The 130,767-nt window shown below is 44.7% G+C and overlaps 2 protein-coding genes and 1 long non-coding RNA gene across 11 annotated transcripts; 2 read left to right on the top strand and 1 right to left on the bottom strand.

The window, feature by feature from the left end:
* The first annotated feature begins 12,695 nt into the window (after nucleotides 1-12,695).
* Nucleotides 12,696-13,989, top strand: LOC138762838 (uncharacterized). Its single transcript, XR_011357195.1, has 2 exons — nucleotides 12,696-12,807; nucleotides 13,387-13,989. It is a non-coding gene; the product is annotated as an uncharacterized lncRNA (long non-coding RNA).
* Nucleotides 13,990-20,117: 6,128 nt separating this feature from the next.
* On the bottom strand, nucleotides 20,118-26,604 carry LOC138764071 (uncharacterized). Its single transcript, XM_069939393.1, has 2 exons — nucleotides 26,065-26,604; nucleotides 20,118-21,346 (listed from the first exon to the last, which is right to left on the bottom strand). The coding sequence occupies exons 1-2, from the start codon at nucleotides 26,328-26,330 to the stop codon at nucleotides 20,344-20,346; spliced, it is 1,269 nt and encodes a 422-aa protein (XP_069795494.1). The 5' UTR covers nucleotides 26,331-26,604; the 3' UTR covers nucleotides 20,118-20,343.
* On the top strand, nucleotides 22,585-122,991 carry ssx2ipa (synovial sarcoma, X breakpoint 2 interacting protein a). Of its 9 annotated transcripts, none has more exons than XM_069939384.1 (15): nucleotides 23,826-23,955; nucleotides 26,386-26,647; nucleotides 67,461-67,594; nucleotides 77,741-77,892; nucleotides 82,199-82,399; nucleotides 84,027-84,137; nucleotides 90,550-90,685; nucleotides 95,544-95,619; nucleotides 95,749-95,926; nucleotides 105,078-105,228; nucleotides 106,067-106,200; nucleotides 110,915-111,088; nucleotides 112,428-112,545; nucleotides 119,780-119,939; nucleotides 122,543-122,991. In XM_069939384.1, exons 3-15 carry the CDS (start codon nucleotides 67,549-67,551, stop codon nucleotides 122,751-122,753), a joined length of 1,848 nt encoding a protein of 615 aa, XP_069795485.1. In that variant the 5' UTR covers nucleotides 23,826-23,955; nucleotides 26,386-26,647; nucleotides 67,461-67,548; the 3' UTR covers nucleotides 122,754-122,991. The 9 variants fall into 9 exon arrangements, with proteins under 9 accessions (XP_069795487.1, XP_069795485.1, XP_069795486.1 ...); XM_069939387.1 differs by lacking the exon at nucleotides 23,826-23,955 and adding an exon at nucleotides 24,327-24,416 and having other exon boundaries at nucleotides 110,921-111,088; XM_069939383.1 differs by lacking the exon at nucleotides 23,826-23,955 and adding an exon at nucleotides 24,327-24,416.
* Nucleotides 122,992-130,767: the final 7,776 nt, after the last annotated feature.

The raw sequence follows: 130,767 nt of genomic DNA, 5'->3' as shown, positions 1-130,767 counted from the left end.
GCGTCGGGATCTTGGATGGGGGCTGAGCCGAGGAGCCATGGTCGGGGTGTCAGGATCTCAGATGGACAGAGGACTGAGGCTTCGGGAGCTCTGGTGGCCGGGGGAAGCAAGGATCCTCAGTCTGGGCATCAGGAGCTCAAATGGTTGGGTAGCCGGGGTGAAGATCTGTGGTCAGGGCATCAGAGCTCGGATGGGCAGGCAGTTGATGCCAAAAATAAGGGGTTGACTTCTACACCATATTGCATGAGTAAATGCGGTTATGAATGTTTTGAAAATCCATTTGTCACAAAATGGAGTGCACTGTTAGCCACACTATTACATCAGCATCTCTCGTTCAAATCCACCACTCTCTGCAAGGACCCTTCATGTTCTACCCGTGCCTAGAACCACAGAAAACACAACAGCACAGAAACTGGTCCCTTCAGCCCTCCTGTGCCAAACCATTTTTTGCCAAGTCCCATTGACCTCCACCCAGTCCATAGTTCTCCATACCCCTCCTATCCATGTTCCTGTCCAAATTCTTCTTAAATGTTAAGAGTGAGCCCGCATTCACCACTTCAGCTGGCAGCTCGTTCCACACCCCCACCACTCTCTGTGTGAAGAAATTCCCCCTCAACTTTCCCCCTTTCACCTTTACACCTTTAATCCAAGTTCTCTGGCTTGTATTTCACCTCCCCTCAGTGGAAAAAGCCGACCTACATGTACTCTGTCTGTCCCCCCCCCCCTCATAATTTTAAATACCTCGATCAAATTTCCCCTCATTCTTCTACGCTCCAGGGAATAAAGTCCGTACCTGTTTAACCTTTCCCTGTAACTCATTTCCTGAAGTCTGGGCAACATCCTAGTATATCTTCTCTGCGCTCTTTCTATCTTATTGGTATATTTCCTGTAGTTCAGTGACCAAAACTGCACACAATTCTCCAAATGTGGCCTCACCAATGTCTTATACAACTTTACCATAACATCCCAACTCCTGGACTCAATACTGTGATTTATGAAGGCCAATATGCCAAAATCTCTCTTTACAACCCTGTCCACCTGCGACGCCACTTTCAGAGAGTTGTGCCCCTGTATTCCCAGATCCCTCTCTTCTGCTCACTGACAAATGTGAGTTTCCTCCGGGTGCTCCAGTTTCCTTCCACATTTCAAAGATGTGGAGGATCAATAGGTTAATTGGTCACATGGATGTAATTGGCCAGTGTGGGCTGTATCTCAAAATTGAAACAAATAGCTAGTGTGAAGGGTTCTTTGGTGAACAGACCATCAGGTTATTTCTAACATTCATACAGTTGTGTCTTCTCCGTGGATTGTCTCCTTGTCGTCGTGGAGAAGCTTGTGCGTTCCTGAGAGTGATGCCATCTGGACCTGTGCTTCTGGTATGGCCACCCATGGTGGTAAGGCCAAGGGTGAGGTCCCTGACCAAGAACAATCCAGCCAAGACCTCAACGGTGGAACAGGCGGACGGAGTTACTCTGAACTCAATGGCTGTGAAAGGGGACAAAGGCTGCAACAAATTCATTGGCTCCAATTGTCGAGGTTTCTAGGTCATTGGATCTAATTGGGTGATTTGTGAAGTATCGTGTGCTTCTTGGAGCAAAACATCAAGTCCGCGTTAAACAAATGCGCCTCCGCTCGGTGGATCAATGGAACGAAAGCCATCATCCTCGTGGGACAGCTATGATGATAGTTGTGTAGGTAGCACAACTTTGAGTTTGGGGATGACACTGTAAAGGAAGATGAATTAGCACCATGCCAGGACAGTGAGAGAGCACTGCTGTGGGGCGCGTTCAGGAGCCCAATGGGAAGGAACTGTCTTCAAGCTGGTTGGTGTGCACTTTCACATTCCTGATCCCTGCTCCCCACTGGGAGGAGGGAGAATGGAATGTGTCTGGGTTGTAATGGGTCCCTCAGCAGCGGGAGATGTAGCTGGAGTCTGTAGAGGGGAGGGAGGTTTGCGTGATGTTCTGAGCTGCAATCACCACCACCAGATTTTGATCGGAGCATGTTCAGGATTGTGCACCTGTCACCGTTGTTGAGGAATGGTTGAGGGGGGGAAGGGTGGAATTTACCAAGCTTCCTTAGTTTTCTGAGAAAGTAGAGGTGCTGTTGACCATCAATGTGTTTGCCCCACGGTATGAATTTGGGGTCCTCTGAGATGAGGAAATGACGTGGCAATCGAGCACCAGAATGAAACGGTGGGGCAGAGAGGCTTGTAATTTCAATGAGGACATGACACAATCCATGTCAGGACAGAGCGATCTCACCACATGTCTGACTGCAGAGGAGGACAATAGACAGAGCCCACATTCTTGGGGCGAGTTCCTTCTCTCAAGTTGGCCTGAGTTGTTATTACTGGCCTTTGCTATGGTGGCTTTCAGCCAGGAGAGATGCTGATTAAGTCTTCATTCTTTCAGCAATAGATTTACATCAGAAATCCCTGGTGCAAAGTTTAAAGACCAGCTTAACTGAATAACCCCAACAACACAATCACGGACGTGAAGTATTGTCTGAAACCCCCTCCATTGCATATTCCAGTTTTTGGTTCTCAAAGATTAAATTGACAAATACTAGAATTCCAGCTATTTCAGGCCAACAATCTCACATGTGTTCGTGCCACTAATGTCATTCATATCATGCAAATGAGTGCTGCCTGCTAGCTCCCGCTTGCATGTGAACATTTCGTGCTCCTGTGTACGGATATGCATTTCCCATTCAACGCCAAGGGAGCTTTCAGTGATTGGAAGACCCCTCGCTCAGCTACAAATGTCCCCACTGTGTGCAGCCCAAGAAAATATTTGGGCACCATCAATACACAAAGGAAAATTAATGCTGCAAATGGTTTTTTTTAAATGGAAATGAGAATCGGCCTTTTGCCCTTAAGAAAGGAGGAAAAAAAATTTGAAGGCATCTTTGTTAAAAGATAAATATGTCTGAAGGGTCTTTCTCTTCCTTCATTCATTGTTAACGGTTGTAATATTATGGATGTTTTGCCTGCTTTAACTTGGCAATTGCAAACGGTGCTGGTGCCCTCTCTTCTAAAGCCTCCTTTCAAATCGTTTATCGGGATGCGGTTTTCATGGGATTCAACTGCAGGGAAGGGACAGGGAGAGATTGGAAAAGGAGACAGGAGAGTGTGAAGAGCTTGGGGGGGGGGTGGTGTGGAGAAGATTATTGGTCTCTGTTTCAGTAGGGTTTATTTGGGTAGGCACTGGTGCACCTTTCAGCGGCCCAGCTTCCGCAAATGAACTGGAAGCGCCGCGTTCAAACGAGGGAGACTGCCGACAGATTTCAGAACATTGGCTGAATGCATCACTGCCTGGTTTGGCAGAGAAGGTTGTAGAAAGTAGGAGATAAAACACAGGATTCTGTTGACACTGGTGGTTAACTGAGAAAATAAAGCCACACAAATGCTGGAGAAACTCAGCAGGGCAAACATTGCCTTTATGTAGCAAAGGTGAAGATACAGAACCAACGTTTCGGGCTGGAGCCCATCATCAAGGTGTGGGGGAATGTGGGAAGATGTCCAAACACAAGAAAGTAGGAAATGCACCAGGTTCATCACGCACTCTGACATGAGGTTGGCCATCCATGGGCAGTAGACTGGCAGTTGCCAGGCTAAAAAGGCAAGAGAAACCAAGGGATGAGGAGGGGGAATGGAGATGAAGGCTGCTAATAAAGATCAGGTGGAATGGGGAGATGGGGATGGAGAACCATAGAGAAGGGGGTAGAGAAGGTTGTTTCCGATCTGTTCTGATTGGCGTCTGCCCACAAGGAAGTTGAGGATCCAGTTGCAGAGAGCCAGACAGACCCAGATCCCTCAGTTTGGCCAGACCTTTTGCTGGAGTGCTGAATGCTGAGCAGTGGTCACCTTATTGGCCACGTGAAATCCTCCTGGATGCACAACCAATTCTTCCCCATCTCATCCTCCGGCACAAAGGATGTCCCAGTCAATTCTGGGGAAGATGGTCGAACAACAACAACCCTGCTGCTTTTGCAACTTTCCATAATCTCTCAAACCAAGACCACCCGTAAATTGGAGAAACAACACCTGATTTTTCCATCCAGGCCCTCTCCAGCCAGATGGCATTAACATCGACTTCTCAGGTTTCTCTTAACCTGCTCCCCGTTTTCCCCCATCCCTCTGTCTCCTTTCCTCCATTTCTCCAACCCCTCCCTTTCCCTTCACAGAGCTGTCCCCTCCCTCCCTTCTCCACCTATACCTCCTACCTGTGCTCCTTATCTTCCCCTCCCCTCCCCACCATTTTGTTTGGGACTACCCACCTGTAACTCTACCTGCTGAGTTTCTCCAGCATTTGTGTGGTTTTATTTTCTCAGTTAACCACCAGTGTCAACAGAATCCTGTGTTTTATCTCCTACTTTCTACAACCTTCTCTGCCAAACCAGGCAGTGATGCATTCAGTCAGTGTTCTGAAATCTGTCTGCAGTCTCCCTCGATTGGGAGGGTGATAGGGTGACCCTATCAAAATGGCTTCACTTTTCTTGTATCTGATCTTCTACACACTGCCTCAGTCATTGAGCCCACCATTAGGCAGCGAGGTTAGCGTAATGATGTTAAAGCCCCAGCGACTGGGACTAGGGTTTGAATCCTGCACTGTCTGTAAAGAGTTTGTATGTTCTCCCTGTGTCTGTGTGGGTTTTTCCCCGGGCGGTCCGGTTTCCTCCCACCATTCGAAGCATAACGGGAGATGTAGGTTAATTGGGTGCAATAGGGTAACACGGACTTGTAGGTCGAACTGGCCTTGTTACAGTGCTGTATGTGTAAATTTAAAAAATGAAATTTGTGTGAAGATGATTAGTAATGCTACCTCGCCATCTCTTTTATCTCCTCTATCCCATCTAAAACAATGAAACCCAGGAACATTGAATTCCATGTCCTGTCCCTGTTCACCTGCTTCATCCACAATACGCCCTGCATTAAAATTCACACACTCAGCTCCTCACTGTGACCATTCACCTGTCCTTCCCTGTACTTTCAGGCTTGCTTGCCCCAGCATTTGCTGTCCACCTCAACTCCTCCACTTTCTGCTCAGGCTTGCACCACCCCCTCCCCCCCGCCACAGCATGAGTTCAAAACCCACCACAGCAGCTGGGAATTTCAGTTCAACTCGTGAAATCCCTGTGGAATGAACAGGGAGTGTCAGTAATTGTAGGAACCCATCCAGTTCAGGGAAGGAAACCTGTTGTCCTTCCTCAATCTGGTCTAAACAGACATGCCAACGGTGTTGACCTCTGAATTATTGGGCGGTACGGTTAGTTCAATGCTGTTTCAGTGCCAGTGCCCTGGGTTTGAATCCCATGCTGTCTGTAAGGAGTTTGTACGTTCTCCCCCACGTCTGAGTGGGGTTTCATCCAGGTGCTGGTTTCCTCCCACCCTACAAAAAACGTACCTGGGGTTGTAGGTGAATTGGGGCGGCACCGGCTAGTGGATCAGAAGAGTCTGTTAATCGAAATTTAAAAACGTATTTGGTGCAGCAGTGGCAAAGGGGGTGGGGGGGGGGGGGGTGATAAGTGCCTGACCTCCTACTGATGTCCACATCCCTGTGAAGGAAACTCCAGAGGAGAATCGAGGGGAAGTTGGTTTATGAATGTCTCACTTTCACCATTTGCCAAACCGTGCACAGGTAATGCTCAAACTCCATGGAAGAATGAAGATCCAACCATGAGTGTCAGGGGAGGTTGAGGGAACCCCTCCAGAACCAGATGGAGTCGGCAGGGAGAGTGTTTCGTAGCTACACTGGTTTCTGATCTTTCAATGTTGCCTCTTCTGATCCTCATGAAGCAGAATTCACGGAGCTCTGGGGGGTTCGCCCATCTGCGGAGGACGTGAGCTGGATTGGCCCCACCGTGAGGCAGGTTGATTCCACCTGACTGTCCAAATGTTGTTGCAGTAATAACCCTGCTTGGTATGAGGGGAACGGCAGATTCAGACACTTGGAGTGAAGCGTTCATCCATCCACGGGATTATGACTGAATGCTTCTTGATCAGAGTCCTGCAACCACGGCCCACGAACTCGATCCACAGTAGGCTCTTAAGAAAAGTCTGAGTTTATTTATCATCCGAGTACATTAGTACAACCCATCGAAACAGCGTTCTCCGAACCTCAATGCAATGCACAACCACAGACAAACAATGCTTAGGCAATATGTATATAAATTTAAATTCAAATTTTAAATTTAGACATACAACACGATAACAGGCCCTTTCGGCCCAAAGGCCCATGCAGTCCAATAATACCCAATTGACCTACAACCCCCAGTATGTTTCGAACGGTGGGATGAAACTGGAGTGCCTGGGGAAACGTGCAAACTTCTTAGACAGTGCAACATTTGAACCCCAGTCCCAATTGCTGGCGCTGTAACAGCATTAGGCTAATTGCTACGCTAACCATACTGCCTGTATACGTAGATAAAAATAAAAGACGTGTCGGAGGGTTAATGTGAGCTGGTCAGTCTGGATTCTCATTACCTGTGGGAAGAAGTGGAGAGGTGATTTAATAGAGGTGTATAAGAGTATGGGAACATTGATAGGGTGTAGCAGGGGTCTGGAGTGTTCCGGGACCCCTCCTCTTTGTGATTTTATAAATGACTTGGATGGAGAGGTAGAGGGATGGGTCAGTACATTTCCAGGGGATAAAGATGAGAGGTGTTGTGAATAGTGTAGAACAGTGGTTCTCAACCTTTTTCTTTCCACTCACATCCCACTTTAAGTAATCCCTATGCTATTGGTTCTCTGTGATTAGTAAGGGATTGCTTAAGGTGGGATGTGGGTAGAAAGAAAAAGTTTCAATTTTACCTCATTGACTCGTTATGTGCAGGGTTTCAGAACTCCAAAGGAAATGGGCCAATTACAATTTTTCTCAAGCCAAATATTTCAGTCACAATTGGGTCTGGAGCAGTGATTCTCAACATGCTCTTCCCACCCACATCCCACCTTAAGAAATGCCTTACTAATCACAGAGAACCGATAGCATAGGGATTACTTGAAGTGGGATGTGAGTGGGAAGAAAAAGGTTGAGAATTACTGAGATAAAAGGTTGTCATGGGTGTTACACCAGGATACAGATGAGATATGGAAAAGTGGCAGATGGAGTTCAATCCGATAAATTGTGAAGTGAAGCATTTTGGAAGGTGGAGTATGTGACTAAAGGCAGGATTCTTAACAGTGTAGAGAACAGAGGGATGTAGGGGTCCAGATCCCTCCAGGTTACCACACAGGTTGGTAGGGTGGCTAGGAAGGTGTATGGTGTGGTAAGGAAAATGGAGGGTTATGGCTGTAAGGTTTAGATTGACATGGAGTAGGTGTACATAGCTCAGCAATTGTGGGCCAAATGGCCTGCACTGTTCTGTAATGTTCTATGGTTCAGCCTGACTACTTAACCCCTGGTGTGGAGGTGTGAGATCAGCATGTCAGTCCACATGTCTGGCTGTGCACTGACCTACATGTTCATAGTTAGTGAAAGAGATGGCACATGTAGATTGGGCGGTTGAGGAGTTTGGCACATTTGTTTTTATCAGGCAAGGGAATGTGTACAGGAGGAGGGGTGTCAAGATGTTTAAGGCATTGGGAGGACCACATTTGGAATACTGTGGGCCATTCTGGTTGCTCAGCTCGATCAAGGATATCAATAAGCTGGAGAGGGTGCAGAAGATTCATGAGAATGTTATCAGGACTGGTGGATTTAAATTCTAAGATGGGATGTTCTTCTGGGAGGTATACATATGTGAGGGGTACAGGTGATATGAATGTGCAATCTTTTAAATTTAGACATACAGCACAGTAACAGCCCATGGCCCTTTGACACCCAACTACCCCAATTAACCAACAACCCCCTTTTGTTTTGAATGGTGGGAAGAAACCAGAGCCCCCAGAAGAAACCCACACAGACACGGGAGAACGTACAAATTCCTTACGGGCAGCGTGGGATTTGAACCGGGTCACTGGCGCTGTAACAACATTGCACTAACCGCAATGGTAACCGTGCTCCTCCAGGGGATGGATGTCTAAAACTTGAGGGCAGAGGTTTAAGGTGAGAGGGGCACCTTCACTCAAGAGAAGTGATAAAGGCAGGGACAAATGTGGCATTAAGATCTTTAGACAGGTTCGTTGACAATAAAGGTTGAGAGGGAGATGGGCAAAACACAGACAAATGGGACCAGCTAAGTTGGGCAGCATGGATGAGGGGCTGAAGGGCCTGTGTCCATGCTGTATAACTGACTATCCAGCCCGAGTTTATTTGGAATTGTGATGCATCCACATTACCTCCATCCCATTGTGGACCCACAACTGTGATTGATCCTGATTCACAGTTTGGAATGTAGGAACTGGTGACCAGGGAGAGGTTCAAGTGAAGTGTCAGGGAAGACCAGGCTGATGGGATTGGCTGACGTTAGCCTGAAGGACCGGTGTGGGGCACACACCCCAGCATGGAGTAGCTGGGCCGAATGACCTGTTTTAGTACTAGGTTTTCCATGTGAGGCTATAACTACTGTATTACCAAGGCATGGTAAAGTATGGAGCTCGTTGTCCCACTAATTGTCAGGCTGTGATCTCCTCACCAAGACCTGAGCACTGAACAGAGAAGAGGGTCAGCAAAATGCCATGGACGTTTCACATCACAATCCTTCCAACCAGAGATGGTATTTTTAAAACTCAGCTGTTCCTCTAACTTGCGCAAATATAGCGCCTCAAACCTGTTCTTGGATGCTAGCTGTATCTTGACTCCTTATCCTAGCCTTAACAATCTGGCCATAAATAAAATCTGGGCTTTCCAACTGGGGATGGAATATTGCAGGCAGGATCTTTTGGCTGTGAATAACACAATTGTTGCTAACGACACGCTCACCACCTCAGCTGACAGCAGGAACCTCAGAGCACGGTACATTGGCCTGCTGCTAAACTCCCGGGAGTGCTGGAACACGGTCTCCCCTCTGGGCTGCATCCACACAACTGGGTGAGGGGATTGGAGGAATGACTCAGCAGCTTCAAAGCAATCTCAGGCATTACCCTTTCAAATGGGATTTAATTTTAAATTCAGAGAACCATTAAATCTGAAATTGGCTTCTCAATCATGACCTTCTGATGGTGTGACCCTCCCTCAGTTCTTTCTACCCCCCACCCACTTCTTTGCCTCTTTAGTGATAAATCGATACTGAACCTTTGTTATGAATCATCCAACAGAGTTGTGGGGGCCTGGAATGCCTTGCCAGGGATGGTGGTGGAGGCTGGAACATTTGGGGTGTTTAAGAGACTGTTAAGGCCATTTCAGATTGGCGTAAAGGCGGAGAAACTCCGCCAAAACGCATAATCATCTACCTCTCTGAAAGTGCGGAGGCAGTCTCTGAGCCTCATAATCCAACCCCTCTTCGAAAGGGATAATCTCCGCAGCAGCTGTTTGGGGGTGGGATGATGATACCATCAGCTCGCAACCCATCTCCCCACTCTCCCCCCCACTTCCAAGTCAAGGGCGACGGGGAGCAGTGGGAACTGTCAGGGGGGCAGCCGGTGCGGGCTGGGACAGCCACATCAGGCTGCTTCGGCCTTCGGGGCCGCTCTCTGCGGCTCAAAATGCGGCAGAGCCATGGCCGTCTTCCCTACCCATAATCCCCCATGCAGCTGGAACTGTTCTGGGAACTATAGAGCGATTTCAGCTGCGTGGGGGATTATGGGTAGGGAAGACGGCCATGGCTCTGCCGCGTATTGATAACAGGTGGTGCTACAGCACCAGTCGCTCCACAGGGATCGGGAGGGTGCTTCGAGGTGCCTCTCCTTTGAAAGGGACACTGGAGTAGCCTTTTTGGGCTGCAGTCTGAAATGGTAAGTTCCAGATCTCGGATCTGCCCAGTAGCTGGTCTCCAGGCAGAGGCCCAATCTGAAATGGCCTTTAGACAGACACATGGAAAGAAAAAATAAGAGGGTTACAGGGAGGGGGCTTTATGGCCTGTACTGTGCTATAGTGTTCTATGTAAGTGGTGGAACTTCTCCATGCGAGCAGGTTTTGGGCTTAAAGATGCCAGTTCTGCCTTGAACAGCAAGGGGCATACCCACCTGTCCATTTGGACTCGCTCGCGTTGAGCGAGGCTGGCTCCCTCGCCAGGTGTCTGCAGCCTGTTGCAGGCCTCTGTTCAGTGAGCTGGGGTTCTCCATTGTGGACCCCATCAAGCGGGGGTGCAGCTCACGTCTCACAGCTGGGGGATCGTCACTGGATGATCAGCTGCTCCGGAGTGGGGCATGTGACGGCTCATTGCCCCGTTGGTCAGGCACGTGTTCACTTCCTGCTCTCTGTGAGGGGGGGGGGGTGGTTGGGGGTCACTGCTGCAATGCTGTCTTTATTTCATGGAGCACAGGAACAGGCCCTTCGGCCCATTGTGTTGTGCCATCCATGATACCATTCAAAACTAATCCTATCTTCCTGCACAATCTATAGGAGATGATTGTGGAATTCAAAAGGACCAGGAACAGCCACCCTCCGCTACACCTCAAGTTCTTGGAGGCCACTTAACTAGTGACCTCACTTGTCAGGAAGATACGACAGGGACTGCACTTCCAGAGAAGACTGAAGTGGACAAGCCTACCGGCCACCATTTTTCTACAGGATCTCTGTCAAGAGTGTCCTGGCCGATGTATTACTGTTGTTTGAGAAAAATGAATCGGAGGTTGTAGAGCTCGTCGAAAGAATCAAAGACTTGTTGATCCAAACTAAAACAGGACCATCAGAGCGACAGAGAGGATCACTGGACTCTTCTCCCTCCCATCACCCCCCCCCCCCCCATTGGCATGATCTACCACGATTGTTGTCTGAAGAGGACCCCTTCCACCCTGCACACAGCATCTTTCAGCTGCTCCCGTCGGGGAAGAGATCCAGGAGGATCAGAGCCAGCACCACCAGGCTGAGGATCAGCTTCTTCCCGCGGGGAGTGAGAATAATGAACGACCAAAGGAACTGCTCACACAGACCCTCCAAGACTCTTATATTCATGAAACAATATTGTAGTGAATGGTGCAGTGAACAAAGCACACAGAAGTTGTCTGTGAGCTGAACCAACGGAAATGTTTAATGGAATATTTTCAACAGTTTAAATAATTACAGTTGGTGTTCTATCACAACCACCCAACCTCTGAAGTTACGTGCCTCCCAGAGTTCTTTGTGCCCCTCGGCCACCGGGAACTCCTGATCCTGTGGGGGCCGCAACTATGGACGCTGCTTTGATAAGGGAGTGGCGCGGTTCGCCACATTATATTTATTTGTTTTGTATAATTGTTTTGCATTCGTATTGTGTGTCTGTTACATCTGGTTAGGTGTCAGCATGTTTTGCACTGAGGACCGGAGAACGCTGTTTCGTTGGGTTGTACTTGTACAATCACAGGACAATAAACTTGAACTATATCACCCCATTCCCAGCATGCTGTTCTGTCCATATGAATGGCTCTTAAACGTTTCAGGAAGGATGTGGATGGTTTAGAGAGGGAGCAGAAGAGATTCACCATGATGTTGCCTGGTTTGAAGTGCACAAGCTATTGGGAGCGATTGAACAAACTTAGGTTGTTTTCTCAGGAGTGTCAGAGGCTAGGGGGAGACCGAATAGAAATATGTAAAATTGTGAGAGGCACAGGATGGGTAGACGACAGAGTCTTCTTCAGAGGGAAAAAATATAAAGTACGAGGTTGATGGTGCAAAGAGGTGGAGGGGGGGTGGAAGTTGAAGGAAATGTACAGGGCGAGTTTCTTTCCAGAGAGTGTGTTGGGGGCTAACAGCAGTTGTGCTGGAAACAGATGCGATAGCAACATTTAGAAGGCATTTTGACAGGTTGGGAATGGAGGGGGTGGGGGTGGGAAGACAGATCTGTGTAAAGAGATGGGGTTAGTTTGATTGGTGCAATTGTTACTACAGACATGATGGGCTGAAGGGGCTGCTCCTGTGCTCTTCTGTGCTCTATGTTCTATTCTTATTTTGTTTGGCAGGAAAAGTAAACCAAATTCAATTGTTTACTGGTTTAAAAGAAAGCTGCTTTTTTTTTTGGCTGCTCTGAATAACGTGCCCCAAAATGAATCTTTGGTAAAGGATGCAATTTCCTTTTGGTCATTTTTGATTGATGTTCAGCCGGACAGGTCACCTGACAGAACAGCCCAGATCTTGGGCACCAGTCTTCACTCCATCGAGGACATCTCCATGAGGCGGTGTCTTAAGAAAACAGTTTCTATCCTCAAGGACCACCCAGGCCATGCCCTCTTCACTCTGCTACCATCGGGGACAAGGTACAGGAGCCCGAAGATGAGCACCCTGCAGCACAAGGACGGCTTCTTCCCCTCCGCCATCAGATTCCTGGATGATCAGTGAACCACAGGCTCTGCCTCACTCATTTACACAAATTAATTTATTTTAAAAATGTAATTTCTAATCATATTTGCATTGGTAACGCTGCTGTAAAACAATGAATTTTGTGACTGGTTCCTGATAATTAATTTTGATTCTGACCCTGACCTCAAGCTGATGATGGAGATACTTGAGTTCCAATTGATCTCACCGCCAGCAAAAATCAGTGGCTGTTGATTAACACTTAAGTGTGCAACTCATTTCCCTGTGCTGTGATTAGATTTGTGTATGTTCCAGGCAAGAGGTCAGTCAGACATCACACGCGTGTGTGGGTATGTGTCAGTCAGTCAGACATCACAATTGAGCAAGTGTCACTGAGTCACGAGGGGTGACTCAGCTATTGCACAGATTTATCATCACCATGACCCGCTTGCTTCACTGCAGTTCCTAGCAACATGGAAAATAAAAGACGATGGTGAGATGTGATTTTTTTTTTCTTTGCAATTGTCAAAAGAAACACGTAAAACTGCAGATGCTGGAACCTTAAACATTCATCGAGAAAAGGGAAGAACTCAACAGGTCAGGCAGCGTCCGTGGAGAGAAATGGTCAGTCATTGACCCAAAACTTTGACGACTGAGCACCTCGGCTCTGTCCGCCGCAATAGTGCAGATCTCCCAGTGGCCACCCATTTCAATTCCCCCTCCCATTCCGTTGCCGACATGTCTGTCCGTGGTCTCATGCTCTGCCAGACTGAGACCACCTGACGATTGGAGGAACAACACCATTTCCATATGGGCCCCCTCCAACCGGACGGCATTAATATCGACTTCTCTTGTTTTTGTTAAACTCCAACCCCCCACATCTATCCCTATGTCTCTTTTCCTCTAATTCTCTCTCTATCTCCCCAGTTTCCTGTTTCCTTTCTCCCAGCTCTGCATTCCCCCCCCCCCACCCATCAATTCTCACCTCTTCTGTGTCATATCCATTATCCAACTAACACCTTTTGTTGTTGGTCTGAGCTCCTCCCCCTGCTCATTGTTTCCTTCTCCCCAGCCTTTTAATTCAGGCTTCACTTGCACCTTGAAGAATGGCTCAGGCCTGAAACGTCGGTGATATACCTTTACCTCCCGTGGACGCTGCGAGACCGGCTGAGTTCCTCCTGCATTTCTGTGTTTTTACAGCAATCTCAACGTCTGCAGACTTTTGTGTTTCACCCCTGGACTATTTCTCCCCACGGAATGCTGCAAAACCTGCTGATTCTCTTCAGCTTCTCGCAGGACGCTTTGTAAGTGCATTAGCTGCTTTATAGTCTGTGGGATTCTCCCCTCCAAAGAACAGCAGAGGTCACTGGGGCCTTTTAGACATTAAATGAATCGAGGGATGGGGTTAATGAAGAGAAGGGGTGCTACAGTGAAAGGCCAGCTACGATCTTATCAAATCAAGAATTATTAGTGTAGTAAACCGACCCGCAAAATGGCTGACGGACGCGGCAATTGCGTGGACCTGGGGGTAATACCGGCCATCGTCCCAGATGACCTCTGGAGGGAACGCTGGTCAACCCGAGGTCAGCGCTCCGATGATGCAGGGCCCTGACATCAACCCCAGGGGCTCGTATAAGCTGAGCTGCCAGAGCAATAAAGCAGTCTTTGATTTTGACTCCTCATGTGCGCGTCTTCCTTCCACACTCGTTGTAGTGCGTACGCTACAGTCTCCTCTACTAAGCTTAGATTTCCATGCCATCCAGGCGAATCCACTCAAACCGCAGGTGGTGCAGTAGTAACAAATAAACAGTGCAGAGAAGTGAATGACAAAAAGTTATCGAGCGACAGAACAGGGAGAGGGACCGAGTGTCCTTGAGAATAGCCTGTGCTGTGGTGTTACCATCATCCCAGGGACCTGGCCTGCACTCTATATCGGGGAAATTATTCCACGCTTTCCCCAGATGTTACTGACTTACTGAGGCAGATGCAGAGGCCATTCGCCTCATCACTGACTCCTAGCAGATCTTGTCGGACTCTGGCTTTACCTTACTCTTAAATTAGTCTATGTGTCGTCTGAGTCCAGCGTGTTCTTTGAATGAAGTGATAGGAGAAGGTATTCGGTTCAACAGTCAATTTATTACACAGCACAAGAATAAAATTTAACAGAGCTCTGGGTCAGTCGTTAGTTCATAGGTCACCTGCACAGTGAGCTATTCCCCAAGACTGACCCCTATTGTCCAGTTGGCTCAGTTTATATAGATCATCCTTATCATACAGAACAAAAGTTGGCTTCCTTTGCTAGATTTCATTATCATACAGAGCAAAAGTTGTCTTCCTTTGCTAGATCTTTTTGCATAAGGGTTATCACAAGTCATCTCCTGTTTTGCAGATATCTGGGGTGTAGCACTCCCATCTTAATCCTCCAGGCCAGACTATCCTGTTGTGTTGATCAGAAATTAATTCATCCCCAGATATTTCTAATCACCATTCTGTTCTTGTCTGGCCAATTTCTGCTGTTCTCTTTAACACCTCCTCCTGCCTTAATCTTCCTCCTAGACTGGTTTTCCATTCCCTTTGTTTCTTGCAGGCCATTCTTTGTTCTGGTCTGGCCTGTGTCTCCTGTGCTACTCACCACCTCCTTCAGTTGGAGCATTCCTCCTAAATCGTTTTATGCATTTCCTCTCCCTGTATTTGGGAGCAGACAATTTTGCTCAGCCAACTTTGCTCCATGCTGTGATTGCCACTTAATCACATTCCTCTTTTCCCCTGAACCATGCTGTAAATATACACTTATTAATTAATCATTTATTTCATAATGTTTTAACCCCTAGATTCCAACAATCTCCCCGTCAGTCCCATTCCCCTGGCCCTTGTTCCCCTGAAGCCTTGCAGTTCATTGCATCCTGCAGAGCACGACAGGAGATGCGTTAAGATGGCTCCATGATTGTCATACACATTGTGCGACGTTCATATTCACCAAAATTCTTATTTGTTGCCACAAAACAGGCTCATAAACAAAAACTATAATAATAAACTAATTAAATAAAATTAAAAGCCACCATAAATGCATAAGATAGATAATAACTATTCACACGATCTTCCTGCAAGGGCTGACATCAATAGCAGCTCCTTGTCTGCCTTACGGCAGGCAGAAGACAGTTTTAGTAATATTACATGTTCTCTACTATTGCATGACAAGAAAGGAATTTTGAATCTTGAAAAAGGTGTCCCCAGGTCCCTTTGCGTCAAGTTTATTGTCATCCAATTGTACAAGTACAACCCGAAACCGCCGGTCCTCGGTGCTAGACACACAATCAGACATAACACATACACAGACAAACAAGACACATGCAGGGCAACTTCCATGAATATGAGAGTCTCGGAGGGTCAGTGTGAGCAGTTCCTTTGGTCGTTCAGCATTCTCCCTGCCCGTGGAAAGAAGCTGTTCCTCAGCCTGGTGGAGCTGGCTCTGATCCTCCTGGATCTCTTCCCCAATGGGACAGCAGGTGGTCCTCTGGTGTTTGCTATTCCTGCCCTGGGAAACAGGTGCTGGCTGTCTGCTTTATCTATGCCACTCAGAATCTTGTAGACCTCTATTAAGTGTTCCCTCATCCTTCTACACTCCAAAGAGAAAAGTCCCAGCTCTGCTAACCTTGCCTCATAAGTTGTTTTCCAATCCAGGCAACATCCTAGTAAATCTCTTCTGCCCCCTCTCCATAGCTTCTACATCTTTCCTGTAATGAGGTGACCAGAACTGAACACAATCCTCCAAGTGTGATCTCACCAGAGATTTGTAGTTGCACCGTGACCTCTCTACTCCTGAACTCAATCTCCCCTATTAATGAACCCCAGCATCCCATAGGCCTTCTTAATTATCCTATCAACCTGTATGGTGACCTTGAGGGATGTATGGATTTGGACCCCAAGGTCCCTCTGTTCATCTACACTCTTAAGTAACTGACCATTAACCCTGTACTCAGCCTTCTGGTTTGTCCTTCCAAAATTCATCACCTCACACTTATCCAGATTGAACTCCATCTGCCATTTCTCTGCCCAACTCTGCATCCTCTCTATATCCTCTTGTAACCTTTGACAACCTTTAGCTCCATCCACAACTCTTCTAACCTTTGTATCATCCCCAAACTTAATGACCCATCCTTCTGCCTCTTCATCCAGGTCATTTATAAAAATCAGGGGTCCCCGAACAGATCCCTATGACCCCTCTACTGGTCACTGACCAAATCCTTTCCTTCCACTACTACTCTCTGCTTTCTTCCTACGCCAATATTTTATCCACACAGCCAAGGTTCCACTGATCCTGAGCCTCATGACTTTCTAGACGAGTCTCTTGTGGGGACCTTGCCAAATGCCTTGCTAAAATCCTCATAGACCACATCTACTGCCCGACCCTCATCAATTTCATTACCTCCTCAAAAATCTCAATTAGACTCGTGAGGCTCGACCTTCCCTTCACAAAGCCCTGCTGACTATCCTTGAGTAGATTGGACTTCTCCAAATGCTCATAGATCCTGTCCTTAAGAGTCCTCTCCATTAGTTCACACACCCCTGACATAAGACTCACTGGTGCATAATTCCCAGGATTCTCCCTATTACCTTTTATAAACAAGAGGACTACATATGCCATTCTCCAATCCTCCGGCACATCCCCTGTGGCCAAAGAGGATTCAAAGATCATAGCTACTGCCCCAGCTATCTCTTCTCTCCCTTCCCACAGCAGCCTGGGGTAGATCAATTCCCGCCCTGGGGTCTTATCAATTTTGATATTTGTGAGAAAATCCAACACTTCCACTTTAATCTCCACATTGTCCAAACCTGTTCCATTCCGACTTCACCCTGATCAAGGTTCTTTTGTGAATCCTGAAGCAAAGTATTCATTTAGGACCTTATTTTGGAGGAAAGTGTAGGCAGCTCTTGTATCAATGTGCTGCGGTCCAGAAGAATCCTTCCACCTCTCCTCTCCTCACTGGATTGTACATAATCATACCCATCTGGTTTTCCCTCCCTGAACTCATATCTCTGAACTCCAATGAGCTAAAATGAACATATTAAGAAAATTCTTTAACCCCAGAAATCATGTGAGGGCAACTTCTTTGAACTGCCTTCAAAGCAACAAAGATATCCTTCCAAAATTCCAGAGCCATGTGCAGGAGTCAGAGCCTGACTAACTTGAGAAAGTGAACCATGTTGTTAATGTCCATCAATTTGGAATAGCCTATGCTATGATGTGACAATTGTCCCAGCGACCCAGCAACCAGGATTGGGGAAATTGTTCCAAGTTGTCCACAGATGTTACTTACTTACTGTGACAGAGAAAGAGGCCATTTGCCTCATCAGGTTCTCCTGACTACCAGCAGATCTTCCTGTCAGTCCCATTTCCCTTGTCCTTGCCCCCCTCCAGCCTTGCAGCTCATCATTTAAATCATCACTTAACTAGTGGCGTATTGTGAACACACAGTATCTCACTTGTCAGGAAGGTGCGAAAGTGATGGTACTTCCTGAGAAGACTGAAATGAGTAAGGCCTCTGGACACCATCATGTCAACCTTCTACAGGAGCTCAATCGAGAGTATCCTGGCCGGCTGCTTCACAGGGTGGGTACGGTTGCTGCAGAGAAATGGATCAGAGGTCAATCCACAGGACCATAAGAGAGGCAGAGAGGACCACTGGGATCTCCCTCCCCCCCCCCCCCCCCTCCATCGACGTGATCTACCAGGATCATTGTCTGAAGAGGGTACACAAAATCACTGAGGACCCTCCCACCCGGCACACAGCATCTTACAGCTGCTTCTGTCGGGGAAGAGATACAGGAGGATCAGAGCCAGCCCCACCAGGCTGAGGAACAGCTTCTTCCCACGGGCAGTGAGAATGCTGAATGACCAAAGGAACTGCTCACACTGACCCTCCGAGACTCTACTCTTTATTTAAGAACATTCATTTATTTTTGTATATACTGCCCATTGAAGCAATGGAAGCGACTTCAGTAAATATATTTAAGACAAGGTTGGATGGATTTTTACCCAGTAGGGGAATCAAGGGATATAGGGAAAAGGAAGGTCGGTGGAGATGAGCCCATCATCAGATCAGCCATGATTATGAGCTGCTGTTTCATTTAGCAACTGTCACTTTAAAGGTTAGTACAGGCTGTGACCATTCACAACTGTGGAGAGGACTGAGTGCCCAAAATATCCTCTGGAGGAAGAGAGAGAACATTTGTTGCTTTATCCAGGGACAGGTGGGGAGAGAGGCATGAGAGAAACTTGGTGATCAGCAGAGATGGAATGATGTTGTGAGTGAGCAAACAGTTTGGTGGGTCTCAAAGGCAAGGCCCCTGAACACAGTTTTGATGGGGAAGGATTTTATTTACAGAAGGCAAGTGTGGGAAATGGTAACTGATGCAGCACACACACACAACTGGTACATGCAATGCTCAAAGAAACATCACTCCGATGCCCCACCACCCCTTGGATCAGTGCAGGCACGGCTCTATGCTACAAGGGACATTAATTAAACTCTCTCAACCCTTTTAACAGTGCACAGCTTACCAACAGTTTCTCCAGCACCCTTCCACATTTCTAGGCCTGGAGTGAGGCAGGGTGGTCCCAAGCTGGAAAAGAGAGAGAACAAAAAAAAACACATGGCACCTTTCTAGTGCTGGAGAGACAAGCCCAGACCATTTACAGGGGCTCAATGGGTCAGTGGCAGGAGGGTTAATCTAATTACAACAGCCAATGGCCCAAGGCTAAGTCCAGGCAGACTGGAGAGGGCAGTCCAGGTCATTTACATGGGTACAATGGCAGGATGTGCACTAATGGGTGGGGTGGAACCAAACCTTGATTGGCAGCTGATGTATCCTCCGTCTTGATAGGGGACAGTGCTGTCACATGACAGCCACAACCCTTCCCATTACAATCCACCCCTTGGAGGTCATAGCACTCACTAATCATGAGACAATCAATAACTCTATGTATATGTTAGGAATAAAAACAAAATGATGTTTAAAAAACAATACTAATCAACTGGGGCAATACATACACTAGTGCTTTCCAAATGCTGGACAAGGCACATAGTCAAATTCAATGACAACACCTCACCAGGATCGTCATGTACCGATGCGGCAGGGTGCTGTTGGAGCTGCTCCCCAGTGTCAGAGGGGAGGGTAGAAAAGGAAATTTGTTTGGCCACTGACTCCTATGACTGGTTTCTCCAGCTTAGCTGGCAAATGCAAGTACCCTTACCCCCAACGCCTGCAAGAAGGCCGTGCAAGGTCATCTATCAGGTGCCAGAGCCCTCTCTTGGCTTGAGCATCCCATGCCTTGGCCTCATATTTGGGCGCTCCCTACACACAGAGCCCAGATGCCAGTCACCATGCTACCCCATGGTGAGGCAGGGTGAAGGCTGGCAGGTATACATCCAGGGTGTACCTGGGGGGTGCTTGTTTCTCTGGGCTGACGTTTGACACCAGGATGTCATTCCCACTCATGTTCTCTTTCAACGGTTGCCCCAAGTGCCTGTGTTGGATCCCTGTAATGATAGCCAGGAGGAGTCAGATTGGAAAATTAGCCAATTTAGTGTTTTTAAATAAAAGCTCCCACAGTCCCACCCCATGAGGTGTTTTTCTGTTAATGGGAGGTTCTGGGGTGATGCTGTCATTGTGAAACAAAATATATACAATGTTTCCTACCTTGCTCAAGTTACAAACTGTAACTTTGCGACCACAGACTGAAATTATGTATCTATAAATTGTATGTTCAATTTCTCTGAGTGTGCTGAGAGACATTATGCGTAGTAAAAACCACAGCTAAGCGTGCAATTTAAATTTTTTTTTACAAAGGCTTGATATGATTGAATGTTCAGCGATAGTTTCCATAGCATCAGCTGTTCCCTTGCTGAGGCTTTTTAGCATAATACATGACAAACTGTCTTATTGGTCAGTAGTCAGTTCAATGTCACTGTACCTTTCCTTTGGCTTGGCTTCGCGAACGAAGATTTATGGAGGAGTAATGTCCACGTCAGCTGCAGGCTCGTTTGTGGCTGACAAGTCCGATGCGGGACAGGCAGACACGGTTGCAGCGGTTGCAGGGGAAAATTGGTGGGTTGGGGTTGGGTGTTGGGTTTTTCCTCCTTTGTCTTTTGTCAGTGAGGTGGGCTCTGCGGTCTTCTTCAAAGGAGGTTGCTGCCCGCCAAACTGTGAGGCGCCAAGATGCACGGTTTGAGGCGATATCAGCCCACTGGCGGTGGTCAATGTGGTAGGCACCAAGAGATTTCTTTAGGCAGTCCTTGTACCTCTTCTTTGGTGCACCTCTGTCACGGTGGCCAGTGGAGAGCTCGCCATATAACACGATCTTGGGAAGGCAATGGTCCTTCATTCTGGAGACGTGACCTACCCAGCGCAGTTGGATCTTCAGCAGCGTGGATTCGATGCTATCGGCCTCTGCCATCTCGAGTAGTTCGATGTTGGTGATGAAGTTGCTCCAATGAATGTTGAGGATGGAGTGGAGACAAAGCTGGTGGAAGCATTCTAGGAGCCGTAAGTGATGCTGGTAGAGGACCCATGTTTCGGAGCCGAACAGGAGTGTGGGTATGACAACGGCTCTGTACACGCTAATCTTTGTGAGGTTTTTCAGTTGGTTGTTTTTCCAGACTCTTTTGTGTAGTTTTCCAAAGGCGCTATTTGCCTTGGCGAGTCTGTTGTCTATCTCATTGTCGATCCTTGCATCCGATGAAATGGTGCAGCCGAGATAGGTAAACTGGTTGACAGTTTTGAGTTTTGTGTGTCCAATGGAGATGTGGGGGGGCTGGTAGTCATGGTGGGGAGCTGGCTGATGGAGGACCTCAGTTTTCTTCAGGTTGACTTCCAGGCCAAACATTTTGGCAGTTTCTGCAAAACAGGACGTCAAGCGCTGAAGATCTGGCTCAGAATGGGCAACTAAAGCGGCATCGTCTGCAAAGAGTAGTTCATGGACGAGTTGCTCTTGTGTCTCTGTACAGGTGCTAGCAAAATCATCAGGGACCCTGAGGAAAGTGAAATAATGATATAATGGATAATTGACACCTCTGGGAGAGATTGAATAGGTTGGACATTGTATCAGATTAAACTGTGACAAAGAGTGGGACTGTGGAATGTGACTTGTCTCTTGTCCCAAGTAACTGCAAATTGCTCTTGTCCCAAGTAACTGCAAATTGCTCTTGTGAGTTGAACTGGAGGAATGAACTGGAAAAGAAATCATTCTTGTTGCAGGGTCTGTACTATGGGCTACAGACAATCTTGGAGGGAGGGGGAACAATAACTGGTTCCCCTTTGGTTGTCCCAGCTACAAATGTAGCCCGTGCAACCCCGAATATAAACTTGCTCCGTTAGTATAAAGGGATTGTTCCTTTAAAACCTTGATCCTTAGAAAGCATTCAGGGAAAAGTCCTATTAACACTGTTACAGGAATATGTGGCCTCAGGTCCCCCAGGCAGGAGTGGGCAATGGAACAAATGTGCCGGGGGGGGGGGGGGGGGGCATGGGGTCTGCCACCCGATGGGTGAGAATTCCTGCTGGTGCAGATGAGACAGTTCCTGTCTCAGCAGATCTCTGAGCTCAGTCTTGACTATTGTTTCCAGTGGGGAAAGAGCAGGGGCAGCCCTAGGCTTTATCCCAGGGTGGTTGTAGGTTTCCCCTGGCCCTTTTACTCCGCACAAAGCCACAGGTCATGAATGGCAGAGGTTGGGATCCCGTCTATGCTGGCACAGACCAGCCCTGTGCACAGCAGATCCATGAACAGCTGCCTGCCCTATGGACCTGGGTGGGCTCCCCCCACACTGCATGTATTCTAGCCCTTCCAGAAGGGTGATGGCATCCTTAGCCATCATCCTTAGTCTTTCCATTAGCCGGTGCCATGAGGGGCAGGACCACTGACTTGAGGTCGAGGGCTGTGATGGTTATGAGGTGCCCCGAGTATGCTGGTCACCTTTGTATTTTCAATAAAATGTTGGTTGATGGCCCCCTCATAAATCCTGTTGATCAGGGCCCATTCCCTAATGACCTGGGTACCCTCTCCTACCTTGATCCCGTGTGGCCTCCTGTGGAGGTTCCACTCCAGGTGGGTCGGATACCGAACCTGTATTGGCTGTGACCACTCGTTCCCAGAGGGTTGACCCATTCTTGATCCCCTCCAATGGTGCGTGCAGGGCATTGTTGACCATCTGGGAGTCAGAGGTTGCCCAGGGCACTGGGACTGGCAGCGTTGGCCCGCCAGTGAGGGAGCTCCTTCGGGGGAGAAATCCTGAGTTTCAATCGTATCCATGTGGCCCCGGGCGTGCCCCCAGCTCCCTCCTCCTCTCCTCTGCAGTGGACGTGGGACCGCAAAGTGACGGGTAGGGGTTGCAAGGGCTCGAAGGTGGGGGAATGGGAGGGTCGTGATGGGACCCTGGCTCTTCAAAGGGGGCGGGCTATTGTGGCAAAGGGGCGTGACCACCTCTTCAAAGGGACGGGCTATCGTGACAAAGGGGCGTGGCCACTTCTTCAAAGGGGCGGGCTATTGTGACAAAGGGGCGTGGCCACTTCTTCAAAGGGGGCCGGCTATCGTGGCAAAGGGGCGTGGCCATCTCTTCAAAGGGGCGGGCTATAGTGACAAAGGGGCGTGACCACCTCTTCAAAGGGGCGGGCTATCGTGGCAAAAGGGCGTGACCACCTCTTCAAAGGGGGCGGGCTATCGTGGCAAAGGGGCGTGACCACCTCCAAAGGGGCGGGCTATCTTGACAAAGGGGCGTGGCCACTTCTTCATAGGGGTGGGCTATCGTGGCAAAGGGGCGTGGCCACCTCTTCAAAGGGGCAGGCTATCGTGACAAAGGGGCGTGGCCACTTCTTCAAAGGGGTGGGCTATCGTGGCAAAGGGGCGTGGCCACCTCTTCAAAGGGGCAGGCTATCGTGGCAAAGGGGCGTGGCCACTTCTTCAAAGGGGCGGGCTATTGTGACAAAGGGGCGTGGCCACCTCTTCAAAGGGGCAGGCTATCGTGGCAAAGGGGCGTGGCCACCTCCAAAGGGGCGGAATATTGTGACAAAGGGGCGTGGCCACCTCTTCAAAGGGGCGGGCTATCATGGCAAAGGGGCGTGGCCACCTCTTCAAAGGGGGCGGGCTATCGTGGCAAAGGGGCGTGGCCACCTCCAAAGGGGCGGGCTATCGTGACAAAGGGGCGTGGCCACCTCTTCAAAGGGGGCGGGCTATCGTGGCAAAGGGGCGTGGCCACCTCTTCAAAGGGGGCGGACTATCGTGACAAAGGGGCGTGGCCACCTCTTCAAAGGGATGGGCTATCGTGGCAAAGGGGCGGGGCCACCTCTTCAAAGGGGCGGACTATCGTGACAAAGGGGCGTGGCCATCCCTTCAAAGGGGCGGACTATCGTGGTAAAGGGGCGTGGCCATCCGAACCGGGGGTGCGGCTTGAGCTGTGCAGAGCGCTGACGTCATCGCTTGGGGGCGGGGGGTGATGGCAACCAATGAGCGCCGGATTTGCTTGCAGCCGACCCAGCGCCCAATCAGTCGGCTCCTTGTACTGACGTCCGTGAAGAAGGGCGGCCGGCGGAGCGGAACGAAGCGGCGCGGAGCCATGGCCGGGCGGACGGCAGCACGGAGCTCGATGTGAGGCGGGAAGAAGCCCGGGGGGGTGGGGGGAGGTTGTGATAGAGTCCGCCCGACGCGCAGGCGCGGCCACGGCTGCCGGGCCCGGCTGCTCAGGCAGTGACAGCGGTTGCCATGGAGTTCGCCCGACGCGCAGGCGCGGCCACGGCTGCCGGGCCCGGCTGCTCAGGCAGTGACAGCGGTTGCCATGGAGTCCGCCCGACGCGCAGGCGCGGCCACGGCTGCCGGGCCCGGCAACTCAGGCAGTGACAGCGGTTGCCATGGAGTCCGCCCGACGCGCAGGCGCGGCCACGGCTGCCGGGCCCGGCTGCTCAGGCAGTGACAGCGGTTGCCATGGAGTCCGCCCGACGCGCAGGCGCGGCCAAGGCTGCCGGGCCCGGCGGGGCGCGTTCCCCGAGCGGCTGCACTTGAAGCGCAGTCCCGAGTCGGGGGGTTCCGACCTCGCCGCCGTTTGGCAGGAGGTAAGAATGCTGCCCCCTCCCCCGGACTAGACAGGCCGAACGACCGGTGCTGTGTTCTGAGCCGGCTTGGAGTTGGTGCTAGCGCCGCTGAGCCCGTGTGGTCTCCTGGGGAGGAGGAAGGGTCTTCATTCTCTGCCCCTTCCTCCCCCCCCCCCCCTTCCCCGCGGTCACGGGGGACCCTCAGCAGCACCAACCGTGTCCAATATATGGCAAAGAGGAGCATCCCTGATCACCGTTTCGGGCTTGAGCCCCCTCATCAAGGACCCGCTCGACCAGCCCCTGAAACCCCCCCCTCCCCCACCCCCCTCCCTTCCCCCCACCCTTCCCCCCACCCCCTCCCTTCCCCCCACCCCCTCCCTTCCCCCCACCCCCTCCCTTCCCCCCACCCCCCTCCTTTCCCCCCACCCCCTCCCTTCCCCCCACCCCCCTCCTTTCCCCCCACCCCCCCTCCTCCCCTCCTTTCCCCCCACCCCCCCACCCCCCCCCTCCTCCCCTCCTTTCCCCCCACCCCCCCACCCCCCCTCCTCCCCTCCTTTCCCCCCTCCCCCTCCCTCCCCCCTTCCTCCCCCCTCCCTTCCCCCACCCCCCTCCTTTCCCCCACCCCCCTCCTTTCCCCCCACCCCCCTCCTTTCCCCCCACCCCCCTCCTTTCCCCCCACCCCCCTCCTTTCCCCCCACCCCCTCCTTTCCCCCCACCCCCCTCCTTTCCCCCCACCCCCCTCCTTTCCCCCCACCCCCCCTCCTCCCCTTTCCCCCCTCCTCCCCTTTCCCCCCTCCCCCTCCCCCTCCCTTCCTTCCCCTTCCCCCCTCTCCCTTCCCCCCCTCTCCCTTCCCCCCTCTCCCTTCCCCCCTCTCCCTTCCCCCCTCTCCCTTCCCCCCTCTCCCTTCCCCCCTCTCCCTTTCCCCCCTCCCCCCTCCCTTCCCCCTCCCCTCCCTCCCCTTCCCCCTCCCCTCCCTCCCCTTCCTCCTTTCCCCTTCCTCCTTTCCCCTTCCCCCCTCCCTCCTTTCCCCTTCCCCCCTCCCTCCTTTCCCCTTCCCCCCTTCCCCTTCCCCCCTTCCCCCCTTCCCCTTCCCCCTTCCCCTTCCCCCCTTCCCCTTCCCCCCTTCCCCTTCCCCCCTTCCTTCCCCTTCCCCCTTCCCCTTCCCTCCTTTCCCCTTCTTTCCCCTTCCCTCCTTTCCCCCTTCCCTCCTTTCCCCTTCCCCCTTCCCTCCTTTCCCCTTCCCTCCTTCCCTCCTTTCCCCCTTCCCTCCTTTCCCCCTTTCCCCTTACCCCTTCCCTCCTTACCCCTTCCCTCCTTACTCCTTACCCCTTCCCCCCTTCCCTCCTTTCCCCTTCCCTCCTTTCCCCTTCCCCCCTTCCTTCCTTTCCCCTTCCCCCCTTCCCTCCTTTCCCCTTCCCCCCTTCCCTCCTTTCCCCTTCCCCCCTTCCCTCCTTTCCCCTTCCCCCCTTCCCTCCTTTCCCCTTCCCCCCTTCCCTCCTTTCCCCTTCCCTCCTTTCCCCTTCCCTCCTTTCCCCTTCCCTCCTTTCCCCTTCCCTCCTTTCCCCTCCCCCCCCCCTCCTTTCCCCTCCCCCCCCCCTCCTTTCCCCTCCCCCCCCCCCTCCCTCCTGGAGCAACTCCGCTTCGCAAACAGTGGGATCCCTAACCCACGTTTCGGGGCTTGAGCCCTTCATGGAGATCTGGGCACTGTGGTTTTGACTCCGACCGCGGCGTCTTTTGCTTCCTTTCGGTAAAGCCACGGTTGCTTTTCCTTCCTTCTTGAATGCAGTGTATTTATAGGTCAGGACAGCCTGGGGGTGAGGGGAGAGCGAGCCACCCTCTTGTCGCTCCCCCTGCTCCAATTTTAGACTAATTGGGCGATATTCCAGACTAACATTCACACGTTGAAAGCGCGGAAGGGTGACGGGGTGGTTCATTTGATCGCAGTCTTATCTCTGAGCCCAAGTTTTCCACGCTCCACCCCGTGCGCAGGAGTCGCTGCATTCAAGTTGTCCCTGCGGTCAGGTGTCGTCTTTCTGTGGAGGCACGGAGCCCTGGCCTCCTTTGTCCCCTTGTGTGAATGCAGAAGATATTGGTTCTGTGCTTGGAAGAAGGTCGTGGACATTATCTCGGTTAAACCAGCATCCAGCGTGACTTGTGGAAGCTTCATTCAGTGACTTTTACTGCATCTCATCGGCCATTCAAAATACTTCCGTGATTCGAGAGGATCAAATGTTTTGCGATGCTCTGAAAGGCAAGTGAACGTTGCTAAAGCAATCTAAGTTTTGTTTTGAATGGGGACATTGAGAGGATATAGTAGGACCACACGAGAGAAGAGACTGGCCTGAGTCTGGGGGAAGCTGGATCAACATTTGAAGTGATGACGTCTGGTTCGTTCAAGAAAGATCTTTAGAGAAGGGGAATAGATGCTGTACTTTCCTGTTGCATTCTGTAAATGATTATTTTTTAAAAGGTGGGGTGGGGCGAGGTTCATGTGGATTCCAAACACCTGACTGGTTATGCAGAATTAAACCTAGAGGAACATATTGAGTAATGGAGAACTAGATGCTGATCTTGCTACTGGAAGCAATCACTAATTCAGTGAGGTTATTAAATTGTATTGAATTATTTATTTTTCATCCAAGTTTCTTCGAATAGAATTGAGGCTTGTGCAAATTAAAAGATGTAGTGGACTGAGGGGGCAATTTATCTTGGCTCTCCTTGAGCTGCACAATTTGCTTTAAGCAGTAGAGAGAGTTTCTAAAATGTAAATTTTGTTCAAAACTCCACAACTTAAATCTTTACTCCCTCCAAGTCCCAATCAGTGCTTGCTAACCTACTTGGGTTGCAGGAAATGATGATTCTTCTTTTAAAAAAAAACATTCTCGAGTTTTTCCCCCTGTCTCTCCCTGGCTTTACTCTTTGAATCGTTGTAAATGTCCATAACCCTCTACAATCATGGCAATTCTGGCACTTTGTATTGTCTCTGAATTTAACTGCTCTTGTAGCCATGCTGTATCGCAGAGAGAGAGATTCAAATTTATTGTCAGAGTACATAAATGACATCACATACGACCCTGAGATTCTTTTTCCCGTGGGCCAGGCAGAATTACCACTTATTGGCAGTGCAATAAAATACTGACTCAATGTACATGTGTCAACAAATAAAGAAATGTAAACAACTGTGCAATGCAGGGAAAAGAAATAAATAAAGTGCCCAGGACGAGTCCCTGATTGAGTTTATTGTTGAGGTGTCTGATGTTGGAGGGGTAGCAGCTGTTCCTGGTGGTGTGAGTCCTGTGGCATCTCTACCTCTTCCCTGATGGCAGCAGTGAGAGCAGAGCGTGAGCTGGGTGGTTTTGAAGAGGTTGCTTGTTGTCTGGATGTGGTGACGATTTGGTGGTGTGAACAAGGGGTGAGTGCAAGAATGTAGCACAATAATCTCTGAATAATAAGAATGTTGGCTTTAATTGAGAAGGGTGCTCATGCATTTCACAGAGGAGGGAGGGGTTGTGCGGACAATGTCGACAAAGTCAATAGGCTAGCAGCAGAACAGCTGAAAAGCTGAGCTGGCTGTCTGCTCACAAGAGGCTGAATATCAATGTTTTAATTCTTCAGTGAAGAAAAGTCCAGCTGTCTTCGAGCCTGTAGAAAGACCAGTCCTTAAATCCTGTATTGGGAAAGACGGAAACTTTAAAACAAATCTGTTTCTGGTTGTCTTTGAAAGGATTGTCAGCATTTTCTATTTTCTCCTGGGGTATTGGTTTTTCTCCTGCAGTTAGTTGTCTATGCAGCCCACAAAAATACTGAAGGGAGACCACAGGGTCCACAGATTTCTGTGTGATCTCACACCAATGCTTCTCGAGTGGTTAAAGCAGAGGTATGCTTTGTTTTGTCTGTATGTGCTGAGGGAAGTCCATTTCTCTACCCTTCTTGATTATCAGTGCTTTTAACTGACTTTGATTTTCAGAAGTTAGAACAACCAGAATCAGATTTATTGCCATGAAAGGGTTTGAGCCCTAATGTCCCACATAGGAGATCAGCAGGCAACATTAGAGCACATAGTATTGGGGGTAGGGTACTGACGTGGATAGAAAATTGGTTGGCAGACAGGAAACAAAGAGTAGGGATTGATGGGTCCCTTTCAGAATGGCAGGCAGTGACTAGTGGGCTACCGCAAAGCTTGGTGCTGGGACCGCAGCTATTTATAATATACCTTAATGACTTGGATGAAGGGATTAAAAGTAACATTTGCAGATGACACAAAGCTGGGTGGAAGTATGAAATGTGAGGATGTTATGACAATACAGGGAGACTTGGGTGTGTGGGCAGATGTATGGCAGATGCAGTTTAATGCGGATAAATGTGAGGTGATCCACTTTGGTGGCAAGAACAGGAAGACAGATTACTATCAAGTTCAGAAAAGGGAAAGTACAATGAGATATCGGTGTCCTTATTCATCAGTCACTGAATGCAGTCATTGAAGAAAGCTCATGGCATGTTGGCCTTCAAAACAAGAGGAGTTGAGTATAGGAGCAAAGAGGTCCTTCTGCAGTTGTACAGGGCCCTGGGGAGACCACACCTGGAGTATCGGGTGCAGTTTTGGTCTCCAAGTTTGTGGAAGGACATTCTTGCTATTGAAGGAGTTCACGAGGTTAATTCCCAGGATGGCAGGACTCTCATATGTTGAAAGATTGGAGTGATTGAGCTTGTATATACTGGGATTTAGAAGGATGAGAGGGGATCTGTTTGAAGCATATAAGATTATTAAGGGATTGGATTGGACATGCTAGAGACAGGAAACATGTTCCCAATGTTGGGGGAGTCAACAGAGGCCACAGTTTAAGAATTAAGGGTAGGCCATTCAGGATGGAGTTGAGGAAAAACATTTTCACCCAGAGGGTTGTGGATCTGTGGAATGCTCTGCCTCAGAAGGTAGTGGAGGCCAATTCTCTGGATGTTTTCAAGAAAGAGTTAGATAGAGTTCCTAAAGATGGTGGAGTTGAGGGATATGAGGAGAAGGCAGGAACGGGGAACTGATTGTGGATGATCAGCCATGATCACAGTGAATGGCGGTGCTGGCTCAAAGGGCCAAATGGCCTACTCCTGCACTATTGTCTATTGAATGTGTCATGAAATTTGTTGTTTTGCGGCAGCAGTATTGTGCATTACAGGTGTAAACATTGCAATAAATTACATTTTTTAAAATTAACTAAAAAATAAATTGATGCAAACGGTGAAAAAAGTGAGCTTGTGGTTCACTGGACATTCAGAAATCTCATGGGGAGGAAAAGAAGCTGCTTTTGTACTGTTGAATGTTCGTCTTCAGGCTTCTCTACCTCCTTCCTGCTGGAAGCAATGTGAAGAGGGCATGGCCTGGGTGGTGAGGCTTCTTGAGGATAGAGGCTGCTTTCTTGAGACATGGCCTCTTGTAGATGTGAAGACTGATGTCCATGATGTGGCAAGCCAAGCTTACAATTTTCTGTAGCCTCTTTCTGTCCTGTGCAATGGCACCTCCATACTAGACAGTGATGCAACCAGTCAGAATGGTCTCCACAGTACACCTGTAGAAATTTGCAAGAGTCTTTGGTGACATACCAAATCTCCTTAAGACTTGCAAATTTCTACAGATGCACTTTGGAGAGCATTCTGACTGGCTACATCACTGTTTTGTATGGAGGTGCCAACACACAGGACAAAAAAAAGAGTTGTGAACTCGCCATCACGGTCATCAGTCCCATCGAGGACATCTACAAGAGGCGGTGTCTCAAGAAAGCAGCCTCTTTCCTCAAGGAACATCACGATCAGGCCATCGGGAAGGCTTGAAGACCCAATGACACAAGGACAGCTTCTTCTCTTCTGCCATCAGATTTCTGAATGGAAAATGAACCATAGACATGACCTTATTTAAATGTAATTTCATAGCAACATTTGCCCTGTAATGCTATCGAAAAAATGAATTTCATGATACATTTGTGACAATAAATTCTGATTCAAATGAAATTTAGCCACTGGAGAGCTCCTCACGATTGCATCGACAAAGAGGTACAGCCACTGGCAATATTTTTCAGTGGAGGGAGGAAAGGGAAAGGTTTTTGAATATCAAACATTTTTAATTGAAATTTGGTATGCTTTTGCTGAATCGGCTGTTCCAATAAACTTTGAAGTTAATGAGGCAATGGTTGGGAACAATCAAAGCCGAGGGATTTGAAACAGGATCAGCCAGTCAGCTGATCTTTGCCAGTTTTTTCATTACTGCAGTGCATTGATATCAAAACCTTAGTGACATGGTTGCATCTAAAAACCCAAATGTAATTTCTATTTAAAATTACACTTGCGATGGCAACTTTTGCCAGTAGACCTATTCAAAGTAGAGATTGATTTCAGGTGTGATTTCAAGGATAAAACTCAGAAGCTGTTGAGAATTGTTGCTTCCTTCTGCACAATTCTTCAGTACTCAACATTATGAATGATATTGAAAGATGTTTGTATACAAATTAAGTGAATGTTGGGGAAATCCATGCTACAGTTTTGGTGATTGTCAGTCAGTCAGAATTTATTGTCACAAAATTCGTTGTTTTGCAGCAGCTTCACAGCACAAAATTTCATTAAACCATCTTACAACAATAAATGAAAATAATGCATGAAAAGTCAAATAAGACAGTATCTTTGGCTCATTGATCATTCAGGAATCTGATGGCGGAGGGGAAGAAGCTGTCCTTGTACCGCTGAGTGCTCGTCTTCAGGCTCCTGGACCATTTTTCCTGATGGAAGCAGAGTGGGTGGTGGGATAGAGGCTGCTTTCTGAAGTTACCACCTCTTGGAGATGACCTTGATGGAGTGAAGTTTGGTGTCTGTGATGTCACAGGCCGTGTTAACAACACTGGAGTTTTTTCCTATTCTGAGGGTTGGTACCTCTGTACCAGACAGATTGCTCTCCATCGTTGTACCAGACACTGATGCAACCAGCCAGAATGCTCTCCTTGGTACACTTGTATAAGTTTTTGAATGTCTTTGATGACTTATTGAATCTCTTCAAACTCCTCACCAAGTATCATCGCTGGTGAGCCTTCTTTGTGATTGGATAGACATGGAGGCCCAGGACAGATCCTCAGGGATGTTGACCCCCTCCAGCTATTTGAAGTTCTTGACCCTCTCCACGACTGAGCCCTTGATGAGGATTGATTCGTGTTTTCCTGACTTCCTTCTGAAGTCTATAGTCATCTCCTTGGTTTTGTTAACGTTGAGTGCAAGATTGTACCAGGGTGATACCAGTCAACGAGCTGATCTCTCTCCCCCTCCCGTACACTTCCTCTTTGTTGATTGTGATTCTGTTGACGACCGTGGAATTGCGCCTGGCCACACAGTCATGGGTGTATAACGAGTAGAGCAGTGGGCTAAGCACGCATCCTTGAGGTGCACCTGTGTTGTTAGTGAGGAGGAGTCGCTGTTTCCAATTCGTGCTGACAGTGGTCTTCCAATGAGGAAATCAAAGATCCAGTTGTCAAGGTTGGGGGGGACGGGGTGTGGTGCAGGGGTCTAGGGTTTGGAACTTGCTGATCAGCACTGAGGGAATAATGGTGTTGAAGGCTGAACAGCAGTTGATGAAAAGCAGCCATATGTATAAGTTGTTGTTTTCGAGGTGATCCAGAGATGGCTGGAGAGCCAGTGATATTCCATCTGCTGTGGAGCGATTGTTACGACAGGCAAATTGCATTGTGTCCAGACCTTCGCTTAGGTATGCGTTAATTCTGGCCATGACCAACCTCTCAAAGCATTTTTTCACAGTACCATAGAAAACGACAGCACAGAAAATAGGCCATTTGGCCCTTCTAGTCTGTGCTGAAACACCATTCTACTAGTCCCACTAACCTGCACCCATTCCATAACCCTTCATCCATGCATCTATCCAATTCTTAAAACGTAAGAGTGAGCTCACATTTACCATGTCAGATGGCAGCTGGTTCCAAACTCCCCCCACTTAGTTTCCTCTAAGCCTTTCCCCTTTCACCCTAAAGCCATGTCCTCTCATATTTATCTCTCTTAATCTAAGTGGAAATCGCCTACTCGCATTTACTCTGTCTATGCCCCTCATAATTATGTAAACCTCTATCAAATCTCCCCTCATTCTTCTACACTCCAAGGAATAAAGTCCTAACCTGTTTAACCTTCTCCTGTAACTGAACTCCTGAACACCCGGCAACATCCTAGTCAATCTTCTCTGCACTCTTTTGATCTTACTGATAACCTTCCTGTAGTTCGGTGACCAGAACTGAACACAGTACTCCAAATGTGGTCTTTCCAAAACACAAACATCCCAACTCCTGTACTCAATACTTTGATTTATGAAGGCCAAGATGCCAAAATGTTTCTTTACAACCCTGTTTACCTGTGACACCACTTTTAGGAAATTATGTATCTGCTCTGGGAAGGCACCCACCCTGGGCACACATCAGGAACAGGCACCCACCCAGGGCCCACAGGTTGGGTTTAGGGTTACAGGTCCGGGTGCTGTGGACACTGGTTCTGAGCGTGCACCAGGTGCTGCGGACATGGTATCTCCTTTACTCGCTTGCCACCGCCACTCAGCACCTCCCCTCCACCCTCGTGAATGGTCAGAATCTCTCCCTGTCTGTTGTCAATTGCCATCTCCCCATTGGCCTGGCCTGTCAAGGCACATCATGCAGCTGGCTTGTGCTCCTGTTCCGCCGTGTCTCGCGGCACGGCAGACCTGCAGCCCTTGAATTGAGTGTGATGACACGAGAAAAAAAAAATGGCTGCGCATGGCCTATGGACCCTGGGACGCTGCATAGGTAAGTGCACTTTCTGCCCCTTAATTTGTCCTCCATTTGGGGCCTACATCCCAAAATGGAGGACAAATTAACATCTGGCTTGAGGTGGTGCTGGACGGAGGGCTCAAATGTTGGACTGTCTGACCTAAAACCGGATGTCTGGCCACCCTTGCCTGGCACCTTGTGAGATTCAACCTCTTGAATGATGCTCTGACATTGGTCTCAGAGACAGATACCGGAGAGTTCTCAAGCCAAAGTGTCCATTGTCCTACTTTTTATTGGATGACTAGCTATTAAAATAGTGTTGAAAGCTTTCATATCATCAAGAGATTTTTCATGATACAGGGGCTCTCTGCATCAGATATATGTGTAATGAAGTGCAATCAACCCCTTCAGCAAACTAAATACTGAATTGTTTTATTTGCACTTCTACTCTCTGTACTCCTTTGATGTCCTTGCTGAATGATGATGGGAGCTATCAAAAGCTTTAACTAACCCAGAATGCACAGCATCTTGGAAATCAGCTTGCCACATCTGTAGTCCCTTTTGGCATGTTTAATTTCAGGGCGCAATCCTGTGCCACCCAAAAAGTAAGTTTTTAACTGAACTTTTAAACTAGTTAGTTCAAGTTTTGTATCAAATGTTCCTCTGGCTTTATATTCTTCTGTCAGAGGGAATAGTTTCTGTTCTAAGCTTATGAAACCTCACCCGTTTTGTTAAATTACACCCCAGTGTTTCGCTCCCTCTGCGAGCATGGAGCTCGAGGGGCTTGTCATAAAACTAAAACTCTGTCATTTGGAAGCCAGTCTGTCTGTGTAACTCTGCCCCATACATGCTGCTTGTCCCACTGAGATCATACAGCTGTGTTGTTTTTTGCTCCACAAAGGGCCTGCTAAAATATAGAAACATAGAAAATAGGTGTTGGAGGAGGCCATTTGGCCCTTCAAGCCTACACCGCCATTCATTTTGATCATGGCTGATCATCCACTCAGTACCCTGTTCCAGCTCTCTCTCCATACCTCCTGATCCCCCTAGTCACAAGTACTAAATCTAACTCTCTCTTAAATATAGCTATGGAACCGGCCTCAATCACTTCCTGTGGCAGAGAATTCCATAAATTCACCACCCTCTGAGTGAAAAAATTCTTCCTCATCTCAGTCCAAAAGGACTTCCCCTTTATCCTTAAACTGTGACCTCTGGTTCTAGACTTGCTCAACATTGGGAACAATCTTCCTGCATCTAGCCTGTCAAATCCCTTAAGAATTTTGAAATGTCCTCTTGATTGTCTAAACTCCAGCGAGTACAAGCCCAGTCGTTCTAGCCTTTCTTCATATGCAAATCCCGCCATCCCTGGTATCAATCTGGTCAACCTTTTCTGCACTCTCTCCATGGCAATGATGTCCTTCCTCAGATAAGAAGAACGAAACTAAACACAATACTCCGGGTGAGGTCTCACCAAGGCCCTATACAACTGCATCAATACCTCTCAGCTCCTGTACTCGAATCCTTTTGATATGAACGCCAACATACCATTCGCTTTTTTTTACTGCTTGCTGCACCTGGCTGCCCACTTTTAATGACTGATGCACAGCGACACCCAGGTCTCTTTGCCTCGCCCCTTTTCCTAATTGGATCTAAATAACTTAACCATCATTATCCCACTTATTTTAGGCAATCGGCAATTATTCAGACAATTATGCATTAGTTTATAGTCATTTATTTATATACACATGCGCGCGCTCACCCACACCCCTAGATTTTTTCCAATGCATTTATTTATTTAAAAAATGTAGACGTACAGGGCCTTCTGGCCCACGAGACTGTGCCACCCAAATTGATCTACAAACCTCAGCAGCATGGCGCTAATTGTGCTGCCCTATATTCTGCTCGACTGAATGGATGGGGCCACTTTTCCACACCTTAAACTGAATCTGCCATAGTTTTGTTGCCCTCTCTTTGTACCTGTGAAGCAGGCTTCGACCTCTTTATCTTGTTCAGCAGTGATTAATGGGATATGTTGAGGTCATATGAAATCTCGCCATTCCTCAGAGCGATGCATGGCAATGTTCCTAAATGTCCTTGTGTGCAATTGAAAACGACCTTCATTATCAGAAAAACTTGCACCTCTGTTTTCAAGTGCAAAATTAATGAACCCCGTTTGCCACATCTTTGGAACCCCTGGGGATAACCTGATTAAAATGTTATGTAGTTAACTGTGGGTTATGTTTGTTTGAATAATTATATTAGCAAAGTTTAAAGTAGTGCAATCCAGACGCTGAGGATCAATGAAGATGTGTACATGATGAACAAGACAGGATGTCTGCAAGAGAGCTTTTCTTATTATTCATTCAATGATGTGGGCTTTGCAGGCTGAGCCTGCAGTTAATTACCCATTCCTAATTGTTTTTGAGAAGCTGGTGGTTAGCTGCCTTGTAGAATTTTTGCATTTCTTCAGGTATGGTTTACCCTTTGCTCTGTCCACTGCAACAGCAAGGACCTTGTGGCCCACTCTTTTTCCCATTGGGCACTCTTCAAATGGATGGCATTAACATTGACTTCTCTGGCTTTCATTTAAACCCACCCCCTTTCTTCCGCTATCACCTTCCCCCAGCTTTGTCTCCCAACCCAGTGGTTTTCAAACTACCCCCTAAACTTACATTTTAAGCAATCACTATGCCATAACTGTTCTGGGATCAGTAAGGGATTGCTTAAGGTGGTATGTGAGTGGAAAGAAAAAAGGTTTGAAAATGACCATTTTAATTGAACCTCATTGACTCGTTATGTGCACGGTTTCATAACTCCAAAGGAAATGGGCTAATGACAACTTTTCTCAAGCAAAATATTTCAGTAACAATTAGGTCTAGAGCAGTGATTCTCAACCTTCCCTTCCCACTCACATCCCATCTTTTCACACTGGCGAACCAGTAGATTTGCTGTTCAGTGAACTGGTTAAGGAAGCTGTTTTTGCTATTCACACTGGACCATTGTTAATTGGTCATCATGAGGCATCCCCAGGGGATAGGGGAGTTTCTCCTTCACTGGTGACATCCGAGTGATGCATCGAGCGATGGTGGACCTGCCCTAAATCCTGATCGATGTATTACGATCTTGATTTTAAACTAAATTAATCATGCCTAATTATAACATAATTATGCATTATGTACAGCCCTTCAGCCCCTGTTATTGTACCTACCTATATAAACCTTTTTAATTCATAAAATACCGTGGGAAAGTTGTATAAACCACATACCTGCACAATTTATGAACACCATAGGAAAGTCCTAGCGGCAATAGACCACGGGAAAGAGCAATAGCGGACCTACCCTCCCAGAATTCTGTGTGGCAGAGAAAGAGCTGTATATACAGAGCACTCATGGAAGGGTTTCTCTGCCGCATGGAATTCTGGGAGGGCATGTCCTCCATTTTTCTCTCCTGCGACTTTCCCACAGTCCTTTAGACATTTATACCTTTTTAATCTTTTGTTTTCTTCACGTTCTTGCACTCACACAAAAACATATTCAATGTGTCACTACTTTATCCCAGGATACCAAAAGTCCCTTTCACACTGGGCTAATCGGAACTCGCGCGTCATCAGACGGCGGGGATGATATTACCTACCTAGATAGTGTCATCCCCGGTGTGATTTGATGCCTGTGTGGACGGGGGGAGAGGGGTTGTGTGTGGGATGGGGCTGTCTGTGATTGAGTGGAAGGGCAGGTGTCCGTGATGGAGTGGAGGGGGAGTGGTGTGATGGGTACGGGAAGAAGGTCGAGCAGGTCAAACCATGGAGATAATCCCTGTAATTTTTTCCCCATATATGGTGTGAAGGGATTTGATGGCTCACAGGATAATCAACAGCTCACTTGCTTTCCCTTTAGATGAATCAGCAGTTGATGCCACATGTTTACACTGTTCTGGTAAACAAGCCAATTATAGAGTGCAGAATGTGCTCTTCGGCCCATGATGTTGTGTCACTCTCACGGCCCTCTATCCATGTTCCTGTCTCTAGGCCATTTCATGTCAGGCCTCCGCTTGGAAGTCGGCTACAAGAGCGGATCTAAAACTTAAAACTTTCAGACAGCAGCCCTAAAAGGCTGCTCCAGCATTGCATTCATATCGAGAGGAGCTTCGTAGCACCCTCTGGAGCCAGTGGAGACGGGGCGACGGGTGCCGTAGCGCCACCCATCATAAATATGCGGCAGAGCAATGGCTGTCTTTCTGTGGTTGCCAGAAAGTTCCAGCTGCGTGGGGGATTATGGGTAAGGAAAACAGCCATTGCTCTGCCACATTTTGAGCCACAGAGAGTGGCCCTGAAGGCCGAAGCGGTAGATGAGGCTGTCACAGCCTGCACCGGTCGCCCCTTGATGGTTTCTGACGGCTCCCGCTGCCTCTCCGGCCCCTGTTGACAGCTCCGGCCTGCTGTCCCTGCTTTGAGGGGGTCAAGGAGGGAGAGGGGTGAGTGGGGAGATGGGTCGCGGGCTGAAGATTGAAAAGTATTGATGTTCAGAGAGACCTGGCTGGCCTTGTACATGAAAAATTGAAAGATAATGTCTAGATACAACAAGAAATTGGGATGGAAATGGTAGATATTTCAGGAAGATTTGAATAGTAGATAAGGACATTGAAATCCAATTTCTCAGGGCCTGGTAACACTATATTTCAAATGTTTTGTATAGGTCTGGCCTCCCTTTCTTAATGAAGGATGTACTTGTGAGAGAGGGTGTGGAACAAAGTTGACCAGCTTGATTCTTGGGTTAGAAATTATTTAATTTGCACAGAGGAAAACTTGTCCTGCATATGTATTGTTTGTCTGTACGTGTGTTGTGTCTGTGTGTTTTGCACCGAGGACTGGAGAACGCTGTTTTGTCAGGTTGTACTTGTGAGAACAGATGACAACAAACTTGTCTTTAAAGTTGGTCCTACAAGGAGAAATTAAGTAGGCTGATCCATTTCTCTACTCAGAATGGGGGTGGGGAAGATGGGAATGGCCTCAAAAGTTGTTCATAATTCTTGGGACAGGATTGACACTGGAGTGAAGATAGGTCTGGAACCATGGGTCGCAGTCTTGAGATAGGGGCATTGCCATTCGAGAGAAGTTTCTTCACTTAAAGGTTGGAATTCTCTATCCAAGATGGTTGTGGCAATCAGGCAAGAGATTGATACAATTTTGGAAATGAAGACGATTCGAGAGAATTGGTGTAGGAAAGGGATGCTGGTCTCATTGTGTGGGAGGCTGAATGACATTTTCCTGTTGTTTCTTGTGATTTTTCCTCCTTAATCTCAATAAAAATATATTTGGAGAGGGCCAAAATTCAAAGAAAAATTTAATTCCATACATATGAAAGTGCACAATGATTTTCTGCAGATCTATTTAATGAGTAGAAGACATTGATCCAGAAATAGGCTATTCAGCCCATCAAGTTTGCTTTGCCATTTTAATCATGAGCTGACTCATTTTCCCACTCACCCCTACTGCCCATAACCTTTGATACTCTGGCTAATCAAGAACCTATCAATCTCTGCCTTAAATACACCCAATGACCGGCCTGTGGCAACGAATTTTGTAGGCTTATCACTCTCTGTCTGAAGAAATTCCTCCACATCTCTGGACGAAGTGGCTGCCCTTCAGTCCTGAAGTTGTTCCCTCTTGTCCTCGACTTTCCCACCATGGGCCACAAGCTTTCTGCATCTACTCTGTCCATGCCTTTCAACGTTTGAAAAGTTTTAATGAGATTTCCCCCTTCATTCTCCAAAATTCCAATGAGTGCTGGCCAAGAGCTGTCAAACACTCCCCATATATCCTGCTTCACGAAGGGAAAGTTTTCCTGGGAAACAGATCATAAACTGAAAATTCGTAAAGCGAAGACCCATTGATGACTATTGGAGGCAATTTTTGTAAAAGCAAAATCTAATTATAAACCCATTATAATTTCTTTGTAAAAGCAAATTTTTTAAAGCGAGTATTCGTAAAGTGGGGTTTTCCTGTATATGATGGCATTTTTTGCTGTTACTGAAGTTTATGTACAATTTGTGTCATGGATCATAAAATTCTTTATGTTGGGGTATCTGTTTAGTTCACTTTAAGATTTCCTGAGTAGAATATATTGCGCTTATTTTGGGCAACATCTTGAGTATTTTGATTTCAAAAGCAATTGTTTGAGTCTTGGACATGGTTTAAGAAATAGTTTTAAACTGTGAACTTTATACAGATGGATAACTTGTGTTGTTCGGGGCCTGGTATAATATTAACTTTCACGTAGAGGAAAAGCCAGTTAAATTTTTGGAATATTCCAGGGGCGTAAATTAAGATTCTGGTATTGATTGCATGGCAGCACAGACTGTGATTGATTTGAAGTTATTCATCCACATGTTGCATGATTAATAAGGCAACATTTTTATTACTTGCGTCCCAAGTGTGCGTTCCTCAATTTATAGTTAGCATTTTGATGCAGTGAAACCCCGAGTATCTGGAATTCAAGCAACCGGCAGCCTCAAGTAACTGGCAAAATGCCATGGAAAATAAATAGGTTAAAAATACAGGTTTAAAATTGCATGATTTGCTGTTAGTTTGTCAATTATGCACAAGTAATCCCAAGCAGCCAGAAAATTCACTTATCTAGCATCTATCAATCCTCAGATACCAGGGGTTTTACTGTATTTGTTTGCAGAGGATCACTGAAGCACGAGTTGCTTTGCCCCCTAGACAAGGTAGGCCTCCAGTAAATCCTGTTGCTTAGATTCCTAATTTGCCCTCCAAATTTCATCCACCCATCACCCTTGTGCTTGGTTGTGCACATTAGGGTTTGAATAAGCAGTAGCTCAAGTTTTAAAATTTCCACCCTGAATTTCAGTCCCTTATGATGTTCTTTCCTCTTGTGCTTCATAGCTCTGATATCTCTGCTCCTCCAGTTCTGAACTGTTCAGGGGATCCTGACTTTAACCATTCGTGCCAGGGTCTTTAAGCATTGCAAGATCCTCTCGAAATCCTTCTTTGCTTCTCTTTCCTCCTCTAGTTTACTTTTCCCATGTGTTCTAAACCTTAATTGACCAGAAGCACCTTGGAATATTTTACTTGTGTAATAGTCGACCCGCCCCTTTTTTTTGGCCCAAAAATCGCGTATTTTCCAAATATCCCGTGTAAAAGTCGACACACTATCCCCACCCCTCTATGTTTGGCCTCGGCCGCCCTCCCAAACGAGCTTCCAAAGCCTCGAGTACCCTCCCACCTAAGGTCCCAATGCCCTGACTGCAGATCCTTGTCTCAGCTGCCCACCCATCCGAGCACTTGACACCGTGACCATGGACCCTCACCCTGGCCACCACCTGTCTGAACTCCCAACACCCTGACTGCAGACCCTCTCTCCAGCCCACCTTTTTGTGGTACTAATGCCTTAAACATGGACTTGCGGTCCCAGCCATCCAAACTTCTGATGACTTGAACGACTCAGGTATTTACCAAGGTCAAAAGTATGACCCAAGTAAAAGTTGACCCCCCCCCACACCCTTCCCCTCCCCATTCAAATTTGACCGAAAAATTCACTATTATACAAGTATATACGATACTTTAAAAAAAACATTATAACAATAGCTCCCCACATTACATCCATTTGGGCATCAAATTTATCCTTGGAGTGTTTGCAATTCACTATCTAAAATATTTGAGATTTTAAAAAAATTTCACCGTCATGGAAATGATGTGAAAAAAAGTACATACACTATTTTTCAACATATTATTTGACATCTGTGTGCGTAGATGGTGTTGCTTTGAGTTGTAAATGATCATAATTGAGACTGCTTTTGGAATTCACCTGCTCCTCTAATGTGGGTGTCACCTGTATACATTGTTGAGCCAACACTGTTGCATCAATTGGAAAGTATTTCATGAAAGGTAATAACCATTGAAAAGAACACTGAAATGTGCCATCACAATAAACAAGTTGCATCTTCTTAGGTGAGTGAGGATGGGAAAAGACCATGACAGGGAGGATGAAGGGGGCAAAGGTAAACGAGACAAGACTGCAAATGCTGGGAAACTGGAGCAACACAAAATGCAGGAGGAACTCGGTGGGCCAGGCAGCATCTGTGGAAGTCAACGTTTCAAGGCAAAACCTTTCTTCAGGAATCGCAAGATAGAGGCATAATCCTGAATAAAAGGATAGTGGGAGGGAGAGGAGCAGTATGGTGAAGGTGGTAGGATCAGCAAGGGGGAGAGAAGGTGCGGGTGGTGATCTCTGTATGCTTGCGTCCATTTCAAAACATTTTCATTAAAATGTTTAAATTTGGACATACAGTATAGGAACAGGTACTTTTGCCCCACGAGCCAGTGCCACTCAATTGACCTGCAACCGTGGTACGTTTTGGAGGGTGAGAAGAAACTAGAACAACCAGAGGAAGCCCACACAGACCTGGGGATAACATCCAAATAGCACCGGATTCGAACCCCAGTCGCTGGCGCTGAAACAGCGTGGCGTTAACCGTGCTGTCCTACTTTCTCATTTCTACTTTTGTTAGGTGTTAAGAACATGAGAAACAAGAACAAGGAGTCAACCACCTGGTCCCTTGAGACTCATCTGTTATGCAATAAGATCATTCCTGGTGGCACAGTTACCGTAGTGGTGAGGGCAACGCTATTGCAGCGCCAGTGACCTGAGTTTGAATCCACAGCTGTCTGTAAGGAGTTTATACCTTCACCCCATGTCCATGAAGGTTTCCTCCGACATTCCAAAGATGTATACAGTCATTAGTCACATGGGTGTATTTGGGTAGCACCAACTTGTGGTTCTGGCTCTCCAAATCAGTGATTTTTCTTTCCATTCACATACCACCTTACTGATCATAGAGCACCAATGGTATAGGGATTACTTATATGAGTGGAAAGAAAAAGTTTGATAACCACTGCTCTGAATCATAACTGATTTGTCCATGGACTTGGCTCCACTTATCTACCTGTGGCTCAAAAAGAAATCTCTGTCTCTCTCTCTCTCTCTAAATACATAATGCAGCCTCTGCAGCTTCTTTAAGCAGAGAATTGGACAGAGTCACTATTCTGGAAGAAGCATTTCCTCCTCCTCTTGGTCTTAAGCCGACAGGTCAGATTTCAGATTTATTGTCAAAGAGTACATACATGACATCACATAAAACCCTGAGATTCTTTTTCCTGTGGGCAAGGCAGAATTACAACTTACTGGCAGTGGAATGTACTCATGGAAATAAATGAAGGAATGTAAAGACTGAGTTCAAGGGAAAGAGAGAATAAGAAAAGTTTAAAAAGACAGCAGAATTAACTGGGCAGAAAGCTTAGGAACTGATAGGAGAGTACGGCCAAGTGCAATAGGCAATATGAGAGGGGAAGGGTTATATATGAATGCACAAAGTATAAGAAATAAAGTGAATGAGCTTGAGGCTCAGTTGGAAATTAGCAAGTATGATGCTGGAAGAATAGCAGAGACATGACTGCAAGAGGACCAGGGTTGGGGAATGAATATTCAAGGATAAGAGGGGGTGGGGTGGCTCTGTTGGTGAAAAATAAAATTCAGTCCCTTGCAAGGGGTGACATAAAAACGAGATGTAGAGTCAGTATGGATAGAACTGAGAAATTGTAAGGGCAAAAAGACCTTAATGGGAGTAATCTGCAGGCCTCCCAAACAGTTGCCTGGATATAGGGTGAAAGTTGAATCAAGAGTTAAAATTGGCATGTCGCAAAGGTAATGCTACAGTTGTTCTGGGGCATTTTGACATGCAGGTAATCTGGGAAAATCAGGTTGGTACTGGAACCCAAGAAAGGGAGTTTGTGAAGTGCCTCCGAGATGGATGCTGAGAGCAGCTTGTACTAAAGCCTACCAGGGAGAAGGCAATCCTGGATTTAGTGTTATGTAATGAACCAGATTTGATAAGGGAACTCGAGGTAAAGAATCCATTGGGAGGTAGTGACCATAATATGATGAGAATTAATCTAAGATTTGAGAGGGAAACGGGAAAATCAAAAGTATCAATATTACAGTTGAACAAAGGACACTATGGAGCCATGAGGGAGGAGCTGGCCAAAGTTGACTGGAAAGATTCCCCAGAGATGACAGTGGAACAGCAATGGCAGGTATTTCTGGGAATCGTATGGATGGTGCAGGAACAGTTCATTCCAAAGAGGATTAAAGATTCTAAGGGGAGTAAGGGGTGACTGTGGCTGACGAGGGAAGTCCAGGACAGTATAAAAATAAAAGAGAAGTATAGCATAACAAAGATGAGTGGGAAGCCAGAGGATTGGGAAACTTTGAAAGAGCAACAGAAGATAACTAAAAAGGCAGTTTGGGGAGAAAAGATGAAGGACAAAGGTAAGCTAGCCAAGAATATAAAGGAGGGTAGTAAAATATTTAGGTATGTGAAGAAGGAAAAAAATGAGTAGAGATCAAAGTTGGGCCTTTGAAGACAGAAATGGATGAAATTATGGGGAACAAGGAAATGGCAGTCGAGTTGAACAGGTACTTTGGGTCTGTCTTCACTAGGGAAGAGACTAACTATCTCCCAGATGTAATACCCTGTAGTGGTGAGAGGACCTATTACATTAGGCAGTAGTAAAATAGTAAAGACTGAAGGCTGATAAATCCCCAGGGCCTGATGGCCTGCATCCCAGGGTACATAAGGAGGTGGTTCCAAAATTTATGGATGCATTGGTAATCATTTCCCAATGTTCTCTAGATTCAAGATCACTTCTTGAAAATTGGAGGGTAGCTAATGTTATCCCACTTGTTAAGAAAGGAGGGAGAGAAAAAACAGGGAATTATCGACCAGTTAGCTTGACATCAGTGGTGGGGAAGATGCTGGAGTCAAATATAAAAGGTGAAATAGCATCTGAGTTGGCGTGGATTTATGAAAGGGAAATCATACTTGACTAATCTTCTGGAATTTTTTGAGGATGTAACTAAAAAATGGACAAGGGAGAGCCAGTGGATATAGAGAACCTGGGCTTTCAGAAAGCCTTTGATAAGGTCCCATGTAGGAGATTAGTGAGCAAAATTAGAGCACGTGTTGTTGGAGGTAGGGTACTGTCATGGATAGAAAATTGGTTGGCAGACAGGAAACAGAGTAGGGATTAACAAGTCCCTTTCGGAGTGGCAGGCAGTGATTAGTGGGGTACCCCAAGGCTCGGTGCTGGTACCGCAGCTATTTACAATATACATTAATTATTTAGATGAAAGGATTAGAAGTAACATTAGCAGATTTGCAGATGACACAAAGCTGGGTGGCAGTGTGAAATAGGAGGAGGATGTTCTGAGAATGCAAGGTGACTTGGACAGTTTGGGCAGATACATGGCAGGTGCAGTTTAATGTGGATAAATGTGGCAAGAACACAAAGGCAGATTACTGTCTGAATGGTGTCAAGTTAGAAAAAGAGGAAGTACAATGACACCCAGGTGTCCTTGTTCAATCACTGAAAGTAAGCTGTACACTGAAAGTACCTGTACATCCTCCACAGGTACAGCAGGCAATGAAGAAAGCTCATGGCATGTTGGCCTTCATAACAAGGGGAGTTGAGTATAGGAGCAAAGAGGTCCTTCTGCAGTTGTACAGGGCCCTGGGGAGACCACACCTGGAGTATTGGATGCAGTTTTGGTCTCCAAGTTTGACAATAGACAATAGACAATAGGAGCTGGAGTAGGCCATTTGGCCTGTCGGGCCAGCACCGCCATTTTAGATCATGGCTGATCATTACCATCAGTACCCCTTTCCAGCCTTATCCCCATAACCCTTAACTCCGTTACCCACAAGAGTCTTATCTAACTCTCTTTTGAACATAGTCAGCGAATCCGCCTCTACCACCCTCTGTGGCAGAGCATTCCACAGATTCACACTTCTCTGGGTAAAAAAATGCTTTCTCATCTCCGTCCTAAAGGGCCTACCCTGTATTCTTAAACTATGCCCTCTAGTCCTCGTCTCCCCCATCATTGGGAACAAGTAATCAGACTTCACCTTGTCTATCCCCCTGATGATTTTGTATACCTCAATCATGTCCCCCCTCATCCTTCTAAACTCCAATGGATACAAGTCCAGTTTTTCTAGCCTTGCTGCATATGACAACCCTGCCATCCCTGGAACTAACCTTGTAAATCTGCGCTGCACACCCTCTATAGCTAGTATGTCCTTCCTCAAGTTTGGAGACCAGAACTGGACGCAATACTCCAGGTGGGGTCTCACCAGGGCCCTGTATAACTGCAGAAGGGCGTCTCTGTTCCTATACTCCAATCCCCTCTTTATGAAAGCCAACATTCCATTTGCCTTCTTCACAGCTTTCTGAACCTGCATGCTAGCCTTCAGTGACCGGTGAACAAGTACACCCAGATCCATTTGCACTTCCCCACTCCCTAACTTGTCTCCATTTAAATAATACTCAGCTTTCCTATTACTTCCCCCAAAATGAATAACCTCACATTTGTTCACATTGAAATTCATCTTCCATTTAGCCGCCCACTCCTCCAGCCTGTCCAAGTCCCTCTGCATTTTCCTTACATCCTCCTCACACCCCACACCGCCACCCAGTTTAGTGTCATCTGCAAATTTGCTCATGTTATTTATAATCCCCTCATCCAAATCATTAACATAAATTACAAACAACTGAGGACCCAACACCGATCTCTGAGGCACTCCACTCGTCACATGCTGCCATTCTGAAAAAGACCCATTTACTCCAACCCTTTGTTTCCTATCTCTTAACCAATTTCCTATCCATGTCAGCACCTTACCTCCAATACCATGCTCCCTGATCTTGCCCACTAGACTACCGTGCGGTACCTTATCAAAGGCCTTCTGGAAGTCCAAATACACCACATCCACTGGCTCTCCCGAGTCCACCCTCTTTGTCACATCCTCAAAAAATTCCAGAAGGTTAGTCAAGCATGACTTACCCTTAAGGAATCCATGCTGACTAGCCCTTATACTATTATTACTGACTAAGTGTTCTGCTATTTCTCCTTTTATGATGGACTCCAATATCTTCCCCACCACTGATGTCAGGCTAACCGGTCTATAATTTCCCGTTTTCTCCCTCCCTCCTTTCTTAAAAAGCGGCACAACATCAGCCACTCTCCAATCCTCAGGGACCTCCCGGAATCTATAAAACTTTGGAAAATGTCGACCAATGCCTGCAGGACATTCTTGTTATTGAGGGAGTGCAGTGTAGGTTCACGAGGGTAATTCGCGTGATGGCAGGACTCTCATATGTTGAAAGATTGGAGCGACTGGGCTTGTTTACACTGGGGGATTTAGAAGGATGAGCGTGGTTCTGATTGAAACATATAAGATTATTAAGGGATTGGATCTGCTAGAGGCAGGAAGCATCTTCCCCAGTTTACAAATAAGGGGTAGGCCATTCAGGACGGAGTTGAGGAAAAGCTTTTTCACTCAGAAGTTGTGGATCTGTGGAACGCTCTGTGTCAAGGAGGCAATTTTCTGGATGCTTTCAAGAACGAGTTAGATAGAGCTCTTGAAAATATCAAAGTGAAGGGATATGGGGAGAAGGCAGGAGCCTTGATTGTGGATGATCAGCTATAATCACAGTGAATGGTTGTGCTGGCTTGAAGGGCCAAAGGGCCGAATGGCTTACTCCTGCACCAATTGTTTGTTGTCAATTGTCAAACTACAATACAGAGAGAGAAAAAAAATCTATCAAGTACAAAAGTAAGATTCTTAATTGAGCCTTTGATTGAATTTGTTGTTGAGGAGTCTGATGGTGGAGGGGGAGCAGCTGTTCCTGAACTTGATGGTGTGAATCTTGTGGCACCGATATCTCTTCCCTGATGGCAGCATCGAGAACAGAGCTGGTTGTGCTGGTTGGTGTGGATCCTTGATGATTGTTGCTGCTCTCTGACAGCAGTGTTCCCTGGAGAAGTTCTTGATGGTGGGGAGGGTTTTGCTTGTGATGTTCTGGGCTCTGTCCACTACCTTTAGCAGGGCTTTATGCTCCAGATATTGGTGTCCATTTATGATAAATGAATAATGACTCAAATAATCACAGATTTAATTTGTGATGTTTTGAATAATTATTTCACAGTACTATTTACAGAGGTTGTACATTGGATTTGAAATTGGTTGTATGGGGAGAAGCCAGAAAGTGGCAATGGATGGTTGCTTCTCAGACTGGAGGCCTGTGACTAGTGGTGTGCCTCAGGGATCGGTGCTGGTACTAATATTATTTGTCATCTATATCAATGATCTGGATGATAATGTGGTAAATTGGATCAGCAAGTTTGTAGATGACACTAAGATTGGAGGTGTTGTGGACAGTGAGGAAGGCTTTCAAAACTTGCAGAGGGATCTGGACCAACTGCAAAAATGGGCCAGAATATGGCAGATGGAATTTAATGCACACAAGTGTGACGTGTTGCATTTTGGAAGGACAAATCAAGTTAGGACATGCATAGTAAATGGTAGGGTACAGAGGAGTGTGGATCTTGGAATACAGATACATAATTCCCTCGAAGTATCTAGAATACAAAGAAAGATTGAGTAGATTGGGACTTCAAGCAGAGAAGGTTGAGGGGGGATTTGATAGAGGTATTTAAAATTATGAGGGGGATAAGTAGAATAGATGTGAATAGGCCCTTTCCCCTGAGGTTAGGGAAGATTGGAATGAGGGGTCATAAGTTGAGGGTTAAGGAGCAAAGGTTTAGAAGTAACATGAGAGGAAGCTTCTTCACTCAGAGAGTGGTGGCTGAGTGGAATGATCTTCCGGAAGAGGATGTTGCAGCAGGGTCAATTTTGTAATTTAAGAGAAGTTGGTTAAGTGAATGGATGTGAGGGGATTGGAGGGTTCTGGACGGGGAGTAGGAAGGTGGGACCAGAAGAGATCACTTAAATTGGTGCGGACTAGAGGGACTGAGATGGCCTGTTTCCATACTGTAATTGTTGTATGGTTATGGTTAAAAGTTGTGTCACAGGTAGACAGGATAGTTTAAAAAAAAAAGATTTTGGCATCTTGGCCTTCATAAATCAGAAGTATTGAGTATGGGAGTTGGAATGTTATGGTGTGGTGAGGTTGTATTGCACATTGGTGAGGCCAAATTTGGAGTATTATGTGCAGTTCTGGTTGCCTAACTACAGCAAGGACATCAGTAAGATTGGGAAAAAATGCAGAGAAGATTTACTCGCATGTTGCTGGGCCTTCAGGAGTTGGTTACAGGGAAAGATTAAACAGGTTAGGACTTTATTCCTTGGAGTGTAGAAGAATGAGGGGAGATTTGATAGAGGTTTACAAAATTAGGAGGGGTTTAGACAGTAAATGTGAATAGGCTCTTTCCATTTAGAATAGGAGAGAGAAATATGAGAAGATTTAGGGGGGAACCTCTTCACTCAGAGTGGTGGGAGTGTGGAATTTATGTGGTAAATGCAGGTTCACTCTTGGGTTTTAAGAATAAATTGGATAGATACATGGATGGGAGAGGTCTGGAGGGTTTTGCACTGGGTGCAGGTCGAAGGGACGGACAAGTGAAATGATATTTCAGCCCAGACTAGAAGGGCCAAATCGCCTGTTTTCTGTGCTGAGGTGTTCTTTGGTTCTATTTTAAGAGTGTGCCACATGTATGCATATTATAATAATGAAGAATGAAGTTATGTGTTCCTAAGCCACGAATGAGAAGCAAATATTTGCTTTAATTTTTATCTTGTTGGTGATGTACAACCTTTGTTGTCCTTGCGGAATATATAATGTTATTCTTTATGGACTGTTGAGCTTGGTTTCAAGGGCTAGTCATTTAGTTCTAATTACTTTTCAATGGTATCTCGCAAAGAAGCTATCTCCATATTTTGTGTAACTTTAATGACGCAGGTTACCATGGCAACTTAAATTAGTTTGGCTATTTAGCATTTTTTTAATTGCATATAAATAGATCAAAGTCTCTTTGAAAATTGCTTTCAAAAGGAAACGGTGAATGTTTAGGTTGTTGTTTCTGAAGTGGAGGTTGAGGTCTGACGTGATAGAAATAAATAAGTGCAGATGGAGAATTATTCGAAGGATGGTCATGTCAAATACCAGATGGCAAATACTCAACGTGATGACTGCATTAAATTAGATCTCTGCAGCTTGCACATGGTACATGTCCCTTTATTCCCTGCCTACTTGTGCATCTAGAAGCCATTTAAATGCTACCATTGTGTCTACTTCCACCACCACACCTGGCAGCCTGTTCCAGGCCCACACATCACCCGTAAACTCCCCGCTCCCCTTCTCCTTAAACGCATTTGACATTTTTACTCTGGACAAAAGATTCCGACCATTTATCAAGATTAAGATAAAATATAAAATGACATGTCTAAAGAGGGAAAGAATCTGGGAGAACTCCCCAGATGTGAATGAAATGTGAGAGATGGAGACAGGTGGAGGGAGAAACTATTGGGTGAGGAGAGGGATAAGGAGCAGGAGCCTTGATAAAGGGAGGGTTCCAAACTTGAAATTTTGATGGACCATTTCTATCCATGGACCCTCTATGTCCCTACTGATTTCCTCCAGCAATTGTTTTTCTGCAAAAGGTTCTGATGGTGACCCCCCCCCCACCAGCTTCTGATGTTCTGGAGAAAATTATACAAGTTTGTCCAACCTCTTCCCTTGGCCCATAATATATGTAACCTTTTTTGGACTTGAGGATGGGATTGGAGGGCAAATCTTTAAGGTGAAGATGGAAAGCTTCAAGGGGATATGCAAGGCAAGTTTCTTTTTAATGCGCAGAGAGTGGTGGGTGTCTAGACTGAGCTGCCAAGAGAAGTGGTCAAAGTAGATAAGATGGTGACATTTTTCAGGCTTTTAGATAGACATGTGGACATCCAGATTTCATATTTATTGCCAGAGTACATCACATACACCCCTTAGACTCCTTTTCCTGTGGCAAGGTAGAATTACCACTAATTGTTGGTGCAAAAAAAAACTGTACACAGTGTACGCATGTAAACCAATAAAGAACTGTAAATAGATAATGAATGTAAACAAACTGACTGCAATACAGAGAGAATAAAAGAAAATCAATAAAGTGCAAAAGTAAGAGTCTTAAATGAGTCCCTGACTAAGGTTGAGGAGTCTGCTGGAGGAGGGGTCCTGAACCTGGTGGTGCGACTCTTGTGGCACCTGTACCTCTTTCCCGATGGCAGCAGCGAGAACAGAGGTAGGTAGTGTGGAACCTTAATGATTGCTGCAGCTCTTCAACGACCGTGTTCCCTGTAGGTGCATACAATAATGGGAAAGGTATTGCCTGTGATGTCCTGGACTGTGTCCACTACCTTTTGGAGGGCTTCACGGTCAGGGGTATTGGTTTCCCCATTCCAGAATGTGATGGAGCCAGTCAGCACACTTTCCACCACACCTCTGTAGAAATTTACCAGGGTTTCTAGTGTCATACCAAACCTCCGCAAACTCCTGAGGAAGCAGAAGTGATGACGTGCTTTCTTCACGATGCCATTGGTGTGTTGGGTCCAGGAAAGTTCTTCTGAGAAAGTAACTCCCAAGAAGGGAATAGAGGTCAGAGATCATGTGCAGGCTGATGATGTGTTTATTTTGGCATAAAAGCTGTCACAGGTGTGATGTGTTGCACTATTTTGTGTTCCCTGACTCCAGGGAGTGGCTGGAGAGAAGAGAGACTAATTGGAGTAAGTCTTTTTGGGAAAACTGGCACAGGTTAAGTTTTTTATAACTGGAATATTTTCATCCTGATGCTTGTGTTCTGTGATTACCTTTGTACTTTTCTTTTTCACGTAGAATAAATGGACTAAAAACTTCGACTTAACAAGTGTAAAAATTGTTCCCTTTGTTACGAGCCCAGAGGACCCATAAACCCAGAAGCAATAGATATTCACCAAGACAAATGGTTATGTAAACAAAAATTGCTTTTAATTATCTTTAAACATCACAATTGACCTAACTTAACCCCCTTCTAATTCTAAGTGCATGTGTATGTAATGTGTGTGTGTAAGTTCAGAAAGTTCTTTGGTTCACAGTCCAATCTCACTTCTCATGCCTCCAAGTTAAATGGTTGCAGGTAATTCTTATACTGTGCACAAAATTTAACATTGATAAAGTTCACCAGGCTTTGGTGTTTGAAAGGTAAATGGTTACCGCTCAGGAAGGTTCTTGTCAGTTTTCAGAGAGATTTGTTGTTTCAGGACATCCACAACTGATGTACTTCTATCAGCCACTGCAGTGTCTTGCTGACAAAACTTGCCCCTTCAGGGTTCTCCAGATGATAACCTCTTTCTTTCAGGTCACCATAGAGCTCCTTTTTGTTTCTCTTATTCCAAGTGAAACATTAGACAGCCAGTCCTCTTCTTTAGCATGAACCACAAGGGCTTTGACTAGGCCATCTTCCAAACGGGCTTGCCAGCTTGTCCTGTTCCAGTCCCAGCTACTTCTGCTGGCTGTAACGCTGAACAAGTGCTCTCTCTCTCTCGCTCTACAACAGTGAGCTCTCCCCCAGACAGCAATGGCTCCAACATGCTCTTTCATCTGTTGCCTTTTGTAAACAACAATCCATTAGTGAAGTCTCTTGAGTACTCTTCAAAGCTCTTGCAAAAGCTGTGTAGCTGTTATGTCTAGCAAGGGGCAGAGCTCCAGTTTTTCAAATAAGATCTGTTTTAAGGTGTTTGTATGTAACCTACTCTAACAAACCTTTCCCAATACTCTATACACTCTGTCACACCTTGGATGCAGTTGTGACATCATTTTTGAAAATTTTATTTTTAAATTTTTTTCAAAACATTGTATCACATCTGAAAAACCATCCTTTTTAACATATTTACACTCTTTTAGTATAATTCACTTCTCACATACAAACTCTATATCAATTTATGTAATTTCCTTCCCTTCCCCCAGAACTTTGAAAATTGAACAACTAAAACAATTAAAATGACAAACAGAAAAATGGTAAAAAGAGAAATTTATCATCCTGCCAGTCTTTCTAATCAGTGTCCCCTCTTTGAGGTGCTTCATAGCTGTTGTCTTTGTGTTAGCTTTTTAGAACTGTGGGCTGTTGTTATAGTTGCGCACCAAAGTGCTCTCGATAAGGTTGCCATATTTTGTATTTATTTCTTAAATTATATGTTATTTTATCCATGGGCACGCAGTTGTGTGTCTCCGTGGACCATTGAGTGACATTATTGACCCAGAATGAAACTTGAGCTTGGAAGCTGTATTGTACCAGAACCAAAATGAAACCTGATAATCTGCATATGGTCATCTGTGTTGATCAATGTCTTGTGAAATTGGAGATGGCATGTTAGAGAAGTAGGAAATGAGAGACATAATAATATACATTATTAAAATGAAGGGGTTTTATAAGCATTATTTTCATGCCTACCATGTTTTCAAATTGTCATCTTTTAGACTGGAGGTTCTCAACCATTTTCACCCATGGACCATGGACTATTCTTTTACTTACCTTGGCCAACCTGCAACAAATCCTCAGAACACCATTAATGGGGGTGGGGGGTAGGGGGAGCGGGTAGCTGGTGTGCTCAAACACCTTCCCAGGGATTATGGATTGGATGGGAAATTTGAGAATTTATTTTTTTTTGCTAAATTTAAACCCTTGTCAGACATTTTATTTGTTTATTATCATCAGGAGTAATTGTCTTTTTATTGGTTTATTATCAGCCGGAGTAATTGTCTTTTTATTGGTTTATTATCAGCCGGAGTAATTGTCTTTTTATTGGTTTATTATCAGCCGGAGTAATTGTCTTTTTATTGGTTTATTATCAGCCGGAGTAATTGTCTTTTTATTGGTTTATTATCAGCCGGAGTAATTGTCTTTTTATTGGTTTATTATCAGCCGGAGTAATTGTCTTTTTATTGGTTTATTATCAGCCGGAGTAATTGTCTTTTTATTGGTTTATTATCAGCCGGAGTAATTGTCTTTTTATTGGTATATTATCAGCCGGAGTAATTGTCTTTTTATTGGTTTATTATCAGCCGGAGTAATTGTCTTTTTATTGGTTTACTATCAGCCGGAGTAATTGTCTTTTTATTGGTTTACTATCAGCCGGAGTAATTGTCTTTTTATTGGTTTACTATCAGCCGGAGTAATTGTCTTTTTATTGGTTTACTATCGGCCGGAGTAATTGTCTTTTTATTGGTTTACTATCGGCCGGAGTAATTGTCTTTTTATTGGTTTGTTATCGGCCGGAGTAATTGTCTTTTTATTGGTTTGTTATCGGCCGGAGTAATTGTCTTTTTATTGGTTTGTTATCGGTCGGAGTAATTGTCTTTTTATTGGTTTACTATCAGCCGGAGTAATTATCTTTTTATTGGTTTACTATCAGCCGGAGTAATTGTCTTTTTATTGGTTTGTTATCGGCTGGAGTAATTGTCTTTTTATTGGTTTGTTATCGGCCGGAGTAATTGTCTTTTTATTGGTTTGTTATCGGCCGGAGTAATTGCCTTTTTATTGGTTTGTTATCGGCCGGAGTAATTGTCTTTTTATTGGTTTGTTATCGGCCGGAGTAATTGTCTTTTTATTGGTTTGTTATCGGCCGGAGTAATTGTCTTTTTATTGGTTTGTTATCGGCCGGAGTAATTGTCTTTTTATTGGTTTGTTATCGGCCGGAGTAATTGTCTTTTTATTGGTTTGTTATCGGCCGGAGTAATTGTCTTTTTATTGGTTTGTTATCGGCCGGAGTAATTGTCTTTTTATTGGTTTGTTATCGGCCGGAGTAATTGTCTTTTTATTGGTTTGTTATCGGCCGGAGTAATTGTCTTTTTATTGGTTTGTTATCGGCCGGAGTAATTGTCTTTTTATTGGTTTGTTATCGGCCGGAGTAATTGTCTTTTTATTGGTTTGTTATCGGCCGGAGTAATTGTCTTTTTATTGGTTTGTTATCGGCCGGAGTAATTGTCTTTTTATTGGTTTGTTATCGGCCGGAGTAATTGTCTTTTTATTGGTTTGTTATCGGCCGGAGTAATTGTCTTTTTATTGGTTTGTTATCGGCCGGAGTAATTGTCTTTTTATTGGTTTGTTATCGGCCGGAGTAATTGTCTTTTTATTGGTTTGTTATCGGCCGGAGTAATTGTCTTTTTATTGGTTTGTTATCGGCCGGAGTAATTGTCTTTTTATTGGTTTGTTATCGGCCGGAGTAATTGTCTTTTTATTGGTTTGTTATCGGCCGGAGTAATTGTCTTTTTATTGGTTTGTTATCGGCCGGAGTAATTGTCTTTTTATTGGTTTGTTATCGGCTGGAGTAATTGTCTTTTTATTGGTTTGTTATCGGCCGGAGTAATTGTCTTTTTATTGGTTTGTTATCGGCTGGAGTAATTGTCTTTTTATTGGTTTGTTATCGGCCGGAGTAATTGTCTTTTTATTGGTTTGTTATCGGCCGGAGTAATTGTCTTTTTATTGGTTTGTTATCGGCCGGAGTAATTGTCTTTTTATTGGTTTGTTATCGGCCGGAGTAATTGTCTATTTATTGGTTTGTTATCGGCCGGAGTAATTGTCTATTTATTGGTTTGTTATCAGCCGGAGTAATTGTCTATTTATTGGTTTGTTATCAGCCGGAGTAATTGTCTATTTATTGGTTTGTTATCGGCCGGAGTAATTGTCTATTTATTGGTTTGTTATCAGCCGGAGTAATTGTCTATTTATTGGTTTGTTATCAGCCGGAGTAATTGTCTTTTTATTGGACTTCATTAGAAATATTTAAGGTTCAGTTAGATAGATTTTTACATAAAAAAGGAATTATGGGGAAAAGGCAGGTGGGTGGAGTTGAGTTAATGATCAGATCAGCCATGATCTCATTGAATGGCAGAGCAGGTTGGATGGGCCGGATGGCCGACTCCTGCTCCTATTTCTTATGTTCTTTTAACTAAATATGAACAGCTAAAGTGTATTTTGCAGTGATTCTTAACAATTTTTTTTTTACAAATAAAATTATTTTGTATATTTTTCTTCCAATAATTAAGGTTTTCCTTAAAAGCTGCAGGTTTCTTGGAAATTTGTCAGTTATGGATGGAGTTCACGAGGTATCGATACAAGGTTATCAATGCTGTATTCATGCGCCATACTTTAAATTTAGTGTCCTTCTAACATGTGCACAAATTTGTGCAAATTTCATGCCTCTCCTATCTTATAGCTTACATACTCGTGATGTAAAATGTGATTTTAATTTTGTATGTCGAAGTGTGAATTTGTCCAGCTTTTTGAAGTTGTTGGCTCTGGCTGGGTGTCAACAGTGGAGCTCATGCTGATGAACCAGCCATCTGTGCAGAGGATTACTAAACCAAATATGTGGAAGTTGTAAGCTGATTTAAATATGTGAGCTTTTAAGGTGAATGAACATTTGGATTACAGTTTCAAAGTATGTCTTTTGTGTTTCAATTCCCCTGACCTCATGTTAGTGTGGTTTCCAAGAATTTGATCTTCAAGGAAGAATCCTTAGAAGCTCTATTTTTGCAGTGAAATGATCATTCATTCCAATTGAGTTTCAATTACTTGCTGGGTTAAATGGCATTTTATTGCTAAATTTGAATTTCTTTGGGAACATTCCAATTTTACAGAATTTACTTGAAGAAGCTTTGGTGTCAGATGCGTCGACTTCTGCAGCTAAATAAACATTTGGTTTTCGTGAAACAGACTTGAAGAAAATAATTATAGAATTAATTATAAAAATAATTATAGAAATAATCACAGAGGCTAAAAGGTACGTAACAAGCAGGAACTTTTTAAAAAAAAAGGCAAGAGGAAATATAAATCAAATATTTGCAGGGGATCTTCCAAGTAGTATTGCTTATTTATAATGCCTTCTCAATGTTTTTGTTTAATGGTTATTTAGACAATGATATCCCGATTTACTTTTCATTGTTTTCCCTGTAGAGTAGAGGCTAAATTCCAATGGTTTACAGTAGTTATGGGGCAAGATGAGTAAAGGAAATAATTGACATTGTTTGAATAAAATCATAACCAATACCACATGTGAGAGACACTTATGCAGCACTTAATGGTGCCTCTTTACAGGCAAATAAAATCAAACAGATTTTGTGTATTATAAAGGACCTGAAACCTGAAAGTGTATTAAGGAAAATGAGAGAGGAAATGATGTGCTAAGCTTTAAAAAAAATAAATCTCAATAATTTCTGCTGTGACTTTAAGTGAAAGAAAGAATCCAAAGATTGAGATTCTAGAAACTTCTTCGTCATTAATGTAACTTTAATACACGAGTATATCCAAAAAAGTCAAACATTTTGAAGTTTCCCCATTGTGGTGAAAAATGGATTGTCTGTGTGATCTACCACAGTATTATACTTCAGATTTTGTACAAATGATTATTAATTTGCATTGATTTGGCAGGAGGCAGAATTTAACTGGGAAGTAAGGAGTAATGTTGGGATAAAGGGTTCATTCTCTTGGAGTCGTGTAACAAGCGGTATCTAAAACATCTATGTTGTAACGTTTATATCGAGGCTTAGATGATCCAATAGAAAATTCCACACTCGAGTTGAAATGTAAATTTAACAGGCCCTTTCGGCCCACTAGTCTGTGCTGCTCAATTACACCCAATGAACCTATGACCCCCAGGATGTTTTGAACAGTGGGAGGAAACCGCAGTCCCCGGGAAAACCCATGTGGACTCAGGGAGACAGACAGACAGACAGCGTGGGATTCCAACCCTGGTCACTGGTGCCGTAACAGCGCTGCACTAACTGCACCACCCTTGGTTTAGTTACTTTAGTAAATTGAGGAGAAGTAAGAGGAGGAACTAATTTAGTTGACTAAACCCTGTCAGATCATGGAGATGGACAGAACTTTGAAGTTATTATTTTAGATCTGAAAGATGTGAATTATTAATGGTGAGAGAGTAGGAGCCAAATGGACTTGGTTTGCATGTACTGTACACATAATTAAATGTGGGTGTGAGCTGAAAAGAAAATCCTGACAATATTGTAAGCCTTAATTACGGGTCAAGAAATGGATGCAGTATCACCATGGGTCTTTGACTGAGAGAAGCTTAAAAACCATGCCAAAACAAACAGTAGGGCAAGAAAGAAAGAATGCTTTCAAACTGTTGATGACCACACACCAATCCATAGCCACAAAAGTCTGCAATTTGTTCTAAGAAAACTAAGGAACATTCCTGTTGTGCAGCCTTTTATAAAGCACTTAGTTGCCTTTTGTTGTTTGATAAGAGACTGCTATATTCTATCCAATTAATCTGGATGCTGTAATAAAACTGAACATTTCTTCTCTGATAGACATTTAGTTCTTGTTAAGTGGAGTCATGGAGCACAGACCAGGCCCTTCAGCACAACTTGTCCATACTACTTTGATAAATAGTTGTAACAATTTCTGTAACTATTATAACCCTGGTCTCTGAGCAAGTCCCATGTATCAAATAAAATCTGTTTATATATTTAAAAAAAAATCTTTGGAGACAGAATCTTGAGCAAACATCGAAAAGCTGGATGAATTCAGTGGGTAGAAATGGTCAGTCATCGTTTTGAATTGGGAACCTTTATTGAGACTTTCCTTGTCCTGCAAAGTGTTTCTAACACTGTTCCTGTTTGTGACTGTTCTGAGACACTAAAAAGCTTGCCAAGGTAATCCAAGTTGCACGATTCTTCATTCAAGCAGTTGAAGCCTTTTGTGTTGTGTAGTTTGAACACTCCAAGTCATCCTCCACTGAGTAAGCTGACCTTTCAAAATACCTAATAGGATTCTGATTTGGTAGTTTTGAAATTGGCTTACCTCTATAACATCTCCAAAATTCAGGTTTAAAACCCAAGGCTTCAGGAATTGCAATTTCTCAAATTCATTTATGACGTAAGAATTGAAAGTTACAATCACTGGTCGATTTTGCCTTTCGTATTCTAGTTGTATTGACATTTCTTCACTATTGGCCTCCAAGGAAGAGATTGGCATCCTTTTCATCCTGTCTCGTGTGACTCTAGCATTATTGTGGCTGATGTTAGTTGAACTCCTCCTCGATTCAAAGATAATACAAGATGACAACATAGGCAGAAACGTCCACATCAAATGAATAATTGAAAGCTCTTTAATTTATTAAGATCTAATCTTAAATTGGATTCAGATTTGAGTCCGGTGCTCCTTAAAATAATTTGTCCTTCAAACTTTGTGGTGCTGAGATTTTAAATTGCATTTGTGAACCTTTTACCTGGTCTGCCGCCCCATTGGCCTCCAGGCCACATCCTGAGTTTCTTTCCCCACACTCCCCCATATTGGGGGACCAGAACCAAGATAATTAGTAGTTTTTAGATATGATCATTGAATTTGTGGCTTGGAAGAAGAAGAACCTTTTAAATGGAGCAATTTATTTATACACATTTCACAACTTGGGCTGCACGTGATCTATTTCTCTCTTATCATTTGTTGCAAGACTGTGAGTGAGGTGACTAGATTTATTAATTCCTTTGAGAAAAACAAAATTCTCTGAGACAGATAAAATTTCCAGAAGTGATGGATGGGTTACTGGCTGAATTATGCTAAGAGCTGGATGGGTTCAGATCTGGTGGAATTGTACAGCATTGTTTGAAGCTGGCAGTATATTAGATTTTATTAATAAGGGTGAATTTGCCCTCCTCCACAAGCAGAAGGGGGAGATGAAAAAGATCAGAAATTTGCTCCCCATTTCACTCTTAAATGCGGATTATGTAATTCTGCCCGAGATCATTTGCAATCAAGTCTTCTCTGGGGTTGGTTTTCCACTCCTGTGCTGTACCCAGCAATAAGATTTCTGCCAATCTTGTGCTGCATGGGTATATCATTCAAAGTTTAAAGGTTCCTTTTTATTGTCATGTAATAATGCATTAAAAGTGTATTATTGGCAAAGAAAGAGTCCCCATGAGCATTGCCCGGCACCCCTTACGGTCAAAGAAAGAGAGGCAAAAGAGAGTTTGTTCAAAAAACACTCGGTGTCACTGCAGCCGCACAGACTTCAGTTCAAGCCGTTGGCAACCATCAACTCCAGATCCAAATCTCTGATACAATCAGGAAGCCTTCAGCACCCAAAGCCCTTCAGAAGTCTTTCTTGCCCTTAGCACCCTCTTGAATCTCTGTTCCAATACCTAGTTCCCTTGAGCCAATCTCTAGCAACCCACAGTTTGTCTTGGTCCTTCAGCCACTGAGCCCCATGCTAGTCCTCTGCTATGGTCACCATCCAGTAGGGTAATCTCCTATGCTTCTCAACGATGGGTGTTCTACCAGTTTACTGGTGCTCTGCACTGGTTCGCTGCTGCCCTGGAGTCAGGTAACATTTGATGCTGAATGTCATGACCGCATTGAATTTCACATGAAGTTTAAAAGTTCAAAAAAAAAATTGAACTGCACCAGGAACTCCTCAATTGGTTCCAGTGCTGTGCATCAATGTACATTCAGAATAAAAACAAGTGGCCAAACCCAGTTCAATATGGGCCCCAAAAAACGAAGCAACGTTGGCAGAAGCTCTTCACAAGCCCATCATTATACTAGTGATTCCAAAAGTGGGTGCTGCCGCCTCCCTGTGCGCTGTGGAAAGATCCAAGGGGGTAGTGAGGAAATAGGGGACGTTCCGAACCTTCAATCTTTTTATTATTCAGCCTGCTGCAAAGTTTAATGAAGAAGCCAGTGCAGTAATTTTCTGGCCAGACTTCTGGTGGCAGTAGTGAGCAAAATAAACGGCAACAAGGTGTTCTCGAAAGAGCTGGTCTCGGTGGCAGCCATGTTGTACTGCGTCACTAACCCACCCCCCCTGCTCTGCGCTGCCACTCACTTCCCCTCCTCTCCGCCCTCCCCCCACCTAGTGCCATTGTATATGGGGGAGTGGGGGGAAAGAAACTCAGGATGTGGCCTGGAGGCCAATGGGGTGGCAGACCGAAAAAGTTTGGGAACCGCCGAGTTAGTCAAAGGAGAAAGCAAGCGATAGCAGAAGATCTTCAGTCTTGCCTCACTGTTGATTCAAGGTAGTCAAAAAATACTTTTTGATCTTCATATGACCTTAAATTCAATGTGGTCATGACATTCAGCATCAAATGTTATCCCTGCTGAACCTCCTTGGACATTTCTAGAGAGTTCCATATTGATTTGCATGGAGAACAGACAAACAAACAGACATGCATGCACAAATATATATCAGATTTCAGATTTATTGTTAAGAGTATATACTTGACATCACATACAACCCTGAGATTCTTTTTCCTGCGGGCGCAGCAGAAGTACCTCTAATGGTAGTGCAACAAAAACTACACAGCATATAAATGTTAACAAATAAAGAACTGTAAACAGATAACAAATGTAAACAAACTGTGCAATACAGAGAGAACAAAAAGAAAATCAATAAAGTCCACAAGTAATAGTTCTTAAATGAGTCTCTGAGTTTGTCATTGAGGAGTCTGATGGTGGAGGGGGAGCAGCTATTCCCGAACCTGGTGGTGCGAGACTTGTGGCACTGATACCTCTTTCCTGATGGCAGCAGCGAGAACAGAACGTGTGCTGGGTGGTGATGGTCCTCGATGATCACTGATGCTGCTCTTTAACGCTATGGTTCTCTGTAGATGTACTCAATAGTGGGGAGGGTGATGTCCTGGGCTGTGTCCGCTACCTTCTGGAGGGCTTTACGCTCAGGGGTATTGGTGTCCACCTACCAGGCCATGATGTAGCCGGTTAGCACTCTTTCCACCACACCTCTAGAAATTTACCAGGGTTTCTGGTGTCATACCAAATCTCTGCAAACTCTTGAGGAAGTCGAGGCTCTGAAGTGCTTCTTTCACGATGCCGTTGGTGTGTTGGGTCCAGGAAAGATCCTCAGAGGTGGTGACTCCCAAGAACTTAAATTTGCTCACCCTCTCCATCAATTCTCCCAATGATCACTGGATTGAATACCTCTGGCTTTCCTATATAAACCACATAACAAAATAAATAAAAATAGTGCGTAATCCTTAGATTAATGTTTAAAACTATATTTTATCTACATATAGTTAAATAGATTGTGGGTGGTCAGTGAAACAAAGACAACTCATAAGCATTTCAACAGATGTACATAGCTCTTTGCAGCTGTTAGTTGACTACGTCAAACACATTTTCATTTTAACACCATTGACCACAGAGGCCAGTTTGAAAGATAGAATGGCTGCTGATTGTCGTTGAAACCAATAGACAAAAGGGGATTTGGGATGGTTCTCGAGATACTGAAGATAATGGCTGTTATTTCAGAAGCACCTGCACGGCCATTTTGCTCTTGTGAGCAGACATCACAGAGACATAACTGGGCTTAGACGCTTTTAGTACATCAGTGTGAAAAGACATGATGAACTTCAAAGACAGAAATTATGTCGCATACCATGTGACATGAGAGATTTTCCAGAAATATATTATTTTTTGAAATGAGAGACAGATGAGTTGAAGAGAATCTAATGTCTGTAAAGATACTGAACTGACGAGCAGTGTCTCTGTAACTCCTGGAAAAGGAGAACACAGAATAAGTGGCTTTGAAATAAGTAAACCCACTTCTGACTGTCTCTTTAAGATAAAGAGGGAAGCTTCAATGTTTGGAACACAAATTCCAAAATTCTTCATTCAAGAGAAGTAAACAAACTCCGAAACTCTTAGGCAAAATAAGAGGGAGTTTGTGAAATCACCCCTGAAAGAAAGGACAACTCATTGAAAGAATTGTGAGTTTAAATAGGCCTGAAGATGTAATATTTAAAAGCACTTTATAATTATTTCTGAACTGAAAATTTAATACCTTCAAAATTGACTTTATATATATATATATACACACACACACACACACACACACACACACACACACCTCTGCGCATACTGAGGGTTTAAGGTAGAGTTTAAGTTGGAGATAAGTAAGAAATATGTTATTATAGTTTAATAAAAACTATTATTTTGAATTTACATTTGGTGAATTTTTGCCAATACTGTTTGTTAGTGCGAGCAAAGTCTGTTTAGTCCCGAACAAAATTGAGAGGGTTGTTAGTTCGTAACAAGTGCAAGATAAAGATAATGTAAGGTAGTGACTATGGTTCATTCTGGAATCTGATGGCTTCCGGCAGAAGCTGTCCTTGTGCTGCTGAGTGCTGGTCTTGAGGCTCCTGGACCTCCTTCCTGATGGTAGCAGAGTGAAGAGGGCATGGCCTGGGTGGTGGTGGTGGTGGTGGTGGTGGGGGGGGGCGGTTCTTGAAGATAGAGGCTACTTTCTTAAGACACTGCCTCTTGTCGATATCCTCAATGGAGTGAAGTTTGGTGCCTGTGATGTTGCAGGCCAAGTTAACAACCCTCTGGAGTTTTTTCCTGTTCTGAGCGTTGCCACCACCATACCAGATTCCTCTCCACGGTACACCTGTAGAAGTTGTTGAGAGCCCTAGGTGACATACTGAATCACCTCAGAAAGTACAGCCGTAGGCAAGCTTTCTTTGTGATTGCGTCGACCTGTAGGCTCCCAGGAATTTGAAGTTCTGGACCCTCATCACCACTGACTCCTTGAGGAGAACAGATGTGGAAAGACAGAAAAGCAGGGTAGATGCAGTGGGTACTTGATTTCCCTATCATAGATTTATTTCCCTTTGTTCCAGAGACTCGGATGGGGAGAATTTGTGTAGTGAATCAAGGCGGGTTTCATGACACAGTATTTAAATAGTGCATCTGAGGGAAATGGCTATTCTGGACCTTAATATTGGGAAATGATTCAAGCTAAGTGATGGCAGTTTCAGCAGGAGATCATTTTGTTCAGTGATTAAATCTCTGCAAATTTTCCGTTAGTTATGGATAAGGTTGAGATTGAATCTCCAAAGAATACTGCCCAATTGGGGAGTGGCACTTAGCAGGAGCTGTGGAGTAGGTGTTATTTAACAAATTCACATCAGATGTGTGAGAATTGTTAGACGGTCAACTGCTTTTTTTTTGGGGGGGGGGGTGGTGACCAAATACATACCAGAAACCAAATATATACCAGAAAGACTCAGGAACCTTGGATACTCTGATGAGATTTGCAAATGTAATCAAAAACTGAAAGGAAGTAGAAGCAAGATTTAAGAAGCTGAAATTGGGTAGGCCCAAAGATGCAAAAAGGAGCAGCAGGGAATCAGTTAGGGCCGAAAGGATCTACGAGGTCCTGGGCAAATACTGGGGAGAACCCCATGGGATTTGTGCCTGCGTTATCAACGAGAATAGGACCACTCCAGGACAAAGGAGCGGATTAGTGCCTGGAGCCAGAGGAAGTGGGCAAGTGTCAGTACTCATCCAGGAGCAGGATGTGCAACCTCGAGAGATTAGAGAGGATTTGTCTGATGTTCCAGTGCACATCAATGCCAGTGATAATGGGCCTCATTAAATCTCCAGGGCCTGATGGGATCGATCCCAGGTATTGACAGGGGTAAGGGAGGGGTTTGCTGAGGCCTTGACAGAGATCTTTGAAGCTATATCTGTTGAGCCACACCTGAAATCCAAGAGGACTGAAGAAAAATAAACAAGTTGTTTTTTTGCCTAAGCTGGGCAACAGAGACACATCCAGAAATGGTAGGGTGCTGAACTTTGAATTAGTATGAGTGAAACGAGTAGATAAGATTTATTTGGCAAAAGATGGACTTGCTAGCTAGGGACAGTCGACATGAGGTTGTGCAGGGGAGGTCACGTTTTACAAATGATCAAGCTTTTAGACGTGTCAATGCTGATTGAGGGTAGGCCAGTAGATGTTGTCTACATGACTCCCTGCAGTCTGAATCAGCAAATGGCTGAGCAGGGGAAGCGTTGTGACCTCAGCGCTTGCTACATCGTTGTTGTGTTTCCTCCCCCCCGCCCCCCCCCCCCCAAAATTGCTGGGGAGGGGAAATTACAGAGAATTTGGACTGCGGTGTGAAAGGCCCGGGAGATCCTGCCTTTCCTGGAATTTCTCCCGGGTTCAAATAGGGTCACCGCCCGCTATCAGCGTGAAAAAGGCTAGTGCCTGTGGGAAGAAGCTGTTCCTCGGCCTGGTGGTGCTGGCTCTGATCCTCCTGTATCTCTTCCCTGACGGAAGCAGCTGAAAGATGCTGTGTACAGGGTGGAAGGGGTCCTCAATAATTTTGCACGCTGTCTTCGGACAATGATCCTATTGATGGAGGGAGACTCTGCCACTCTTCAGGTCCTGTGAATCAATGTTTATCATTGTGTTCCAACTCTGCATTTAATGACATTAGACAGGAAAGTCTGTAGATGCAATGATTATGGTCCTAATACCTTTTACTTTCTGTAGCTGCTGTGTGACCCGCTAAGTTTTCCAGCACCTTTGTGATGCTCTACATTTAACTATCTGTTTTTAATATGTATTTTAGTTCGATGTATTTTATTTTTGAAACATGCAGAAAATGTCCTTCTGATGTTGCATCCTTGTTAAATATTCACCATGGCAAATGTGCTGTGTGTGCTAATTTGGTTAGAATTTCCTTGACCCTGAATTGATGTTCCATTGGCGAGGTGGAACACCAAGTTGAGTAGGATTTAATCTGTCCTGTTTTACATCCCTTTTGCTGACATGTTTATCTTGCAGACTATTGCAAGATTAACGTGTCAGAAAAAAGGGACTGGGGGTCCGTAGACTGAGAGTGGTCCGTGGATTTGTCATAGATGATATGTGACAACTCGCCAAAGACTAATCTTGTAGCTGGAATAAATAAGTAATATGCAAAACAAGGCTGAGCTTTGGTTTTATTTTCGTCATTGAATTTACAATGTTCCAAACAAAAAAAAATCAGGTTGGTGGTCTTGGAAGGGTCACAAGATCGTGCATTTATTATAGGTAGTCTCTGTTAACTTAAAAAAAAAAGTTGAGGTTTTGTTGGTGGGTTAAAAAAGGGTGAAGAACCACTGCATTAGTCCCATGGTTTCAGTTTTTGTTAATTAATCTCATGCGAACCACCTCCCAACTCCCCCACCTCCCAACTCCCCCACCTCCCAACTCCCCCACCTCCCAACTCCCCCACCTCCCAACTCCCCCACCTCCCAACTCCCCCACCTCCCAACTCCCCCACCTCCCAACTCCCCCACCTCCCAACTCCCCCACCTCCCAACTCCCCCACCTCCCAACTCCCCCACCTCCCAACTCCCCCACCTCCCAACTCCCCCACCTCCCAACTCCCCCACCTCCCAACTCCCCCACCTCCCAACTCCCCCACCTCCCAACTCCCCCACCTCCCATCTCCCCCACCTCCCAACTCCCCCACCTCCCAACTCCCCCACCTCCCAACTCCCCCACCTCCCAACTCCCCCACCTCCCAACTCCCCCACCTCCCAACTCCCCCACCTCCCAACTCCCCCACCTCCCAACTCCCCCACCTCCCAACTCCCCCACCTCCCAACTCCCCCACCTCCCAACTCCCCCACCTCCCAACTCCCCCACCTCCCAACTCCCCCACCTCCCAACTCCCCCACCTCCCAACTCCCCCACCTCCCAACTCCCCCACCTCCCAACTCCCCCACCTCCCAACTCCCCCACCTCCCAACTCCCCCACCTCCCAACTCCCCCACCTCCCAACTCCCCCACCTCCCAACTCCCCCACCTCCCAACTCCCCCACCTCCCAACTCCCCCACCTCCCAACTCCCCCACCTCCCAACTCCCCCACCTCCCAACTCCCCCACCTCCCAACTCCCCCACCTCCCAACTCCCCCACCTCCCAACTCCCCCACCTCCCAACTCCCCCACCTCCCAACTCCCCCACCTCCCAACTCCCCCACCTCCCAACTCCCCCACCTCCCAACTCCCCCACCTCCCAACTCCCCCACCTCCCAACTCCCCCACCTCCCAACTCCCCCACCTCCCAACTCCCCCACCTCCCAACTCCCCCACCTCCCAACTCCCCCACCTCCCAACTCCCCCACCTCCCAACTCCCCCACCTCCCAACTCCCCCACCTCCCAACTCCCCCACCTCCCAACTCCCCCACCTCCCAACTCCCCCACCTCCCAACTCCCCCACCTCCCAACTCCCCCACCTCCCAACTCCCCCACCTCCCAACTCCCCCACCTCCCAACTCCCCCACCTCCCAACTCCCCCACCTCCCAACTCCCCCACCTCCCAACTCCCCCACCTCCCAACTCCCCCACCTCCCAACTCCCCCACCTCCCAACTCCCCCACCTCCCAACTCCCCCACCTCCCAACTCCCCCACCTCCCAACTCCCCCACCTCCCAACTCCCCCACCTCCCAACTCCCCCACCTCCCAACTCCCCCACCTCCCAACTCCCCCACCTCCCAACTCCCCCACCTCCCAACTCCCCCACCTCCCAACTCCCCCACCTCCCAACTCCCCCACCTCCCAACTCCCCCACCTCCCAACTCCCCCACCTCCCAACTCCCCCACCTCCCAACTCCCCCACCTCCCAACTCCCCCACCTCCCAACTCCCCCACCTCCCAACTCCCCCACCTCCCAACTCCCCCACCTCCCAACTCCCCCACCTCCCAACTCCCCCACCTCCCAACTCCCCCACCTCCCAACTCCCCCACCTCCCAACTCCCCCACCTCCCAACTCCCCCACCTCCCAACTCCCCCACCTCCCAACTCCCCCACCTCCCAACTCCCCCACCTCCCAACTCCCCCACCTCCCAACTCCCCCACCTCCCAACTCCCCCACCTCCCAACTCCCCCACCTCCCAACTCCCCCACCTCCCAACTCCCCCACCTCCCAACTCCCCCACCTCCCAACTCCCCCACCTCCCAACTCCCCCACCTCCCAACTCCCCCACCTCCCAACTCCCCCACCTCCCAACTCCCCCACCTCCCAACTCCCCCACCTCCCAACTCCCCCACCTCCCAACTCCCCCACCTCCCAACTCCCCCACCTCCCAACTCCCCCACCTCCCAACTCCCCCACCTCCCAACTCCCCCACCTCCCAACTCCCCCACCTCCCAACTCCCCCACCTCCCAACTCCCCCACCTCCCAACTCCCCCACCTCCCAACTCCCCCACCTCCCAACTCCCCCACCTCCCAACTCCCCCACCTCCCAACTCCCCCACCTCCCAACTCCCCCACCTCCCAACTCCCCCACCTCCCAACTCCCCCACCTCCCAACTCCCCCACCTCCCAACTCCCCCACCTCCCAACTCCCCCACCTCCCAACTCCCCCACCTCCCAACTCCCCCACCTCCCAACTCCCCCACCTCCCAACTCCCCCACCTCCCAACTCCCCCACCTCCCAACTCCCCCACCTCCCAACTCCCCCACCTCCCAACTCCCCCACCTCCCAACTCCTGCACTTCATCAAAGTTCTTGTGATAGCATTGCTTTGCTGACACAAGCCGCTTTTTTAAAAAAGACTTGATTTCTAAGTGTGTTGTCTATTTTTAGGTGTTGCATGCGAAGGGACGGCTGCCTCAGTCAGTTGAACGTGTTGCAGCTGAACGGGTTTGGCAGATAATCCAGCTGCTCGCTGGCTATGGGAGATTGGAATGCGAAGACCATGCCTGTACCAGAGCCAGCAGGTAAGTCAAACTGCAAACAGTGTTCAAGTTGGTTTTTAAAATAGCACCGTGCTTGACTAATTCAATTAGCAGAATGATATTTGTGAACTGGGGAAGGACCTGCCCTTTTCTTCAGTACACAAGTGCTGGAGAAACTCAGCAGGCCCTGCAGCATCCTTGAGATAAAAGGCAGCAGATGGTTCAGGCTTGTGTCCTTGTTCGCATGTGCTGACTTTCTTGTTTGTTTCCTGGTTTAGGTATTTCTCATAAACTTCTTGAAGTATTAAGTGAAATGTGCCGCATGAAATACAGTGAAATGTATCCCAGATGTTGAATTTTAAAATGTATGCAAGTTACTAATCTCATCATCTATTCGAATTGCATCAATTAACAAATGTTAGTGAGTGGATGTGAATTTCAAGATGAATGCATGCCTTGTATATTCCTCTTTCTAGCATTTGTTCCTACTTGATCCTCTTCAGGTGGTGCATGAATTGGCTGTTGGTGACTCTCCACAATAACAGCAAAATACTGTAGTAGCCACAAGCATTGATCCAGAACATAGAACAGTATAGCATAAGAACAGGCCCCTCAGCCCATGATGTCCAGACTGAACATGATGTCAAATTAAACTAGATTCCTCCATTCGCTGCATCTACCTAGAAGCTTCTTAAATGCTGCTATCATATCTGCTTTAAGTAAAAATGCAGCATTGCTGGAGGAACTCAGCAGGTTTTGCAGCGTCCATAGGAGGTAAAGATATATAACTGATGTTTTGGGCCTGAGGTCTTCTTCATCATCCCGCCTGTGGACGCTGTTGTGCTCCTCCAGCATTTCTGTGTTTTTACCACAATTATAGCGTCTGCAGGCTTTTGTGTTTCTCTATCATATCTGCTTTCACCACTTTCCTCAAAAACCATTCCAGGCATCTACCACATTATATATAAAAAGAAACAATTTTCCTTTCACATCTTTAAACTTTCCATCTCTTCCCTTAAATGTACGTCAAGTAGTATTTCACACTTCTAGCTCGGGAGATAGTTCTGACCGTCTCTCTCAAATGTACAAACACCATCACCTCTGCTCCAGAGAAAACAACCCAAGTTTGTCTAACCTCACCTTTTAGTTAATTCCTTCTAATCAATCATCCTGGTAAATTTCTACTGCGCTCCCTCCAGAGCCACCACACAGCCAGAGTGCACACAAAACTCCTGGGTGGTTTGTAAAGTTGCAACTTTAATCTTCTCTGCCCTCTTCTGTGAAGACCAGCTTTCCTTCTCCCTTCACTACTATCCCATCTACCTGTTTTGCCACTTTCAAGGAACTGTGTTCAAAATTCCCTCAGGCCTTAACATTAAGTGTATACCTTCTACCCCTATTTGGCTTCCTACTGCATCACCTCACCCTCTTCAGGATTAAATTCACTTTAGAACCATAGAACATTACAGCACAGAAACAGGGCCCTTCTAGTCGGTGCTGAACCATTTCTCTGCCAAGATAGACTAAGGTTCACCCAGGCCATAGTGCTCCATACCTCTCCCATCTGTGTACCTGTATAAATTCTTAAATGTTAAAGTTGAGCCTGCATTCACTACCTTAGCTGGCAGCTCGTTCCATACACTCACCACTCTCTGTGTGAAGCAATTCACCCCCCCAATATTTCCCCAAAATGTTTCCCCTTTCAGAATCAGGATTTATTGTCAGGAAATTCAGTGTTTTGTGGCAACATCACACAGTGCAAACATATATTTAACCATCTTACAACATGACTGTAAAAAAAAAAAAAAAAAAAAAAATAACATTAATACTGCACGAAAAGTGAGGCCATGTCTTTGGTTCATTGATCATTCAGGAATCTGATGGCAGCGGGGAAGAAGCTGTCCTTGTGCCGCTGAGTGCTCGTCTTTAGGCTCCTGTACCTTTTCCCTGATGGTAGCAGAGTGAAGAGGGCATGGCCAGGGTGGTGGGGTCCTTGAGGATAGAGGCTGCTTTTTTAAGACACCGCCTCATGTAGATGTCCTTGATGGAGTGGAGCGGTGCCTGTGATGTTGCAGGCCGAGTTAACAACCCTCTGGAGTTTATTCTTGTCCTGAGAGTTGACGCCTCTGTATCAGGCAGTGATGCAATCAGCCAGAAGGCTCTCCACAGTACACCTGTAGAAGTTTACAAGATTCTTTGGTGACATGCCGAATCTCCTCAGACACCTCACAAAGTATAGCCACTAGTGAGCCTTCTTTGTGATTGCATCAACGTGGAGCTTCCAGGACAGATCCTCAGAGATGTTGACACCCAGGAATTTGAAGTTCTTAACCTTCTCCTCGATGAGGACTGAGTCATGTTTCTCTGACTTCCTCCTGAAGTCCACAATCATCTCCTTGGTTTTGCTGATGTTGAGTGCAAGGTTGTGACACCATTCGACGAGCTGATCTATCTCCCTCCTGTAAACTTTCTCGTTGCCATTTGTGATTCTGCCAACAACTGTGGGCATTGGCAAATTTGTAGATAGCATTGAAATTGTGCCTGATCACACAGTCGTGGGTGTATAATGAGTAGAGCAGTGGGCTAAGCACACATCCTTGGGGTGCGCTCGTGTTGATTATCAGTGAGGAGGAGACATTGTTTCCAAGTTGTACTGACTGTGGTCTTCCAATGAGCTTCTTGACTAGCACTGAGGGAGTAATGGTGTTGAAGACCGAGCTATAGTCAATGAAGAGCAGCTGTAAGCATGAATTGCTGTTTTCTAGGTGATCCAGAGCGGAGTGGAGAACCAGCGATATTGCATCTGCCGTGGAATGATCTCCCTTGACCCTAGACTTCTGGTTTGTATCTCACCCACCCTCAGTGGAAAAAGCCCACCAACATTTACTCTGTCTGTCCTCCTCATAATTTTGAATATCTCTACCAAATTTCACCTTATTCTTCAATGCTCCAGGGAATGAAGTCTTAATTTGTTTAACCTTTCCTTGTAACTCAGTTCTTGAAGTCAGGGCAACATCCTCATAAATATTATCTGCACTCTTTCTATCTTATTGATATATTTCCTGTAGTTAGGTGAGCAAAACTGCACCCAGTACTCCAAATTTGGCCTCATGGCTTGTACAACTTTACCATAGCAACCCTATCCACCTGTAACACCATCTACAAATTTGCCAACGATACCACGGTAGTGTGTTGTATAAAGGAAGGGGAGGGAGGGAGATTGAAAACATGGCTGAATGGTGTACCAACAACAACCTTGCACTCTATGTCACCAAAACTAAGCTGATTGTTGACTTCAGCTCGGGAGAAAGCCAGAGGTCTACAATCCAGTGATCATTGGGGGATCAGAGTGGAGAGGGTGAGCAAATTTTAGGTTCTTGGGAGGAGTTACTATCTCGGAGGATCTTTCCTAGACCCAACACACCAATAGCATTGAGAAGTTTCTCTGCTTCCTCAGGAGTTTGTAGAGGTTTAGTATGACATTGAAAACCCTGGAAAATTTCTACAGAGGTGTGGTGGAAAATGTGCTGACCAGCTGCATCACTGTCTGGTATGAAAACATCAATACTCCTGAGCATAAAACCCTCCAAAAGGAAGTGGTCACAGCCTAGGGCATCACACTATTGAATACACTGACGGAATGCTGCTGTTGGAGAGCAACAGCAATCATCAAAGATCCACATCAACCAGCACATGCTCTGTTCTCACTGGTGCCATCAGGAAAGGGGTATAGGTGCCCAGGATTCGCACCACCAGGTTCAGGAACAGCTGCTATCTCTCCACCATCAGACTCCTCAATGACAAACTCAATCAAAGATTCATTTAAGGACTCTTACTTGTGCACTTTATTGATTTTCTTTTTGTTCTCTCTGATAAAGTTGTGCAAGGCAATGCCCATTTACTTAGGACTGATAGATTTCAAAAAAGGTTCCAAATTATGATTTGCAATATTTATTTAGTGCATTGGTAAACTACATTTATTTCACATTCTATCAATATATTATGAAAGCACACCAGACTGTTTAAAGACCATTCTTCCTGCAGCCATCAGGCTCCTGAATGAACCCACAACAGTGCTATTATGCTGCACTTGCTTGGTGCTAATTGATCTTGCAGATCCCACTGCAAGTGTTACCATATAACCACTTACAGCACAGAACAGGCCAGTTCGGCCCTCCTAGTCCCACTGACCAGCACCCGGTCCATACCCCTCCAGTCCTCTCCTCTCCATGTAACTATCCAGTCTTTCCTTAAATGTAACCAATGATCCCGCCTCAACCACGTCTGCCGGAAGCTCATTCCAAATCCCTACCACCCTTTGCGTAAAGAAATTTCCCCTCATGTTCCCCTTATAATTTTCCCCCTTCAATCTTAAACCATGCCCTCTAGTTTGTATCTCCCCCACTCTTAATTGAAAAAGCCGATCCACATTTTCTCTGTCTGTCCCTTTTAAAATCTTAAACACCTCTATCAAGTCCCCCCTCAATCTTCTACGCTCCAGAGAAAAAAGCCCTAGTCTGCACAACCTTTCCCTGTAACTCAAACCTTGAAATCCTGTCAACATTCTCGTGAACCTTCTCTACACTCTCTCTATTTTCTTTATATCTTTCCTATAATTTGGTGACCAAAACTGTACACAGTACTCCAAATTTGGCCTCACCAATGCCTTGTACAATTTCATCATAATCTCCCTACTCTTGAATTCAATACTAACATTCCAAATGCCTTCTTCACCACACCATCTCCCTGAGTATCAGCCTTGAGGGTACAATTTACCATAACTCCTAAATCCCTTTGTTGCTCTGCACTCCTCAATTGTCGACCATTCAATGTATATGACCTATTTAAATTTGCCTTTCCAAAATGTAGCACCTCACATTTATCTGTATTAAATTCCATCAGCCATTTCTCAGCCCACACCTCCAGCCTTCCTAAATCACCTTTTAATCTACGGTAATCTTCCTCACTGTCCACAACACCACCAATCTTTGTGTCATCCGCACACTTGCTTATCCAATTCTCTACCCCTACATCCAGATCGTTAATATATATAACAAATAATAGTGGACCCAGGACCGAACCCTGAGGAACTCCACTAGTCACCGGCCTCCAATTGGACAAACAATTTTCTACCACTACTCTCTGACACCTTCCATCCAACCACTGCTGAATCCATTTCACTACCTCCTTATTTATACCTGATGCCTCCACCTTTTTTCTTAACCTCCTGTGGGGAACTTTGTCAAAAGATTTACTGAAGTCTAAATAGACAACATCCACAGCTTTCCCTTCATCAACCTTTTTTGTAACCCCCTAGAAGAACTCAAAATGTTTTGTCAAGCATGATCTACCCCTGACAAAACCATGCTGATTACTCCCTATCAATCCCTGTACCTCCAAATATTTGTAAATACCATCCCTCAGAACACTTTCCATCAACTTACCCACCACAGATGTCAGATTCACGGGCCTATATTTCCCAGGTTTACATTTGGACCCTTTCTTAAACAGCGGAACCACATGCGCCACCCTCCAATCCTTTGGCACTACCCCCATGATCAGTGACATCCTAAATATCTCTGTTAATGGCACCACCATCTGTCCACAAGCCTCCCTGAGTGTCCTTGGGAATATTTTGTCCGGTCCCGGAGATTTATCCACCTTTATCTTTTTCAACACAGCCATCACTACCTCCTCGGTTATCCTTGTATGCTTCATGACCTCCCCACTATTTTTCTTTACTTCAACTGGTTCAATATTTTTTTTCCCTAGTGAATACCGAGGCAAATAAATCATTCAAAATTTCCCCCATTTCCTCTGACTTCTCACTCAGCCTACCTTCGCTATCTGCAAGGGGTCCAATTTTATCCCTCACTAATCTTTTACTTTTAATGTACCTATAGAAACCCTTTGAATTTATTTTTACTCTGTCTGCCAAAGCCTCTTTGTGCCTTTTTTTGGCCTCTCTAATTTCTTTCTTAAGATTCCTTCTACACTCCTTGTAGTCCTCCTTCAAACTCTCAGCTCCCTGCTCTTTATACCTCTTGTACACCTCCCTTTTTCTCCTAACCAAATTTCCAATATTCCTCGAAAACCAAGCCTCCCTATGACTTCCAGTCTTTCCTTTGATCCTCACTGGGACATATCTACTCTGTACCCTCAAAATTTCTTTTTTGAATATCTTCCACTTTTCATTTACATCCTTAACTGAAAATATCCTGTTCCACTCAATACTCCCCAAATCCCTTCTTATTCCTTCGAAATTTGCTCTTCTCCAATCCAGAACCTCAACTTTAGGCCCCTCCTTGCTCTTTCCTAAACTACCCGAAAACTAACAGAGTTATGATCACTAGACCCAATTTGTTCTCCAACATTAATGTCCGATACCTGACCTAGCTCATTCCCTAACAGGAGATCTAGTATTACACTGTCCCGAGTCGGTTCTTCTACTAATTGATTTAGAAAACAATCTTGAACACATTTAACGAACTCTAGCCCATCCAGCCCTCAAACTGTATGGGTATCCCAATCAACTGTGTGGGTATCGCCTCAGATTGAAGAGACTGCCATCCGTGCGGTACCGGATGTAAACAGCGTCTTCATTGTTGAGGTCTTTCATGGCTTGTTTCAGCATCATGCTGAAGAAGATTGAAAAGAGGGTTGGTGCGAGAACGCAGCCTTGCTTCACGCCATTGTCAATGGAGAAGGGTTCAGAGAGCTCATTGCTGTATCTGACCCGACCTTGTTGGTTTTCCTGCAGTTGGATAACCACGTTGAGAAACTTTGGGGGGCATCCGAGGCGCTCTAGTATTTGCCAAAGCCCTTTCCTGCTCACGGTGTCGAAGGCTTTGGTGAGGTCAACAAAGGTGATGTAGAGTCCTTTGTTTTGTTCTCTGCACTTTTCTTGGAGCTGTCTGAGGGCAAAGACCATGTCAGTAGTTCCTCTGTTTGCGCGAAAGCCGCACTGTGATTCTGGGAGAACATTCTCGGCAACACTAGATATTATTCTATTTAGGAGAATCCTAGCGAAGATTTTGCCTGCAATGGAGAGCAGCGTGATTCCCCTGTAGTTTGAGCAGTCTGATTTCTCGCCTTTGTTTTTGTACAGGGTGATGATGATGGCATCACGAAGGTCCTGACGCAGCTTTCCTTGGTCCCAGCAGAGCTTGAAAAACTCAAGCTCACACCAAGACACAAGAGCAGCTTGTCCGTGAACTTCTCTTTGCAAACGATGCCGCTTTAGTTGCCCATTCAGAGCCAGCTCTTCAGCGCTTGACGTCCTGTTTTGCGGAAACTGCCAAAATGTTTGGCCTGGAAGTCAGCCTGAAGAAAACTGAGGTCCTCCATCAGCCAGCTCCCCACCATGACTACCAGCCCCCCCACATATCCATCGGGCACACCAAACTCAAAACGGTCAACTAGTTTACCTATCTCGGCTGCACCATTTCATCGGATGCAAGGATCGACAACGAGATAGACAACAGACTCGCCAAGGCAAATAGCGCCTTTGGAAGACTACACAAAAGAGTCTGGAAAAACAACCAACTGAAGAACCTCACAAAGATTAGCGTATACAGAGCCGTTGTCATACCCACACTCCTGTTCGGCTCCGAATCATGGGTCCTCTACCGGCATCACCTACGGCTCATAGAACGCTTCCACCAGCGTTGTCTCCGCTCCATCCTCAACATTCATTGGAGCGACTTCATCCCTAACATCGAAGTACTCGAGATGGCAGAGGCCGACAGCATCGAATCCACGCTGCTGAAGATCCAACTGCGCTGGGTAGGTCACGTCTCCAGAATGGAGGACCATCGCCTTCCCAAGATCGTGTTATATGGCGAGCTCTCCACTGGCCACCGTGACAGAGGTGCACCAAAGAAGAGGTACAAGGACTGCCTAAAGAAATCTCTTGGTGCCTGCCACATTGACCACCGCCAGTGGGCTGATATCACCTCAAACTGTGCATCTTGGCGCCTCACAGTTCGGTGGGCAGCAACCTCCCTTGAAGAAGACCGCAGAGCCCACCTCACTGACAAAAGACAAAGGAGGAAAAACCCAACACCTAACCTCAACCAACCAATTTTCCCTTGCAACCACTGCAACCGTGTCTGCCTGTCCCGCATCGGACTTGTCAGCCACAAACGAGCCTGCAGCTGATGTGGACATTACCCCTCCATAAATCTTCGTCCGCGAAGCCAAGCCAAAGAAGAAGTATGGGTATCCTAATCAATGTCCCAGTACCGATCCCTGAGGCCCATCACTAGTCACAGGCCTCCGGTCTGAGAAACATCATCCACCACTAATCTCTGGGTTCTCTTGTCCAACGTTTCCGAATCCAATTTATTATTGAACGTCTGAACCTTCCTGACTAACCTCCCAGGTGGGACCTTGTCAAAGGCCTTACTGAAGTCCATGTAGACAACATCTACAGCCTTTGTCGACTTTCTAATTTCCCAACTTTTGATTGTAGCTTTAGTTCAACATTTTATTATGAATTAGCTTCACTACTCTTTGATACTTGAGCATAGTCCAGATTTGGCTCTGTCTGTGCTATTTTTCTGGTCTTGACCACTTGGCATGACTGACTATGGCCTTCATTGAGTCGAGAGCAGCTTAAGACACAGCTTGAAGTTGCCACTTCTTAAACTATATTTCCTGGCATGCATGGGTCATGATGAAACATTTCAATCCAAAATGTCAACCATTTCTTTTCTCTCACTTACGCTGCTCAACCTGCTGAGTTCCTCTGCCAGTTTGAACCTCCAGGTTCCAGCATCAATAATCTATATTTCCTGGGATTTCTCTTGGGTTCACGGGTTTTCTATTCCTGAAGATTCCAGGGAAATCTAGTTGCGTTACCAGCCTCATAAGTGATGAGTGTTTTGTTGATAGAGTGTGACGTGAGCAAGAACCTATGAATCTGATATGCTGGGCTACCAGATTTTTAGGGCTATCAAGTTTATTGATAGCCGTACACAACACATTTTAAAGATGTAAATTAAAAGTAACATTTAAGTGAATCTGGTAACTTCAAGGGAGGGCAGCCAACAGAATCAGGTGATCATAAAGTGAGAGCTAGAATTATGCAGAGGAGATTTATTTGGATGTTGCCTGGATTTCAACAACTGAGTTATAGGGAAAGGTTAAACAAGTCAGGACTTTATTCCCTGGATCACAGAAGAATGAGGGGAGATTTGATCGAGGTATTTAAAATTATGAGGGGGACAGAGTAAATGTAGGTTGGATTTTTCCACCGAGGGTGGGTGAGATACAAACCAGAGGACATGGGTTAAAGGGGAAAAGGTTTAGGGGGAACTTCTTCACACATTGTGGTGGGGTGTGGAATGAGCTGCCAGCTGAAGTGGTGAATGCAGGCTCCATTTAAATTTTTAAGAAGCATTTGGACAGATCTATGGATGGGAGAGGGATGGAGGAATATGTGGAGGGTGCATGACAGTGGGACTAGGGAGAATAATAGTGTAGCACCAGCTGGAAGGGCTGAAGGGGCCGGTTTCTGTGCTGTATTATTCCGTGAGGATGCGGGAATTGCTGAAGCTGAGTCTCCTTGCGAGTGGGTGTCCCCTGCGAGGGGTGGGGGAGGGGGGTGGCAGGAGCATCAGCTGGTGAACCGTCATTTTTTGAATTGTTGAATATCAGATGTTCAAATTTTACTGCATTGTAAATTCCAGGCTGAAATACATTCCTTCCCCTTTTAAGTTTTGTCGCATTAAATCTAGTTCAGTAAGAAAGTTTCTTCCGACAGTTTGTCTAACATCTCTTCAGCTGTGTAAAGGGCACATTTGCATGGTATAGGATTGCAATGAAAAGGAAGATCAATTAGCACCAAGCAAGGGCAGCGTAATAGCGCTGTTGTGGGTTCATTCAGGAGCCTGATGGCTGCAGGAAGAATGGTCTTTAAACAGTCTGGTGTGCTTTCATAATATATTGATAGAATGTGCAATAAATGTAGTTTACCAATGCACTAAATAAATACTGCAAATCATAATTTGGGACCTTTTTTGAAGGCATTGCCTTGCACAACTTTATCAGCCATAATGTGATTCCAATAAATCAAACAGCCTTTTACAACTTGAAGTATTGATAATAAAGTGCTGAACGGGTTTGAATACATTAAAAAATGCATGAGTAATTACACTGATTTGAATCATTTGTTTCTCCTGACAGATAGCGAAGAATTTAATTATCACTGCACATCCAGGCCCAGAATGTCTCCCTGCCATAACGTCACTGAGTCACTTCTTGTAAATAGCACTCATAATTTAAGTTTGTTTTGCACAAACGAGAATGTAGAACAATGCATAGCTTACCTCAATCAGGCAAGTTGTTTTAAAATTTCTCTCGAACTTTTTAAAAATAAGATGATGTCATTGTGGAGCATGCTGTTGTTAGATCACTGTGGCCTCCTCTGGGGTTTATTTATTTCCTCAATTATTGCTGAAAATAGTAACAATCAAATGCAAATTTCATACCAGGGTAAATTCTGCCATTAATTGAAAGGCAAATAAAAAATAAATTGCTTTAATAAGTAGAGAATACCGTATATACTCGTGAAATTGTTGATACCGCGTAATAGTCGACCTCCGTATTTTCTGACCCAAAAATCAAATATTTTTTGTATGACCTGTGTAAAAATCGACCCCTCCCCCATTTTTGGCTCCAACCGCCTGCTCATCCAAGCTCCCAACACCCGACAGCGGTTGCTTTCCCCACAGCAGATGCATGCCCCAGCCGTCTGCCTACCGGAGCTCCAGACATCCAGCTGCCCGCCTACCGGAGCTCCAGACACCAAGCTGCCCGCCTACCGGAGCTCCAGACACCAAGCTGCCCGCCTACCGGAGCTCCCAATGCCCAGCTGCCCGCCTATCGGAACTCCTGATGCTCTGGCAGCGGACCCTAGCCGCAGCCAAATGCCCAGTGGAGCTCCTGTCCGCTGCCTGCCCATCCAAACTGCGGATCTTCACCAGTCCATCCTAGCTCCCAACCGCAGATCCTAGCCCTGGCTACCCGCCCATCTGAGCTCCCAGCCATGGATCCTCCCCCAACCTACTGCCCATCCGAGCTCCTGACGCCTGAATGACTCAGGTACTTCAAGTTCAAAAGTTTGACCTGTGTCAAAGTTGACTCCCTCTTTATTGGTGTTTAAAAAAAGTGTGACAATTACATAAGCATATACAGTATGTTCATCATATGATTCTAACATTTGGTCCCCTTGTTCAAATCCTTGATACAAATGACAAAAACCTGGGCCTCGAATTAGTTTTGCAGTAATGCTTTATTCACCGCCTCCACGTGTGAGAATGACCATCATTTCCTCACTTTGCTTTCTGACCAGTCAACCAATTCTCATTCTATGTTTGTTTGTAACCCCCAATATGTGCTCTAACCTCTTACATCAATCTTATTGAACGACTCACAGGTCCAAGTGAATCGTTCCCATAAGTTCCCCTTTTATCAATTCTACTGGTCACAAACACAAGGTCTTCCAGGGGTTAGTCAGATGCATTTTCCTTCATGTACAATTTGTACAATCATGTTATTCTTTTTAAGAAGTTCTGTTAAGATCTTTCATCATAGATTCTAGAACATTCTCTGCTACTGATGTTAAGCTAATAGGTGGGTAGTTCCATATTTTCTCTCTCAATCCTAAAAATGGGGTCACAGAGTACAGAACATTAGAGCACAATACAGGCGCTATGGACCACGATATTGTGCTGACCTATATGTACCATTACCAAAAACAACCTAAATGCTCCCTACTTCACAACCCTAGATTTTTCTTTCATTCACATGCCCTTCTAAGAATTTCTTAAATGCCCCTATTGTTCCAGCCTCCACCAATATCAGAATCACAATTTATTGTTATGAACAGGTCTCGAAATTCATTGTTTTGTGGCAGCGTCACAGTGCCAACATTTATAAATAATACATTTCAAAATAAATAAAAATGGTATAAGATAAAGTAAGGTAGCATCTGTGGTTCATTGGATTCCAGGCACCCACAGCACTTTCTTTAAAATTTTCCCCTGATGTCTCCCCTAAACCTTCTTCCTTCACTTTGTACAGATGTCCTCTGGTGTTCTCTGCTCCTGCCCTGGGAAAAAGGTGCTGCTGTCTACCTTATTTATGCCTCTCATAATCTCATCCTTTTTCACTCCAAAGAGAAGTCCCAGCTCTGCCAATCCTGCCTCATAAGACTTATTTCCCAATCCAGGCAACGTCCTGGTAAACCTCCTCTGCCCCCTCTCCGTAGCTTCCACATCCTTCCTGTAAAATGGGGTGACCAGAACTGGACACGATATTCTAAGTGTGGTCTCACCAGAGGTGTTTTTAGAGCTGCAACATCACCTCATGACTTCTGAACTCGATCCGATTTACTTGAGTTGTAAACACTGCCATGACATCAGTTGTTGATCACAGAGCTCTGTTCAGAACTCTAATTAGACATGGAATTATTGCCACAGCAGAAGCTAGAGATGTCTCCACACCAACAAAGCTATTCTTGACATAACTCCTGATTCAAAAATCCCTGTTATTTCTATGTCATTAATCAAAGATAATCATTTAGTTGGTGGCTCCATTGTATAGTATTATCTTTTTATTTTTTAAATGCAATTTCTAGCAATATTTGCACCTGTAGCCTTGCTACAAAACAACAAATTTCATGACATGTTCATGACAATAAATTCTGATTCTGATCTGGAGTGTGTGACAGAATATGTTGTGTTTTATATTGTATATAGATATGATTTTGGAAGATGAAGTCTGACAGGTTGTTTTTAAGTGTAGGTCACATACAAACACTTTAAAACAGTTCTTCAGTTGCAGCTAGTTCGAGGCCCAGGTTTTTGTCATTTGTATCAAGGATTTGGACACGGGGACCAAACATTTAAAATACTGGAGCTCTGCTCAAGCCCCGTAGACCTTTGCAAAGGCTTTGGGGAGTGCCCAAGGGACTTCACTAATGGAATGTTGTTTTGAAAAGCAACAGATGAAAGAAGTCGGAGGAGCCGTTGGAGCTGCAGTCTGTCTGAGTGGAGGTTGCTGTTCTAAGAGGGTCATGTGGTTTTGCAAGCAGAAAGAGAAAAAATAGGTTATTCTCTGAGAGTGAGGGAGAGAAGTCAGCTCTACAGTGCTAGAGTTCAGCAGCAGCAGCTGGAACTGGAACAGGACAAGCTGGAAAGCTTGTGGCAAACCCCATTTTGAAGATGGGTTGTGAGTGCTTAGTTTAGCCTGGTCAAAGCCCTTGTGGTTCATACAAAAGGAGAGGACTGGCTGCCTAATGTTTCACTTGAAATAAGGGAATCAAAAAGGAACTCTGTGGTGACCTGAAAGAAAGAGGTTTTCATCTGAAAAACCCTGATGGGGCAAGTTTCTTGGGCAAGACACTGAAGTGGCTGATAAAAAAGGGATCAGTTCATCTCCAAGGACAACAAATCTCTCTCTGAAAACCAAAAAGAACCTTCCTGAGCAGTAACCATTAACCTTTCAAGCACTAAAGCCTGGTGAACTTCTTAAAGATTAAATTCTGTGTACAGTATAAGGGTTGCCTGCAACCAATGAACTTCGAGGAATGAGAAGTGAGATTGGTCTGTGAACCAAAGAACTTTCCTGAACTTAAACACACATTACATACATGTGTGCTTAGAATTAGAGGGGATTAAGTGAGGTAAAGTAAATTAATAGTGATAAGTTAAAGTGTGATTCTGTTTTCATGTTTAAAGATAATTAAAAGCAACTTTTTTTAGTTACCATTTGTTTTGGTGAATATCTATTGCTGTTGGGTTTCAGGGTCCTCTCGGCTTGTAACATTTTGGGGGCTGAACTCCCCTCTCCCTCTCTCCCCTTCTCCCCCACTCCCCCTCCGAGAAAAGCCTGTTTGACTCTCTCTGCTTGCAAAACCTCATGCCCCTCTTAGAACAGCAAGTTCCTTTATCTGTTGATTTTCAAAATAGCATTCCATTAGTGAAATACCTTGGGCACTTCCCAGAGCTTTTGCTAAGATATTCGGAGCCATCCTATCTGGCTTGATCAGAGCTCCAGTATTTTAAATGAGACCTGTTTTAAAGTGTTTGTATGTGACCAACACTAAAAAAAGCCTGCCATACTTTATCTCCCAAAATCATACAATATTAAACAGAGCATGTTCTGTCACAAGTGTGTTTAATTGAACTGATCTGTTCAATTGCTGTGAGTATTTGACTCTCATTGTTTACCATCTGCTGTATGCAGGGGTATAGGACGATCCTAAACTTAAAAATGTCACCGTAAAATCCAGGTTACCCTACACCGAGACTAACATTCTTACCATGCCAACGAAGTCTCAACACTGCCGCCATCTTTCTGCTGGGTCCAATGAAATCTTGCACATGCCCCGTTAGTTATTTGCAAAGTCTCAGTGCTCCTCTTCGGGGTCTATCTGCCTGGTCCGACTGCTGTTGGCTCTATGCAGGCTTTAAATAAAATTTAAACCTTTAAATGATAATTTACATTTTGCCACTGGTCAGCAGTAAGTGTCAGATTTTTTTTGGAGGGGGGGGATTCTTATTTAAAGGTTATCACTCAAAACTAATATTTTAGTTTGAAATTCTGGGAGTCATATCTGGTTTGTTATTAAACTGTTAGGAACTTGCCACCCTGGGTTTTCCATCCTTTTACACTGATGAGGCACAGCAAAAGCTGAGCCTGGTGGCCATTTTAAATACCACGTATGACCTTCTCCAACTTCATCGCAAAAATCTTCGCGCACTAGAAGACATGGAATCACAGCACCTGAAGTCGAGTAGTGATATGGATCACCTGTACCACAGCCAAGTTAAACTAAAGGTAAACAGCAGAAAACAGTAAGTGCCTTCAGGTGCAACACCTGCATATCAACAATCAAAGTTCAGATTTATTGTCAGAGTATGTACATGACATTACTTACAACCCTGAGATTCTTTTTCCTGCGGGTCGCTCGTTTGCTCCGTGGGATCCTTGGAAAACTGGTTTAAGGTACTTGAACAGCTTAATGAATTGTTTCTGATCTTGATTTTCTCTGCTCAATTGCAGTTTATGAACTGTTTGTTACCTTGAATGTTTTCATGGCTCTGTGGGTGTGAGATTATAAATAAGATTTGAAAACCTTGAACACTGATCATTTGCCCATCCCTGGTTAGCTGGTTCTATGTCTGCAGAATAGAGTCTCTAATTGACATGAAGCACAAAAGTCTGCAGATGCTGTGATTGTTGTAAAGACACAGAAATGCTGAGGAATTCAGCTGAACTCGCAATGTCCATAGGAGGTAAAGATACATAACTGACGTTTCGGGCCTGAGCCCTTCTTCAAGGTATGAGTATAAAACAGGCAGGCAATTGAATTAAGAGGCTGTGGGTAGGGAAAGAAAGTGCAGGGGTTGGAGCACAGGCAAGCAAAGGTTTCTAGTTTGTTGCTTCTCGTAAAATTAGTAATGACCATCATTTGGCGTGAAGATCAGGTACAGGTGATAAGTGGCTGCACCACTTGAAGAAGGGCTCAGACCCGAAACTTTGGTTCTACAACTTTACCTCCTATAGATGCTGTGAGAACTACTGAATTAGAACATAGAACATTGCAGCATAGTACAGGCCCTTCAGCCCTCTATACTAGGCTGGCCTAGACATTCCTTCCAAAAAAAGTACTAAACCCTCCCTACAACCATAACTTTTTCTTCCATCCCCGTGCCTGTCTCACATTCTCTTAAATGCCCCTAATGTTTCTGCCTCCACCACCATCCCTGGCAAGGCATTCCAGGCACCCACAACTCTCTGTTTTTATATATTAAAAAAAACAAAAAGAAAAACCAACAACTTACCCCTGATGTCTCCCCTAAACTTTTCTCCCTTCACTTTGCAGAAATGTCCTCTGGCATTTGCTATTCCTGCCTTGGGATAAAGGCACTGGCTGTCCACCCTATCCATGCCTCTCAGAATCTTGTAGTCCTCTAGCAAGTCTCCTTTCATAATTCTGTGCTCCAAAGAGAAAAGTCCTAGCTCTGCTCAGCTTGCCTCCAGTATTTCTCTGTTTTCATTATTATCTCTAAATTGCATACTCCTTTCTTAATCATGGTTTTCTGATGTTTGTTTTAGGGGTAAAGTGATCTGGGTGTTTGGGGGTGGGGGTGGGGCGACAGGTGTGGAGGGGAACCCAAGTATTGGAAATGTGAAATTCTGGGAACACTTAGCTGGTCAGGCAGCATCTGTGGGAAGAGAAAATTAGCAAATGTTTTGGGGTGTGACATTTCTCCAGGTCTTGATGTGAGGTGGCGCTCTCCTTCAGCTGACCTTCACTTCCTTCAGTGCAGGGATGGTCATTCTCCATCTGCGGCCCACATACCAAAGGATGTGACTGAACACCCCGTTTCTAGGTTGCATGGACTTGGGATGTTATCATTTGTGTTGAACAATGACTAATTATGCTTTTTAATCTTCTTAGGATCAGCTAGAATCTTCCCGCAGAGAGGTTGTATCGTTCCAAGAGAAAGACCGGCAGCTGCAACTGAAGAACAGGGCACTTCACAATTTACTCAAGAATGAAAAGGAGGAGGTACATGCTCCGAGCAGTCAGTTTTCATAAAACATCTTTCTCAATTCCCCTGTCCCCTCTTCTGATCAAGAAATTCTCATGGAAATCGACAAGCTTATGAATCTTGAAACTAGTGGAAGTTGAGGTTCCTTCACTCAGAGGATTGTCTTTTGTCATACACATGATGCTCTTCCAATTAACAAGATGTGTGTTTAATGTACAGCTAGAATTCTTTGTTTTGAGAATTAAGTGAAATGGACTGCTTGAGATGTGTCAGGCTTAGTGTCATCTGATTGTACAAGTAATGCTCAATGAAACAGCATTCTCTGGTCCTCAGTGCAAAACACACAGACACATAACTAGATTTGACACACATGCAGACAAACCGTATATATGCAGGACAAGTATTCATATATACAAATAAGTTTGGGGCAGCAAGGTTGGCTTATTGGTTAGCACAACACTGTTGCAGCGCCAGCGATTGGGTCTGGGGTTTGAATCCCATGCTGTCTGTAAGGAGTTTGTACATTCTCCCCATGTCTGTGAGGGTTTTCCCTGGGTGCTGCAGTTTCCTCCCACCATTCAAAACGTACTGGGGATTGTAGGTCAATTGGATGTAATTGGCGGTTCGGGCTCATGGACCGAAAGGGCCTGTGGTGTACGTCTAAATATTTAAAAAATGAGCTTCTCGGTTAGTTTGATCAGGTATTTTGGTCAGTCATCATTCTCGCTGTCTGTGGACAGTGCTGGTAAAGGAACTATTACTACCTGAAGTTGCTCTCTGTTTCATTTTGTGTAGCCAGCCTGATTTAGTTGCTGTGGTTCAATAGAAGCTGCAGTGAATTGCTGTACTGACTCCTGCATCGCCAGGCCTGCAGCCTATCATGGAAGGGTTGAGCTTGTGTTGCTATTCAAAAGTACGAGCATTTCTTCCCAACTCCAGGCCAATATTAATCAGATTACCATCTTTACAGTGGGACCTTGTCATGCATGGAATAATTTCTGTTTTTGGACTAAATAGATTTGAAAAATCTCTTGAGTTTTTAGAACCATAGAATACTACAGCACAGAAACAGGCCCTTTGACCCTTCTAGTCAGTGCCAAGCTATTTTTCTGCCTCGTCTCACTGATCTGCGCCCAGTCCATATCCCTCCATACCCCTCCCTTCCATGGACCTGTCCAAATTCTTCTTAAATGTTAAAATTGAGCCCGCATTCACCACTTCAGCTAGAAGCTCATTCCATGCTCCCACCCCTCTCTGTGTGAGGAAGTTCCCCCTAAACTTTTACCCATTTACTCTTAACCCATGTCCTCTGGTTTATATCTCACTTACCCTTAGTGGAAAAAAGCCTATCTATATTTACTCTTGTCTATCCCCCTCAGAATTTTAAATATCAATTCTCCCCTCACTCTTCTACGCTCCAGGGAATAAGGTGCTCTCCTGCAACTCCTGAAATCTGGGCCACATCCTAGAAAATCCTATTCTAGTTGTCTGCCAGTTGATAGTGGAGTTTCACAAAGGTCACTGCTGGGGTCGCTTTATATGTGGATGTTAATGACTTAGAGTAAAGGGGATGCAGTGTTGGTTGAGGATCAGAAAGAAAAGTTCTAGTAGAAAATTTTTTTAAGACTGGAGAGAACTCTGCAATGGAGTTCACAGTTGTTAGTGTTTAGACTAGAGTGGAAAGAGACTGGTCGTGTTATATAGACGTAGTATTGTGCTTGTTCTCATTGACCGCTCCCGGCCTGGGGTTCGGCTGCCAACGGTCAGGCTGTGCGGGCTGCCGGGGTTTGCCTGGCGACGGCGGTCTGTGTTTGGTGTTCGGGCAGCGGTGCGGGCAGGCCTGGTCTCTCCCCGCGATGCGGCCGTTACCTCAGGCGGACTCAGGCAGGACCTCAGGCCCCCTGGGCGGCAGTGGGTCCTCGGGCCCCCCGGGAGGTAGCAGGACCTCGGGCCTCCGGCGGCGGCAGCAACAGGACCTCGGGCCTCCAGCAGGAGTAAACGCACGCAGGCCGATTCCAGGGCACATCACTCCATAACTGGGGACGGCGGTCGTAGATCTCCAGAAATGGTTCGACCTAAAAGGGGAGGCAGGCCTCTTCAGCCTGGTTAGGCAACCTGCATAGGAGAAGGTCACTCCGATACAAAACCTACGACCCAAGGACCTCGCTGCCACGTCCCAGCTTGCTTGGCCACGGCACTGAACCATGGGTGTAAAGGGTGGGGCCAGTACTGCGCACACTGCACTCCACCTAAAACCTCCTTTGTGCAGGCCTGAGGACAGGTCCACGTCCTCCCCCTCAAAAGATGCACACAAACTCAAGCTAGCATGTTGGAACATCAGAACCATGATAGACAAGGCTGACAGCCACTGACCTGAACGTCGGTCTGCCCTCCATATAACCATATAACCACTTACAGCACAGAACAGGCCAGTTCGGCCCTACTAGTCCATGCCGTAGCAAATCCCCACCCTCCTAGTCCCACTGACCAGGGGTCCATACCCCTCTAGTCCCCTCCTATCCATGTAACGATCCAGTCTTTCCTTAAATGTAACCAATGATCCCGCCTCGACCACGTCTGCCGGAAGCTCATTCCACATCCCCACCACCCTCTGCGTAAAGAAATTTCCCCTCATGTTCCCCTTATAATTTTCCCTCTTCAATCATAAACCATGTTCTCTAGTTTGAATCTCCCCCTTTCTTAATTGAAAAAGCCTATCCACATTTACTCTGTCTGTCCCTTTTAAAATCTTAGACACCTCTATCAAGTCCCCTCTCAATCTTCTATGCTCCAGAGAAAAAAGCCCCAGTCTGCACAACCTTTCCCTGTAACTTAAACCTTGAAATCCTGTCAACATTCTTGTGAACCTTCTCTGCACTCTCTCTATTTTGTTTATATTATCGCACATGAGCTCCTCAGACTTGACATTGAAGTCCGCCTTGCATATGTAGGCAGCCTCCAAGAACACGGCACAGGCTTCACACTCTACTGGTCTGGCAAGCCTCAGGCTGAACGACGCCTATCTGGTGTTGGTTTCATGGTCAAGAACTCCATTGCCTCCAAACTTGAAAACCTCCCGACAGGCCACTCGGACCCGATCATGTCCATGCGACTCCCCCTTCAAAACAAGCGTCGCATCACCCTCATCAGTGTCTATGCTCCAACCCTTCAGGCGGAACCAGCAGAAAAGGACAAGTTCTACATTGATCTGCGCAACCTCATCCAACGCACCCCTACAGCCGACAAGGTTGTCATCCTTGGCGACTTCAACGCTCGCGTCAGCAAAGACTCAGAAACCTGGCCAGGAATCCTTGGCAAGCATGGTGTCGGCAAGTGCAATGACAATGGGCGCCTCCTGTTGGAACTCTGCGCAGAACAGCGGCTTGTCTTTGCTAACATCCTTTTCCAGCAGAGAGACAGCCTGAGGACTACCTGGATGCATCCCCGATCCAAACACTGGCACCTCCTGGACTACGTTCTGGTGCAAGGAAGAGACAAATGAGATGTGCTCCACACCAGGGTCATGCCCAGCGCGGAATGCCACACTGACCACCAGCTTGTTCGCTGCAAGCTCAACCTTCACTTCAAGCCAAAGTTCAAGAACAGTGGAACCCCCAATGTTGGAAACTTGCAGTCAGACGTAGTGAGAGGAAACTTCCAGGCAAAGCTCGAGGATGCAAACTGCCTCACAGACACATCTCCTGAAACCCTCTGGGATCAGCTGAAAACGGCCATACTGCAGTCCACTGAAGAGGTACTGGGCTTCTCTTCCAGGAAAAACAAGGACTGGTTTGACGAAAACAACCAGGAAATCCAGGAGCTGCTGGCAAAGAAGCGATCTGCCCACCAGGCTCACCTTGCAAAGCCGTCCTGGCCAGAGTAAAAACGAGCCTTCAGTCGCGCATGCAGCCACCTTCAGCGCAAACTCTGGGAGATCCAAAATGAGTGGTGGACTATTTTCGGCGACACTAGGTATTAGTCTATTAAGGAGAATCCTAGCGAAGATTTTGCCTGCAATGGAGAGCAGCGTGATTCCCCTGTAGTTTGAGCAGTTTGATTTCTCACCTTTGTTTTTGTACAAGGTGATGATGATGGCATCACGAAGGTCCTGAGGCAGCTTTCCTTTGTCCCAGCAGAGCATGAAAAACTCATGCAGTTTGGTATGCAGAGCTTTGCCGCCAGCCTTCCAGACCTCTGGGGGGGATTCCATCCATTCCTGCTGCTTTGCCACTTTTCAGTTGTTCAATTGCCTTATATGTCTCTTCCCGGATAAGTACCTCATCCAGCTCTAGCCTCAAGGGTTGTTGAGGGAGGTGGAGAAGGGTGGATTCTTGGACTGAGTGGTTGGCACTGAAAAGGGATTGGAAGTGTTCTGACCATCGATTGAGGATGGAGATCTTGTCGTTGAGGAGGACTTCGCCATCTGAGCTGCGCAGAGGGCTTTGGACTTGGGGTGAGGGGCCGTACACCGCCTTTAGTGTGTCATAAAAACCCCTGAAGTCGCCAATGTCGGCGCTAAGCTGGGTTCGTTTGGCAAGGCTAGTCCACCACTCATTTTGGATCTCCCGGAGTTTGCGCTGAAGGTGGCTGCATGCGAGACGGAAGGCTCGTTTTTTCTCTGGCCAGGAAGGCTTTGCAAGGTGAACCTGGTGGGCAGATTGCTTCTTTGCCAGCAGCTCCTGGATTTCCTGGTTGTTTTCGTCACACCAGTCCTTGTTTTTCCTGGAACTGCGCTGGGTGGGTCACGTCTCCAGAATGGAGGACCATCGCCTTCCCAACATCGTGTTCTATGGCGAGCTCTCCACTGGCCACCGAGACAGAGGTGCACCAAAGAAGAGGTACAAGGACTGCCTAAAGAAATCTCTTGGTGCCTGCCACATTGACCACCGCCAGTGGGCTGATATTGCCTCCAACCGTGCATCTTGGCGCCTCACAGCTCGGCGGGCAGCAACCTCCTTTGAAGAAGACCACAGAGCCCACCTCACTGACAAAAGGCAAAGGAGGAGAAACCCAACACCCAACCCCAACCAACCAATTTTCCCTTGCAACCGCTGCAACTGTGCCTGCCTGTCCCGCATCGGACTTGTCAGTCACCAACGAGCCTGCAGCAGACGTGGACATACCCCTCCATAAATCTTCGTCCACGAAGCCAAGCCAAAGAGAATGACTTAGATGATGGTGTTGCAGACCACGCCACTACTTGCCTCACCGGAGCTTCAGAGTCGAGGGTCTCTGTGGGCCCAGGAGTTCCCTCTATTAAACCAGTCAGCTCATAGCATCTCTTGTGTTCTTTGTTGCTTCACCACTCACTATAGTGGTGACCCGCCACAATGGAATAAATAGCTTTGTGGCCAAGTTTGCAGATCATACGAAGATGGATGGAGGAGCAGGTAGTGCTGAGGAAACGGGGAGGCTGCAGAAGAACTTTGACAGGTGAGGAGAATGGGCAGAGAAACGCCAAAATGAAATGCATTGTTGTAAAGTGGACTCGGGTAGAAAAAATAAACGAGCAGAATATTTTTAAACGGGGAGAAAACTGAAAGTTCTAAAATGTAAAAGAACCTGGGAGTCCACGAGCAGGACGGCCTGAAGATAAACTTGCAGGTTGAGTCAGGGTGAAGAAGGCAAATACAATGCTGGTGTTCACTTCAAGAGGGATGGAATCTAAGAGCAGGAATGTGATGCTGAGGCCTTATAAGGCCCTGGTGAAGCCTCACGTGGAGGATTGTGGGTAGTTTTGGGCTCCTCCTTTTAGAAAGGATGTGCTGAAAGGAATGAAAGGGTTATCATATGAGGAGTGTTTGATGGCTCTTGGCCTGTACTCATTGGAATTTAGGAGAATGAGGGAAACCTCACTGAAACATTTTGAATGTTGAAAGGTGTGGACAGAGTAGATGTAGAAACATTCTTTCCCACGGTGGGAGAGTCTAGGACAAGAGGACACAACTTCAGGATTGAAGGATGTCCACTTTGAATAGAGATGCAGAGGAATTTTTGCAGCCAGAGCATGGTGAATCTGTGGAATTGGTTGCCACAGGCTGTTGTGGAGGCCAGGTCACTGGGTGTATTTAAGGCAAAGATTGATAGATTATTGATTAGCAAGGGCTTTGTAGGTCATGGGGAGAAGGGCAGGCAGTGGTGCTGAGTGGGAGATAAAAGGCTGGGGCAGATTTGATGGGCTGAATAGCCTATTTCTTGTGCTTGTATGTGCACCCCCTCACCCCCCCCCATTCCTTTATGAAATTCGCTGAGCAACATATCATATTTTAATCTCATGAAAGCACTGGGTTTTGTTCTGTTTTAGTTTCACAATTTTCCTTTTTGATGTGAACTGTTTATCCTGTACTGGTTCTTTATTGTAGTAGAAGACCAAATATTATTTGCTCCTGAATGTTCTTGCAAATTGCTTGGATTTCTTTTCCTCTTCAGATCCAAAAATTACAAAATATCATCGCAAGTCGTGCGACTCAGTACAATCACGACCTCAAGAGGAAGGAGCGAGAGTATAATAAGCTAAAGGAACGCCTGCACCAGCTTGTAATGGACAAGAAGGACAAGAAGCTGTGTAAGTTCTGCTGAGAACGTGCACCCACTTCATGGTGGGGGTTTTTTCCTGATTAAGTTTGAGTGAAGTGATTGTTATCTAATTTTACAAGTACAACCCCACGAAACCGCATTCTCCATTCCTTGGTGCAAAACACGCAGACACTCAACCAGACATAACACACATTCAGATAAATAATGCGTATGCAGGTCAAATATTTCATTTTTATAAATACATTTTTTTTTGTACATACGAGAGTCTCAGATGGTAAGTGTGAGCAGTTCCTTTGGTCGTTCAGCATTCTGATTGTCCAAGGATAGAAGCTGTTCCTCAGCCTGGTGGTGCTGGTTCTGATCCTCCTCTATCTCTTCCTCAACAGGAGCAGCTGAAAGATGCTGTGTGCAGGATGGAAGGGTCCTCAATGATTTTTGTGTGCCTTCTTCAGACAATACTGTTCAATCATGTTGATGGTGGGGGAGAGGGAGACCCCAGTGATCCTCTCTGCCTCTCTTATGGTCCTGTGGATTGACCTCCGATCCATTTCTCTGCAGCAACAGTACCCACACTGTGTTGCAACCGGCCAGGATACTCTTGTTGGAAGAGCTCCTATAGAAGATGGTGGCCAGTAGCCTTACCTGCTTCATTCTTCTCTGGAAATGCAGTCACTGTTGCGCCTTCTTGACAAGTGAGGAGATGTTGAGTCTCCACGATAGGTCACTAGTGAAGTGAACTCCTAAGAACTCGGTGCTCTCCACACTCACCACTACAGAGTTGTTGATGTGTAATGGAGGGTGGTCCTTCCTGGTCCTCCTGAAATCCACGATCATCTCCTTTGTTTTGTTCACACAAGTGGGTGGAACGCTGATTTTATTTTTCACTGAAATGGCTTCGTGGATATAAGCATGCGTTAGTCCCACAAATATACTTGAGTGCAAAATAAAAACACAAAATGTTTGTCATTCTCTGCAGTTTGGCCCACATCTGTGGGAAGAGAAAGCAAGAGATTCCACGTTGAAGGCCAGTTTTTCAACATTCTGCTTTTATTTTAGACTTCCACCATCTCCTGCTTTTTTACCCCCAATTGTTTTGCATTTTTTGATTTTGTGAGCTATGAACTTGTCTCATTTATAAATAGCACATGACAATGTGGAAATTGAGTTGCCATTCTGGAATCAAATGGAGTGACTGCAGTCCTTTGTGCTGGTATGTCCATGTACAATTTGAGATTAGACCCTCTCCTGATCCTCCGTCCTCTCTAAAAGAGTCACCAATCCTTGGTGTAAGGTAAGTGATTCAGCAACAGTAACAGGCCCTTCCGGCTCTCGAATCCGCGACTCCCAATTAATCTACAAGCCTGTAGTTTTGGAGGGTGGGAGGAAACTTGCGCAGATGTGGGGAGCATGTACAAATTCCTTGCAGCCAGCACGGGATTCACACTAGTGTTGCTGGAGCTGTAATCGTGTGTAATTAGAGCATTCTTTTCAATATTGTATTCTTGGTGATCAGTTCTTCTGTCATATTGGCCTTTACTGCCACCATCTGGTCTATAAACAATGATGCAAGGATTGAAGACACAGAAGGTGCTTGTATCTGAAACACAGTTTGCCAAACACAATCTGCTGGAGGAACTCAGCAGGTTGAGCAGCCCAGTCTAATATAGAAATCTGCGATTCACAGGCTGCACAATTTTCGGAGATCTCCAAAAGAACCTAATGGAATCGGTTGGATTGTTGTGAATTTGAGGAAACTTAGAAACTGCTTTCACTAAAATTATTTGGACATGCTGTGTGGTAATGGCCCTTCCTGCCTATGAGCCTGTGCTGTCCACATACCCCAATTTGAACCCAGGTCGCTGGCCCTGTAATAGCGTTGAGCTAACCATGTTGCACCGAAAACGTTTGAAAATATTCAATTATGTTCCCCGAGATGTCCAAAAGCTTTCAATATTCTCTTAGGATGGAAGTGTGAGGTATTAATTATAACATATCTGTCCATGAAGTCGAATATCCTCAAATGTCAAAATACAATGATCTTAAAACATAAAGATTGGATTTTCTTGTATGAAGTGGTTTGTGCTCGATGGGGATGTTGCCCGCGGACAGCCTTTATCCTGCAGCAGATGTCTCTCCTAATGGGTTTGAGTATCAAGATCTAGTCACTGGCTGGGCTCCACCTCCGCACCCATGACAGCAGAGGTTGTATTTTGGGGTGGGGAGGAAAATGCAACCTTCTGTCAGACGAACAAAAGAGGGAGCAGGCCACTCGGCACCTTGATCCTGCTCTGCATTCAATGTTAATTCTGCTGCTTTCCTGCACTCACCCCATAATTCCTTGATTTCTTAATAGCGTTTAATAATGTTTAAATCTCATCAGACTCAAAGACATTAAAACGAGAGATTGTTAAATTAAAAAAAGCCAACTCAAAGCAAAAACTATGGAGTGATGAAGGATGAGAAGTGACTCAATAGAGGTACAAGATTTATGAGGGGCTTAGATAGGGTGGACAGACAACACATTTTTCCTGGGGTGACAGTAGTAAATACCAGAGGACATTGGTTTAAGGTGAGTGGAGGAAAATTTGGGGGAGGTGGCAGAGGTAAGTGTCTTTTATTCAGTGCAGTGGGTACCTGGAATTCATTGCTGGAGGTGGTGGTGGGGACTGGTGCAATAGGGACATTTAAAAGACTTTTAGACACCTGGATGTAAGGAAAATAGAGGGTTATGGGTGTGAGGGAGGAAGGGGTTAGATTTTTGTGGAGTAGGTTTATATACATTAACACATCAGAATCCGAATTAATTGTCATGAACAAGTCACAAAATTCAGTATTTTGTGGCAGCGTCATAGAGCAAACATTCATATTATAATCATCTTATGACATTACTATAGATTAAAAAAAATTGTGCACAAAAAGTGAGGCAGTGTCTTTGCTTCATTGATTATTCAGGAATCCGATGGCAGAGGGGAAGAAGCTGTCCTTTTGCCATTGAGTCCTCGTCTTTAGACTCCTGTACCTTTTCCCAAAGGTAGCAGCGTGAAGAGGCCATGGCCTGGGTGGTGGGGGACTTTGAGGGTAGAAGCTGCTTTTTCTTAAGACACCACTCGTCGATGTCCTCGATGGAGTAAAGTTTGGTGCATGTGATGGAGCAGGCGGAGTTAACAACCCTCTGGAGTTCATTCTTGTTCTGAGAGTTGGCATCTTCAGAGATGCAAGTAGCCGGGATGCCTTCTATGGTCTACCTGTAGAAGTTTATGAGAGTCTTCGTTGACATACTGAATCTCCTCAGACACCTCACAAAGTATAGCCGCTGGTGAGCCGCCTTTGTGATTGCATCAATGTGGAGGCTCCAGATTCTTGGAGATGATGTCACCCAGGAATTTGAAGTTCTTGATCCTCACCACTACCGAGCCCTCGATGAGGACTGGGTCATGTTCCCCTGACTTCCTTCTGAAGACCGCAATCATCTCCTTGGTTTTGCTGATATTGAGCGCAAGGTTGTTGTCGTTACACCATTCAATGAGCTGATCTCTCTCTCCCTCCTGTCTGGTTTCTCATTGGCGTTTGTGATTCTGCCGACAACTGGGGTGTCATCGGCAAACTTGTAGATAGCATTGGAATTGTACCTGGCCACACAGTCATGGGTGTATAATGAGTAGAGCAGTGGGCTAAGCAATCATGGGTTAAAGGGCTGTGCTTTTATGTTCTAAGTTGATCATTGAAACAAAATGCTTGCATTCCTCTTTCGCTGGCTTGGAATTCTCTCTGAATTTGTTGAGATGTTGGATTTTCCACCAGGTTGATGTTGACCGCTTGTGGTAATTCCAAAAACTCTTGTCATCTCACTATCCAGCTTCTCTCTGGCTTGTTTGCCACTGAAGCAAAGGTGAGGAATGAGCTGCAAGTTGGTTGTTGCTCTAGCTATAGCTGGCCCCACTGGAGTTGTAATGCCTGTATGCAGGGTACAAGGTACAAGGACTGCCTAAAGAAATCTCTTGGTGCCTGCCACATTGACCACCGCCAGTGGGCTGATAACGCCTCAAACCGTGCATCTTGGCGCCTCACAGTTTGGCGGGCAGCAACCTCCTTTGAAGAAGACCGCAGAGCCCACCTCACTGACAAAAGGCAAAGGAGGAAAAACCCAACACCCAACCCCAACCAACCAATTTTCCCCTGCAGCCGCTGCAACCGTGTCTGCCTGTCCCGCATCGGACTTGTCAGCCACAAACGAGCCTGCAGCTGACGTGGACTTTTACCCCCTCCATAAATCTTCGTCCGCGAAGCCAAGCCAAAGAAAAAATGCAGGGATAAGTAATTTACCTATTTTTAAAATTTAGTTTAATTTCAAAAACATGGGGGGTTATTTAAACTTCAGTAATCTTCTTGTCTTTTTGAAGAGTTTTTTAAAATGGCTTTTAAGAGATGATTTAAAAAGTGAAAAAGAGTGTAAAGTTGCAAGTTGCCAAAAGTGCAGTGTTCTAGATGGGCTAGATACATGCAGATCTGGTGGAAGAGGGTGGGCTCTGGGCAGAGGAGCAAGTTGGCCTGTTCTCCACATTTGGATTGGGTAGGTAGATTGGAGTGGCACAATTCATGTAGCAGTTAGCGCAACACTAAGAGCGCCAGCGACTGGGGCTGAAATCTGGCGTTGTCTGTAAAGAGTTTGTACGTTTTCCCCTTGACCTTCGTGGGTTTCACTGGATACACCAGTTTCCTCCCACACCTCAAAACGTACAGGGATTGTATGTCAATTGGGTGACGCAGGCTTATGGGCCAAAAGGTCCTGTTACTGTGCTGTGTTTAAATTTCATTGATTCGGCCCATGAGTCTCTGTGCTACTAATCTTTGGAAGTTAGTAATGTTTATTAACTCTTTTACGTTAGGTATTGACATCCTTAATTACGTGGGGCGACCTGACGGGCGGCGAAGTGCTTGGAGAACTGGTAAAACAGAAGCCAGGTATTGTCTGGCAAAATATTTTTCCCATCCATCATCCTCGCTCAGAAAACGCGTACCCATAATATCGCTCAGCACCCATCATACGGAGTACAATACCTTTAGTGCCCCATTTCTCTCCCAAAACTACAGGAACGAGGGGGAAATGTACAAAGTCCTTATCAACAACTATGAAAGACATCATAAAGAACTAATGGTGGAAAATATTGAACTGAAGCAAGTTCTCCAGCAGATGAAGAAAGAAATGATGTCCGTACTTGATCGTCGAAAGCAGAGACCAAAGGAACCATTGGAAGATAGCAGTGGTATAGTGAGTTTCAAAATATTACTTTTGCTGACTTCATGAAATCTGAAGTCCTTGTTCTTCCTTTATTTAAATCACGCTGGCAGAAGTGGCTACATCAGAGAACCGTGTGATCCTCGACCATTCATAACCTCTGAAAGGAAAATCTCTCCTTTTTCTCTTTTAATTTTTTAAGATTGCTACAGAGCATGGTGATTCTTTGCTCGCCTGTGAATGGCACACAAAAGAAAGCTAATTCACTGCATCAATAAATCGACGTTCAAATCTGAATCAATATTGCAACAAGATGTGTACAACTTGATGCAATATTATAGTTTGAATCCAGTCCCACAAGCATTTGGTAGATGTTGATAACTGATCAATGGACAGTTTTTCTTTTAAATGGGGAGAAAATTGAAAATACCCAGATGCAAAGGGACCTGGAAGACCTCGTGCAGGATCGTCTAAATGTTTTAAAAAATTTTTAAATTAAATTTTATTTTCCATAACATCAGAATAATAAAAACTATGACACAAAAGTTATACAGTTTTTATATATTTTCTTCCCCCACCCACCCTCCTCCTTCCCCAAAAAAGTAGGGGGTAAAAAAGAAAAAGAAAAGCCTGTCAAATAAACATACCTTTTAATTAATTGCAGTTTATGTCATAATCTCAAACCATAACTAATTAGAGCGGGTTGGATGGGGCCGTGGTGGATGCTGCAGGCAAAGTCAGAGCAATAAAAGGGTTTCCAAATCTTATCAAATTTTTCTGGTTGATTTCGTAAATGATATGTTATTCTCTCTAATGGTATACAATTTAATAATTCTGTTTGCCATCTATTCAACCCCACAATATCACCAGATTTCTATGTTACAGCTATAGATTTATTTGCTTTTGCTACACTTAAAAACTTCTTTCTTCAATTGGAAAATATCTCTCAATAAAGATATTCTGGGATCCTTCAAAGTTTGCGTCTTCAAAACTCATCCCAATAAAATACTTAAATCCTTCCAAAATGTATGTACCTTTTCACCTTGCCAGACTGCATGCAGGAAAGATCATACAAATTACATGCCCTTCATTCGAATTGTTCTGATCAATTTTTTAGATGTAATAAAGAAGTAGGGAGTATAATATAATTGATGTAAAAACATTACATTGTGCCATTTGATATCTAACATTAGTTACACTTTCATAGCATAATTTTGACCCTACTTCTTCTTGAATCTGTATATTTAAATCTTTTTCCCATCTGGATTTAGATTTGAATAAATCATTTTTCTGAATAGTCTCTTGGAATTTGATATACATATTAGTAATAAATCTTTCAATAAACTTATCCATTATTAGATATTCAAATGGACTCTGTTCTGATAATTTAAAATTCCTCCCTAATTTTCTTATTAAATATGATTTAAGTTGATAATAAGAAAAAATAGTGTGATGTGCTATATTATACTTGTCTTTCAATTGGTCAAAAGTAAAAAAAAAAATGGATCCTTTTTTTTATTTATTCCACAATTATACCAAACATCGAAATAGCCATTATTAACTGTAAAAGGAATTTAATATCATTTTAGCCAACTGATAATTCTTCATTCCTCTTTCTACATTCCATACTTTAAGTATAAGCTTCAAAACTGTTGGATCTGATTTTCCTTTTAATAATCCCTCATGCCATTTATATAAAATGTGTTCAGATTTACGTTCTCCTATTTTACTCATTTTGATTTGCGCCCATGCTATCTTTTCATCGATCTGATAACAAGAAGACAAAAATCTAAGTTGAGCTGCTTCCTAGTAATTTTTAAAATTAGGCAATCGAAATCACCCTTGATCAAATTTCCATGTTAATTTTTCCAGTGCCATCCGAGGCATTTTTTCCCTCCAAATAAATCTTACACTTTTATTTAAATCCTGAAAAAACATTGGTACAAAAATCTGTGAAGATTGAAAAAGGAAAGATATTCATCTTCACACATTTAATCCTTCCTATTAAATAAATTGGCAAATCTTTCCATCTTAATAAATCTTCTTTAGTTTTCCTCCATAAAGGTATGTAATTTAATTATTTAAATTCTTATAAACATTAATTCCTAAATATTTAATTGCACCAGTCTGCCATTTAAATTTTATCCTTTTCTTAAATTGTACATAGTCTATCTCGATCATTAGCATCACTTCACTTTTATCAATATTTACTTTGTAACCTGATACTCTGCCAATCGATCATTTACTTTTAATAATGAGCTGTCAGGGTTTGTAAGATATAGTATTACATCATCTGCAAAAAGACTGATTTTGTGTTCTTTCTTGTGTATCTTAAAGCCTTCAATCTCATTATCACTTCTAATCACTTCAGCTGAAGGTTCTATAGCTAATGCAAATAAAAAATGAGATAGTGGACATCCTTATCTAGATGATCTTTCCAACAAAAAGGATTTTGATATTTGTCTATTTGTAATCACTTTAGCCATTGGAGAATTATATAATGCTCTTCTCTAATTTATAAAACTTGTCAGAATTCCAAAAACCTTCAGTACTTTCAATAAATAGTCCCATTTTAATCTATCAAATTCCTTTTCTGCATCTAAAGCTAAAGCCACTGATGGTATTTTTCTTTTCTGAGCCATATCTATTAAACTTAAAAATCTAACAATATTATCCTCTGATCTTCTATTTTTAATAAAACCTGTTTGATTTGTAAGGAGCTTTATTGTTTGGTAAAGACATCAATATATCATAATTCTGTAACTGTAAATAGATTTGTTAATTCTGTCATCTATGCTTAACTGTGTAAAGTAATTTTGGACAAATATTCATCTATTTTATCCCCATTTTTCAAAGATTCTGATTTATATAATTTCTTATAGAATTTTATAAACACATCATTAATACCTTGTTTTGTAAGTAAGATGACCCGAATCTTCTTTTACAGCTAATATTGTTCTCGATACTTGTTCAGTCTTCAATTGCCATACTAAAACTTTATATGCTCTATCTCCCAATTCGAAATATTTTTGTCGGGTTCATCTGTATCCCTCGCTTCTCTATATGTTTGTATTGTATTCAGCTTCAATTTCTTTTAAATCCAATATTTTCCTTTGTTGATCATTCCCTCGATTTTTGAAATTCTTTTTCCATCTTTATTATTTCCTTTTCCAAAGAATTAACTTCAGACATGTATCTTTTTAACCTTAGCCATATAACTTATTATTTGTCCTCTTAAATAAGCCTTTAGAGAATCACATGCCTTAAAGTTATTAGTTACAGAATGTTCATTCAGGTCCATAAAAAAGTTTTATCTGTTGCCTTATGAATTCACAAAAATCTTTCCATTTCAGAAATGCTACAATAAATCTCCATCTTTAACCTATATTTTGCTCCTCCTCCATTAAAACTGACATAACTAAAGGTGAATGGTCAGACAATATCCTTGTCTGGAGTTGAGAGGTGATTTAAAAACATAACTGTATGGGATTATGTCATGCCTATAAGAATAAAATGAATAATCTCTAGTATGCATCTCAGGATGCATCTTCCTCCAACAATCAACAAGTTTAATTTCATTCATAACGTTTTTCACATCTTTTATTATCTTATTTTTAACCATAATTCCTCCTGATCTATTCAACTTGGAATCAAGGGTAACATTAAAGTCTCCTCCCATAATTACTTTTCCTGTTGCATTAGCTAACTGCATAAAAACATCTTGTATACATTTTTCATCATCTGCAATTTGGTGCATATATATCTTTATCATGGTCCAATATTCAGAATATATTTTGTAATTTATCATCACATACTTTATCAGACATTACATTCAATATTTCAATTGGTAAAATTTTATTTATTAATATCGCTACTCCTCTAGCTTTAGAATTAAATGAAGGAGAGAATACCCCTCCTATCCAGTCTCTCTTTAGTTTCATATGTTCTATTTCTGTTAAGTGAGTTTCTTGTATAAAAGCCACGTCTACTTTAATTTTTTTCATATAATTCAATAACCTTTTCCTCTTCATCAGATTCTGAATTCCATTAATATTAATACTAATAAATGACAATTTCCCTGCCATTAGACATCAAAATTAAAACCTATATCCTTCCAGCATCCCCCTCCATCTCTCCACCCAACCCAACCCTCCCCATATAATATCTTGCATCTATAAACAGTCCAGGCTAAAAACCAAAAAAAAGGAGAAAGATGAGGTAAAACATCAGAGGCACGTGATGTTAAAGTGTCTCTATCACCCTGATCGGTACGGGATGCAAAACTGGTCGCATTAGTGCGCATGAGAGCGCAGTGGTCAGCATCACATTCTCCCCACTAATTCACTCGAAACATCATACCATCCCTTAATATAAGCTTATCAATAGACCTTTTAATCCATTAATCTTATCCAGTATATTAGATCACTCACAATATAGGTTAAACCTTCCTCCCCTTTTAAGCTCTCCTGAAACTTGATGTATTTTCAATTGCAGCAAAACCTCTCAGTTATATAATGAATTCAAGTATCAACAACCATCTGCTGATCTTTAACAAGCAATGAATCGGCATATACCTTTACTTCATTAGGCTCAGTAAAAAATCTATTCCTCCCTCCTGGGACGAATACTTTCAAAACAGCTGGATATCTCAAAACAATGGCATAGCCTTTTTTCCACAATACATCTTTAAATCGGGTTAAACTCCTTTCTCTTTTTCAACAAATCAAAACTTGTATCTGGATAAAAAAGAAAAGATTTTTTCCATTATAGATCAAAGGTCATTGTCTTTCTTTAGCTTGTTTCACTGCCAGCTCCAATATCTTCTCTCTTATTTCATATTGAAGGAATCTGACAAGTATTGGATGGGACCTTTAGTTTAGGTCTCAGTGCCCTATGGGCTTGTTCTATCTCCAAGTCACCTTGAAATGCAGCCTGACCCAAAGATTCCAGTATCCACTATTGCAGAAACTTTTTTCCAAGTCTTGACCCTCGTCCCCTTCTTTAAGACCAACAATCTTGATATTGTTCTGTCCACTGAAATTTTCCAAAACGTCTCTTTTTTTGCGTTAACTGATTGTGCTGAGCAGCTGCTTCTGCGTGTGGAGCCTTCATTTGATCTTTTAAGATTTTGAATCTTGAATTCACTCCCTTTAATTTTTCCGTTCAGTATTTCAATGCTAGTGCCTACCTGTTATATTAATCTTTCCATCTTATCACCATTCTTCCTTACTTCATCAGTTAACATTTCCAACGATTGTTGAAAAAAAATCTAACATTTGCTTTAATTCACCAGAAGATAAAGAAGCTTCTACACCTTTTTCCTTGATTGTCGGTCGTTCTCGTTCTTTCCTTTGTTTTTCCAGGTCTTCTTCTTGATCACTGGAGCTGTGAGTGTCTGGAATCTTATTTAAAATTTCCTCCTTTTTTTGCGCTCTGCGCATGCACAGAGTCACTTCTTCACCCGATGTCGGCGGCCATTGTCGGGGGAAACCTTGTACAGCAGTGTCCAAGGTCTCCCCAGCTTTTGGCCTCTCTCCTTTGAATGCTACCTTACGGACAACTCCGATCCTTTCTTAAGCTAGGCCTCTCTTCCTTTCCTTGCTCAGTTTCTTGTACAACAGCAAGGCTTTTATCCTTCTTTGGAGGCATTGTTGATGTCTTCTATGTATCTTCCGATAGTTCTTTTTTATTTTCTGTAACTTTTATAATTTTTTTTGTCACTTTTTCAAGGAGAGCAGGGATTATCAGTCTAACCCCACGTCATCACGTGCCATTCCCTCAGGATAGTCTGAATGTTGAGTCGGTGGTGAAGAAGGCAAATGAAGCGCTGGAGTTCATTTCAAGAGGAATAGAATATAAGAGCAGGGATGTGATGTTGAGGCTTTATAAGGCACTGGTGAGACCTTACTTGGAGTATTATTGAAAGGCATGGACCGAGTTGATGTCCAAAGGTTATTTCCCATGGCGGGAGAGCCTAGGACAAAAGAGCATAACTTCAGGATTAGAGGGTGTCTGCTTAGAACAGAGATGCGGAGGAAATTCTTTGGCCAGAGGGCAGTGAATGTGGAATTTGCTTATTTCTGCCTTTTCCCTGAAGAAGGGCTCAGGCCTGAAATGTCAACAACGTATATTTTTCTCCTATGAATGCTGAAAAGACCAGTTGAGTTCCTCCAGCATTTTGGTGCATTTTTCCTTCAATCACAGTGTCTGCAGACTTTCGTGTTTCACTCTTTGGAATTTGTTCCTATAGGCAGTTGTGGAGGCCAGGTCATTTGGTGTATTTAAGGCAGAGATTGACAGATTTTTGATTAGCCTGGGCATCAAAGATTACGAGGAGCAGACTGGGCAGTGGGGCTGAGTGGGAAAATGGATCAGGTCATGATTCAATGGCAGGGCAGACTTGATGGGCTGAATGGCCTATTTCTGCTCCCATGTCTTATGATTGATCATTAGATGGAAGAGACCAGAATACAAAAATGCAGCCATGATATATTGCATTGTTACAGCTGGCGTCCTCTGAGCAACACACTAAAAGGAAGCCTTGTTAGGAGTAAAAGATCTCATGGCACTATTTTAAGAACTCCCAGTCAATATCTTTTTCCTCTTTGGACAGTCCTTTGGAACTTGCTTCCATTCCTGTTCTGAGATGACTGATGACCCCAATATTGGACTTACAGACTCTGCCTAGTTGGGGATCATTTGGGAGATCATGGGCTCTGTCTGCTTTCCTGCCAAGCTCACTAGCAGCAAAGAAACTGAATACCTCCCTGGGATTCCCACGAGTGAGGGTGCTACACTTTTTTTTCCCCCCAAGGAGGCTTTGATAAGCTTCTTGCATTATTTCTACCATCCACCTGCTAACCTCTGGGCCCCAATCAAACGAGAGGAGTGTGGTGTCAGGTATGACCTGTTCATTGGAACTAGCTGAGTGTAACCGGAGTGTCTGTTGGCTTGGGAGAGGATGCTGACAGGGGTTCACTCATTCTGCCAGTTAGTCTTGGTCTTTGCTGAGACTGTTATTGATGGTACCCTCTTGTCCTTCAATCCACTGTACTTGTTGGAATTTAGGAGAATGAAGGGGGGATCTTATTGAAACCTCAGATGTTGAAAGGCATGGACGGAGTAGATGCAGAAAGGTTGTTTTCCATGGTGGGAGAGTCTAGGACAGTGGTTCTGAACCTTTTTCTTTCCACTCACATCCCACTTTAAGTAATCTCTATGCCATCGATGCTCTGTGATTTAGTAAGGGATTGCTTAAGGTAGGATGTGAATGGGAAAGGAAGGTTGAGAATCACTGCTCTAGACCCAATTGTTAACTGAAATATTTTGCTTGAGAAAAATAGTAATTTGCCTATTTCCTTCGGAGTTATGAAATGGTGCACATGACGAGTCAATGAGGGACGATTAAAACAGTGATTTTTCAAACTTTTTCTTTCTGCTCACGTACCGCCTTCAGTAATCCCTTACTAATCATAGAGCACTGATGGCATAGGGAATATTTAAAGTGGCATGTGAGTGAAAAGAAAAAGGCTGAGAACCACTGATCTAGTCTGTCTGTCTGTCTCTTCCCTTTATCTCTACATTTCCCCCGCTCTGCTTTCACAGAGCAAAACCCCCCTCCCCCAATCAATTCTCACCTTTTCTCTCTCCTGGCCTCTTCACCTTTTGTCTGCTGATCTATACTCATCTCCCTGCCATTCCTTTTAATTCAGACGCCTGCCTGATTTTTTACTCATACCTTGAAGGGCTCATGCCCGAAACATCAGTTATATATCTTTATCCCCTATGGATGCTGTGAGATCTGCTGAGTTCCTCCAGTATTTCTGTGTTTTTAGTACAATTGCAGACTTTTGTGTTTCACCCTGTGGTCTAGAGATAACAAGGTTCTTTATTGTCATTTACACAAGTTGCTTTCCTTTGTCTGCCCAGTAAATATACACAGAGGTTCTACTACTCCAGCACCCCTATTAAGACATGAGGAAGCAAAAGAGAGGCTTTCCGAGACACTGAGTATCTGTGGATCTCGCCACCCCCTCCGATATCTGCACCTCTAGCTGCATGGTCTCCTGTCTGTTCCAGTAATGAATTGGAGCTCAGGGTATCCAAGTCACCCTCCTGGTCCCCTGGTTTTGAACCCCTGAAAGTGCTAGGAAGCTGTCAACACCTGTGGATGTACAGGAGTCCTCCTTGCAGATCTCTTTATCAGTATTTGATTCCCAGAAGTAGCTGGTCACCTAACCTGTAGGGTCATTTCCCAGGCTTCTCCTCAGCAAGGGGGTGTTCTCCCACACTGGAGCCTGCATATTTTCCAATGGAAAATGGATGTGAGCATTAATCAAGTCACACTGCTCCAACAAAAGAGGCAAATCTGCTTGACCATCAACACTTTGTAAGAGAGAATTTGTGGTTAAAATCTTGAACTCCTTGCTGTCCAGTCAATGCAGCTGGCTGACATGTTGGGAAGGTAGAAGCCCTGCTGTTAAAAACCACAGTCTGCTTTGTACCTGGTTGATGTCAAAGCATGCATATCTGCTACAGTTACTTAATTCCCAAGGTTTATAATTGCAAATCAAATATTTGTCCAGTTGTAGTAATGTGATTCTCTATACTTGCTGTATATACTCATGTAAAAGTCTAGTTTTTAAGACCAATTTTTATATTAAATTTATGGGGTTGACTATTAAATGCATGCTACTTTTGACCATGGTAAGTATCTGCGTCGTTCAAGGAATCGTGAGTTCTGATGGCTGGGCGGTTGAGGCATCAGGAGCTTGGGTGGCCGGGGTTTAGGTGAGAGTCTGCAGTCATGATCTGGGGAGCTCCAATGGGCATGTGGCTGGGGCCAAAAATAGGGGTGTTGTATTTCACACAGTATCAACTTTTGTATATCGCAATAAGTTATTTCATGGAAAAACACCCATATGTATTCTACTTCTCTTGTCTGTCTCCAAAAGATAAGCTGGATAGAAATCAGTGCAACAAATTGTCTCTCAACTGACCCTGCAGCATCCTTAAAAATGTCGGTGTACTTTTTCAGTTATTGGTGACAAGATGTGTTTGCCAGTGGAGACTGAAATTATTGATGTTGCCATGACCACTGTTTTTAACTAAAGCCAACTGCTAAGACCTTGTGAATTCTTACTGCCTCCCGAGAAGTAGTTTTGATCAGGTTTTGTTTTGACAGGCGGGGTCAGACAATGAAGATGATTCTCGTGGATCAAATAAGGAAAACAGCTTGGAGCTCTCCTGTGACGAGGTGCGGGAACAACTCACCAACAGCATTCGTCAGCAGTGGAGAATGCTGAAAAGCCATGTGGAGAAGCTGGATTCGCAAGGTTAGCCCGACATGCATGTGGGTGGTTGTATGGTTCAGCTCAGCTTCAAGTCCTCTTGGAAGATCACAAGCCATGGAAAAAAAAGCACACATCACACAATCCTAAACCAACAGCGTCCACAAAATTGAAAAGGAGACAAACTAGAAATGTGCAAATCGAACAAAGTTTTTTTTTGGTGCTGGATCGACTAACCTTGTGATTCTGATGTGGTCCATTGGCCATAGTTTGAATGTCCTCATGTGAACTTAACTGGCAGAAAAACCATATCCTCATCTTGCAATCAGAAGCAAACTGAGCATTTAGCCCATCGAGTCTGCCCTGCCATTTAATCATGAGCTGACCCATTTCCCCACTCAGCCCCACTGCCTGGCCTTCTCCCCATAACCTTTGATACCCTGGCTAATCAAGAACCTATTATTCTCTGCCTTAAATACATCCAATGACCTGGCCTCCAAAACTGCCTGTGGCAACAAATTTCAGATTTACCACCCTCTGGTTGAAGAAATTCCTCCATATCTCTGTTCTATGCAGATGCCCTTCAATTCTGAAGTTGTGTCCTCCTGTCCTCGACTCTCCCATCTATTCTGTCTATGTATTTCAAAATTTGAAATGTTACAATGAGATTCCCCCCTGATATTCTTAAATTTCAACAAGTACAGGGCAAGAGCTGTCAAACTTTCCTCGTGATAACCCTTCAATTTCCGGAATTGTTTTGCCAATGTAGAGGGGACCACATTCACAAGAACCCAAATAAATCTAGGTCCCTGGATGTTGGGAAGGGACACTTTTAATTAGCTCTGGTCATGAGGGAGTTAATGAGTCCTGATACTCGTTGCAGCCTCCTTGAAGTCTGGTTTTATGGAACACGATGAAGTGATCAGCAAAGAAGATCATGAGCAAGAACTGGACAAACTGAAAGTAGAAATTCAGCAGTGTCAAGATGTGATCAAAGCCCAGCAGCAGTTGTTGCAGGTACACGTTCTATTTTACAAATAAATGTCTGGGGTGTATCATGTGGAAGGAAGGTTGTAGGTCATAAGGAAAACTGGCCAATTCAAGCTGCTGTTAGACCAGTGAAGGATGAATGGGAGAAGTTGCTGGCTTCATTTGCCACTTGGAGTCCAACCTTTTAGAATATTTAACCTTTTCATGTGATAACATAACATAACAATTACAGCACGGAAACAGGCCATTAGGCCCTTCTAGTCCGCACCGAACCAAACACCCCTTTCTAGTCCCACCTCCCTGCACAATGCCCATAACCCTCCATCTTCTTCTCATCCATATACCTGTCCAACCTTTTCTTAAATAATACAATTGACTCCGCCGCCACTATTTCTCCCGGAAGATCATTCCACACGGCTACCACTCTCTGAGTAAAGAAGTTCCCCCTCATGTTACCTCTAAACCTCTGCCCCTTAATTCTTAACTCATGTCCTCTTGTTTTAATCTTTCCTCCTCTTAACGGAAATAGTCTATCCACATCCACTCTGTCTATCCCTTTCATAATCTTAAATACTTCAATCAAATCCCCTCTCAACCTTCTACGCTCCAAAGAATAAAGACCTAATCTGTCCAATCTCTCCCTATACTCTAGATGCTTAAACCCAGGTAACATTCTGGTAAACCTTCTCTGCACTCTCTCCACTCTGTTTATATCCTTCCTATAATTAGGCGACCAGAATGCATCAGCCCTGCAAACTATTCTCTCTCACATCCCCACCAACTTCCTGTGATTGCACATTCTTGGAGTGTTGGAGGGAACTGGAGCATAATAGGAAGGATGTGCATTTCTCAGACTCCAAGGTTGGCTTCGGAACGGATCTGCTCCACCCACTGTTTCACATTTCTAGCTCCATGCAATCCTATTGAAGTTTGAATCTATCTTTTGGATAGAATTTTGTACACAGTTCAAAACATCTGATGGCACCATTACATAAATGCAATTGTTTCATTGTAAAAGGGGAAACTGGCCTTAATTCACTAGATCCAAATCATGCAACATTTCAAAAGGAATAATATAGGGATGTGATGTTGAGGCTTTAATAAAGCTCTGGTGAGTCATCACTTGGAATATTGTGAGCAGTTTTGGGCTCCTAATTTAAGAACAGATGTGTTGACATTGGAGAGAGTTCAAAGGAGGTTCACAAGGATGATTCCAGGAATGAAAGGGTTATCACATGAGGAGCTTTTGACGTCTGTAGGCCTGTATTCGTTGGAATTTAGGAGAATGGGAGGGGGGAATCTTATTGAAACATTTTGAATATTGAAAGGTGTGGACAGGGTAGATGTAGAAAGGTTGTTTCCCAGGGTTGGAGAATCCTGGACAACTTCAGGATTGAAGGGCACCTGCTTAGAACAAAGATGTGGAGGAATCTCTTTATCCAGAGGGTGGTGAATCTGTGGAATTTGTTGCCATAGACAGTTGTGCATTTAAGGGAGAAATTTATAGGTTCTTAATTAGCTGGGGCTTTTCTGCTCTTTACCTTATGGTCTGGAATTACTTCCACACAGACTGCGATGGTTCCCTAATTTCATGAAGGGCATTTTGGGATGGCAGTAAATGTTTGCTTTCCCAATCTCTGCTGAGGTTCCTGTACTGCACGTTGATGTATCCAACTCTTTTCCCCAACAAGTAAATGTTTGTTAAAAACCTTGAGGGTCTTCTGAAAATATTTATTGAATCTACTGATTTCCAACCATCAACTTTGGCTGAGACTTCCTGAAAGAACTCTAATGTCATTTGTGGTTAAGTATATGAGCACAGTAAAACCCCCGATATCTGGCGCGTACAGGGATTGAGAGATGCTGGATAAGTGGGTTTTACGGTTGGTTGAGACTGCATGTTGTATGAATGGAGAAGCTATGGTTAGGTTCATAAATTTTAAACCTATATTTTTTTATCCATTTATTTCCCGCATTTTTTTTAAACCAGTTGCTTTAGGTTGCTGGGTACTTGAATTCTGCATAACAGGGATTTTACTGAACATCAATTCCCTGACACAAAATGTCCAATCTTGTGAAAGGCTGCCACAGTTCGCATTTTGCAATTAAGCCTATGCATTCTTTCTTTTCCTTTGGCTTGGCTTCGCGGACGAAGGTTTATGGAGGGGGTAAATGTCCACGTCAGCTGCAGGCTCGTTTGTGGCTGACAAGTCCGATGCGGGACAGGCAGACACGGTTGCAGCGGTTGCAGGGGAAAATTGGTTGGTTGGGGTTGGGTGTTGGGTTTTTCCTTCTTTGCCTTTTGTCAGTGAGGTGGGCTCTGCGGTCTTCTTCAAAAGAGGTTGCTGCCCGCCAAACTGTGAGGTGCCAAGATGCACGGTTTGAGGCGATATCAGCCCACTGGCAGTGGTCAATGTGGCAGGCACCAAGAGATTTCTTGAGTCAGTCCTTGTACCTTTTCTTTGGTGCACCTCTGTCACGGTGGCCAGTGGAGAGCTCGCCATATAACACGATCTTGGGAAGGCGATGGTCCTCCATTCTGGAGACGTGACCCACCCAGCGCAGCTGGATCTTCAGCAGCGTGGACTCGATGCTGTCGACCTCTGCCATCTCGAGTACTTCGATGTTGGAGATGAAGTCACTCCAATGAACGTTGAGGATGGAGCGGAGACAACGCTGGTGGAAGCGTTCTAGGAGCCGTAGGTGGTGCCAGTAGAGGACCCATGATTCGGAGCCGAACAGGAGTGTGGGTATGACAACGGCTCTGTATACGCTTATCTTTGTGAGGTTTTTCAGTTGGTTGTTTTTCCAGACTCTTTTTAGTTTTACCCTTACATTAAACCCTTACATTTGTGGAAGGAGTTGAAAACAGTCAAAATCCCAAATAATGTTTCTGTTGCAGTATCAGCAGAAGAAATTACTTTAAATTAAACTCTGAAGTGAAACATTAACAAGGTGTTTTAATTAACATGGTAATTTCAGGCAGCTCCCTAATGCCCACCCAGTTCCTGCTAGATCGCACCCATCCGTCGCTATTTTTACCTACCTCCTCAAAGTCGTGGTTATAATCCCATTCTGACCCTGTCACGTGGAGACAATAACCATCCTCGCACCCTGAAACATTCAAAATCACGAACAAATCAACAAGCAACTGGATTTCGGGGATATGGAGTGGGGACGTGGTCTTTCAGTGTTCTTGCGCTGGGTCCTACTGACCAGGCTTGACGACCAATAGATCTGTCCACGTTCAAATGTGGATTGGTGCTGGACAATAAAGATCCATGAAGTCTGGAACTAAGATGGTGACACCAACAACCTTCAGCCAGATGTTGAAGGTTGTGAGCTCTAACAAAGCAGTGGACCATCGCAGGGCACCAGGATGAAAGAACCATCCCCACTTGCTGAGAAGGAGAAGCCTAGGAGAGGACTTAATGAAGGAAACCGCAGCAGTGAACAGGCTCCAGTGGGGCCTTGGTGGCCAAAGGCCTCAAAGTCTGGCTGCTGGAACCAGGTATTGAGTCCAGGATTCCCAATTGCTTTTGAAGGTTCAGAACTAAGTACAGTAGTCCCCCTTATCTGCAGTTTTGCTTTCCACATTTTCATTTACCTGCAGTCAACCGAGGTCTGAAATTGATCCCACTGCCCAACTGTCACCCCACAGCCCTGTGTCAGTCCCCACACTGATCCCACTGCCCTGCTCTCTCCCAACAGCCCCGTGTCGGTCCCCTCACTCTTTCCTCACAGCACCACGTTGGTTCCCACACTGATCACACAGCTCCCATGTTGGTCCCCACACTGATCCCACTGCCCCACTCTCTCCCCACAGCCCCGTGTTAGTCCCCACACTGATCCCACTGCCCCGTGCTCAACCCATAGTCCCGAGTCAGTCCCCACACGGATCCTACTGCCCTGCTGTCTCCCCTCAGCCCCGTGTTGGTGTCCACACTGATCCCACTGCCCCGCACTCCCCACAGCCCATGTGAGTCCCCACATTGATTCCTACTTAGAAATAAAAAGTTTACAGGTACTCTACAGTATTCCAAATAGCTTTGCTAAGTATATAATGTTGAGTTCGCATAACACCCAATTTCACAGAACATATCGTGGATGTTAAGCAGCACATACTCTGTATAGGGTTCTGTACTATCCGCGATTTCGGGCATCCACTGGGGGGGGTCTTGGAACCTATTCTCCACGGGTAAGGGTGGGGGAGCTACTGTCTTGAGGAAGCTTGCTTGATTAACTTGATTCAGGGCTCACTGCTGGAACAGACGGGCTGTGCGGCTGTGGAGAAGTTACGGGGACGTAGGAGGCAACAGTGTTGGGTGCAGGATTCCATAGGCATTCTGTCTCTGAAGCGACCCTTTTTGTCTTAATGCTAGCGCTGGGCAAGTGACATCTGTTTGTTTTTACAGGGCAAACAGAGGAAAGGTTTTTGTATTTTTGTGTGTATGACGACAAATGGAATCTTGAAACTGTACCTTGATGGAGAGTTCAAGCCTGAAACGTTGGTTCTGTATCTTTACCTTTGCTATATAAAGTAACAGTGTTTGACCTGCTGAGATTCTCCAGCCTTGTTTTCATGAAATTGTATATCAGAATTCCTGTACTTAAGAATACAGATAATTCATTTTCATTTTTTAAAAAAGTACAAGCTACTGAATTTGCTTTAATAAGCCTAAGGTCTTTTCACCAGCTATTTTTCAGATGTCAATTGAATTTTTTCCTTTTTTTTGCAAAGCAACAGCTGAGTACACAATGTGACGATGAAACGTCTGTACTACTACGAGACTGCTATCTGCTAGAGGAGAAAGAACGATTGAAAGAAGAGTGGCGATTGTTTAATGATCAGAAGAAAAACTTTGAAAGGGAGAGAAAGAACTTTACAGAAGCAGCTATTAGGCTGGGCCATGAGGTAGCTATTTTACTTGTCTCTGAAGTAAAACATGAAAGTCTGCAGACACGCGGTTGAAATAAAAACACAGCGCTGGAGAAACTCAGCAAGTCAAATAGCAAAGGTAAAGATACATCACCAATATTTTGGGCTTGAGCCCTTCATCAAGGTTTGGACAAATGTTGGGGGTGGGGGGTGTCCAAACAAAATGGTCCACCTGCTCCTCCCCCTGCCCCTCACCCTTACTTTTTTGTTCAGACGCCTGCCTACATTTTTCCATACCTTGATAAAGGGCTCAAGCTGAAAAATTGTTTTTTTAAAAAAAACTTTTCGCTGAATCATATATGTTCTGTGAATGGGGTCAGTCCAGTAATTTGTCAGACTAACCTCTGACGATGAGGACTTGGGTCCTGAACATGAGTTTGGTGTTTAAAAAAAATACTTAAAGGATGCAAAGTTATGAAGGTTTGGCACAGGCAAACTGGACTGTGGGCCTGTTTCCATGCTGTAGGACTCTATTACTGTTCCCAGTTGAAGGGGAGCACTCATCTGTTTCCATGAAGGGCTGAATATATTTTTTTTGCTCCCAAATCGTTCTGCACAAATTGCAGTATTGAAGGTCTGAGTAATGTGGATGGAGAAAAATCTTGAGTCTTGGTCAGAGAATATAATTGTAGCATGCTTCTGGAATTCACAACTCTTGAAGCAGCAGAATGCACAGTCAATTTTTTGTTTAGCAGATATGATTAAATACACAAAACCAATCCTTTGTAGCGACACGCCACTGCGGCAATCGGGCTGGTGCTCCGAGCAGCGAGAGCATCCAAGAGCCAGCATACCGCGCAGTGATACTGGCCTCAGCAAGCGAATCGGCAGCTAAGGCAGCTTAGGGGCCAGCATGGCACTGGCCCCGCTGTACAGCCAACAGATAGGGACAACGCACTTGGAAGAAGAATGTACCCATGCGCAGGTGGTGACGTCAGCAAATGGGGGAAAACGGCGGGAACGCAAACGGTATAAAAATGGGGCTTCAGCCCCAGTAAACCAGAGCTGTACCTGATTACACTCGTGTGTGCAGCTTTACTTCAAGTAGCGTGCGGCTACACCTTGATATTTTTCTCATTTACAAGCTTGTAGCTTTCATGCCATCTGAACTCTTGATCAACGTACACGATTGTAGATTAATTTGGGTGTAATTAGGCGATACGGGTTTAAATGGCTGGAATTGGTAAATGAAATTGAAAATTAATTTCACATTGAGACACTGCATATAGATGGTGCTACATTCTGAAACTGCACTTGTCCGCAGTATGTATTGTTAGAAAGGCCATTTTGTGACTTGTAAACTTTCTGCCTGCAGAGGAAGGTTTTTGAGGAAGATCGAGCAATGTGGTTGAAGCTGCAGTTCCTGAACATGACTCCGTTTGTGGAAAGCAAAAGGCCAAAAATAATGAAGCCACAAAGTGCCATGTCTATTAGTAAGTTTTGTAACTAAATGTGCAAGCAGTTGAATGATTGATGGAAAGTTGTTTCCATTCATTTGGTTTTAGCACTGGTCTCATCTTTATTTTTAATTTGTATTGTGGTGCCTCAAGCCTGTTTGGTTCCCAGGAGTCCTTTTTCCAAAGTTTACAACTACCAATACTCAGGGAGCATTTGCACATTCCAAAGGTTTAAAACACTGCATAAATTTATTTTCCCCCAGTTCAAAATGACTGAATGAGATTATTGCTTAGTCCCGAGATCTCCCCACACCCCCAAGAAACTCTTAATTCCTCTCAGAGTGAAGGATTGTTACAAACTGCGTGTAACGAGCAGCAATAGACAATGAACCAGCCAGTGTTCAATTTTCAAACACTAGTTTTATTTCTTACTCTTAAACAGGATGATGTGGAATTAGGCAGGAAGTTAAAAAACAGGACCTCCAAGGTAGTAATCTCTGGATTGCTGCCCGTGCCACGAGCTAGTGAGGGTAGAAATAGGAGGATGTGGAGGATGAATGCGTGGCTAATGAGATGGTGCAGGGGGCAAGGGATAAGATTTCTGGATCATTGGGATCTCTTCTGGGGAAGGTCGGACCTGTACAAGAGGGACGGACTCCACTTGAACTGGAGGGGGACCAATGTGCTGGCAAGCAGATTTGCTAGAGCTGTGGGGGAAGGTTTAAACTAGTTTGGCAGAGGGGTGGGGAACAGAGTGTGAGAGCAGTGTCCAGGGAGCATGGCCACCTAGATAGGAATAAAAAAGATGAGAAAGGTGGGATGGAGATAAGGGTAGAAGGTAAAAAAGAGAATATATGTGAGGGTCATTCTCTGAGATGCATATATTTTAATGCAAGAAGCATAGTGAACAAGGTAGATAAGTTGAGAGCATGGACAGATACTTGGGGTCATGATATTGTGGAAATTAGTGAGACCTGGCTACAGGAGGGGCAGGACTGGCAACTTAATATTCCAGGATACATTTGTTTTAGATGTGATAGAGCAGGGGGTAAAAAAGGGGGAGGAGTTGCTCTGCTTGTTAAGGAGGACATTACTGCCGTGAGGTGGCAGGATGGTCTGGAGGGATCGTCCAGTGAGGCTGTTTGGGTGGAATTGAGGGGTGAAGGAGGCATGAGGGTGCTAATAGGGGTGTATTAGAGACCACCAAATGGGCCAAGAAAATTAGAGGAACAAATTTGTAGGGAGATAACGTGTGAGAATCATAAGGTAGTGATCATGGGAGATTTTAACTTCCCTCACATTGATTGGGATACCCATACAGTTAGAGGGCTGGATGGGCTAGAGTTCGTTAAATGTGTGTGCAAGATAGTTTTCTTAATCAGCGAATAGAAGAACCGACTCGGGATGGTGTAATACTGGATCTCCTGTTAGGGAATGAGCTAAGTCAGGTATTGGACATTAATGTTGGAGAACAAATTGGGTCTAGTGATCATAATTCTGTTAGTTTTAAGGTAGTTTTAGGGAAGAGCAAGGAGGGGCCTAAAGTTGAGGTTCTGGATTGGAGAAGAGCAAATTTCGAAGGAATAAGAAGGGATTTGGGGAGTATTGAGTGGGACAGGATATTTTCAGGTGAGGGTGTAAATGAAAAATGGAGGATATTCAAAAAAGAAATTTTGAGGGTACAGAGTAGTTATGTCCCAGTGTGGATCAAAGGAAAGGCTGGAAGTCATAGGGAGGCTTGGTTTTCGAGGAATATTGGAAATTTGGTTAGGAGAAAAAGGGAGGTGTACAAGAGGTATAAAGAACAAGGAGCTGACAGTTTGAAGGAGGACTACAAGGAGTGTAGAAGGAATCTTAAGAAAGAAATTAGAAAGGCCAAAAAAAGGCATGAAGAGGTTTTGGCTGACAGAGTAAAAATAAATTGAAAGGGTTTCTATAGGTACATTAAAAGTAAAAGATTAGTGAGGGATAAAGTTGGACCCCTTGTAGATAGCGAGGGTAGGCTGAGTGAGAAGTCAGAGGAAATGGGGGAAATTTTGAATGATTTCTTTGCCTCGGTATTCACTAGGGAAAAAAATATTGAACCAGTTGAGGTAAAGAAAAATAGTGGGGAGGTCATGAAGCATATAAGGATAACCGAGGAGGTAGTGATGGCTGTGTTGAAAAAGATAAAGGTGGATAAATCTCCGGAACCGGACAAAATATTCCCAAGGACACTCATGGAGGCTTGTGGACAGATAGTGGTGCCATTAACAGAGATATTTAGGATGTCACTGGCCACGGGGGTAGTGCCGAAGGATTGCGCATGTGGTTCTGCTGTTTAAGAAAGGGTTCAAATGTAAACCTGGGAATTATAGGCCCGTGAGTCTTACGTCTGTGGTGGGCAAGTTGACGGAAAGTGTTCTGAGGGATGGTATTTACAAATATTTGGAGGTACAGATATTGATAGGGAGTAATCAGCATGGTTTTGTCAGGGGTAGATCATGCTTGACAAACCTGATTGAGTTCTTCAAGGGGGTTACAAAAAAGGTTGATGAAGGGAAAGTTGTGGATGTTGTCTATTTGGACTTTAGTAAAGCTTTTGACAAAGTTCCCCACAGGAGGTTAGGAAAAAAGGTGGAGGCATTAGGTATAAATGAGGAGGTAGTGAAATGGATTCAGCAATGGTTGGATGGGAGGTGTCAGAGAGTAGTGGTAGAAAATTGTTTGTCCAATTGGAGGCTGGTGACTAGTGGAGTTCCTCAGGGATCAGTCCTGGGTCCATTATTTTTTGTTATATATATTAAGGATCTGGAAGTAGGGGTGGAGAATTGGATAAGCAAGTTTGCGGATGATACAAAGATTGGTGGTGTTGTGGACAGTGAGGAAGATTACTGTAGATTAAAAGGTGATTTAGGAAGGCTGGAAGTGTGGGCTGAGAAATGGCTGATGGAATTTAATACAGATAAGTGTGAGGTGTTACATTTTGGAAAGGCAAATCTAAATAGGTCCTATACATTAAATGGTCGGCTATTGAGATGTGCAGAGCAACAAAGGGATTTAGGAGTGATGGTAAATAGTTCCCTCAAGGCTGATACTCAGGTAGATAGTGTGGTGAAGAAGGCATTTGGAATGTTGGCCTTCATAAATCGGAGTATTGAATTCAAGAGTAGGGAGGTTATGATGAAATTGTACAAGGCATTGGTGAGGCCAAATTTGGAGTACTGTGTACAGTTTTGGTCACCAAATTATAGGAAAGATATAAAGAAAATAGAGAGAGTGCAGAGAAGGTTCACGAGAATGTTGACAGGATTTCAGGGTCTGAGTTACAGGGAAAGGTTGTGCAGACTGGGGCTTTTTTCTCTGGAGCGTAGAAGATTGAGGGGGGACTTGATAGAGGTGTTTAAGATTTTAAAAGGGACAGACAGAGTAAATGTGGGTAGGCTTTTTCAATTAAGAGTGGGGGAGATTCAAACGAGAGGGCATGGTTTAAGATTGAAGGGGGAAAATTATAAAGGGAACATGAGTGGAAATTTCTTTATGCAAAGGGTGGTAGGGATGTGGAATGAGCTTCCGATAGACGTGGTCGAGGCGGGATCATCGGTTACATTTAAGGAAAGACTGGATCGTTACATGGATAGGAGGGGACTAGAGGGGTATGGACCGGGTGCTGGTCAGTGGGACTAGGAGGGTGGGGATTTGTTATGGCATGAACTAGTGTGTGTGTGTGTGTGTGTGTGTGTGTGTGTATCAAAGTTCCGTCTTTTAAATTCAATGTTGGAGTGCAGGCCTTTGAAACTTGATGTTGAACTAATGGGAAGAGCGGAGTTGTGGCTGGCACAGACTCGTGAATTCACCTTGTGTTGCCTTTGAAGAAATGTCTATCCACACTAGCTGCTCCTTTTGTAGGCCAGACTCGAACAGGGCTGCCTCCATGAAGCTTCTAAGACCCTGGTTCCGGCCTTTCCAAGTAACTTCATTGTTAGTTACACTCAAAATGACCCTCCTGGCTCAGGTCAACCCACCGAAAAGGTCCAGTCTTTCACAGAGCCAGCTTTGCTCTGAATTCCACAAAAATGGCTGGTCACAAGACTTGCTTCAAAAAGCTGTTTTCTCCTCAGCAGCCAGAATCACAAAGTCTTTGCAAATGAATTCTGGAACAGACTGTGACAAGCCTTCTCTCACCCTAACCCTCTAATGTGACTCGTGTTGTGATGGTGCTCGTGTGAAATGTTAGCTGTGACCATTCAGTTCCTCCTGTCTATACCATCCTTTACAGTGACCATCCCAGGTTTTTTCTAAAATGAGAGCCCATTATAGGATGCCCACAGTGAAAGGCATGGACAAGTTGGGCCAAATGGCCTGTTTCTGTGCCATGTGATTCTGCAATCAGTTGGCATCTTTGGAGGAAGAATCAAAATGTTTAGGGTGAATAATCTTTTGACAGAACAATGATAAGTTACTAACCAAACATTTCAAGTTGCAGTGAAGGAGCAGTGCTGAGAGGACAAGGAGAATGTTTGTGCTCGTATGAGGAACACTGGTGTGCATGGTGCTCCCTGAGAGGTTTGTCAATTGGCCTTTTCACACCGCTGTGTAAAATGGGGATCCCCAGGAAATTTTCCCGGAAATCCTTCCGTGAGCTGGTGATGTGAAAATGTCGGACCAATAAAATTACCTGGGCCACCCACTCCTTGCCGCTTGAATTGGCAAATGGCCAAGCAGGGGAAGCATCGTGATGTCAGAACCTGCCGTCCTGCAACACCAATCAAGGAAGAAGTATGTGGGGCAAGGTATTTGTGCAAAAGGATTGTGGATTGAATTTAAGCATATAGGCATTAGTTATATTAATATTTGTCGCTATGTCATCGTTGGGGGCAGGACCTCCCCCCCCCCCCCACTAAATTGCCAGGGAGGGCAAATTACAGGGAATTTGGACTGCAATGTGAAAGGCCTAGGTGCTTCTAGCTTCCCAGGGACTTCACCCAGGTCCAAAAGGGTCGCCACTCGCCGACGTTGTGAAAAGGCGTAGTGTTTGCAGCTTGATTGCCAATTTCCAGTATTTGCATATTGGTACATAGAACAGGGCCTTCAGCTCATGGCGTTGTGGGATATATACCTACCAAAAAAAATCTAGACCCGTCCCCCTACCTCATAATCCTCCATGTACCTGTCAAAGAGTTTCTTAAATGCCCCTCATGTTCCAGCCTCCACTACCACTCCTGGCAAAGTATTCCAGGTCCCCACAACTCTCTGTGTAAAAAGCTTACTCCTGATGCCTTCCCGGAACTTTCCACCCTTCACTTTACACAGATGTCCACTGGTGTTTACTACTCCTGCCCTGTGGAAAAGGTGCTGACTGTCTACCTTGTCTATGCCTCTCATAATCTTGTACACCTTTAAGACCCTTCTCATCCTTCTTGGCTCCAAAAAGAAACATCCCAGCTTGGTTCACCTTGCCTCATTAGTCCTATTTCCCAATCCAGGCAACATCCTGGTAAATCTCCTCTTCACCCTCTCCAGAGCTTCCACCTCCTACCTGTAATAAGGTGACCAGAACTGAACATAATATTCCAAGTGTGGTCTCACCAGAAATTTGTGGAGTTGTCACATGACCTCTCGACTCTTGAACACAATCCCCCTTTTAATGAAGCCCAACTTCCCAAAGGCCTCCTTATAGAGCTACAACATGACCTCATGGCACCTGAACTCATTGCTTGTTTTGGTTAATGTTGGCACCTTCAGCTCTCAGGATAGTTAAAAAGCAACCAGGAGTTGTATTTCTTTCCCACCCATTGTCAGTTCACTGCAAGGTGAAGTTAAAACATGGGTTCTCTTATTGAGCCCATGACTGTACCTCAAGTCAATATTTGACAACTTTAGAATGGAACAACTTCAAATGCAGTAATTCTGTTCCCATTCTCTTATCCCACACTTTCCGTTTACATCTTCTTCCACCCATATTTCAGCTACAGAATTACCCACCCCCGACCCCCCCCTCTGTTCCATATGATCTCATCTGTCCCTGATATCTTCCCCAAATTACTTCCATTGTCATCTTCTTTACATCAGACTCATCCCTTTGTCTCTACTTATCACCCCACCAGCAGTCTCTATCCCTGCCCAGTACGACTCATCTCCCTCCATCTCCCCCCCCCCACTTTTTCTCAATTATCTGCCTCTGTCTCCCTACCTGTCCCCCATCCTTTACCTCTCCCTGGCTCATCAATCTCTGACTGATCCCTTTCTAATCCCTCCCACCTTGTCCTCATTATACTTGCTCTCTCTCCCCCCTCTGCACTCTCTTGAAGGGTTCTGACATCAGAAGTTGACCATTCTTTTTCTCCCACTTGACCCACTGAGTTCCTCCAGTACATTTTTGCTTCCAATATAACATTTTATTTCTTGCATCCACTACAGTTTAAACTTTCAGGATGTCGGTATCAGAATTTATTGCATTGAACAAGTCACAAAATTTGTTGTTTTGCGGCAGTGTTATAGTTCAAACATTCATATAGACTACCTTACAACAATAAATAAAAATAGTGCAAGAAAAAGACAAATTAAGCCAGTGTCTTTGGTTCATCGATCATTCAGGAATCTGATGGCAGAGGGGAAGAAGCTGTCCTTGTGCCGCTGAGTGCTCGTCTTTAGGTCCTGTACCTTTTCACCTGATGGGAGCAGAGTGAAGAGGGCCTGGCCTGGGTGGTGGGGGTCCTTGAGGCTAGGGAATGCTTTTCTAAGGCTCCATTACTTGTAGATGTGCTTGATGGAGTGAAGTCTGGTGTCTGTGATGTTGTAGGCCGAATTAACAACCCTCTGGAGTTTTTCTTGTCCTGAGTGTTGGGACCTCTGTCCCAGACAGTGATGCAACCAGCCAGAATGCTGCCCATGGTCAACCTGTAGAAGTTTTAGCGAGTCTGAAGTGACACACCTAACAAAGTAGAGCCGTTGTTGAGTCTCCTTCGTGATTGCATCAATGTGGAGGCTTTTGGACAGGCCTTCGGAGATGTTGACGCACAGGAATTTGAAGTTTTTGACCTTCTCCCACAACTGAGCCCTCAATGCGGACTGGATCGTCTTCTCCAGACTTTCTCCTGAAGTTCACAATCTTCTTGTTTTGGCTAACGTTGAGTGCAGTGTTGTTTTCGTGACACCACTTAATGAGCTGATCTGTCTCCCTCCTGTACACGTCCTCATTGCCGTTTGTGATTCTGTAAACAACTATGGTGTCATCGGCAAACTTGTAGATAACTTTAATGAGCCTGATTATAACATAAATATTTTCTAGGTCCAGACCAGAAGCACAAACTACAGTGTCAGCCAAATATGTCTGCATGTTTCAGACCTAGTAGTACACCTCAACTGACAAAAAATACCAAATTTCCTCCATTAAAGAGTGCCATGCCCACAGAATCAGGTCAAATAGGATATCTCACTCCAGCCTCAAGGTGAGTAGCTATACTGTCTTGATGGGTTATTTTTAAGCAAAAGGACCAGTGGTTTTGTGACAGGAATGAATTGCCAGATTATTTTAGGGAAAAGTAGTTGGTGTTAAATTGGAAGAACGATAAACCTTGGAGGGTAGTTATTAATTTATTTATTTACAACACGGTCAAACCAATTCCGGCCATTTAAACCCATGCTGCCCAACTACATCCAAATTGATGTCCAGCCTCATACATTTTGGAGGGTGGGAGGAAACTGGAGCAAACTCCCTACAGACCGTGTGGATTCGAAGCTGGGTCATTGGCGCTGTGATAGTATTGTGCACATCAGGGTCACAACATTTCACAAGATACAAGAGCAGAAGACATCAATTTCTCTGGTTTCCATAAGCCCCGTGCCCCAGCCTTTTCCCCGTAACCTCGGGGTCCCCAAAGTGGTCAATACTGTAGTTGAGAGGGAACGGGAGGACGGAAAGGTATCGGGTACATCCAGCACCGCCACCATCCCCATCCCGTCCAGTGCCACTAACAGCATCCCCCTGTCTAGCGCCACCACCACCTACACCCCAAAATGTAGGACGAATTAAAGGGCAGAAATACCCCACCCCCAACCTTCGTGTTGAGAGAGTTTCTGATGCTCACCATGCTTCCTGCTGCCTCACCACATCTGTCCTTCTCTCTGAGAGAGCTGGGAGAAGGGACAAACCTCTAAATAAGAGTTTGCTTTCTTATCTCCCTGTCTGGTGCCTTGATCACACTCCATGCAGCAACTAGTTGGCATATTAAGTTTCAGTACCAGGAGATGTGCCTCGATCTTGGGAATGCAACTTGGGCCGAAGGGCCTGTTTCCATGCTGTGAAATGAACTCAATGTCCAATACACAAAAGTGCTGGAGAAACTCAGCAGGTCATGCAGCATCTATAAGAAATGAAGTTTGCCCAATATTTTAGGGCCTGAGCCCTTTGCCTGCAGATTTTCTTCTTTTATTCCATTTGACTGTAAAGGCATGGCTATCATCTTAAACAACTTCAGCCTATCACTGCCAGCTCTGCAATTTGGTTTTGCAGAAATGAGTCAATGGCATAACAGAATATTTGTACCGATTCATGCCAAATAGCTAATTTCTTTGTACTTTCAGCAGACCTGGACCATATTAAGGTCAGAGGCTGCAGGAAAGATACCAATAAAATTGAAAGGGTGCGGAGAAGAATTACTGAGGTGTTGCTGGGATGTGAGGAACCAAGTTACATTTCTCTGCCCCATTCCCTTGCTGACATGTCTGTCCATGGTCTATAGCACTGCCAAACTGAGACCACACCTGCAAATTGAAGGAGTAACACCTCATATTCTGTCTGGGCCCTCTCCAACCAGATAGCCTTCACATCAATTTCTCTGGTTTCCATAAGCCCCCTCCCCAATCTTTCTCTTCATCTCCTTTCCTCAAGTTCTGTCCCCCCCCTTCCCTTTTCCCTCTGTCTCCCTTCACAAAGCCAAAATCAACTCCCCCGCCCCAATTAATTCCCATATTTCCTCTCTCCTATCCAATTAACTCAGCGGGTCACGCAACAACAACAGGAGAGAAAAAATGATTGATGCTTCAGGTCAGGACCCTTCATCGACCCAAAAAATGTTTACCATTCTTTTTCCTCTCACCACTCTATGTGAAAGAGTTCCCTCCGAACAACTCCCCTTTTACTCTTAACCCATGTCTTCTGGTTTGTATCTCACCTAACCTCAGTGGAAAAAGCCTATCTACATTTACTCAGTCTATCCCACTCATAATTTTAAATACCTAGATCAAATCTCCGCTCATTCTTCCACGTGCCAGGAAATGAAGTCCGAATCTCTTTAACCTTTCCTGTAGTGAAACACAAAATTCTGCAGATGCTATGATTGTCCTTCTTCAAGGTGGGAGTAAAAAGTAGGCAGGCACCTGAATTAAAAGGCTCTGCATGGGAGTGGGGAGGAGGTGGAAACAAGGACAGGCTGGGGGTGCTGCAACATCAATGCTCCTAGTAAAGGTCGTCTATAGAGGAAAGGAAGACCCCAGGGATCTTCTTGGCCACTTTGATGATCGATCTTTGCATCTACCGTCCCACATAATGATGCAGCCAGACAGGACCCTCTCAGTTGTTCTCCTGTAAAATATTGAAAGACACTCAGCAGGTCTTGTGGAGGTAGAGATATATTACCAATGTACCATGGCTCAGTTCTGAAACATCAGTAATATATCTTTACCTCCTATGGACGCTACGAGACCGGCTGAGTTCCTCCAGCATTTCTGTGTTTTTACTACGATCCCAGTGTCTGTAGATCTTCGCATTTTACTTCTGTAAAATGTTACTGAGATTTTGGTTCCTTGCCCTGCTCAACCCCCTTCAGAAGTGTAGACTCTGCTGTGTCTTCCTGACTAATGGGGAGACAGGAAATCATACCTTTTATCTCAGGAAAACAAAATACCGCACGTTTAATTCTTTTACAACGCAGTATTGTAACTCTATTAAGACGTCCGGTTTTTGTAATTGGTCATGCTTGTGCTTCTATGTGGCCTCAATGTAGGTGAATTTAATTCAGAGCAAAACATAAAAATTCTGCTCATTTTTCAGCTCAAGGTGTGTTCCAAAAAGATGTGTGGGGAGTTCTGAAGTGAACAGAAGCAGTCATGGAATCCCTCAGGAAAAGTGGAGGAGCACCTCACAGCTGGGGTCCGACCTCCTGCATTTTAGCAGGTCTTCAACGTTTTGGAGCCACTCACAGGAAGAAGGGGACTTGGAAGAGACTTACCTTCAATCAGTTGATGAACCCAGCTTCAAATGACTGGCAGGGAAGACGGGAAGTCTTCCACCAGATTTCCTCACGCAGGGTCTTTGGAATAATGCCCTTGCATGTAAACTCATCGTGGAGACGTTGGTACTGGAGGTCACTTCAGGCAGCACTTTGTGGAGTGGGTTCTATTGCAGGTCATAACTGAATCCTGGATGACTGTGTTTTGATTTTTCCATTGGTGCACTAGGTTTACATAAATTGGGTCTGAATTGACTCATTTTAAAGCATAGGTTTTGATTCTCTTTTGCGATGCATCTTTTTTAATTTTCAAAAAATATTAGCTTTGATTTTGTTGATGTACAGCTCTTGGGATGATTCATTTTTTTCTAAAATGTATTTGGGCTTTGAAGATCTTGCATGCATCAGACCTTCACTGCTGGGAACAGTTCCTCGACTTCAATCAGGTCCTTGTAAAGTGTTCTGAGAATTTTAATTTTTTTCAAATATTATATTTAGGTTCTGCTTTCATGAATTTTTAGTCCTTGAATGATTGGGTAACAATAAATGTGTTCCCGGAGCAATGCATAACAAGTTTATTCAAGGCTTTTGTGTTGGTAAGCCACTGTGTTTGAGGTTTGTTGCTGACTGTCTTAGTGTGCTTTGAGAAGTGTGTGTGAGGAAGAATCAAAATCTTGCACAAAAGCCCTTCCAGTTGACCTATAACCCAACAAATTGGTGAAATGCCCACTTATTTTCCTTTACGGAAAGCTGTTAGAATCTGCTTCTCTCACTCTCTCAGACAGTGAAGAGTTGCCACACTCTGGAGTTGTTATAGAGCATGGAATATGGTGGGGGCCATTTGGTCCACGATGTTGTGCTGGCCTATAAGAAAACCAGAAATAGGAGCAGCATTTGGCCCGTCAAGCCTCTCTTCCTTTCACCATGGGCTCATCTCCACTGACCTGCCTTTTCCCCTTATCTCTTAATTCTTACTATGTAAAAATCTATCCAACTTTGCCTTACTGAGGTCGCCTCCACTGCTTCAATGGGCAGTGAATTCCATAGATTCACTCCCCTCTGGGAAAAGCAGTTCCTCCTCATCTCTATCCTAAATCTACTCCAAGACCCCTAGTTCTAGTCTCCCCCACCAAGGGGAACAACTCGCCTACCTCTATTTTATTGATGGCTTTCATAACTTTGTATGTTTATATAAGATCTCCACATTCTTCTGAATTCAAGTGGGTACAGTCCCAGACGATTCTATCTCTCATCATAGGTTAACCCCTTCACCTCCTCTGCACTGCCTCCAAAGCCAGTACATCCTTTCTCAAGTACTCCAGATGCTGTCTCACCAGCAATGTCCCCTCTAAGCTGCATGTGCATGCGTGCACAGAAAAGAAACCAATTTGTGAACGTTGGCGCACGCACTGTCTGCTTTGTGCAAGGGCTATAATGGCATAACAACATGCTGAACGAATTTCAGCCGTCTCTAACAGTAAGAAATGGAACAGAAGTCAGAGCTTGCCCTCTGGCTGCTCCAGACCATGTAGCAGCCTCCTGCAGATGGCAAATCGGTCAACAGCTGAATGGCCACCCATTTCAATTCCCATCCCATTCCCCTGCCACATGTCTGCCCATGGTCTCATGCACTGCCCAGTCTGACCACCTGCAAATTGGAGGAACAACACCTCCTCTTCCACCTGGGCACCCTCCAACTGGATGGCATTAGCATCAATTTCAAATTTAGACATGCCTAAAGCACGGCAACAGGACCTTTTGGCCCACGAGCCCGTACCGTCCAATTACACCCAAATGAACTATAATCCAAGGTACGATTCGAACGGTGAGAGAAAATCAGAGCCTTGTCCAGGGAGATAACACGCAGACGTGGAGAACATACAAACTCTTTTTGGTCAGCACGGGATTTGAAACCTGGTCCTGATCACTGGTGCTGTAAAGGCGTTGAACTAACTGCTACGTTAATCATGCCACCCCTTGGCTTCTCTGGCTTTCGTTTAAATCCCTGCCCCACCGATGCCTTCCCTCCAGCTCTGTCTCTCTCCCTTTTCCCTCTGTCTCCCTTCGCACAGACAAATCAATCTCACCTCTCCCCTTATCAGAATTTATTGTCATGAGGAAGTTGTGAAATTCGGTGTTTTGTGGCAGCGTCACAGTGGAAAATCTCCTATTAGAACCATCTCGTATTGCCATAAAAACTAAAAATGATACTGCATGGAAAGTATCCTACCCAATGAACCCCTTCTGTGGGTCTGGACCCCTCCCCCCAGCCGGCACTGTCTGAGATTTCCTGCTTCTGGCTCATTCCTTGAAGAAGGGCTTAGGCCCGAAACGTCAGCGATATATCTTTGTCTCCAATGGACGCCATGAGACCAACTGAGTTTCTCCAGCATTTCGGTGTGTTTTTACTTTAAATCAATCAACAGCTGCTCACTTACGATGACTGATCCCAAATAATTTGTGCAATCAGCTGACATTGGCAATTACTGGTATTCCACGTACACTGAAGCATTTCCAGAAACTACTGTTGTTTTAAGCTATTAAATTATTTGGCATGCATTTGCCTACATTTTCTGCCACTCAATCACCAGCAAGACAGATAATGGGACAGGCCTTGATGGGACACCAAGGGATCAAAATATCAGACTTTGAAATTTAAAATTGTGTCATTGCACAAGTTACTCGGACTTAAAATTTCCACTGCATTAAAAAAAACATGGTGAACATTTTAAGTCTTTTGTGGTAACAAAGTAAATATATTCACGTACAATTTCAAAATTATGGCTAGGGTTCCAATCAAACCAATCTGGAAAAGATGTTGGCATGGGCCAGTACGGTTGGCGTAGTGCAACGGCATTACAGCATCAACGATTGGAATCGGGGTTCGAATCCCACTCTGTCTGTGAGGAGTTTGTACGTTCTCCCCATGTCTGAATAGGCTTTCCTTGTGGCTCCGATTGCCTCCCATTGTTCAAATTATAACGTCATTTGGGCAGCACACAGGCTCGTACAAACCCCTTACAGTCAGCATGTGATTAGAACCCCTGGTCTCGATCACTGGCGTTGTGAAGATGTTGGGCTAACCGCTACACCAACTGCGGTGCCCTATAAAGAAAAGGCAGTCCCTTCAGAGACGGCGTGGTGGGACATCCTTTCTCTGATGCAGCCTCAATGTTGACTCTTGTATTTTAGTCAAGTGCTGGGTGACACTTAAGTCAGGCAGAATGAAATTTTGTGTAATATTACATGCTCTATCTATTACATGATGACCAGGGAGTCTTGACTACTTGACTAAAATATAAGGGTCGGTGTCAAGGCTGCATCAGAGGAGGGAAGTGGTACCACGCCGTTTCTGAAGGGACTTCCTTTATTGTCATCAGTGGGGGGAGTGGTGGTGTGTTGGGGTGATTAAAGGACATGGGAATATGCCTCCCCTGGGAGAATAAATTAATAACTGACTTTTAAAAATGTTTTTTCTAAATTTTAAATCATTAATACAATGCTTGGAACTTGCCTGCAGAGTTTTTAGTATGGCTTCAAGGAAAGGGAAGACACGGACAACTAGAAAAATAGTTATGAAAGAAGTTGAAAAAGTGGAGAAAGTTGAGCCTACCTTGATGTTGGAAACTCAGGTTGAAGTTCCTCGGATGACGAGCTGCAGCAGCTCGCGTTCAGATGACACCAGCGCCTCTTCACCGGGGAGACGAAGAGGATGGCACTGGAGTCCAGAAGAAGATCATCGAGCTACAACGACTAAGAACAAGTGGGGGAACGGATCAAATGGCAATATTATGGGAGTCTGGTAAAGCTGCTGTCAGCAGCACACTTCTTCGCAATATCTGCCTCCTTTAGAGTAGGAGGCAGAATCAGAAGCTCCTTTTTCAATCTTAAGTGATATAGAAAGGCAGGATAAAGAGGAGGAGGAGGAAAATGGGGATCAAGAGACTCAGCTCCTATAAGAAATGAAAATTGCACCTGAAGCAAGGGGACAGGGTATGGGCAGGCAATTGATGAATCAATTGTAGGCGATGAGTGAGAAGATGGATGTGCAGTTCGTGTCTGTAGGGCGCAATTTGAATATGTTAAAGGTGACATGATACGTTAAAGTGATTGACAAAGTTAAAACAAGTTGAGAAAGTTGAAAATTTGCAAGAATACCACGATGTGGAAGAATGTGGTTAATAAATTGGAAGATTCAGTTATGGCATGGAATCTCGAGAAGGAAAAACCTTTACAAAAAATTGATATATTAGAAAATCATAGCCAAGACAAAAGTGAAGATGGTTGGGCTGATGAAAGATTTTGAAGGTCCCAATCCTGTCCAATTTTTTTCATAAATGGATCCCAGTTCTGGGATCTGATCATTTTCTAATAGAAAGAAACCATCATCTGGACAGACACCACACACTGTTCTGATTAGATGTTTGCATTATCAAGATAAAGAGAGAATATTGAGAGCAGCAGTCCAGAAGGCTCACCAATATCAAAGCTCATTGAGAGTGGCTGATAAGAAAGTATTCTATGCAAATCTAAGTACAGCATTTGTGAAAAGAAGGAAGGATTTTAACCCAGCTAAATCAATTTTGTGGGAGAAAGGATGCGTTTTCATCATCCTGTTGCACTTGAGATGTTTTTGGGAGATGAGCAAGATTTTTTGTCAATGAAATGGAAGCTTTGGAATTTGTTAACTCTGATCCAAGTCATAAAAAGGTTCAACAAATTGATGTGCAAACTACAGATAGTCAACAACCTGAGAAGATACAAGCCGCAGAGAGTTGACACAACAAAAAATGGAAAAACTTGATGAAGAACAAATTAACAGAGTCCTTGAAGCGACTGCCTACACCTAAAAATGAATTGTTTTTTAAAATATATACAATTATTGTTCTCTTTGCGGGGGGGGGGGGGTGGTCGTGGAAGGGTTTTTTCCTTCTCCTTCCCAAGCTATTATGCGCCACTTAGTGGCGAGAGCCACTTCCCGCACAATTGAGGGAGGTAGTATGTGTCTATTTTTTTAACAGTACTTTTGTTTTGGAGGGTGGTTTAAGTTTTGATTTTTTTTTTCTTTACTTCCTTTGGATGGAGATGTCAAGTGTGGCTAAGTTTTAAGATGTGGGAGGCCCAAGAGGAGAGGCAAAGGGGAGTCTTGAGCTTTCGGGGAAGTAAAAATGGCTAATAGTTGGGTACTAAGTTTTGTAAGTCTTAATATAAATCGGCTGATATCGCTTTTCTACAGGAGACTTATTTTACAGAGAAGGAACATCAAAATTTAAAAAAAAAGAGATTGAGTAGGGAGACAAGTGGTAGCTTCAACATTTAATTCTAAAGCAAGAGGAGTGGCAATTTTCTTCAAGAAAACGTTACCCTTGAAAATTCAGAGGATGGTTACCAATTCTGTGGGGAGATTTGTCCTGGTTCATTGTCAAATTTATTCTGAAATGTGGACACTTATGAGTATTTATGCACCAAACGTAGATGATGGATTTATTCGGGAATCTATGTTTTTAGCATGGTAAAATATTGATAGGAGAGGATTTTAACTGTTGTCTTGATCTGGTTTTGGACAAAGTGACATGATCAGTTGTTTGAGCTAAAGCAACAAAGGTAACCCTGAGTGTAATGAAAAAATTGAACTTAATAGATATTTGGTAAAGGTTATACTTGTTGTACACATTAGTACGATTCTTAATCTAGGATAGACTTATTTTATATATTGGTGCAATTGCAGGGAAGAGTTAGGAAAGTGGATTATCAGGCTCGGATTTTATCTGATCACTCACCGCTTGTAATGATGGTGGGCTCCTGAGAAGGAGTACTCGGTTTACAGGTGGAAACTTAATTCTACATTGTTGAAGTGAGGGGATTTTTGGTATTTTATAAGAAAACAAATTCAATAATTTTTAGAAATAAATTCTAATTCAGTAGTTAATAAATTTACTATTTGAGACACATTGAAGGCATACTTGAGAGGTCAGATAAGTTTTACAGCAAAAATTAAGAAAGTTATGAAAGAGGTTGATCAATTAGAAATGGAAATAGAGGACTTGGAGAAGGATTTACAAAGAAAGGTTTCAGATGAGAAAAGAAAGAAATTAGTAAAGAAAAAAAAACAATTATAATAAGATCCAGACTTATAGAATGGAAAAATAAATTGAGAGAACTAAGCAGAGGTATTATGAATTGGGAGAAAGGGCCCACAAGGTTCTTGTTTCAGTTAGAAACAGAACAAACTTCTAGAATAATGCTATTAGAAAAAGCTCAAAAGTGATTACTTATAAACCCCAAGAAATTAATGATTAATTTAAAGATTTTTATTCTAATTTTTATAAAACTGTCTAGTAAAGATGAAGTTAAAATTAAGATTTAAAAAAAATTCAGATAAATTTACCTAGTTTGAAATATCGAGATCAAAGAGATTTAGATGCTCCTTTTACAGCAAGAGAAATCAGTGAAGCACTTAGTTCATTGCAAAATGGTAAGTCTCTAGGGGAGGATGGTATTCTGCCTGAGTTATTTTTAAAAGTTTAAGTATCTCTTAATACTTCCTTTTATGGAGATGTTAAAGCAAGCAGCAGAATCTCATTCCTTACTGGAGTCTTATTCAACTGCAATAATTAGTTATACCAAAGAAAGATAAGGATCTGTTAAATCTGACATCTTATTTGACTGATATCAATATTGAATTCGGTTAAAGAAAATCATTGAAAATTTTTTATCAAATAGATTAGCTAAATATTTAACAAATTTTATCCATATAGACCAAAACAGATTTGTCAAAAAGTGGCAATTTGCTGATAATGTTGCAAGGTTGATTAGCTTAATTTATTTAGTTCAAAAAATGTGATTTAAGTGTAGCAGTAACTTTGGATGCAGAGAAGGCTTTTGATAGATTAGAATGGGATTTATTTTCTCCATTGCAGGCAAAATCTTCGCTAGGATTCTCCTAAATAGAATAATACCTAGTGTCGCCAAGAATGTTCTCCCAGAATCACAGTGCGGCTTTCGCGCAAACAGAGGAACTACTGACCTGGTCTTTGCCCTCAGAAAGCTCCAAGAAAAGTGCAGAGAACAAAATAAAGGACTCTACATCACCTTTGTTGACCTCACCAAAGCCTTCGACACCGTGAGCAGGAAAGGGCTTTGGCAAATACTAGAGTGCCTCGGTAGCCCCCCAAAGTTCCTCAACATGGTTATCCAACTGCACGAAAACCAACAAGGTGGGGTCAGATACAGCAATGAGCTCTCTGAACCCTTCTCCATTAACAATGGTGTGAAGCAAGGCTGCTTTCTCGCACCAACCCTCTTTTCAATCTTCTTCAGCATGATGCTGAACCAAGCCATGAAAGACCTCAACAATGAAGACGCTGTTTACATCCGGTACCGCTCGGATGGCAGTCTCTTCAACCTGAGGCGCCTGCAAGCTCACACCAAGACACAAGAGCAACTTGTTCGTGAACTACTCTTTGCAGACGATGCCGCTTTAGTTGCCCATTCAGAGCCAGCTCTTCAGCGCTTGACGTCCTGTTTTGCAGAAACTGCCAAAATGTTTGGCCTGGAAGTCAGCCTGAAGAAAACTGAGGTCCTTCATCAGTCAGCACCCCACCATGACTACCAGCCCCTCCCACATCTCCATCGGGCACACAAAACTCAAAACGGTCAACCAGTTTACCTATCTCGGCTGCACCATTTCATCGGATGCAAGGATCGACAACGAGATAGACAACAGACTCGCCAAGGCAAATCGCGCCTTTGGAAGACTACACAAAAGAGTCTGGAAAAAGAACCAACTGAAAAACCTCACAAAGATTAGTGTATACAGAGCCGTTGTCATACCCACACTCCTGTTCGGCTCCGAATCATGGGTCCTCTACCGGCATCATCTATGGCTCCTAGAACGCTTTCAGCAGCGTTGTCTCCACTCCATCCTCAACATTCATTGGAGCGCCTTCATCCCTAACGTCAAAGTACTCGAGATGGCAGAGGCCGACAGCATCGAATCCACGCCGTTGAAGATCCAACTGCGCTGGGTAGATCACGTCTCCAGAAT

The sequence above is a fragment of the Narcine bancroftii genome, chromosome 5 (genome assembly GCF_036971445.1).
Source record: "Narcine bancroftii isolate sNarBan1 chromosome 5, sNarBan1.hap1, whole genome shotgun sequence".
NCBI lineage: Eukaryota > Metazoa > Chordata > Chondrichthyes > Torpediniformes > Narcinidae > Narcine > Narcine bancroftii.
Note: the sequence above shows the minus strand (reverse complement) of the source record. Positions and strands in the feature narration are given on the sequence as shown.

Excerpts from the sequence above, each read along its gene's own strand:
- LOC138764071 (XM_069939393.1), bottom strand. The coding sequence starts at position 26,330 with ATGAACCACCCCGTCACCCTTCCGCGCTTTCAACGTGTGAATGTTAGT. Across the intron at positions 21,347-26,064 it reads AAGGGCTCAAGCCCCGAAAC|GGTCCCTGATGATTTTGCTA; the intron begins GTGGGTTAGGGA and ends CACTTTCCTCAG.
- ssx2ipa (XM_069939386.1), top strand. The coding sequence starts at position 67,549 with ATGGGAGATTGGAATGCGAAGACCATGCCTGTACCAGAGCCAGCAG. Across the intron at positions 82,400-84,026 it reads ACAGCCAAGTTAAACTAAAG|GATCAGCTAGAATCTTCCCG; the intron begins GTAAACAGCAGA and ends TAATCTTCTTAG. Across the intron at positions 112,546-119,779 it reads ACAAAGTGCCATGTCTATTA|GTCCAGACCAGAAGCACAAA; the intron begins GTAAGTTTTGTA and ends AATATTTTCTAG.